At 51.0% G+C, this 141,450-nt stretch overlaps 2 protein-coding genes across 3 annotated transcripts; both read right to left on the reverse strand.

Annotated features, from left to right (window-relative positions):
• Nucleotides 1-2,889: 2,889 nt before the first annotated feature.
• WDFY1 (WD repeat and FYVE domain containing 1) lies at nucleotides 2,890-31,386 on the reverse strand. The gene is made up of 12 exons (XM_064152794.1): nucleotides 31,127-31,386; nucleotides 23,292-23,359; nucleotides 22,603-22,676; nucleotides 20,691-20,745; nucleotides 19,198-19,348; nucleotides 17,493-17,605; nucleotides 13,751-13,877; nucleotides 11,988-12,093; nucleotides 9,400-9,501; nucleotides 8,573-8,703; nucleotides 7,494-7,602; nucleotides 2,890-5,671 (listed from the first exon to the last, which is right to left on the reverse strand). Exons 1-12 carry the CDS (start codon nucleotides 31,261-31,263, stop codon nucleotides 5,612-5,614), a joined length of 1,233 nt encoding a protein of 410 aa, XP_064008864.1. The 5' UTR covers nucleotides 31,264-31,386; the 3' UTR covers nucleotides 2,890-5,611.
• A 23,579-nt stretch (nucleotides 31,387-54,965) lies between these two features.
• Nucleotides 54,966-94,830, reverse strand: SERPINE2 (serpin family E member 2). 2 transcript variants are annotated; one of them, XM_064152791.1, is made up of 9 exons: nucleotides 94,748-94,830; nucleotides 72,296-72,570; nucleotides 69,736-69,963; nucleotides 66,058-66,255; nucleotides 60,240-60,438; nucleotides 60,021-60,121; nucleotides 58,199-58,285; nucleotides 57,585-57,668; nucleotides 54,966-55,665 (listed from the first exon to the last, which is right to left on the reverse strand). In XM_064152791.1, exons 2-9 carry the CDS (start codon nucleotides 72,549-72,551, stop codon nucleotides 55,628-55,630), a joined length of 1,191 nt encoding a protein of 396 aa, XP_064008861.1. In that variant the 5' UTR covers nucleotides 72,552-72,570; nucleotides 94,748-94,830; the 3' UTR covers nucleotides 54,966-55,627. The 2 variants fall into 2 exon arrangements, with proteins under 2 accessions (XP_064008861.1, XP_064008862.1); XM_064152792.1 differs by lacking the exon at nucleotides 94,748-94,830 and adding an exon at nucleotides 76,281-76,386.
• Nucleotides 94,831-141,450: the final 46,620 nt, after the last annotated feature.

Here is a 141,450-nt window from a genome sequence, read left to right on the forward strand (position 1 = left end):
CAAAGTCCTGCTGCAGAGCCCTTCTGCCCTCCAACCCAGCCACATCTGCCCCCAGCTTGGTGTCATCTGCACACTTGCTGATGACTGACTCCATGCCCTCATCCAGATCATCTATGAAGATGTTAAAGAGGATGGGGCCCAGCACTGATCCCTGAGGGACACCACTAGTGACAGCTGCCAGCTGGATGTGGCACCATTCACCACCACTCTCACACCCTATAAGATGACCACGGCAGTGATGTAAAGAGGTGTTCCCCACTAGAGATTAGCAGCAGCTTCAGGCTTCTGGTGTTTGTTAAAGCAGAAAACAAAGGATTTTGCCTTGAGAAAGGTGAGAAATTTAAGCTGATAGAACAGTTCAGTCTGGAAATGACTGAGTCCAACCATTATCTAACGTTCCCAAGTCTGGCGTTAAACCATGTCCCTCAGTAACACACCTGTGCACCTTTCAAACACCTCCAAGCATGGCAATTCAACCACCTCCCTGGGGAGCCTATTCCACTGTCCCAGAACTCTTTCAGAGGAGAAAGTGCTCCTAATGCCCAGCATAAAATTGCCCTAGCATGACTTGAAGCCATTTCCTGTTGTTACTAGGGAGAAGAGACCAATGCTCACTTTGATCCAACCTCCTCACTATATTTAGTGAGGTGGTCTCCCCTGAGCCTTTTCTCCAGGTTAAACAGCCCCAGTTCCTTTGGCTGCTCCTGTTTTCCAGGCCCTTCACCAGCTTTGTTGCCCTTCTTTGGATCTGCTCTGTCATCTCAATGTCCTTCTTGCAGTGAGGGGTGCTCAAGGTGTGGCTGCAGCAGTGCTGAGTACAGGGGGACATATGTTGTTAAAATCCTTAAAGCTACAGTATTCCATACCAGACAGGCTAAGAGGGATGTGGAGATGCTGGAGTGTGTCCAGAGCAGGGCCAGGAGGATGCTTAGAGGCTGCAGCAGCTCTGCTGTGAGCACAGACTGAAAGAGTTGGGGCTGTGCAGGCTGGAGCAGAGGAGGCTCCCAGGGGACCTTCTTGTGGCCTTCCAGCATCTGAAGGGGGCTACAAAAAGCCAAAAACGGGACTTTTGAGGCTCTCAGGGAGTAACAGGACTGGGGGGGAATGGAGCAAAGCTGGAGGTGGGGAGAGTCAGGCTGGAGGTGAGGAGGAAGTTGTTGAGCATGAGAGTGGTGAGAGGCTGGAATCAGGGAGGTGGTTGAGGCCCCATGGCTGGAGGTGTTTCAGGCCAGGCTGGCTGAGGCTGTGGGCAGCCTGCTCTAGGGTAGTGTGTCCCTGGGCATGGCAGAGGGATTGGAACTGGCTGCTCCTTGTAGTCCCTTCCAACTCTGATTCTGTTATTCCACTCAGCCACACTTCAGGGCTAGGAACAGCTTGTAAACCCCTTTCCAATTCCTTCTGTTGCTCCCGAAAACCCTAAGAGCAGGAGTGAGCTATACCATGTTACAGGCCAGCGTTTAGACACTGGAGGCGTTACAAAGGCAGCCAGGGTGGTATTTGGGTTGGTGAAGGCTGTGATTCTGAGGGACAAGGATGCCTCCCAGCTTGTCTGCTGATAGCTTCTCACAGAGAACGGATTAGGACAAGTGTAAGCACCTCCTGAGGCTGCAGGTTGTCTGCTCTGTATATATCACATTGTAGACTGTGCTCATCTCACCCAGCATGAATCAGTTTTCCTCTAGTACCTCAGGCAGGCCCAAAAGATTTCACAGTAGGGATCAATCCTGTGATAGAGGTTCCAAGAACCTTTGCAAACCTCAGATAAACCAGAGAAGTGACCTCATTGCTGTATACAGCTACCTGAAGAGAGGCTGTAGCCAGGTGGGGTTGGGCTCTACTGCCAGGCAAGCAGCAAGAGAAGCTGTGCCAGGACAGGTTCTGGCTGGATTGTTAGGAGGAAGTTGTTGGCAGAGAGAGTGATTGGCATTGGAATGGGCTGCCCAGGGAGGTGGTGGAGTCGCTGTCCCTGGAGGTGCTCAGCAAAGCCTGGATGAGGCCCTTAGTGCCATGGTCTGGTTGACTGGCTAGGGCTGGGTGCGAGGTTGGACTGGCTGAGCTTGGAGGTCTCTTCCAACCTGGTTGATTCTATGATCCAGCTCCAACACCCCTGCCATGGGCAGAGACACTTCCTATTAGGCCAGGTAGCTCAAGGAAGAGGTCTATACAAGCAGGATACAGGACAGTTTTATACCTCCTAAGCTGGGACCACACAGGGGTTTGCCTTTCAGACTACTAGTTCAGCACAGGCATTTAACCTCACTGCTGCAGCTCATTCAGTTCTAACACGACAAATCTAAGCTCTCCATCCAGCCTAGAGTTTAGGCCCAGGTCACAAAGAAGAATCCAGAGCATACAGTGGGGGTTGTGTTTAGAAGGGACATTGAGATGCTTGAGCGTGTCCAGAGAAGGGCGACGAGGCTGGGGAGAGGCCTTGAGCACAGCCCTACGAGGAGAGGCTGAGGGAGCTGGGATTGGTTAGCCTGGAGAAGAGGAGGCTCAGGGGAGACCTTATTGCTGTCTACAACTACCTGAGGGGAGGCTGTGGCCAGGAGGAGGTTGCTCTCTTCTCTCAGGTGGCCAGCACCAGAACAAGAGGACACAGCCTCAGGCTGCGCCAGGGGAAATTTAGGCTGGAGGTGAGGAGAAAGTTCTTCCCTGAGAGAGTCATTGGACACTGGAATGGGCTGCCCGGGGAGGTGGTGGAGTCGCCGTCCCTGGAGCTGTTCAAGGCAGGACTGGACGTGGCACTTGGTGCCATGGTCTGGCCTTGAGCTCTGTGGTAAAGGGTTGGACTTAATGATCTGTGAGGTCTCTTCCAACCCTGATGATACTGTGATACTGTAACAGAATGGGGGGAGGGGCACAGATGGCTCACCCAAACAGACCAAGTGAATATCAAGAAATATTTTATTGTCCATGTAATCAAAGTTTAAAAAACAGACAAGAAGGAACGAGGGACAGCTTTATATAGCATCTCTTCACTACACAGGGTACAGAAATACAACTAGTAAAGAATGAGCACAGATTAGTACCCTCTGCTCCCCTTCCTTGCCCCAGTGAAAGAGGTTCTACAGGCAAGATCAGTAATGCTTCAAATCAAGCTGTCTCAGTAACTGCACGTGTGAGCTGAACTAGTTGTGTTTGGTTTCATGAAGGAGAGTGTGCCTTGAAAAGAGTTGCTTGTTAACAAAACCACCATCCCATAGTGGTCTGTAAGCATCACTCAGTCAATATTCAGACTACACTTAGATGATTAATGATTTAGCAGCCATAATTGTTCTGTTATAGCTCAAGTGGCACTATCTTTAAGTATATCAGTTATAGAAAATAGATTCCTTAGGCTTAACAATATGGAGTAGAGAATATATAATCTAGTTGCAAAACTAAAGAAGCCGAGGAAGTATTCACAGGGATGGGAGGAGCTGTATGCTGAGCAGGGCCATGTTGACTAGTCAAAACTAAGAGCTGGAGCTGAGGAGTGTGAGTGGCAAAGGAGTTACACCTTAGTATCACTGGTGTAAACTTCAGAACATCTGATGTGAAAGATACACTACTCATCCCAAACCTGCATCCATCTCCAGATTTAACTCCTCGCTCCAGATCCTCCTTACCTACCACAGCAAGATCTGAAGCACTTCTAGCAAGGTAACTCGCTTGTTGCCTTAGACACTGCACAGCAGAAGGCCTCTGTTCTCATCCTGAGCCAGACAGGAAGAAGTCTGAAAGTGAATGACAACTTTATTCTCCCCTTTAATCAGATTCCCTCCTAACTCACCAGGGTGAAGGCCTTCAGAGCAGAAAGCTGCAACTTTTTTCCAGTACCAGCTGATTTTCTCTCCAGTAGCTTAGAAATAAGCCTGGACAAAAAAGGTAGCGAGGAATGAATCGAATCAGCGCGATGAGTGCTAAATGCTCAACTGAAGGCAAGAACACAAGAGGACTTTCCTTATTCTTCAGCAAACTGAAAGCCTCCTGACAAAACTTCCAGAGAAGGTCCATGGAAAGGCAGGCAAAACCAGATCCAACCCAAGAGTAACTAACCTAGCCTGGATCCTAATGCCCTTTGGAGACTATTAGCTTTTTGGCTTAAAATACAAGTGAGTCGTTACCGCCTTCATCTTTTTCAGCTCACAGCATGCTCCAACAGTGATTATTAGTGTTAAGTTACACGCCTTGGCCTTGAGTTCACCAACACCCACAGCACCACTTGATTGCTCCTGTAAATAAAGTCAGTCTAACCCTTAAGTCCTCTGCCAGAAAGAAGCCTTCTACCTTTGATAGTTGTGCAACACCACCTATTCTGGGCCAGCCAACCTGCCCACGTTTTTTGTCCTCACAGATACGCAGCTGGTTTCAGAACTAACCAGCTCCACGCTCTAAATTCCTGGCTTTCAGAACTTCATTCTCCTCACAGTCTACAAATGTAGGAGATTTACACAACCAGCAGCCAATTTATCAACTGCCCCACTAGGTATTTCCTGCTATGTGCCAACTGCAAAGTAATGAAAACCTCCTAGGTCTTCTTCATACTTCTCAGCTTCGAAACAGGGAAGGATTTGATGTTGATACCTCAGCATTAAAAGACCTAGGAGTAGGGAAAACTGCAGATCTTTTGTATCTGGGTAGTTATTGCTCAGCATTTATCTGTTTTAAGCAAGACCAAGGCAGTATTTGATTTTATGCTGCATTTTGGCAGAGGCAGGCTCCTTACCAGTAAAGTATCAGCCTTTCCACAGGAAAAGTCTCTAAGGTTGAGCTGGCCTTTTTCAGTTAGCCATTTAACATGGCAGAGTTGTGCCTAGCTTCCCATTCTAACAGCCACACAGACTTGCCAAAGCATATGGCTCATGCCTAGGACCTGTCTTTAGAGTAGAGTAGCTGGGCTGCATGTTCTCCTAAGATCCAGAGTTTATTAGCTACGCTAAAACAAGAGCTAAAGCGCCTGGAGTTGTTCAGAGACACACCAGCTACCCAGGCAGAACAGCTGTCCCACAACACAGACTGCACTAACTCAACCTGAAGACACACACTACATGAATGCCAGCAAAGAAAATCTGTGATTAAAGGTTCTCTGCCTCATCAAAAAGAAGCTCCCTGCCACTCTGAAGTTCCTCCTCCTTGCACAAGAACAACAAGCATACCTTTTGGAGGCAGTTCAGCCAGGGGCTGCTCAGAACTGTTTCTACAGAACCCTTTTTGTTTTTTGGAAGTTATTCTACTAGTTGCACAAACTGGATTTACTACACTCATTTTACTCTGATAACATGTAGGCTACGAGGTGTCTGTACAGGATATATCAGCAGAGACAGCACATTGTTAACGCTACGTATGTAAACTGAGATACACCAGGTCCTTCCATCAAGGCGTCATGGAGCAGGTCAGCCACCTGACATTAGTCCAAGAGGCTGCAAACCCACACTTCTGCACCAAAGGGGTGCTTGGGGAGCCCAGCAGAAAAGCTGTGCTCTGCAGAGGTGACCGTGTGTCCTGGAGGAGCAGCAGCAGCAGGGAAGAATCAAGCGCCCAGTGTTTGCAGTCATGCCAGGAGGAGGACTCCCGGCAGCCGGTGCCTATTGCTGTACAGAAGGTGCTCAGCCCTGCCCGCCGGAGGTCAGCGTGAGGAGAAGCCGGTCGCCAGGCTGCAGCCAACCACTGGAGTCATGTCCCAGATCTGGGTGAGAGTAGTGGGGGGAAAAATAAATGAAAGTCAGGCAGCTTTACTGGAAGAGCTAAGGAGTGCTTCGGAAAGAAGCAGAGAAGGGAACACAGACCTCCCTCCACACACAGAATCATAGAATCAGCAGATTGGAAGAGATCTCCAAGATCATCCAGCCCAACCTAGCACCCAGCCCTACACAATCAACCAGACCATGGCACTAAGTGCCTCATCCAGGCTTTGCTTCAACACCTCCAGGAACAGTGCCTCCACCACCTCCCTGGGCAGCCCATTCCAATGCCAATCACTCTCTCTGACAACAACTTCCTCCTAACATCCAGCCTAGACCTCCCCTGACACAACTTCAGACTGTGTCCCCTTCTTCTCTTGCTGCTTGCCTGGCAGAACAGACCAACCCCACCTGCCTACAGCCTCCTTTCAGGTAGTTGTAGACAGCAATGAGGTCACCCCTGAGCCTCCTCTTCTGCAGGCTAAACAACTCCAGCTCCCTCAGCCACACACAGTAGCACATTCTGTTTAAATTATACTTAAGGGAAATGGCATAGAGTGTGATAGTTGGGGAGTTACCCACTCCCCACACTCAAAACTGTAATTCCCCAGCCTAGACTCAGCCAGCTGGAAGTGAAGGAATGAAGCTTTATATTCACAGCTTAGCACAAGATACAAGCAGATGGTTACAATATTTACAGCTATAGACAGAAATAGACAAGTTAAAGGTAATACAGAAACACAGCAGCCCTCCCAGAAACCTGAGTCCCCAGGAGGGGCTCCCAACCACCCTTACATCTCCTTTCTCCACTCTTCTACCTTATCCCAGAGTATGCCTTATGTTCAAGGTGAGTTTGGAGGATTGGCATGGGGGGTTAGAAAGCAGAAGGATTAGTCACACAGAAGCAGCCCAGGGAGAAAACACAGGCTCTGACAGAAACACACACTCTCTCTCTCTTTCTTATCTATGTTTGTGCTCTTGGTTTTATACATCTCAGTGAGCCTATCAGTGCAGCAGACATCACCACTGCTGCCTTTTCACAGCCTGTCATCTCATTTTTCTCACTAAAATATTCCAGTTAGCCTCAGAGAAGCACAGAGAGTTATACCAGACTGACAAACCAAAAGCCACATCTATTGGCATTGTAATGGGGTGCCCAGAAAGGTGGTGGAGTCCTGGAGGTGTTTAAGAGGAGGCTGGATGAGGCACTTAGTGCCTCAAGTTAGTTAATTAGAAGGGTTAGGTGCAAGGTTGGACTCGATGATCCTGGAGGTCTCTTCCAACCTGGTTGATTCTGTGAGAGGACTCAACAGTCTTCTAGCAGCTCTCTGTAGGTCTCTTTTAAACAGTTTGTTATCAACGTGCAGGGACAGACTGGAACAGTCCTCTCAGTCCTGTCATGCATAGTAAAGATATAGCTTAAGCACAGTGAGATGCTGCATCAGTCTGTGTTCTGTATCACTGTCCTGTAACTGGGGCTTTTATAGAGGCAGTGCTCCAAGAAGCCAGAGAGCTCAGAGCAAAGGAAGCCTGCACATTGCTTTCATCACGTCTGTGTCTTTAAGGCTGCTGGCAGACTCTCCCACTGGTTTGTTTGTCCTGAAGACACCATCAGTAACCATTTGGGACAGCTAGCACCCACCCATTCAGTGCAGTTACGGGTCACTTCCTCACTCAGCTGCAGGAAGAGCAGTCTCCAACAAACGCAACTCTTGCTGCCCACAACAGTTAGCTTTGCAGCAACAGTTATCAGAAACCAACGCATGCAGCAATATTAGTTCTGTATTAAATATCTCTAATAAATGCAGGAAAGCAAGCCAGGAATACCTTCACGATCCGATCACTCCCACAGGTCACCATCAGCCCTCTGGAGATATCCATGGACATGTGTGAGATGTTGTGTTTTCCTTCATGAAAGGTTGCCAAGGAAGTACGGCTGCAGGAGAACAATCCAAACAAGAGGCAGCCATCAGCAGAAGCTTGAGGGCATCCTTACAGAGTACCAGATCAAATGACATGAAACTCGAGCTGCTCAAGTACTTCTAAATCAGTCCTGAGAACTGCAGCGCCACCTCAAAGGGGACAGAGTTCAACCAGCAAGTAATGGTAAGGTACTGCTTGTGTTGTTATATACAGGTGTGGCATTTCCTGGCCTTCTACAGCCTGACTCTTAGTAGTACTAGAGCAGGAGTGGAACACTGCACTGGGAAATGACACTGTTCTCTAATTCAAGTCCAGCTACACTTTTTCCTGCTGGCTATACCAAATCAACGAGGGCACAGCACCTCCTTTCCATAAAAAAACCTCAAGTATGCAAACAAACAATTCCAACCACCGGAAAAAACAACCCAAACAGCAAAACAAAACACTCCCAGATGCCTCCAAAATTTGCCTCTGATTACTTTGGCACTAAAGTACACCGAGGAGGTGACAAGACAAGAAAGTGCTACTCATATCACAGTAAAAAGAGGGTTTCTTGACTGCCAGGGAGAGTTTATCAAGATAACAAATGGTGTTTAACTCAATTTGTTTGTAGAGGGAAAATAATGCCAGGCTGTGAAGAACATTCCTGTAGAAGCAGCTGTCAGCAATTGTGCAGCACACAGGCATCCCTGCAGCTGTGCTGTATTGCTGGGCACCTGTTTCACTACTTAAAATGTGATCAGTAGACTTTACCTACACAGAAAGCTTGAGACAAAGACATTTAAATTCTAGATATGAGCTCAGGGTATGGAAAAAATGAAGCTGATCCAAATCAGTTTGCAGAGCCTGTTGAGGTATCTCTGCTATTGCAGTGCTGTGAGTGCCCAGGAGTCAGCTTGCCATGTTTGCATGGATGTGGAGCAAGCCCAAGTGTTTCTGCAACTCAGCAGGATTACTTGAACTTATTACTCCTTAATACTCACTCTTCATCCTTGATGGACTCAAAGCAGGAATCACAGACACGGACTTGGAACTCAAATCCCATGATGGGGTAACTTGACCGTTTTGTACTGCACTTGCCACACACTGCTTGCCCACATTTCCTGCAGTGATGCTTCATGTAAGGAAGAAACCAAAAGAAACAACTCACTATATTGTGCCAGTCGACCACCTTACCAAGTGTTCACACAGCTTCTGCTGTGCTACCTGTAATGAAGCAATCCACTAGGGAGCAACCCGTTACTTCAACCAAAGACCAAGGGGCATCCAAGGTCTTCTTGACTACTAACAGGTGTACCACCATATTCTCCCTGTCCATCCTCTTCTCCATTTGCAAGCTTCTCACAGCAGCAAGGAAAAAAGAAGGCTGAAGAAGCAACCAAGGAAGTCAGAAACAAATGCCTTGGTGCTGGGTCTAGTCCCTTCAAACGGAAAACTCCCTGGACAGCTTTCACGTTCCAGCCCAGTGAAAGCAAGGCCATCACCGCTTCACTATCCTGCAACGTTAGGCTGCAATTTGCTCCATTATGGGGCATTGTGTGCCACTTCACGTAACACTGGGGGCGTCCACAGCTCCAGTGCAAGGAAATACTTGGAGAAATCCAACAGAGCACTCCCAGCACAGCCTGTTCTGCCCCATGATCGATACAACACTTCCCACAGAACAGGAAAATTCCTTAGCACATATTAGGAGCTGTGACCTCTCAGTAAACCCTCACTTCAAAGCAGCAAAATACCACCAGTTTAAAAGAGCTAACAGCTTTAGTAGCTTTCTGTTTGCATAGCAAAGCACTCAAAGCAGCAATCTCACCTGTCTCAGCCCTAAAGTCTTTGTGTCCCACATTTGCTTTATGTTCCAGAAGAAAGGTTGTTCACACTTCTGACAGGAATCACTTTCAAGCCATTGAGGAGCCTACAAAAGAGCAAGAGATGCAAGCAGTTGTTTTTTCCTCCTACAACAGCAAAAGAAGTTGGTTTTAAGAAGAACCCAGAGTAATGTTTGTCTTGGAAAGATGCCCGGTCTCAGTTCTGAACATCATAACAATAGATTGCCTGAGGAATAGTGCATAGAATTTTAGTACAGAAAAAACCAAACTCAAAACTAAAGTTATTTGTTACCTACACACCTCCAGTACTTTCTAAGCCTGCAGCAGTTATGCTATGTCACAGCCTTAATTAAAAAAAAAACTAATTAAAACATCTAAGTTATTAAACTTGCTGTGGGCAGTCAGAGCCTGCTGCTCTGGTTGCCTAGATGCATTTTAAGAGATACTGTAAAATTGTGGAAGCTAAGAGAGGGACTCCAGCAGTAATTTCTGGACTTAAAATCTTTGCTATGAATGCAGTTTGAATAATCAAGAACTCATCTGCGTTCTCCACCCTCCCCACATCTTCATTAAGCACCTCTTCTCCCACTCACGTATTTTTCCCCACCATAAATGACACTAAGTCAAACGAAAATGAGAGCTTTTGCTCATTTCAGAGTGTCACAGTATCATCAAGGTTGGAAGAGACCTCACAGATCATCAAGTCCAACCCTTTACCACAGAGCTCAAGGCCAGACCATGGCACCAAGTGCCACGTCCAATCCTGCCTTGAACAGCTCCAGGGACGGCGACTCCACCACCTCCCCGGGCAGCCCATTCCAGTGTCCAATGACTCTCTCAGGGAAGAACTTTCTCCTCACCTCCAGCCTAAATCTCCCCTGGCACAGCCTGAGGCTGTGTCCTCTTGTTCTGGTGCTGGCCACCTGAGAGAAGAGAGCAACCTCCTCCTGGCCACAACCTCCCCTCAGGTAGTTGTAGACAGCAATGAGGTCTCCCCTGAGCCTCCTCTTCTCCAGGCTAACCAATCCCAGCTCCCTCAGCCTCTCCTCGTAGGGCTGTGTTCAAGGCCTCTCCCCAGCCTCGTTGCCCTTCTCTGGACACGCTCAAGCATCTCAATGTCCCTCCTAAACTGGGGGGCCCAGAACTGAACACAGTACTCAAGGTGTGGTCTAAGCAGTGCAGAGTACAGGGGCAGAATGACCTCCCTGCTCCTGCTGGCCACACCATTCCTGATGCAGGCCAGGATGCCACTGGCTCTCTTGGCCACCTGGGCACACTGCTGGCTCATGTTCAGGCAGGTATCAATCAGCACCCCCAGATCCAGGTTGGAAGAGAGCTCCAAGCTCAGCCAGTCCAACCTAGCACCCAGCCCTAGACAAGCAACCAGACCATGGCACTAAGTGCCTCAGCCAGGCTTGGCTTCAACACCTCCAGGCACAGCGACTCCACCACCTCCCTGGGCAGCCCATTCCAATGCCAATCACTCTCTCTGCCAACAACTTTCTCCTAACATCCAGCCTAGACCTCCCCTGACACAACTTGAGACTCTGTCCCCTTCTTCTCTTGCTGCTTGCCTGGCAGAAGAGACCAACCCCACCTGGCTACAGCCTCCCTTCAGGTAGTTGCAGACAGCAATGAGCTCTGCCCTGAGCCTCCTCTTCTGCAGGCTGCACACCCCCAGCTCCCTCAGCCTCTCCTCACAGGGCTCTGCTCCAGGCTCTTCCCCAGCCTTGCTGCCCTTCCCTGGACACCTTCCAGTACCTCAACATCTCTCTTGAATTGAGGAGCCCAGAGCTGGACACAGTACTCAAGGTGTGACCTGAGCAGTGCTGAGTCCAGGGGCAGAAGAATCTCCCTTGTCCTGCTGGCCACACTGCTCCTGAGCCAGGCCAGAAGATCCCTTAATTACTGTGTGCAGATCCAGAATTAAAACAGCCACATCTTCTTCTCCCCAAATATATTGTAAGTCAAGTCCTTGCAGCTACAACGTTTCATATATCACAGAGACAGGTGAAGAGAGAACACACTGAAAATGTCAGGAGCATCCCATACAGCATTCAGTGTGTTTAGGAAGACACCTCAAGACAGGTCAGGAAACAGGTTTCGACTGTAACATCTGTATTTAAGGAAAAGCAACAGGGCAAGGAATGCTGAGCCTTAAATACTGCCATATGGGGGCAATTACACTACAGTCACAGAAAGGAGTTTCAACTCAATATAGTACCAGTGTATGCATTTTCATCTCCTCTAATGGATCTGAGGCAATGCAGAAAGATCGTGCGAGGCAGCCTCAGCTGCTGTGTACTGAATCTCTCCATCTCAAAACAGCATCTCACTTTACCTGTCTTGACATGTATTGCAACACAGCCCACTGGTTTCTTCTCCACAAAGGTTAGCCTGTCTCAGTGTTCCAGTAGCAACGGGCTGTAGCCATTCCACTGAACACGTTGTCTCATTGAGATAAGATTCTATGCAGTCCCATGCGCATCATGAACTTCTGTCCTGGGAACCCCTCTACTAGAATGCAGCATGAATAACCACTGTCAACCTCTGCCCTAGGACATGGTCTTACCTCTTCTCTGCTGATATCCATGTTCCAAACTGCAATTCCCCCATCAGCTGAACAAGATACGAGCTGCCGTGTCAGCTGGATGTAACAGATAGCCTGCACCTTGTCGCTGCAAACAAAGCAGGCAGCTATTTAAACACAGCTTCACTTCCCAGCAAACCCCCCTTTACCTTTGCAAAGCTGCCTAGGAAGGCAGAACTCATTTCCAAACACTTTACTAAGTAGAGCTAAGTAGCAGTGAGCAGATGTTGTCACCTAAGCACTGCCCTAGCATTGGGATGTGGCTGAGAACAGTGTTTGTGCAGGCTTGGCCAAGATACTAGAGGTAGTTCCATGATACTAGTGTGGATCCATGGTCACTGGAACTGATGGAGAGCTGAGTGTCAGCTGGCACAGAGTGTGTGAGCAGAGACTCTTGTGCTGGCGAGGAGAGCCAGTTATCAAAGCAGAGACAACTGGAGAAACAAAGGGGAATTTGTCTTAGAATACAGCTAGGAAGCAGGAGGAGCTTTCACTTCTGCTAACCAAGTTGCAGTAAGTCAATTTGCAGCTGCAAAGCAAAGCATGCATTCACCAAAACAGTTTAACCCTCACTAGAGTCAGGACAAAAATAAAAGGCTACCCTCAGAAAGCAAGCAAAGGCTCTCAACAATAGTAGACTGCTTTGTAACATCTAGGGTGAATGAAACAAAAACCATTCTACTTTTCAGGAGAGGTTACTTTCCTTCTCAGAAGGAAGTTTGATGCTAAGTGGAGTTATTTGAACTGTATTCTAAGTCTTCATCAGGGCACATGATGCAGCAGTAACAGCAGCAGAAAGTCCTCCACTCCAGATTTGAGTTACTTTTTGGTAACCAGTACTCTATGATTAGTTCTTTAGGCAAAGAACTAAATCCTTAGAATTTACCAAGAGTTCTACAGCTAAAATTATCAGTCTTGCCCTTAGATAGTCAAACATGGATGGAGGCATCTATAGATTTAGACAAGATGAGAACGCACTACACAAAGTGACCTTTAAGCATACACAGGATCTCTATTACCTCTGTGTTGCAAAGCAGAGTATTTGTTAAGGTGAACTGCCTGTTGGATTGCATTAAGGCCCTGGATTTAAAGATGGCAGCTAGTGTTGTGGCTCTGTAAAAATAAAGAGCTGCTTAAATACAGACAACTAAGTACCAAACCCACAGAGCAAAGATCTGATGTGCTCTATGGAGATGAGAAACCACACCTGTAAGTTAGCTCACCGATAGAGGCAAGAGAAGAGGGACACATCAAAGCTTATTCTACAAAGGTACAGAGTCATAGAATGGTTTAGGTTGGGAAGGACCTTAAAGATCATCAAGTTCCAAATCTGCTGCCATAAGCAGGGATACTTCCTAAAAGACCAGCTTGCTCAAGGCCACATGCAACCTGCTGATATATTTCTAGCCCTATCCTCATAGGCAACAATACAGGAGCATGCAACTTTTACATCAAGTCCAAGCAAGATGACTTAGGACTGTTACCTACCTCCTTCTACAACCTGCTTATGTTCTCATTACACATAGAATAAATCACAGAATCGTCATGGTTTAGAAATATCAAACATGAGCAAAAAAATGTATCAGTAAAGCTTTCCTAGTGCTGATTCTTCCCCCTCAAAGTCCTGGCAAAAGTTCTTTTCTCCCATTACTCAAAGATTAAAATATCCTCCTGTGATATTTAGTCTTCTTAGGACTTTGTGTTCGTCACAGAATGTGCAGGAGAAGTGAGACACTGTTACATACTGATGTCCTTGGAGCAGCAGTGTTCGCCCCTTCCTTCCACCAATGTCCCACATGATAATGCTGTGGTCAGAGGCACCTGAGAAGAGCAGGCGTTGGACAGGATCCCACCACAGAGAAGTAATACTTCCTAGGAAAGAACACAGAATCACAGAATCAACCAGGTTTGAAGGGACCTCCAAGCTCAGCGAGTCTAACTTACCACCCAGCCCTATCCAATCAACTAGACCATAGCACTAAATGCCTCATCATGCTGCAGTTAGGTCCAAGGGAGCCATTCCCCAACATAATTATCACAGTATCATCAGGGTTGGAAGAGACCTCACAGATCATCAAGTCCAACCCTTTCCCACAGAGCTCAAGGCCAGACCATGGCACCAAGTGCCACGTCCAGTCCTGCCTTGAACAGCTCCAGGGACGGCGACTCCACCACCTCCCCGGGCAGCCCATTCCAGTGTCCAATGACTCTCTCAGGGAAGAACTTTCTCCTCACCTCCAGCCTAAATCTCCCCTGGCACAGCCTGAGGCTGTGTCCTCTTGTTCTGGTGCTGGCCACCTGAGAGAAGAGAGCAACCTCCTCCTGGCCACAACCACCCCTCAGGTAGTTGTAGACAGCAATGAGGTCTGCCCTGAGCCTCCTCTTCTCCAGGCTAACCAATCCCAGCTCCCTCAGCCTCTCCTCGTAGGGCTGTGCTCAAGGCCTCTCCCCAGCCTCGTCGCCCTACTCTGGACACGCTCAAGCATCTCAATGTCCCTCCTAAACTGGGGGGCCCAGAACTGAACACAGCACTCAAGGTGTGGTCTAAGCAGTGCAGAGTACAGGGGCAGAATGACCTCCCTGCTCCTGCTGGCCACACCATTCCTGATGCAGGCCAGGATGCCACTGTCTCTCTTGGCCACCTGGGCACACTGCTGGCTCATGTTCAGGCGGGTATCAATCAGCACCCCCAGATCCCTCTCTGTCTGGCTGCTCTCCAGCCACTCTGACCCCAGCCTGTATCTCTGCATGGGGTTGTTGTGGCCAAAGTGCAGCACCCTGCACTTGGGGCTATTGAACTCCATCCCATTGGACTCTGCCCATCTGTCCAGGCGGTCAAGGTCCCGCTGCAGAGCCCTTCTGCCCTCCAACTCAGCCACATCTGCCCCCAGCTTGGTGTCACCTGCACACTTGCTGATGACTGACTCCATGCCCTCATCCAGATCATCTATGAAGATGTTAAAGAGGATGGGGCCCAGCACTGATCCCTGAGGGACACCACTAGTGACAGCTGCCAGCTGGATGTGGCACCATTCACCACCACTCTCTGTGTCCGGCCCTCTAGCCAGTTCCTAACCCAGCACAGAGTGTTGCCATCCAAGCCGCGGGCTGACAGCTTAGCCAGCAGTTTGCTGTGGGGGAGAGTGTCAAAGGCCTTTCTGAAGTCCAGATAGACCACATCCACAGGCCTCCCCACATCTGCTCTTCTAGGTCATTAAAGTGAAACCTGAGGTACTCTCTTGCTGCAGAAACAGATACTGAAAGCTGTAAAGCAAAGGACAACACGGAACAGCAAGATAAAGTCCTGATAGAGGGACAAGGAGCACCTGACAACAGAACAAAGCATCCCCTAGGAAGAAAGTTAGATGGAAGGCATAAGTCAGAATGTTGGAGTTAACAGCTTTCTGCCCCTTTATTTAGGTATTTGGTTTGAGGGGTCAGCAAGCCTTAGAGGACAGAAAGTATCAAAACTCGCCAAGTTACAGCACAGCAAGGTGCTAGGTCAGTGGCCACAGGACATCATGTTCACAGATAAAACCGCTCCCTTATGTAACCATTTACAACCTTAAAATAGTCAGAATAAGAAACAGAGTGACAATTTCACTGCTGTTACCAAATCTACATAGTAAATCACACAACCAGATTTCAGAAGGCTCAGCCTGGCTGTTCACCTCATTAGTCAGACACAGAAGGAATCCATGTGCACTGTAATGAAGACAGGAGACTACAGAAGTAACTTTGTCACTCATGCCTTCTGCAGTTTTGAAGTTGCAGGAACATACTTCCCTTTAAAGTATCCTTCCACCGCTCAGCTGTCACCCGAAGCCTCGCTAGTCTAAAAAGCAAGGCGAGTGGTAACTGCAGCCCAGACCAAACCTTTCCAGCTCTCTGGAACAGGAGTTTTTCTTTCCTCCTTGAGGCTACACTGTTTTCAGGTTGACATTTGGGAATAGAGGTCTTAGAGAACACTGAGCACCTGCCCCAAAAAAGGCAGTCTGAGTATTCTTCTCAGCATCACATGGAGTACACTGCTAAACACGGAAAATTCTGGAAGCTGAGCACTGAAGGACAAGCTCTAAAACCAGGTAAAGGGCAAAGCACGCACTGCTTGAAGTCAGAGTAAGGCAAGAACTAGAAAGGAAACAAGATGAAGGCAGGTTTCAAAGTCTGGCAAAGATAGTTGCACTCAGAGTACTGAAGGCTGTTTTAAGTTCAGAGTTACCAGTTTCTCCCAATAGCCAATCTAAATCTCCTGTGGTGCCACATGAGGCCACTTCCTTGTGTCCTCACTTGTTACAGTGATGTCAGCTTGCACTCCACATTCAAGCCCTGCTTTATCATTTTATGGCCATCTCTAAAGGAAGAGTCTACCCAGCTTTAACAAAGTCTATTTTGTACTTACAGCTACTAAACAAGGCAGCCTTTTCCAGTGGGTCAGAGGCTCATGACCCAATAACTCACCCCTCAAAACACAAACTAGTCAGCTGATTTGAAAGCTGCCAGTACCCATGGGGAGAGGCATTAAGTCTTGTGGGTTTCTCTGAGTATGTTATTGAATTACACATTCTTTTGTGACTGCCATCCTTGCCTTACTCATGACAGCAGACAGTGTCTCTACATCATGTTACAGAATATTTAAAATCACAGAACCATAGAATTTTACCTTCTTTGGCTCTGACTCAGCACCTCGAACTGAACTGACCCAAAACTGAACTTGGCATTTGAGATGCTGCCCCACCAGTACCAAGTAGAGTGGGGCAATTGCCTGCTGACCACACTATTGCTGGTAGAAGCTAGGATGAAGTTGGGCTTCTTGGCACACCCTGGCTTGTCTTCAGTCAGCTGCTGACCAGCACTCCTCAGGTTTTTTTCTAGTGAACAGCCTTCCAGTCACTCTTTCTCAAGACTGAAGGACTGCCTGGGGCTGTCGTGACCCAAGTGCAGGACTTGATAAAAGGACTTCAGCTGTACTACAGAGGATGAGATAGATGTCTTTGATGGGACAATTCTGATCTTAAAAGGCTTTCTAAATTTCCTGTGCATATTTTTGTTTCCTATGTAGAGTGATTAGAGCACCAGAGATGAATTGGGCAGAATTAAGTGGCTTTTAGAATCTAGATTGGAAGTCGTAAAGCTGCTTTAGGCATTATTATAGTACTACAAGGCCTCTACTGCAAAAAAAATGACACATTCCGCTCCTTCTCCACGTTAAAGAGACTCAAGTTTTAAAAGGTGGCCATCTAGTGGATAATTTGTGTTTAACTGAACACACAAGTTTACCTTTCTTTTTCAGCCACAATAAAAATACCTGCCAATATTTAAAGGGTAAGAAGGTGCCTGTTAAGAGTTTTGAACAGCCCTGCACTAGCTGTTTATCCCAGCCCAGCCAACTGAACATCTCAGTATCACACACAGTATCATCATCCCAAGTCACAAAGATTTGCTCTAACCTGGGCCAAGTGGAATTAAGAGGAAGAGTTAGTGTACCTTCATGCCCTTTGAGTGTGGTGATAACTGAGCACGTGTTCTGCTCAAGCTTCAGGAGAGTGATCTGTCCAGAATAGTCACCAACAAAGGCGTGCCGAGTCTCGTGATCGTATCTGAGCTGCAGTCAAGGAGATGCCTCATTTGCTCTGGAGAGGACTTCACGGTACTGAAACAGCACAGCTGGCAGCCACAGAGTCTAACAAACTGGAAATGAGTATTTTAATACTCCAGATAAAGTCTTACATAACCATTTCTACAACAGTTAAGTCATTTCCATTCCTCTCTTCTCCTCACACCTCCCTATATATGCATGTGAGACAGTACTGGATAAGCAAGAGAAGCTTCAGAACGCCACTGGAGACACAGTGTGATAATTAAACTTATGGCAAACCAAGTAGAGTGAGACTCTATCCAGCAGACATGTACAAATACACACTCATGATCTTCCATAAGAGATGTCAGAACTCCTCAAGCTACCTGCTGAACTGCAGAGCTACTGCTAGAAGCACCTCATTGAACGCTGGGCGACATTCAGTCTTACCAGGTTATCTGTTCCTATACATTCTTACTCTTCTAGCGTGTTGATGTCTCCATGTGCTAGTTTGAGCCTAGCTGGAATAATTTAGTGAGAAGAATTAGATGACAGGCTGTGAAAAGGCAACAGTGCTGATGTCTGCTGCACTCCTAGGCTTGCTGAGATGGATAAAACCAAGAACACAAACGTAGATAACAGAGTTGCTCTCTGGCTGCATGCACTCTTCTCCCTAACCTGCTGTCTGTGTGACTAATCCTTCTGCTTTCTAACCCCCCATGCCAATTCTCCAAAGAAGGCAAACTCTGGGATAGGATAGAGGGGTGGAAAGGAGGTGCAAGTGTGGTTGGGAGCCCCTCCTGGGGACTCATGTTTCTGGGAGGGCTGCTGTGCTTCTGTATTACTTTTAACTTGTCCATTTCTGTCTATAGCTGTAAATATTGTTGAGGTCTTCAAGAAAAGACTGGATGAGGCACTCTGTGCCATGGTCTAGTTGAATGGATAGGTCTGGGTGCTAGGTTGGACTGGATTATCTTGGAGGTCTCTTCCAACCTGGTTGATTCTATGATTCCATCTGCTTATATCTTGTGTATCTGTGAATATAAACTTGGCACTTGGTGCCATGGTCTAGTTGACTGGATAGGGCTGGGGGATAGGTTGGACTGGATGATCTTGGAGGTCTCTTCCAATCTGGATGATGATATGATTGGCTGTATTTAAAAGCAATTTCCAGGACAGTAAACTGCACAGAGACCAATTACTACTGGCAATAAAGTGTCAGTGTACTTCGTAGCTTAAAGATAGAAGAGATTAACAGGATGAAAGACAGAAAAAATACAGCAGTCCAAGTGGTGTTTTCTGCTCTGGAAAGACTCAAATGCACAGTGGCATCTGTTGGACAAAGTGACTTGCCTAGAATACAGGTCAGGCAGTAGTCACTCCACAAGGTGCTACAGATGGACATCTCAGCATTAGGAACTGGTACACACTGACTCGAGGTCATCGACTCAATATCACCTTCTATTATCTTACAACAGCTAACAGAAATAAAAGTATTTAATATCTCACCAGAATTAGAGGTTGCAGACCTGCAAGAGATTTCTCTTATACATAAAAAGGAGGGAACAAAGTACTCTTCCACTTTCAGGACAGCAGTCATAGTTCAAAGGATACTGTAGACACGAAGCCCAAGAGGTGAAGTAATGTCTCCCAAGCATACTCCCACTCCTGGTGCACATCCAGCTGATACACTTGTCATGACCAGTGCTGATAACCCACTCTGATGCCAGACAGAAAGTAATAGCAGACACTCGGTTCTGATGAGCTGTGGGAACAAAACCATTCTGGTTAGCTTCTGAAAAAGACCCAAATAAAAATCCAAGTGTTGGTTCTCATGCCCCAGCTGAGAGAGAAAGGGTGAAGATGACATTTAAGCAACGTCCCAGGGAGACATTTTAACCATCACAGTATACTTGCCTCTAGGCACTGTTCTGTTTGTTATTTGCCCTCTGAGTAGCTTAAGTGAACCAAACATGTCAGTCAGCTAATTTAAGCTTTTCTCCCACAGGGAGAGAAGTTGAGTTCAGCCCAGATGACTCTGGTTAAGGAGCAGGCAAGTTCTCAGCTTCTTCTAGTCAGACCAGGACTTCTAGAGAGTAATGTGACACATCTGAAAGCCTTACTTGCTTTTTTACCCCAGCCCAGGGGAGCTATGCTCAGATTCATGCTTTTAAGCACCTGGAAGTGTCTCTAGTCTGACTGCTACCTGTGTCAGCAACCAAATCCCACCCAACTTTGTTTAGTATGCTACCACCAAGCAAGAAGTTACACAAACATTAGAATGAAGCTCCCCTGCCCCCTAAGATGAAAGCACTTTCCCTGATCAAGTTGTCAAGTCATCTTCCTGAGGATAAAAAAGGAGGGTTGCTGCTTTAAGAACAAGATCTTTCTCTCCTAAGCAAGAACATTGCTTCTATCAGTGCCAGGGAGTCAGAAGACAAACTGTGCTTTGTTTCACTACATAATCTGCAGTCTTTAAAAGTCTCCTTTCACATTGATATTTTAACCAGCAATTGAGTTTTGCAGACAAATGCTGAAATGAGTATCTCCAAATGTATCAGTGCAATCCTTATTCCCCATATCCTGCAAAAATAAGATCTTTTCCATCCCTATTGCTCTCTAAGGTGACAGAGAAGTCAAGAACTCTCCAGGTAGAAGTAATCAAGCTCAGTGATTACAAAAAGTAAGGACAGAAATGGTAAATATCAAAATTCACCTTTAGAAAGCTCTTAGCCTAACACATGCAGTACAGCAGCTCCACTTGAAAAGCAAAATCTGAACTCACTAGTTCTGGCTCATTACACTTGGAGGCTGATAATGAAAAGTTAGATAATGGTTGGACTCAATCTTAAAGGTCTTTTCCAACAACAACAATTCTGCAATTTCATGCACTGACCTTCATGACAAAGGCTGCAACTCAGACCCAGGATTGCTCAGTAACAGGACATTTACCTTAGGGCAGATATCCTTAACTGACAACTAGATTGCCAGCCAGACTTAAAGCATATTAGCGTGTGATTAAGCTGTGGCAGTTTCCAGCTTCCCAAGCATTTTAGAGGCCTCCCCTTCAGACAGGTGTTGGTGTTAGACACTGGGTAAGAGTTTACCTGGATAGGTTTTCACAAAGTTCATCTTATTAAAGTCCTCTGAAATATGAAACTCCTGAAAACAAAGAGGAATTGTTAGATAAGCTAGAGCAGTGACAGAAGCATTACTGATACCCAAAAGAGAGCAGTAGCCTCCCAGGCCAAAATTTGCTTATCAGCAATAAACCTCACTATAATCTGGAAGTTTCTCAGACCAAAGCACAGCATTCTGAGACACCAACTGTAAATTGCAGTCACTGGTGAACTATATTGTCAACAGGAGTACCTTTTTAGAACAGAACAGAGTTGGCTGAAGGGAGATTATAGGAAGATCAATCTCAGCTGTCCCCATCAGGAACAAACACTACCGTATCTGATAGTATTTAGGATTTAGTACATCAGACTTCATAATGGACAGATTTAAGTGGCTGTATTCTCTACTGGATCCATAGGGACAGTGGTTTGCTTGGACCAGATGATCCCCAAGATCCTTTCCAACCTGGTATTCTGTGATTCTACGACCAGGCTTCTTACTGATCCTTTACAAGTCTCAATGTACAGTTTCAAGTAGCGACCACGAGGATCACTGCTCTCTGTACTCACACTTAATTATCAGTGGCATCACTATTTATGACACTGATGCAGTACCCTGGCTCCTTACAAGCTAGTTATCATTTTGACCTTGTTTTCATAGAGAAAGGAAACCACTAAAGCATCTGAGAGTCACAAGATCCCCCTCCTCTGACAAGAAGAAAGGAATAAAGACCCACTTTCCGTTCTGCCTCTCCAGGAAAGGGAGAGCAATTATAGCAAGATTACAGACAGAAGGACTACTTGCCAGAAAGAAATCAACTCTGCCTCTTGCCACTTCAGAGCTAGTGCTGCAATTTCCACATCTGACAAAGCCTGCAGCTAGGCAATGTAGAGGGATACACATGGTGATCCATGCTTCCAGCCAGATGCAAGTTAGTTGCAGCTCACTACTCCTGTTAGCACATCCCCAGGTAACCCTGTCCATCTTAACATACTCCTCAAAATAATTCCTTGATAAAACACAGTTCTTTGGGTCCATGGCTACACCAATGGCTCAAGGACTTCCTGAGGCTAGCTGGCTCACTTCTAGACAGAAGAACCCTTCTTTAGTTGCAGGTCTCCCATACAGGTCTGTGCAGAACTGCTAAGAAGTTTAGTCATTTAGCAGTAGCAGCATTCAAAAAGAAGGGAAAACACATAAATTATCAGCTGCCAGCAACAATGGTGCTCATGGGCAAGCTGAACAATTCCAATGCACCAGCAGTGTGCTCCTGTGGCCAAGAAAGCCAGCAGGCTCCTGGGGTGTATTAAGAAGAGGTTAAGGAAGATTCTCCGACCTCTCTACTCTGCATAAGTGAAGCCACATCTGGCTACTGTGTCAAGTTCTGGGATTCCCAGCTCAAGGAAGACAAGGAATTAATGAATAGACTCCAAGGGAGGCTGAAAGGATGCTGAGGGCACTAGAGCATCTCTTACAAGGAAAAGCTGGGAGACCTGGGGCTGTTCAGCCTGGGAAGACTGAGAGGTGACCTTCTCAATGCTTCTCAGTATCTAAAGGGCAGGGATCAAGAGGACAGGGCCAGGTATTTTTCAGTGACGCCTAGTGGCATGAAAAGGGACAACAGGCACAAACCGGAACCCGGGAGGGTTCATCAGAACAGGAGGAAAAAACTTTCCTGTGAGGGCAACAGAGTACTGGACCAGGGCACCTAGAGAGTTTGTGGAGTCTCCTCTGGAGCGAATCCAAACCTACCTGGACACTGTGACTGTGGGCAACCTGCTCTCTGTGACTTGGCTTTAGCAGGGCCATTGCATTAGATGTCTCCAGAGATCACTTCCAACCCCCCAGCACTCTGTAATTCTGTAATCAGTGTTAGGAAGAGAAGCCAGAGCAGCTTACCATGATAGCTCCATTATCCTGGCCTACAAATATCCGTCTGCTGTCGTGATGATATGCCATGGCTGAACACGGCGCTGCCGAAAAAGCAAGCACATTGCAGTTACTGACACAGAGGGATTAGAATATATATGTCTTACTAAAACCAAGACAGAAGCTGTTTGAGATTAAGTAGCTTGACTGAAATCAGTCTGCACAGATCAATGTCCCTTGGTAAGACAGTTAAATTCCCATGTGTGAAGCCGAGGAGAGGTCTGCTGCTGCAGTAACACAGACTGCTGGGAACTGTGTGCAAATGGGATTGCCTGCCCCAAAGTGCAGTTTGGAAGAGTGGTACACATGTTAAAACTCTAGCTATGCAGCTGGTTACACTTAAAAATTTCACCTCACCAGATTTAGCTCAGAACAAGTCCCAAGTCGTAGACAAGATCAGTATCTTGTTCTTTACATCTGTATCAGCTAAAGTGTTAGAAAGTGATATGCAATTTCACAGCAACTTCATATTTAAAAAGGTCTTAACATCTGCAACTTCAAGAGCCTCTTGTCACTGACATTACCTAAAACTTCCCTGAGAAGAAAACCTTAAAAGAACTCCTTCCCTTTTGAAACAAAGAGCTAAGGAAGATGTGAAAAGAAATGACAACAAAATTACTCCAATGGCAATCACTTACCACCACCAGCACTGCACTTACATGACATGGTGTGATAGATGCTGGGCCAGTACTGTCCACTGTCTCTCTTCAGCCATACTCGTATTGTTCTGTGTGGAGCAAAGAATGGGAGAAGGCAGTTTTAAGTGCATCACCCTTTGCTTCTGAATCAGTTTATTGCTGATGTATCAGCTACAGTCCTCTTAGCTGTTGTGCTCCTCAAACATAACAGAAGAACAGTACTACAGAAATAATAGTACTTCAACAGTGCTTGAATGTAACAATAACAGTGCTAAGAACTGCCACCTTTGGATATTCAGGAGTTGTTGTTAGAACTACTTATACACTGAGTTTCAGCAACTACTAAATGGAAATACTATCTAAGCTCACCTCCCAGATTGCTACGTGTCACAGAATCCCAGCATGATAGGTGCTGGAAGTGACCTCCCTCTACAGGTCGAGTCCAAACTCCACGCTAAAGCAGTCTCCCACAGCAGGCTGCTCAGGAACACAATGTCCAGTCACTTCATACAACTGGCTTTAGTCTGTAACCTTCCAGAATCAGGCCTTGGAAGGAAAGGGAAAGGACTTTTTAGGACATTTCACAGTATTCCACTCTCTCGACTGTCAAATCCTGGGAGGAGGGATATCAAAGAAATCAGCAAGGAAGTGGAAACTTGCTGTCAGATAAAAGCATTCCTACAACAGGTACCCTGGAAGGGAAATCTACAGCAAGTAGTTAAGTGCACATGTATGGACAGTGCTAAGGTTATTTTAAGTCTACTTGAAATTTCCTCTCCAAACCATTGTTTGCCTTCTTGCTTCTGTTTAAATCCAATTTCCTCATTCCTGAGCTGAAACCTAAAAGTAAATATGACTACATGGAAATGCTGTCGAGAAGTTTCATTGAGATGAGTTGTTCTATTCACCTCTAGCTAAACAAGGCCTGATACTTAGATTTTGTAAGAAGAAACACCTAGAAGATGGATTTGGTAAACACCACAGAGAACTGCCAGCCAGGACTGCCACCACACAGAACTGCCAGCAAGGACTGCCATGGGACTGTCAAAAAGAGCACAGGAGGGGACTGGTATCTTCTGTCAGCACAAGGACTTTCCAAGGTGAAGTTATAAAGGCAGTGCTGTAGTCCTGTATTCCATTTATGGGCTTTTCTTGATAGGATCACTCAAAAACAGAGTGAACAGCAGCCAGGTTAGTGACTCACTGGGGTCACCACAACCCCCTCAAATGCTACAGGTTTGGAAGCTGTCAGGTGGAAAAAGACCTGGGGGTGTTGGTCAATAGCTGGCTGAAAATAAGCCAGCATGTGCCCAGGTAGTCAAGATGGCAGACAACATCCAGGCCTGTATCAGGAATAGTGTGGCCAGCAGGACTAGAGAGAAGATCACTTCTGTTTATTCACCACTGGTAAAGTCACATCTTGAATACAGTGTTCAGTTTTGAGCCCTTCACTACACTGAGGTGCTGCAGGGGGTCCAGAAGAGGGCAACAGAGACATTGAAGGGCCTACTGCACAAGTCTTATGAGGAGTGGCTGAGATAACTGGGGTTGTTCAGCCTAGAGGAAAGCAGGGTGAGATGAGACCACCTCACTGAACAACTCCCAGAAAGGAGGTTATAGTGGGGTGGGGGTTGGTCTCATCTTCCTAGTAAGGAGTGATAGGATAAGGAGATGTTTGGACTGGATTTTAGGAACAATTTCTTCCCTGAAAGGGTTCTCAAGGCCTGGCACAGGCAGCCCAGGGAAGTGGTGGAATCATCATCCCTGGAGGGATGTGGAGATGTGCTGAAGGATATGGATTTAGCAGCAGAATTGGCAAGTGCCAGGTTAATGGTTGGACTCCACCTGAAAGGTCTCTCCCAGTCTAGATGATACATTCTGATCCTATATTCCATCTGTAAAGCTTGAAATCAATACAGCTGAGGACACACTGCCTTGGAACAATGTTTGTGAGCCATCATTTTCCCATCAGGTCAGTGACAAAGATGCATTACTCCAACTCATTAAATATTTTGCATTGAGATTCTCTCAAAAGCTTTCACTTTCTCTTCACACAAATTGACATCCTGTCTCGTGGTCAGGAAGCTAACACCTCAGAGCAGCAGCTGCTGTTTCTTGGTAACATGAAAAAAACCCAACAAAAAACCCAAGTAATTTTTATCATGATGATGCCAGTGGTACCATGGAGCACCTCGATGATTGTAAGGCATTTTTAATCTGCATTTTAAAGCAGCTCCATAACACTCAAACCATTCTGAACACCTCAGATGGTAGCTTGCCACCCTTCCTTACTCAATTCTTTCACTCCTAGACAAAGTAATGTAATTGTATAATCATAGAATGGTCTAGCTTGGAAGGGATCTCAAGGATCAGCCACTTCCAACCCCCTGCTATAGGCAGGGACACCTCCCACTAGAACAGGTTGTGCAAGGTCTCCTCCAACCTGGCCTTCAACACCTCCAGGGAGGTTGTGGAGCACAGAAGCACCCAATGTGATCAAAGATCACATTGGGTGCTTCTGTGCTCCACAACCTCCCTGGGCAACCTGTGCCAGTGTCTTACCACCCTCATTGCAAACAACCCTTTCCTAACATCCAGTTTCAATCTCCCCTCTGCCACTTTAAACCCATTCCCCCTCATCCTGTCATAACAAGACCTTGCCATTAGTCCCCCCCAGCCTTCCTGTAGGTCCCACTTCAGATCCTGGAAGGCCACTATAATGTCTCCTTGAATCCTTCTCTTCTCCAGGCTGCAGAGCCCCAGCTGTCCTCATAGCAGAGCTGCTGCAGCCCTCTGAGCATCTTTGTGGCCCTCCTCTGGACTGGCTCCAACACTTCCATGTCCCTCTTGTGTTGGGGGCTCCAGAACTGTACACAGTACTCCAGGTGGGGTCTGATGAGAGGGGAAGAATCCCCTCCCTTGCCCTGCTGGCCACACTTCTTTTGATGCAGCCCAGGACACAGCTGGCTGTTTGGGCTACACGTGCACATTGTTGGCTCATGTTGAGCTTTTCATCAACCCAGACTCCATAGATCTAAGTTTTGAGCCCCTTGCTACACTGAGGTGCTGGAAGGGGTCCAGAGGAGGGCAACAGAGGCAGTGAAGGGCCTGTGATCTAAGAAGGCTATTGAGTTATCAGAATGACTGAGACCATGCATTGCTGATTTTCCCAAGTTTCCTCCAGTGTTCTGGTCAACTAAACTAGAAATTAACATAAAGGATGCCACAATTTGCTTTCTCTGAGCAAATCATTTGCTGAAGTATAACTTGTGCACTGCTCATCAACAGAGGGAGCCTAAATAAACAGCTGGCACAGTTAGCAAATTTAACTTCTCAAAGCTTATTTTGGTTTCAGTGAGATTTAGACTTCAACTGCCTCATGTCTGCAAAGATAAGCTGTCCAAAAGCTTTATATCTAATTACACAGAGCTCTGACCCAGCAAAACTTGAAGAGATTGTTTCACAGTTGTCAGCAAATAACTTGAGCCAAAATCCTGCTTCTTCTGGATTCTCTCTCCTACAGACCTCCTGTGGTGCCACTGCCTTTTGTTAGGCCAAATAACTTGTGAAATGCTGAGTTTAGCTTAAAGGACTAGAGAAGTCCCCCTGCTGCTTTGGTTGCCGAGAATCTAATCCCAGAAATGTTCAAGGCCAGGTTGGATGGGGCTTTGAAAAGCCTGGTCTAGTAGGAGATGTCCCTGCCTATGGCATGCGAGTTGGAACTGAATGATCTTTAAGCTCCCTTTCAACCCAAACTATTCCATGTCTCTATGATTCCAGAGGTGCTTGTGCTGATGCCACATCAGCTGCCCCCTAAAAGCCAGATGCAAATACGTCATGAAATGGTGAAAAATTAGCAAGCAAATCCAAACTTGCTGTGATACAAACACTGCTTCAAGAACTACACAGTCACCCTAGCTCTGCTCATATCTCCCCAACACCTTCAAACCACCAAGAGCTTGAGTGCAGATGGGAAAGCCGTGAGAACTGCCTTCCTATGAAAAAGAGTAGGTTATATTCTTCTGGTAGTCAGCATAAAGTTGTAAGTATTTAGACTGCTATTGAGCATGTTCCCAAAGCAGCAGCAGAAATGTAGTTGAATCACAGCCTAATAGGAGCTCAAGGACACGATTTGTAGTTGATGCTTTCAGTTGACTTTCTGCTCACTAAAACATTTGTTTAGACCAATATATAAGTTCCATAACCTCCCCAAACCCTAATACTGGAACTGAAGCAACAAGAGAAGCAGCTGCTGGGCACAGAACACCAGCATTCAGAAGTGCTATGACTCCAAAGATAAGCCTGTGGTAAATATAATACCTTTGATCTTGCATTTAGAGTCTTGCACAATAGCTTATCATCCCTCAGTACCTCCATCTGCTGCTGGGAAACACTCATCTTGCCTTAGTTATTTGAAGACAAGGATAATAAGGCTAAGTTCAAGGATTTGCCCCTATCACAGATCTCTGCAGCCCACACCATTGTATCTCAGATGGGAGAAAACAGAAGCCAGCCTGGAACAGACAGATCTAACCCACAGCTGACATCTGCACTGCCTGCAGAGGCTGAGGGACACGCTACAGCCATTCCAAACGTTGTCCTGGAGCCAAGGCCAGGAAGATGCCCGCAGGGACAGAGAGTTAATCACCCTTCCTAGGTACGTTCTGAGAAAGCTTCACAGCTGGCAAGTACCCTGCCAACGAATTAGTTCAATTCTGCAAGTATTCATGCTTCCTCTTTTTGGCTTCAAAACTTGAAAGGGCAGCTGGAGCTAGATTTTGATTAGCGTTCATGGATCTGCTGTGGAATCTTTTGTACTCTCATTAAAAAACAGAACCACCACTTCTCACCGTAGCATTCAAAAAAGAACTACAGCTCCTCTAACGAGAAGATAAACCACAGCTTTCCCAGCAAACGCTTGTGCACCAACGTTTACATCACCCTTAATTGGTAAACACGTTCCTCTAATGGGTTATTATGAAATATCTGACAGCCTTACCTGCATTAAGATGCAATGGAAAATATTCTGGCCCTCCTCTTCTGGTGTTTACAGGTCTTTCATGTCTGAACTCTGCTTGTTGTTAGCAGCAGAAGCAGGTATGAGTTATTAACACCTACACCTTAGCGAGCCAACACCAGCACAGTAGGTTTGATAACATTAAACTGTAGATGAAGGATATATGAGGGAGTAGGCCCAAATGTACTGTAGGAGGTACCCCAGATTAGAGGGAATACAGTGTATGAATTAAGCCTCGAGACCAAAGCTTCTCTTAGAGGTTTACACACCACAAAAATGGGCTACAGCCTTTGGTCTCCTTGCACAGGTGTCTAAACAGCATCAAAACCTGACTGGATAAAGATGCAGCCGGGTCCTCAGTGCTTATCAATACAGTCCAAACATGCAGACTGCCAACCTGCATAGAATCAAAGAACTGCTTGGGTTGGAAGGGGCCTCAGAGATTATCTAGTACCAACCTCTCTGCCGTGGGCAGAGACACCTCCTACTGGCCCAAGTTCCTCGAGGCCCCATCCAGCCTGGCTTTGAACACTTCCAGAGTTGGAGCCTTCACAACTTCTTGGAACAGGTTACCCAAGGGAAGTTGTGGAGGCTTGTACCCTTCACCACACCTTTGAGTTCACAGGCTGTTACTGTCTCCTCTGCAAACCTGCACCATCATATCCTGCTGAAGGCACAAACTCTTAAAAGCTGATGTTTCCTCTTCTCCTCCTCAGGAAGTGCATCAAACAAGCTGAAAGCAGACTCGGTGCCATGGTCTAGTTGACTGGATAGGGCTGGGTGCTAGGTTGGACTGGATGATCTTGGAGGTCTCTTCCAACCTGGTTGATTCTATGATTCTGTGTTGAGATTCAGCCCACACCAGCACCCAAAAAGCCAACTTCATCCTGCACGGTACCATTACACCAGAAGAACTACCCCAAATACAGCATTTGTGCTTCAGGCTTGTATAATTCAGTGATGAGTTTTTACTCCAGTCCTCATAATTGCTAACTCACCTAAGAATTAAATTTGCTGATCTTCAGGGGGAGCCAAAAAAGCCCAGGTGTATGGGGAGGTGGAATCTAATTAGCCACTTTAAAGAACTACTTCTGAAATCTTCCTCTTCTAAAGTCAACAACTTCTGCTCCTTGCATTCTAGAGTTCACCTGGCACTTGTAAACAATCCTTAGCATACCAATGAAAAACACCTTCTCACCACCTCTCCACAGAAAGCAAAGACAGACAAGCACCATGAGAGGTCCTACACTAACTTAGTTGCTTTAATGGCAGCAGAGGAGAAACTAACAACGTCTGGTAAACTTAAACCAGGATGAGTTTACGTCTTCTGCACTTGATCTGTTCCCCTCCCTGTCAGATCCTGAACGCCTTGGCTCACAGGGAGCACATAACAGTAGCGGGTGCTGCTGCTAGCTCGTTTGTTTGCCTCTTTTTAACATAAGCACCAGAAAAAAAACAGCTAAACAGTTCAGGTAACATCATACCTCTGCTGATTCTCAGCACTTGTACCCTCACAGTCTAATGGAAAGAGAATTCATGCAAAAACTGATGCAAATTCAGGCTTAAAAGTAAAATTCTCTCTCCACCAAGATACATCCCAAAGAAAGCACTTTCCGACGTGGTCCATTCAACCGCTGCTGCCGTTTCTAGGCAGGAGCTCCTCAAACACATCTCTCAAGGGTCCGCACATTTACAAGTCACTTTACACAGGGCAGGGAGGAAATTCCAGTTCCCATCACGGCACTGCAGACGCCTTGCCTCTCTCCTAGCCAACAACCCTCTGTGCTCCTTCTTTTCTCATTTCAATGCTTATTTCTTCTGAACAACTGCTTAAAGACATTACCGACTTTGTGGCAGATGTTTCCCACGCTGCGCAAGCCAAGGATGAGGACTAGACTCAGAAACCATTTCCCCTTCCAGACAGAAACCATTGTCCTCAGCAGCTCACTGCCACCTCTCCCCTCAATCTGCCAACTCACTCCTTGATCCGTCTCACCCAGAAGGAAACAGGTGTGAGATACCCAAACATCAGACCGGCCTTGCTTTCACTTGGAGCAGCTCAGGGAGAAGACAGAAGAAACAATAATGCACCACGGAGTGAATCAGCCAGCAGAGCTGAAGGCGAAGGAAAACACGTCCCCTGTATTTTCGGTTCTGCTCACATACAGCTCCCACCCTTTTACACACAAATGAGCTCTACTTTTCCATCTGCTTCGCAGGGGCATGAAGTAGATGAGCTTTTTCCTATGAGAAGAGGAACGCAATCGGTGAATGATACTTTGCTCCTTCTAACTGTAACTTCGGCTGCTGGCTTATGGCTGCAGGCAATGCGTCAGGGCCGCCTGCCCCTCGGCAAAGTTTGGGCCGAAGGCATCATTTCCCCCTCGTCCCGGCGCCACGCTCCCCGGCTCGGCCCTTTCCCGCCTTCCGCTGGTCCCCGGTCCCAGTGAGCCGGGATCGAGGGGTTCAGCCCCGGCCCTACATAAAGGAAAAAGGGGATGGGCCCAGGCTCTTAGTCCAGCTCCACACGGAGCAGAGACCGCAGAAAAGAGGGGCAGCTCCGGAGCCTCTGGGCTAGGAAGGGCTCAGGCCCGGCCCAGCGAGGAGCGGATGACGCCGAGAGAGGGGAGCGGAAACGGCGGCTCCGGGACTGGGGGGGCTCAGACCCAGCCCCGCACGGGGCAGAGACCGCCGACAGGAGACAGCAGCCTGCATCCGACCCACCACCGAGAGGCTGCCCCGCCACGGCCCGCCCTGCCCAGCCCGTCACCGAGCAGGCCCTGACGGGCCTCACCGGTCCTTGAGGCGCCTGAACGGGCTGGACCACGGCCCCGCTTACCTGTCCTCACTGGCCGTAATAACTCCATCCTCCTTGGGGATGAGGAGCGCGGCGCTGACCACATCCTGGTGCCCCTCGACCTTGCTGAGGAGGACGGGCCGGCTGCTCTGCGGCCGCGAGTGGATCTCGGCTGCCATGTTGCCGCGGCACCGGCCCGGCGCCCATCCGCTGGCGGTGCGGGGGTAGCCCGGCGGCCGCCGCCGTAAGGCTGCGTGTAGCGGCGCCGCCCGTCGGGCCGAGGTGCTCCGTGTAGCGCCGCAGCCCCGCTGCGCTGGCGTCACGGCCGGGGCGGGGCGGGGCGGGCGGCGGCCGTGCTCGGTGGGAGAGAGGAGCGGCGGCGCCGTGGTGCGGGGAGGGGCGGGCTGCCTGCCCGCGGCTGCTGCGGGGCGGCTCCGCTGGGGCGCCTCCAGAAGGGCTCTGCCTTCCCGAGGAGCAGAACTAAAGAGTCATAGAAGGGTTGGACTTGGAAGGAATCGCTAAAGACCATCTTTAGAGGCCATCTAGCCAGCCCCTGTGCCATCGGCAGGCTTTAGAGGCCATCTAGCCAGTCCCTGTGCCACCGGCGGGCTTTAGTGGCCATCTAGCCAGTCCCTGTGCCATCGGTGGGCTTTAGTGGCCATCTAGCCAGTCCCTGTGCCATCGGCAGGCTTTAGTGGCCATCTAGCCAGTCCCTGTGCCATCAGCAGGCTTTAGTGGCCATCTAGCCAGTCCCTGTGCCATCCGCGGGCTTTAGAGGCCATCTAGCCAGTCCCTGTGCCATCGGCAGGCTTTAGAGGCCATCTAGCCAGTCCCTGTGCCATCAGTGGGCTTTAGTGGCCATCTAGCCAGTCCCTGTGCCATCGGCGGGCTTTAGTGGCCATCTAGCCAGTCCCTGTGCCGTCAGTGGGCTTTAGAGGCCATCTAGCCAGTCCCTGTGCCATCAGCAGGAACATCTTCAACTACAGCAGTCTGCACAGCAAACACCCTGATCTGGGATGCTTTCAGCGCCAGGGCATCTACCACACCTTTGAGCAACCCAGGACAGTGTCTTACCACCCTCAGTGCAGAAGAGGTGTTCCTCGTGTTTAACCTAGATTGCCCCTTTGTTAGTTTGAATACACAACCTTTTGTAGTGCCTTTAAATTCTGAAAAGCCACAGTAAGGTCTCCCTGAAGTTTTCTCATCTCCAGACTGAAAAACCCAAACACTCTCAGCCTGTCCTCACAGCAGAGGTATTTTAGTCTTTAATCACCTCTGTGGCCTCCTCTCAACCTGCTCCAACATGTCCATGTTTCTCCCATGCTGAGGACTCCAGAGCTGGACACATCACTGCAGGTAGGGTCTCACTGGAGCACAGCAGAGGAGCAGAATCCCTTCCCACCAACCTGCTGTCCACACTGCTTTTGATGCCATCCAGAGCATGGTTTGATTCCAGGCTGTGGGCACACACTGACAGACCACATGCAGCTTTTCATCCACCAGTAGCCCCAAGTCCTCTGCAGGGCTCTCAATCCTCCATCCCTCACTTTGGACTGATACTGGGGGTCACCCTTACACAGTGTTGTGGTAGGCCTGAATAGGCCAAAAATGGGCTTATCCATGTTCTGGCTTGCCCAGGCATGATCTTCTGCTCTCTCCCCTGCTTCTGCTGTGGGGAGAAGAAACTGTGGGAAAGAGGGAAAATACCCTGACTTCACCTGATATGGTCAAGCTTGGCAAAGTGCCATTCTGATTGGCTAATCTGTGTCCAAAGGCCCATTAGTCTTGGGCTGTATTGATGAAAAGGGATGAGCAGGTAGCACAGTGTGCTGCTGCTGCTGCTGCTGCCTCATTGCATCCTGCACTGCCTGGGAACTCCACTGCCTCGAGTTCACCAGGAACAGGCTCTAAATGCCTGCAGGCAATCAGCCTGCACAGCCAGCCTGACACTGTGCCCAGACTGCACATGGCACTGCAGCCTGCCTGCCCCTCTGCAAGGCTTCTGCTGAATGGGGAATCAAGAGGAGCCAGGTCAGAGACTGTGCCATAGACTCCCAGCTTCTGAGAAAAGAGCCTGGGAAACTCCAAAGCCTCTAACAGCTCTGAGACCACTGACAGCAACTCCTGCACCTGCTTTGGGTACTGTCTGATACTATTTTGTGAGTAAATGCTTAAAGCCTCTTGTAATGCACTGATTGCCTTCTGCCATAAGCAGAAAGCAGCTTCCTGTGTCCTCTAGTGGGTAAGCAGTGCAATTAACCACAAGCAGTGTATTGACTGCAAGAATCTTCTCTTCCAGTATACTGTTTGTGTTTACCACTTCAAGGAATAAGTGCTCCAGTTTTGCCTGTTCCCTATGTGTATAAAATTCCAAACAGTGTCTTTTGAACCTGGTGAATAAGTTTTCTGGCGAGATTTAATGTTAAAAAATGTTTTTCATAGTTATTAACAATCTTCGGGGGCCAGAGTGGCTGAGAGCAACCAGGAAGAGAGGGAGCTGGGGGTGCTGGGAAAGAGGAGCTGAAGATGAGGCAGCAATGCCCAGGTGGGCAGCAGAGCCAATGGCATCCTGGGCTGGCTCAGGAGCAGTGTGGGCAGCAGGACAAGGGAGGTTCTTCTGCCCCTTTGCTCAGCACTGCTCAGGCCACCCCTTGAGTGCTGTGTCCAATTCTGGGCTCCTCAATTCAAGAAAGATACTGAGGTGCTGGAAGGTGTCCAGAGAAGGGCAATGAAGGTAGTGAGGGGCCTGGAGCAGAGCCCTGTGAGGAGAGGCTGAGGGAGCTGGGGGTGTGCAGCCTGCAGAAGAGGACGCTTAGGGCAGAGCTCATTGTTGTCTACAACTACCTGAAGGGAGGCTGTAGCCAGGTGGGGTTGGTCTCTTCTGCCAGGCAAGCAGCACCAGAAGAAGGGGACAGAGTCTGAAGTTGTGTCAGGGCAGGTCTAGGCTGGATGTTAGGAGGAAGTGATTGGCATTGGAATGGGCTGCCCAGGGAGGTGGTGGAGTTGCTGTCCCTGGAGGTGTTCAAGAGGAGACTGGCTGAGGCACTTAGTGCCATGGTCTGGTTGACTGGATAGGGCTGGGTGCTAAGTTGGGCTGGATGATCTTGGAGGTCTCTTCCAACCTGCTTGATTCTATTATTCATCTGGATATCAAAATGAATACAAATGATTAATTGTGCACTATTGGTAACACACAGGTGTAACATGGCCTTGTTCTACCTCGTGACGTCCACACCAGCCCACCTCACAAACCTGCCCAGATCTCTCTGGAGGACTCCTGTCCCTCAGGCACATTGACAACACTACCTGGCTTGGTGTAATATGGAAACTTGCTGAGGATGCCTCAATTCCACTATCTGTGTTGACAGCAAAGATACTAAACAGCCCTAGCCCCAGTGCTGACCCTTAAGGAACACCACTTGTCTGTTCTCCACTCAGGTATTGAGCCACTAACCACAGATTTTTGAGTGTGACCACCCAGCCACTTCCTTAGCCACTTGGTGGATAAGCTCTCTGCCCATGCCTGACTGGCCTGGGGCCACCATAGGGGAGCAAAAGGAAGGGTATTTATAGAATCACAGAATCAGTCAGGGTTGGAAAGGACCACAAGGAGCAGCCAGTTCCAAGCCTCTTGTCATAGACAGGGACACCCTACCCTAGATCAGGCTGCACACAGCCTCAGCCAGCCTAGCCTTAAGCACCTCCAGCCATGGGGCCTCAACCACCTCCCTGGACAACCCATTCCAGGCTCTCACCATTCTCAGGCTCAACAACTTCCTCCTCACATCCAGTCTGAACTCACCCTCTCCAGCTTTGCTCCATTCCCCCCAGTCCTGTCACTCCCTGACAGCCTCGAAAGTCCCTCCCCAGCTTTTTTGTAGCCCCCTTCAGATCCTGGAAGGTCACAAGAATGTCACCTGGGAGCCTCCTTTTCTCCAGCCTGCACAGCCCCAACTCTTTCAGTCTGGAAGTTGTTGGCAGAGAGAGTGATTGGTATTGGAATGGGCTGCCCAGGGAGGTGGTGGAGTCACCATCCCTGGAGGTGTTGAAGCAAAGCCTGGATGAGGCACTTAGTGTCATGGTCTGGTTGACTGGCTAGGGCTGGGTGCTAGGTTGGACTGGATGATCTTGGAGGTCTCTTCCAACCTGCTTGATTCTATGAATCTATGATTCTGTCCTCACAGCAGAGCTGCTGCAGCCCTCTGAGCATCCTCCTTTCTCTTCTCTGGACACACTCCAGCACCTCCATATCCCTCTTGTAATGGAGGCTCCAGAACTGGATGGGAAATAGAATCAACCAGGGCCTCAACCACCTCCCTGGGCAACCCATTCCAGCCTCTCACCACTCTCATGCTCAACAACTTCCTCCTCACATCCAGGCTGAATCTGTCCAGCCCCAGCTTTGCTCCGTTCCCTATGGAGTCAGCTGGTGGGGGGAAGGGGGAATGTGGGCTGAGGAAGGCTACGTAGTCACAGGAAATCTATTAGCTGGTTTCTTTATGGGTTTTAAACCAGAAGCAGCTGTAAGCCTTTATTCTTTAAGTTCTCAAGCAGCTGGATTGTGCTGATTACTGTGTTCATGTCCAGTGCATGTGAATTTTGTCCATGTAGCTGGTTAATCAACAGCAGAATTCCTCCCTTTGGTGCTGGTTTTTGTTTGGCAGTTGCTGTGAGCATGGCACTAGTGGTGCTCACACTTTTGAGTTCAGTCTTGAACCCGAGTGTCTTTCTGTCAGGATGAGCCAGGGACTGAGAGAGAGGTTACAGGAGCTGGTCAGGACTCTCCTCAGTCAGCAGATGTGCAGATTTTAATCCCAGGTCTAGCAAATAAGTAAATATTTGAATAACATGTCTGGAAATACACTGATTTTACACAAACATCTTAGCAGGGAGCTGGGTGAAGCTCTTTGTGCTCAGGATGACCCAGACACAACTTTGCCAAGGTGAGGTAAGGACAAACTTCCTGGAGCACAGTGATGGGAACTGATAAAGCCGAACAGAGCAGGTCACACACTTGCTGCCGGGAAGGCTGAATGGGGCTTCCCCAAGCTCCTGGAGCAGGGCAACAGATAGTGACTGTCTGTCCTCTGAGCTGTCCCAAGAGAGGACTTTTATCTACCTTGCTGCATTTCCCAGCTGTTTGCCAAAGGAAAGCAGACACAGGAAGAATGGGCACCGCTTGAAGTTCAGAAAATACCTGTAGTTAAATGCACTCTGCTTTGCCTTTAGCTTTCCCATGCTCTCTAATCTTTCCTCTGTATTTCCAGAATCCACTTTTCCATCACCCTTCCTACCTCCTGAACCCTGCCCAGTCACCATTCATTATGACCCTGTGTCATAATGCTTTTCTTTCTCTGGTTTTCCTCCAGTCCCAAACTCAGAACCTACTTTTTCTCTCCATTTCTTATCCTTCCTCAACCTATTTTCCCCCAGTCACCCTGCACATGTTACCACCACAGCCAAACCAAGTAGTGAGTCAAGCCAGCCTTGCACTACCTCACATCTCCTATGGTTCTGAAGAGACACAGGAATATAGAATTGACCAGGTTGGAAGAGACCTCCAAGCTCAGCCAGTCCAACCTAACACCCAGCCCTAGCCAAGCAACCAGACCATGGCACTAAGTGCCTCATCCAGGCCCCTCTTGAACATGTCCAGGGACAATGACTCCACCACCTCCCTGGGCAGCCCATTCCAATGCCAATCACTCTCTCTGCCAACAACTTCCTCCTAACATCCAGCCTAGACCTGATCTGGCGCAGCTTGAGACTGTGTCCCCTTGTTCTGTTGCTGCTTGCCTGCCAGAAGAGCCCAACCCCACCTGGCTACAGCCTCCCTTCAGGGAGTTGTAGACAGCAATGAGCTCTGCCCTGAGCCTCCTCTTCTGCAGGCTGCACACCCTCAGCTCCCTCAGCCTCTCCTCACAGGGCTCTGATCCAGGCCCCTCCCCAGCCTTGCTGCCCTTCTCTGCACACCTTCCAGCACCTCAACATCTCTCTTGAATTGAGGGGCCCAGAACTGGACACAGCACTCAAGGTGTGGCCTGAGCAGTGCTGAGCACAGGGGCAGAAGAACTTCCCTTGTCCTGCTGGCCACACTGCTCCTGAGCCAGCCCAGGATGCCATTGGCTCTCTTGGTTACCTGGGCACAGCTCTAAGAGGTACAGCTATAAGACGAAGTGTGCAAGGTAACAGTGCCTCTAACAAGGGACTGACTACCTTCACTTCTTGCAAGGTTGTGTAAGCCTTCAGCCAGGTCATAGAATCATATCATAGAATCAACCAGGTTGGAAGAGACCTCCAAGCTCATCCAGTCCAACCTAGCACCCAGCCTATCCAGTCAACTAGACCATGGCACTGAGTGCCTCATCCAGTCTCACAGGGAGAGGCGATGTGAGGACCTGGGGCTGTTTAGCCAGGAGAAAAGCAGGCTCAGGGGAGACCACCTTGCAACTCCCTGAAAGCAGGTTGGAGAGAGGTGGGGGCTGGTCTTTTCTCAAAGTAACAAGCTATAAGATAAGAGGAAATGACTTCAAGATGTGCCAGGGGAAGTTTCAGTTGGACATGAGGAAAAATGTCTTCCTTGCAAGGCTTCTCAAGGCCTGGAACAGGCTACCCAGGGAAGCAGCAAGGTCCCCATCCCCGTTTAGAAGCTGTGTAGATGCGATGGGGAAGGACACGGTTTAGTGCTGGGTTAAGGGCTGGACTCTATGATCTCTAAGGTCTCTGCTAGCCAAAAGAATTCTGTCAACAAGTTGGGAAGAGCACCGGGAGGTGCTGCTCAGCCGAAGGCAGCTCCTTTTCTGCAGCGCTGGCTCTGTGAGCAAGGTGAGGTGTGAGTGTCTGTTCCAGCGTTGGCCACCAGGGGGCAGTGCAGCGCTGCTGTGCTCGTTGCGGGCAGCCAAGCGCCCTGCGGCAGGCAACCGAGCGCCCAGCTGAGGGCAGCCAAGCGCCCCACGGCAGGCAGCGAAGCGCCCCACGGCAGGCAGCGAAGCACCCCGTGGCAGGCAGCCAAGCGCCCCGCTGAGGGCAGCCAAGCGCCCCACGGCAGGCAGCCAAGCGCCCCACGGCAGGCAGCGAAGCGCCCCACGGCAGGCAGCGAAGCACCCCGTGGCAGGCAGCCAAGCGCCCCGCTGAGGGCAGCCAAGTGCCCCACGGCAGGCAGCCAAGCGCCCCGCTGAGGGCAGCCAAGCGCCCCGCAGCAGGCAGCGAAGCGCCCCGCAGCAGGCAGCCAAGCGCCCCACTGAGGGCAGCCAAGCGCCCCACAGCAGGCAGCCAAGCGCCCCGCTGAGGGCAGCCAAGCGCCCCGCTGAGGGCAGCCAAGCGCCCCACAGCAGGCAGCCAAGCGCCCCGCTGAGGGCAGCCAAGCGCCCCGCTGAGGGCAGCCAAGCGCCCCCCGGCAGGCAGCCAAGCGCCCCGCTGAGGGCAGCCAAGCGCCCCGCTGAGGGCAGCCAAGCGCCCCACAGCAGGCAGCCAAGCACCACGCTGAGGGCAGCCAAGCACCCCGCTGAGGGCAGCCAAGCGCCCCCCGGCCGGCAGCCAAGCGCCCCGCTGAGGGCAGCCAAGCGCCCCGCTGAGGGCAGCCAAGCACCCCGCTGAGGGCAGCCAAGCGCCCCCCGGCAGGCAGCCAGGCGCCCCGCTGAGGGCAGCCAAGCGCCCCACAGCAGGCAGCCAAGCGCCCCACTGAGGGCAGCCAAGCGCCCCCCGGAAGGCAGCCAAGTGCCCCGCTGAGGGCAGCCAAGCACCCCGCTGAGGGCAGCCAAGCACCCCCCGGCAGGCAGCCAAGCGCCCCACTGAGGGCAGCCAAGCGCCCCCCGGCAGGCAGCCAAGTGCCCCGCTGAGGGCAGCCAAGCACCCCGCTGAGGTCAGCCAAGCGCCCCCCGGCAGGCAGCCAAGCGCCCCGCTGAGGGCAGCCAAGCGCCCCACAGCAGGCAGCCAAGCACCCCGCTGAGGGCAGCCAAGCGCCCCGCTGAGGGCAGCCAAGCGCCCCACAGCAGGCAGCCAAGCACCCCGCTGAGGGCAGCCAAGCACCCCGCTGAGGGCAGCCAAGCGCCCCCGGCCGGCAGCCAAGCGCCCCGCTGAGGGCAGCCAAGCGCCCCGCTGAGGGCAGCCAAGCACCCCGCTGAGGGCAGCCAAGCGCCCCCCGGCAGGCAGCCAAGCGCCCCGCTGAGGGCAGCCAAGTGCCCCACAGGAGGCAGCCAAGCGCCCCGCTGAGGGCAGCCAAGCGCCCCGCTGAGGGCAGCCAAGCGCCCCACAGCAGGCAGCCAAGCACCCCGCTGAGGGCAGCCAAGCGCCCCGCTGAGGGCAGCCAAGCGCCCCACAGCAGGCAGCCAAGCACCCCGCTGAGGGCAGCCAAGCGCCCCGCTGAGGGCAGCCAAGCGCCCCCCGGCAGGCAGCCAAGCGCCCCGCTGAGGGCAGCCAAGCGCCCCACAGCAGGCAGCCAAGCACCCCGCTGAGGGCAGCCAAGCACCCCGCTGAGGGCAGCCAAGCGCCCCCCGGCCGGCAGCCAAGCGCCCCGCTGAGGGCAGCCAAGCACCCCGCTGAGGGCAGCCAAGCGCCCCCCGGCAGGCAGCCAAGCGCCCCACTGAGGGCAGCCAAGCGCCCCACAGGAGGCAGCCAAGCGCCCCGCTGAGGGCAGCCAAGCGCCCCACAGCAGGCAGCCAAGCGCCCCACTGAGGGCAGCCAAGCGCCCCCCGGCAGGCAGCCAAGTGCCCCGCTGAGGGCAGCCAAGCGCCCCCCGGCAGGCAGCCAAGCGCCCCACTGAGGGCAACCAAGCGCCCCCCGGCAGGCAGCCAAGTGCCCCGCTGAGGGCAGCCAAGCACCCCGCTGAGGGCAGCCAAGCGCCCCGCTGAGGGCAGCCAAGCGCCCCCCGGCAGGCAGCCAAGCGCCCCCCGGCAGGCAGCCAAGCGCCCCGCAGCAGGCAGCCAAGCGCCCCGCTGAGGGCAGCCAAGTGCCCCGCTGAGGGCAGCCAAGCGCCCCCCGGCAGGCAGCCAAGCGCCCCGCTGAGGGCAGCCAAGCGCCCCCCGGCAGGCAGCCAAGCGCCCCACTGAGGGCAGCCAAGCGCCCCACAGCAGGCAGCCAAGCGCCCCGCTGAGGGCAGCCAAGCACCCCGCTGAGGGCAGCCAAGCGCCCCCCGGCAGGCAGCCAAGCGCCCCACTGAGGGCAGCCAAGCGCCCCCCGGCAGGCAGCCAAGTGCCCCGCTGAGGGCAGCCAAGTACCCCGCTGAGGGCAGCCAAGCGCCCCCCGGCAGGCAGCCAAGCGCCCCCCGGCAGGCAGCCAAGCGCCCCGCAGCAGGCAGCCAAGCGCCCCGCTGAGGGCAGCCAAGTGCCCCGCTGAGGGCAGCCAAGCACCCCGCAGCAGGCAGCCAAGCGCCCCACTGAGGGCAGCCAAGCACCCCACAGCAGGCAGCCAAGCACCCCGCTGAGGGCAGCCAAGCGCCCCACGGCAGGCAGCGAAGCGCCCCCCGGCAGGCAGCCAAGCGCCCCGCTGAGGGCAGCCAAGTGCCCCGCTGAGGGCAGCCAAGCGCCCCACAGCAGGCAGCCAAGCGCCCCGCTGAGGGCAGCCAAGCGCCCCACAGGAGGCAGCCAAGCGCCCCGCTGAGGGCAGCCAAGCGCCCCACAGCAGGCAGCCAAGCGCCCCGCTGAGGACAGCCAAGCGCCCCACAGCAGGCAGCCAAGTGCCCCGCTGAGGGCAGCCAAGCACCCCGCTGAGGGCAGCCAAGCGCCCCCCGGCAGGCAGCCAAGCGCCCCACTGAGGGCAGCCAAGCGCCCCACAGCAGGCAGCCAAGTGCCCCGCTGAGGGCAGCCAAGCACCCCGCTGAGGGCAGCCAAGTGCCCCGCTGAGGGCAGCCAAGCGCCCCCCGGCAGGCAGCCAAGCGCCCCCCGGCAGGCAGCCAAGCGCCCCGCAGCAGGCAACCAAGCGCCCCGCTGAGGGCAGCCAAGTGCCCCGCTGAGGGCAGCCAAGCACCCCGCAGCAGGCAGCCAAGCGCCCCACTGAGGGCAGCCAAGCGCCCCACAGCAGGCAGCCAAGCGCCCCGCTGAGGGCAGCCAAGCGCCCCGCGGCAGGCAGCGAAGCGCCCCCCGGCAGGCAGCCAAGCGCCCTGCTGAGGGCAGCCAAGCACCCCGCGGCATGCAGCAAAGCGCCCCCCGGCAGGCAGCCAAGCGCCCCACTGAGGGCAGCCAAGCGCCCCACAGCAGGCAGCCAAGTGCCCCGCTGAGGGCAGCCAAGCACCCCGCTGAGGGCAGCCAAGTGCCCCGCTGAGGGCAGCCAAGCGCCCCCCGGCAGGCAGCCAAGCGCCCCCCGGCAGGCAGCCAAGCGCCCCGCAGCAGGCAACCAAGCGCCCCGCTGAGGGCAGCCAAGTGCCCCGCTGAGGGCAGCCAAGCACCCCGCAGCAGGCAGCCAAGCGCCCCACTGAGGGCAGCCAAGCACCCCACAGCAGGCAGCCAAGCACCCCGCTGAGGGCAGCCAAGCGCCCCGCGGCAGGCAGCGAAGCGCCCCCCGGCAGGCAGCCAAGCGCCCTGCTGAGGGCAGCCAAGCACCCCGCAGCAGGCAGCCAAGCGCCCCACTGAGGGCAGCCAAGCACCCCACAGCAGGCAGCCAAGCACCCCGCTGAGGGCAGCCAAGCGCCCCACGGCAGGCAGCGAAGCGCCCCCCGGCAGGCAGCCAAGCGCCCCGCTGAGGGCAGCCAAGCGCCCCACAGCAGGCAGCCAAGCACCCCGCTGAGGGCAGCCAAGCGCCCCCCGGCCGGCAGCCAAGCGCCCCGCTGAGGGCAGCCAAGCGCCCCGCTGAGGGCAGCCAAGCGCCCCCCGGCAGGCAGCCAAGCGCCCCGCTGAGGGCAGCCAAGCGCCCCACAGGAGGCAGCCAAGCGCCCCGCTGAGGGCAGCCAAGCACCCCGCTGAGGGCAGCCAAGCGCCCCCCGGCAGGCAGCCAAGCGCCCCACTGAGGGCAGCCAAGCGCCCCACAGCAGGCAGCCAAGTGCCCCGCTGAGGGCAGCCAAGCACCCCGCTGAGGGCAGCCAAGTGCCCCGCTGAGGGCAGCCAAGCGCCCCCCGGCAGGCAGCCAAGCACCCCCCGGCAGGCAGCCAAGCGCCCCGCAGCAGGCAACCAAGCGCCCCGCTGAGGGCAGCCAAGTGCCCCGCTGAGGGCAGCCAAGCACCCCGCAGCAGGCAGCCAAGCGCCCCACTGAGGGCAGCCAAGCACCCCACAGCAGGCAGCCAAGCACCCCGCTGAGGGCAGCCAAGCGCCCCGCGGCAGGCAGCGAAGCGCCCCCCGGCAGGCAGCCAAGCGCCCTGCTGAGGGCAGCCAAGCACCCCGCGGCATGCAGCAAAGCGCCCCCCGGCAGGCAGCCAAGTGCCCCGCTGAGGGCAGCCGAGCGCCCCGTGGTGGGGCCAGCCGTCGAGTCAGCCCCGGGAGCGGGACACGATACCTGGAACCTCCTGCTGAAACACCACCACCTGGAGGTGGCAAAAGGGCAGCAAAATCCCCATTCAGTCCTTCTACCTGACCCTGGCTCTGGGAGGACATCCTAAAGAGCTCCAAGGAGAAGAAATGGTCAATTCCATCACTTCCCCTTAGAGTGGTGCTTGGGTTTTGGGTGGGTTTTGACATTCTAAATAGTACAAAGAGCAGCAGTGAGGGTGGCATCACTTCTCAAAGAGACATATGCTGCCCCAGGCCCACCAGAAACCCCATGATGCCCACTGAATCATAGAGTCATATAATAGAATCATCCAGGTTGGAAGAGACCTCCAAGCTCAGCCAGCCCAACCTAGCACCCAGCCCTGGCCAATCAACCAGACCATGGCACTAAGTGCCTCAGCCAGACTCCTCTTGAACACCTCCAGGGATGGTGACTCCACCACCTCCCTGGGCAGCCCATTCCAATGCCAATCACTCTCTCTGACAACAACTTCCTAACAACATCCAGCCTAGACCTCCCCTGCCACAACTTGAAACTCTGTCCCCTTGTTCTATTGCTGCTTGCCTGGCAGCAGAGCCCAACCCCACCTGGCTACAGCCTCCCTTCAGGTAGTTGCAGACAGCAATGAGGTCTGCCCTGAGCCTCCTCTGCTGAAGGCTGCACACCCCCAGCTCCCTCAGCCTCCCCTCACAGGGCTGTGCTCCAGGCCCCTCCCCAGCTTTGTCAGTGGGAAGGGACAGAGGTGACACAGGTCTGTGCTTCCCCCAGACACACACCTACCAGCAAAGCTGTGAGCAGGTCCGTAGCAGCATAATCTTCACATCAAGTATCTGCGGACCGTGGAAGAGCCCAGGCTGGGCAGACAGAGCAGAAGTTACATCATTGTCTTCCTCACTGTCCATCTGAAGTTCCTAAACCAGCCAGTGCAAGTTAGCCTGAAAGTGAAGCAGATGGTGCCCGTGAAGCCACAGGATGTACCCAGGACTGGGAGAGGGAAGGTAATTCTTGACTTAGGGCAAAATGTGTATATTTGAGTTATGATGGAAGTATGCAAGAGTGTGTCCAGCAGCTCATGAGAGGTTCTCCTCCCTCTCTGTGTGCAGTTCTGGAGCCCCCAACACAAGCACAACATGGAACTGCTGGAGCCAGTCCAGAGGAAGACCAGAAAGATGCTCAGAGGGCTGCAGCAGCTCTGCTATGAGGACAGGCTACAAGAGCTGGGGCTCTGCAGCCTGGAGAAGAGAAGGCTTTGAGGAGACCTTATAGAGGCCTTGCAGTATCTGAAGGGGGCTACAGGAAGGCTGGGGAGGGACTATTGACAAGGTCTTGCAATGACAGGACAAGGGGGAATGGGTTTGAACTGGCAGAGGGGAGACTGAAAGTAGATGTTAGGAAAGGGTTCTTTGCAGTGAGGGTGGTGAGACACTGGCACAGGTTGCCCAGGGAGGCTGTGGAGCACAGAAGCACCCAATGTGATCTTTGATCACATTGGGTGCTTCTGTGCTCCACAACCTCCCTGGAGGTGTTGAAGGCCAGGTTGGAGGAGACCTTGCTTGACCTGTTCTAGTGGGAGGTGTCCCTGCCTATGGCAGGGGGTTGGAACTGGCTGAGCTTTGAGCTCCCTTCCAACCTAAACCATTCTGTGATTCTACTCAGCCCTGGTCAGACCATATCTGGAATCATCAGTTCAAGAGGGACAGGGAAGTACTGGAAAGAGTTCAATGGAGAGCTACAAGGTTGAGTAAGAGACTGCAGCATCTCTCCAGATGGGTACCTGGGGCTGTTTAGTCTGGAGAAGAGAAGGCTGAGAGAGGACCTCATCAGTCTCTAGAAATGCCTGAAGGATAGCTGTGAGGAGGATGAAGCCAGTCTCTTTTAAGTGGTACTCAGTGATAGGACAAGGAGCAACAGATGTAAACTCAGTCACAGGAAATTCCATCTCAACATGAGAAAAAAGTTTTTCATGATGAGGATGACAGAGCACTGAAACAGGCTGCCAAATTTCCTCTAGAGATCTTCAAAACCTGCCTGGACACATTCCTCTGTGACCTGGCTTAAGTGGTCCTGCTTTGCAGGGGGGTTGGACTTGATGATCTCTGGAGGTCTGCTCCAACCCCTAGCATTCTGTGACTCTATCACATGTTACACACATCCCAGACACGGTCCAATTGTGCTGGTTTGGGTGTTCACACACACACACACTTTGGAAATCACCCAGCCTAGACTCAGCAGCTCTGGAAATTGAATGAAGCTTATATTTACAGCTGGCACAATAGACAAGCAGATAGTTACAGTATAGACAGTTATAGACAGAAATAGACAAGGGAAAAGGTAATACAGAAACACAGCAGCCCTCCCAGAAACCTGAGTCCCCAGGAGGAGCTCTCAACCACCTTTCCACCTTCTCCCTACCCCTCTCAACCTTACCCCAGTGCCAAGGAAGAATGGAGGTTTGGCCAGGGGGTTAGGAAGCAAAGTAGATTAATCAGAGAAATGGAGGGTGAGGTTAGAGAGAGAGATGCAGCTCAGAGCTCCTTAGCAGGAGAAGTTGTGCCTTATCTATGATTTGATTCTTCTTCTTGTATCTCTCAGCAAGCCTAGGAGTGCAGTAGCCATCACCATTGCTTCCCTCTCAGAGCCTGTAATCTAGTTCTTCTCACCAAAACATTCTAGCTAGCTTCAAACTAGCACACCAGTCTTCTAGACTGTAAGCTATCCCTAGGGTGTCCTTGAAAGCAAAAAAAGGCATCCCTGAGAAGTTCAGCATGATCTGAAGGACAAAGAGGGTTGAAGATGAGGCAGCAGTGTGCCCAGGTGGGCATCAGAGCCAATGGCATCCTGGGCTGGCTCAGCAGCAGTGTGGGCAGCAGGACAAGGGAGGTTCTTCTGCCCCTGTGCTCAGCACTGCTCAGGCCACACCTTGAGTGCTGTGTCCAGATCTGGGCCCCTCAATTCAAGAGAGATGTTGAGGTGCTGGAAGGTGTCCAGAGAAGGGCAACAAAGCTGGTGAGGGGCCTGGAGCAGAGCCCTGTGAGGAGAGGCTGAGGGAGCTGGGGGTGTGCAGCCTGCAGAAGAGGAAGCTCAGGGCAGAGCTCATTGCTGTCTTCAGCTACCTGAAGGGAGGCTGTAGCCAGGTGGGTGTTGGCCTCTTCTGGCAGGCAAGCAGCAATAGAACAAGGGGACAGAGTCTGAAGTAGTGCCAGGGGAGGTCTAGGCTGGATGTGAGGAGGAAGTTGTTGTCAGAGAGAGTGATTGGCATTGGAATGGGCTGTCCAGGGAGGTGGTGGAGTCGATGTCCCTTGAGGTCATCAAGCAAAGCCTGGCTGAGGCACTTAGTGCCATGGTCTGGTTGACTGGATAGGGCTGAGTGCTAGGTTGGGCTGGATGATCTTGGAGGTCTCTTCCAACCTGATTGATTCTATGATTCTAAGGCAGCTCAGCCCTGAGGCGGCTGTCCCTGTCAGCTAGCAGCATCCAGCCTGCATGTCTCCACATCCCTGCAGCACAGAAAAAGCTCCACTAGTGCAGAGCTCTCAGAAAGCTACCACAGAATTCCTTTTGTTGGCAAGGATCTTTGTGGTGGTTATCTGGTGAGCAAAAGCTGCCCACTGGTCACAGCAAACTGAGAGCAAGACCATGTGCAGTCTGCCATCACCAGCAGCCTAGGGAGGGCTTCTTTACCCTCTGTGGCTTCTACCTTCAGCTTCCTGCCTCTGGCTGCAATGTTTTGGTAACAGAACTAGAGCTCTGGGAAGAAGAAGTAAACATTCTCCATTTTGTCTCTCACTCTTGCTTTGGCCTTAGACCTGGTCACATCTCATTAACCCTGCTCCTACTAACCTTGCTCCCTAACCTCTTGGCTGCACCTCTCTTCTTCCTGAGAACTGGGGTAAGGTTGAGAGGGCCGGGGGGGAAGGTGTTGGGGTGGTTTGAGAGCCCCTCCTGGGGACTCAGGTTTCTGGGAGGGGAGTTGTGCTTTTGTATTGTTTATCCTTTGTATATTTCTGTATATAATTGTATATAACTGTATATATTGTAAATAGCTGCTTGTAAATTCTGCTAGCTGTAAATAAATTGCTTCATCTATATTCCCAGGGGCCGTCTGAGTTAGCTGGGGCAAATACAAAGTGTGGGAGGGGCGGGGTAACCCCCAAACCATCACAGACTGCCACAGCCTCCTGGCACCACGGTAATCATTGGAAATGTTAGTGTTAGACAGGTTTCAACTACAAGTTGTAGCAGCATTACTAATAAATACACAGAGTTAAAGTGGGTGGGGTGAAGCCAAAGGGCTTTCTCCTCCTTTGAAGCACGGGGGAGGCTTTTAGACTGTTGCTTACAAGTGGTATTTGAGTTGTTTGGGTTTTTTTTTTCATCTTTATTAAGCCAATCCACTGCTGGAAGGCAGTGCAGCCATGTTTTAAAGAAGAGGTTGCTGGTGGGAGAGGGAATTGACAACCCTCTGCATGGATTCAGGATCTGGCCTCTCTCTGCCCTCCCTATACCCTACCCAGCAAATGAGAGCTGAAAACTCAAGTGGGAATGAAGTGTGGAAGCTGTAGAAGAGAAGCAGCCTTTTTTGAGCTCTCTGAAGTTAGGAACACGAAGCCAAAGTGCAGCTGACCAGATTAATATCCTCCTGGCTCTCCTGTTGATTGGGTTGTGAGTAACCACTTGTGTGATGAGCTTCACCAAACTCTTCCTCCCTACGCAGTCTCTAGGCTAAAGCAACTATAACCACAAGCATTTCCCACAACCACTCCCTGCCAAAGGCTTCAGCCTCGTTATTGAAGAACTAAACAGTCTCTGGGAGCTTTCCACATCAGAGGAGTTTACAAAGGATGTGCTACCTCCTCCTTTAAAGGTGGAGAAACTGAGGCTGATTTAGGGAAAGCATACAGGAGCAGCAGGCAGAGTACCACAGAATGGTTTAGGTTGGAAAGGACCTCAAGCATCATTCAGTTCCAACCCCCTGCCATAGGTCAGGGACACCTCCCACTAGAACAGGTTGGTCAAAGCCTCATCCAACTTGGCCTTCAACACCTCCAGGGAGGTTGTGGAGCACAGAAGCACAGAATGTGATCAAAGATCACATTGGGTGCTTCTGTGCTCCACAACCTCCCTGGACAACCTGTGCCAGTGTCTCACCACCCTCACTGCAAAGAGCCCTTTCCTAACATCTACTTTCAATCTCCCCTCTGCCAGTTTAAACCCATTCCTCCTTAGTCCTGTCATTACAAGGCCATGTCAATAGTCCCTCCCCAGTCTTCCTGTAGCCCCCTTCAGATACTGGAAGGCCTCTATAAGGTCTCCTTGAAGCCTTCTCTTTTCCATGCTGCACAGCCCCAACTCTTGTAGCCTGTCCTCACAGCAAAGCTGTTGCAGCCCTCTGAGCATCTTGGTGGCCTCCTCTGGACTGGCTCCAGCAGTTCCATATCCTTGTGTTGGGGGCTCCAGAACTGCACACAAGACTCCAGGATGAGATCTGAGCTGCAAATTTGAATAGAGTTACAATCCTGCTTCAAATTCCTGATCCATCATTAAGTTATAAGCTTCACAAGCACTGTCTGCTCCTCCTCAAGGACTCTTCCTCCCCAAACCTCCTCCTGCCCTCAATCAGAGACCCAAGACCACCTTGGCTTTTCCATAAAGAAAGTTCAATTGTGAAGCAGCTGGGAGTAAAGGAGGAGTAGGTTGAAGCAGAGCCTGGCAACATGGGCATTCACCCTGAGCTTCATATTCCTGGAGACAAAGATTAGAAACACTTAACTGGCAGGCTGTGCAGATGGCAGGCAGATCCCCCCCAAGCCTTCCAGGAGCAGCTAGCACCCTGCTGAGGCAAGGGTTAATAAGGCTACAGCCAGCACAGGGCACTGAACACTAAAACATCACAGCTGAACTCCAGTTACTGTGTGGAGCTAGAAATGTGATAGGAATTGACTCCAGGGACTGAAAAGCACAGACAGTGTTTGTAGAGCATTGCTGAAAAGGAACTTTGCAGCAACTAATCTAACCCTCTCCTTCCCAGGCTCTTATTTCACTTCCCTTCATCTTGAGCTCGTTTACCCAGTTTCTAGGCAAATACCATCAGCATCTTAGGTCAAAGCAGCTTTTGTTCAACTTTTCTTTCCTAGGACTTAAAAACCAACCCACAAACAAGAACACCTGTTCAGGAGTGTCAGAGCTGAAACCCCCTTCTCTGAGCAGTGATGTATTTCGCCCAGGCACTGCAGCACTCTGAAGCTTCCAAGTAGCTGCCACATGTGACATTCCCCACCAGCCTGCTCAGATGTAGTCTCAGCTCCATCAGGCTGAATAAGCCTGTTCTCAGCTGCCAAGCCACGCTCTTCCTTGTCAAGCTGTGGTTTGTCTGGGTGGGGGGAAAAATACCCACAGATACTCTCTGTTGAGTGCTCTTAGCAATCATCTCCTTTGGAAAATGATCTCAGGGCTAACAGGAGCGACCAAGAGTTGTTTACAGACTAACAGTGCTAGGGCAAACCTGAAAACTCAGCCCACTGCATTTTTTTCTTGCCCAAATTGATGCAAAGCTCAACAGGAGCCTGCAGTGTGCACATGCAGCCCAGGCAGCCAACCCTGTGCTGGGCTGCAGCAAGAGCAGTGTGGCCAGCAGGGCAAGGGAGGGGATTCTGCCCCTTGGCTCTGCTCTCCTCACACCCCACCTGGAGTCCTGTGTGCAGTTCTGGAGCTGTTATCCTGGGAGGCTAAAACATGTCCTGGTTTGCCCTACCCTTCTGCCCATGGGGGAAGCAAGGGCAGGAGCAAAACAAAGGCTTGGGCCATTGTGTCCCCTCCCAGAGTGATAAACAGGGACCCACAGGGGCTTGGGTACTTGTTGGTGTCTTGCCCAAATAAGGGTGAGCAAGCCCTGGGCTCACCTAACATGGTCAGTTTGGCAACTGCCATTGTGATTGGTGAATCTCTGTGGCCAAAGAGCCTTTGCCCTCGGGCAGGGGAGAGGAATGGAGCTGAGTTACAAACAGTTGTGCTGCTTCTGCCTCACTGCTCCTGGCCAATGTGTTCTGCTCTGCCTCGTGCTTCAGGCCAGCTTAGCCCTGATGTTTTGGGCTAGCACTACCTGGAAACTGAATTGCCTCAAGTTTCCCAGGAGAAGGCATTTCAGTGCCTCAGGCCATGGCAAGCAGTGCCACTGCCATGGTGCTCTCTGCACAGCTGCAAGAGATGCTGCCTCCAAAGCTCTGTGCCAAGAGGAACCAGGATCAGGTCAGAGATCCTCTGCCTCTTTCCCAGCACCCTGGGAAGATCTGGAAGCCTCTCAACGACTGAGCAGCTCCAACACTGCCACAAAGGAGCCAGGGACTAGCTTGAAATTGCTCCTGCCCTGCAGTGAGCAGCACAGCCTTGCCCTGGGGCTCCAGGCTGCCTCTTTGTGAGTGAGGCAAAGACATCTTGTGGCTAAACTTTTCCAATGTTCTGATTCTCCTAAAGGAATGAAGTGCCCAGAAGCAGCCTTGGGAAGGTTTTCCCCACTGAATTAGAACCCAAATGTAACTCATTTGTATAGAGTTGTGTGCAGGGCTTGCCAGAAATAAAGTTGACTACAGAGTTTATACTTCCTGCCTCATTAATTGCCACAACTAAATCAGCCCCCAACACAAGAAGGAGATGGAACTGTTGGAGCAAGTCCAGAGGAGGGTCAGAAAGATGCTCAGAGGGCTGCAGCTATGAGGACAAGCTACAAGAGTTTGGGCTCTGCAGCCTGGAGAAAAGAAGGCTTTGAGGAGACCTTAGAGTAGCCTTCCAGGATCTGAAGTGGGCTACAGGAAGGCTGGGGAGGGACTATTGACAAGGTCTTGCAATGACAGGGCAAGGGGGAATGGGTTTGAACTGGCAGAGGAGAGATTGAAAGTAGCTGTTAGGAAAGGGTTCTTTGCAGTGAGGGTGGTGAGACACTGGCAGAAGTTGAGGGTGGTGAGACACTGGCACAGGTTGCCCAGGGAGGTTGTGGAGCACAGAAGCACCCAATGTGATCAAAGATCACATTGGGTGCTTCTGTGCTCCACAACCTCCCTGGAGGTGTTGATGAGACCTTGCATGACCTGTTCTAGTGGGAGGTGTCTCTGCCTATGGCAGGGGGTTGAAACTGGATGATCCTTGAGGTCCCTTCCCACCTAAACCATTCTGTGAACCCTAGTCCCAGGCTTGCTTGCTGCTCTGTCCCAGCCCCTGCAAGAGTTCAGTTTGAGCACCACATAGGAGCAACAGGAAAATTCTCATCTGACTTTAGTTTGCTATCAAAATAGCAACACACTTACTCTGCAATACCACCTCAGCTTGCTCCAGAGCCCTCAGAAGACACCCTGAGCCTTACCCCATTCCTCCTGAAGTCTTCCTCAGGTCATAGCTACGTAGTTTGAGGCAATTTGTCTGAGTTTGCTGGAGAAACCACAGCCAAGCTGGATGCAAGACAAACCTCTGCAAGTGTTGCTCTAATTGTACAAACCTCAGTAACAGTTGTGTTATTACTTCTGCTTCTTACCTCCATGAGATGCTAACAGTTGAATGCAGGCCTGGCTTGGCCAGCCAGGAGAGCAATCCTGCTCAGCAACAGCATCTTTAATCTACCATGAGTTACATACTAAAAGGCTTTTAGTCATTGAGCCTTTTTCTTTCCTGCCTGCATGGTTCACATTCTACCCAGTGAGACAGGAGGAGAATTAGATCCTGATGGTGCCTCCACTCACCTTTGGAGCACAGCAGACCTAGTCCTCAGCATGCAGCACCACAGGAGAGCACACAGCAGCTCTTCTTTCCTAGTTTGAGGATTTGGTGGTAGGCAGCTAATAGAATCAGCCAGGTTGGAAGAGAGCTCCAAGCTCAGCCAGCCCAACCTAGCACCCAGCCCTATCCAGTCGACCAGACCATGGCACTAAGTGCCCCATCCAGGCTTGGCTTCAACACCTCCAGGCACGGCAACTCCACCACCTCCCTGGGCAGCCCATTCCAATGCCAATCCCTCTACATCCTGTCAAAGGCATCTAAGCAGATCTATGAGTCCTGATATTTGCAGTAATGACTCAAGCTGGCAGAGACCAGCAGTTAGAGCCAGACATTGGTCCTGCAGTGCTGGTTTGTTACTCCTCATTGCTAAGTTAGTAGCTGTGCATTACCTGTGGCAGTGTATTGTGATATCTCCTCCCAGGCTTTGTACAGGGCTAGAAGGGACCCACCCATGACAGTTGGGTATTCTCTGCTGGAAGCACTTTCCCTTCTTCTCAGGTTCCACCTCAAGGTGAGGAGACACTTTGTTATGGTGAGGGAACACAGGACCAGGCTGCCCAGAGAGGTGGAGTCTCCTCCTCTAGAGGCTTTCCAAATCCCACCTCGGTGCATTGCCATCCAGCCTGCACTAAGTGACCCTGCCTTGGCAGCAGGCTGGGGCTCCACCTCTGGAGGTCCCTTCCAACCCCTCACAATCAGCTGTTCTGTGATCCTGTATTCTGACCTAACAAAGAGCCTCAATGCTGCTTCACCCTCCAGCTTGTGGACGCACACAACATGCATCTACTTAGAGCACTGCTGAGCTGTCAAACACATGAGAACCTTCTCCCTGCAGACCAGCACCAGCCAGGCTGCTCTCACCACAAGAATGCCTGTAAGAGAAGCAGCAGCTATCAAAGTCTCACCTTTGCTGGACAAATCCCTCAGCTGCCACAGGAGTAGCACAACATGCTTAAAGAAAGAAGCAGCTGTGACAAGCCAGCAGAATTTACTGCTTGCCTTTTGAATAGTTGGGCTCTCAGGAGAATCCTGTGAGGGGCTGGCAAGATGTGACTGTGTTTGGAACACACAGCACAGCAAACTGGAAGGCTCCACTGAGATGTCCTCACGTGGCAGTAGCTGAAGAGTTTGTTCTTCAGATACTGAAGCTATGCATAGAGTTACAGAATTGTTTTGGTTGGAGAAGCTCTTCAAGATCAAGTCCAACAATTACCTAACTGCAACTCCAAGCACAAATGCAGGCTGGGCAGTGAGTGGCTGGAGAGCAGCCCTGAGGAGAGGGACTTGGGAGTGCTGCTGGAGGAGAAGCTCAACAGGAGCCAGCAGTGTGCACTTGCAGCCCAGAAAGCCAAGCAGAGCCTGGGCTGCAGCAGCAGAAGTGTGGCCAGCAGGGCCAGGGAGGGGATTCTCCCCCTCTGCTGTGCTCTGCTGAGACCCCACCTGGAGTACTGCATCCAGTTCTGGAGCCCCTGAGACAAGAGGGATGTGGAGATGCTGGAGTGTGTCCAGAGCAGGGCCAGGAGGATGCTGAGAGGGCTGCAGCAGCTCTGCTGTGAGCACAGACTGAAAGAGCTGGGGCTGTGCAGGCTGGAGCAGAGGAGGCTCCCAGGTGACCTTCTTGTGGCCTTCCAGCATCTGAAGTGGGCTACAAAAAAGCTGGGGAGAGACTTTTTAGGCTACCAGGTACTGACAGGACTGGGGGGAATGGAGCAAAGCTGGAGGTGAGGAGAGTCAGCCTGGATGTGAGGAAGTTGTTGAGCATGAGAGTGGTGAGAGGCTGGACTGGGTTGCCCAGGGAGGTGGTTGAGGCCCCATGGCTGGAGGTGTTTGAGGCCAGGCTGGCTGAGGCTGTGTGCAGCCTGCTCTAGGGTAGGGTGTCCCTGGGCATGGCAGGGGGGTTGGAACTGGCTGCTCCTTGTGCTCCCTTCCAACCCTGACTGATTCTATGATTCTAACTCCATCAAAGTCTGGTACCAAAGAATCAGAATGGATTGAGTTAGAAGGGACCCACCGAGGTCAACTTGTCCACCTGTCTGCAGTGAGCTGGCACATAGAATCAGAATCAGTCAGGGTTGGAAGAGACCACAAGGATCATTTAGTTCCAGCCCTCCTGCCATAGGCAGGGACACCCTACCCTAGAGCAGGCTGCACACAGCCTCAGCCAGCCTGACCTTTAATTAGTCTGAGTTGCTCAGGACCCCTTCAAGGTGGACCTGGAATGTCTCCAGAGATGGGGCCTCATGCAAAGAGACCATCCCTCGGCACCGTATCTATGTGCCTTTTAAACACCAACCACCAGCACCTCCCTGGTGAGCTCCTTCCAGTGTTTGATAACCCTTAAGATTTTTTCTTTTAATATCCACTGTCAGCCTCCCCCGTCCAAATTAAGGCCACAGGATGAGAACATCCTATCACTTGTAACTAGGGAGGAGACGGATGGATCTCCACCTCACTACAACCTCCTTTCAGGTATCTGTAGAGAGCGAAGTCTCCCCTCGGACTCCTTTTCTCCAGACTAAATCCCAGTCACCTCAGCCACTCTATAAGGTCTCTTCTCCAGACCCTTCACCAGCTTTGCTGCCCTTTGCTGCATCTGCTGCACCACCTCACTATCCCCTCCTTGTAGTGAGACACCCAAAACTGAATCCAGGCTGGATGGGTGGGCAGAGGCCAATGGGATGAGACTGAAGAAGGCCAAGTGCAGGCTTCTACACTTTGGCCACAACAGCCCCAAGCAACACTACAGGCTGGGGACTGAGTGGCTGAGAGCAGCCAGGCAGAGAGGGAGCTGGGGGTGCTGGGAGAGAGGAGCTGAAGATGAGGCAGCAGTGCCCAGGTGGGCAGCAGAGCCAATAGCATCCTGGGCTGGCTCAGGAGCAGTGTGGGCAGCAGGACAAGGGAGGTTCTTCTGCCCCTGTGCTCAGCACTGCTCAGGCCACACCTTGAGTGCTGTGTCCAGTTCTGGGCTCCTCAATTCAAGAGAGATGTTGAGGTGCTGGAAGGTGTCCAGAGAAGGGCAGCAAGGCTGGGGAGGGGCCTGGAGCAGATCCCTGTGAGGAGAGGCTGAGGGAGCTGGGGGTGTGCAGCCTGCAGCAGAGGAGGCTCAGGGCAGACGTTATTGCTCTCTACAACTCCCTGAAGGGAGGCTGTAGCCAGGTGGGGTTGGGCTCTTCTGCCAGGCACCCAGCAGCAGAAGAAGGGGACACAGTCTCAAGTTGTGGCAGGGCAGGTCTAGGCTGGATGTGAGGAGGAAGCTGTTGTCAGAGAGAGTGATTGGCATTGGAATGGGCTGCCCAGGGAGGTGGTGGAGTTGCTGTGCCTGGAGGTGTTCAAGAAACACCTGGCTGAGGCACTTAGTGCCATGGTCTGGTTGATTGTCTAGGGCTGGGTGCTAGGTTGGGCTGGCTGAGCTTAGAGGTCTCTGCCAACCTGGTGGATTCTATGTGGCCTCACCAGTGCTGAGCACAGGGGGACAATCACTCCTCTGGTGCTGCTGTTGGAAATTCATCCAGTGTCAAACCTGTGGATAGTTCATCCACAGCAGAATGACTTCAGCAGGAAGTCAGCAGTAAAACTACCCCCACACAAACTCCTCTCCACCCTTTTCCTTCATCTTGTGTAGAAAGAAGTTCCAACCAAGTACTTCCCCAAGGCTCCGGACCCAACAATCCACCAGCACAAAGAGGGTCCACAGCAGTGACTGTTCTGTTCATAATGCAGTTTTATTTCTTCCTTTGTACAAAACAAACCAAACCAACCAATATAAAACTTCAACCCAACAGAAAGTGTAGCCTGGCAAGGGCACGTTTACATCACACACAGACAGGACCAGGCCATGTGTACCTAACACCGCATCGGATTCCAAACTCAGTGATACATGCACTAAATAAAAATGGCAAGAACCCTTCCATCTATTTCTACCAAGACTACTCAGGGATCAAGATACTCAAGAACCAAACCCAAAGCTCAATAGGTGGCATCTACACGATTAGACCTTTCCCAGGCACAAGAAGAAAAACCAACATTTAACAGCAAAGTTTTACCGCTCCTTGTTAAAAGTCCTCTCACAAAAGCCAAAGTTCTTAGTAGATGCAGAGAAAGCTCAGGAGTTTGTTAGCACAGGCAACCAGTCAGTAGTTTAGAGAACCTTTTAGACATTTTGAAGAGACACTGCAGGTTTCAATCTGCATTTCCACCCACCCCCTTCCCAACCGAGCCAGAAATACTTCGACTCCTGTTTCAGAACCCAGCCGGTGGTTACGACCAGCCCGAGGGAAGCCAGAGAGCAGTGTACAAAATATTGAACAGGACAGGGCTGTGCCACATGAGTCTGTTTGCTCCTTGCAGAAAAAGTCTTTTCCACATTCAAGGTTTGTTTATTTGTCCCATAAACAAGATTGTACCTGGAGGATGAAGTGAGAGCAGGTCTGTAAATTAACTTTTCCATGCAAGCGTGAAGTCCTCAGAGCACAGCACAGCCACCTCAGCCCATTCCTGTCCAGCCTCCCAGCCCAGCCCCCTCAGCCCATCCCTGTCCAGCCTCCCAGCACAGCCACCTCAGCCCACCCCTGTCCAGCCTCCCAGCACAGCCACCTCAGCCCACCCCTGTCCAGCCTCCCAGCACAGCCACCTCAGCCCACTCCTGTCCAGCCTCCCAGCACACTCCTGCCCAGCTCCCAGCCACCTCAGCCCACTCCTGTCCAGCCACCTCAGCCCACCCCTGTCCAGCCTCCTCAGCCCACCCCTGTCCAGCCTCCTCAGCCCACCCCTGTCCAGCCTCCTCAGCCCACCCCTGTCCAGCCTCCTCAGCCCACCCCTGTCCAGCCTCCTCAGCCCACCCCTGTCCAGCCTCCTCAGCCCACTCCTGCCCAGCCTCCCAGCACAGCCACCTCAGCCCACTCCTGCCCAGCCTCCCAGCACGGCCACCTCAGCCCACTCCTGCCCAGCCTCCCAGCACAGCCACCTCAGCCCACTCCTGCCCAGCCTCCCAGCACAGCCACCTCAGCCCACTCCTGCCCAGCCTGCTTCTAGTCTGATCCCAGGGAAGTAATGTTTGGATAGGTGAGCAGCTCCTACTTCTAGGCACACACAGTTCTCTGATGTTTTATGGAATGGGGACTGAAGCCTACTCTCCTCCCAGTGCTGGCAGCTGGCACCTTGCTCCCTGCTCATGAGTGTATCTATCATCCCCACATCACTGCAAGAAGTAGATGAGTTGTTCAGGTATGTGGGGCAGCTCTGCCCTGGGAGAGTCAACCCATACTGCACAGAAACCACCATCACTATGTCTGGGGGTCCTGGTGGCTAACAAGTTAGCCATGGCACAGCAATGTGCCCCTGTGGCCAAGAAGGCCAATGAGATCCTGGGCTGTACTAGGAAGAGTGTCCAGCAGATCAAGGGAGGTTCTCCTTCCCTCTACTCTGCCCTGGTGAGACCTCATCTTGAATACTGTGCTCAGTTTTGGGCTCCCCAGTTGAAGAGGGACAGGGATCTGCTGGAGAGGGTGCAGTGGAGGACTATGAGGATGATGAGGGGACTGGAGGGCATGGCTGATGAGGAGAGGCTGAGGGACCTGGGGCTGCTTAGTCTGGAGAAGAGAAGACTGAGGGGGGATTTGGTGAATGTTTATAAATATCTGAGGGATGGCCAGGAGCAGGGGACAGGCTCTGCTCACTACTCCCTGGGATAGGACAAGGAGCAATGGGTGTAAGCTGCAGCACAGGAGGTTCTGCCTCAACACAAGGGGGAACTTCTTTACTGTAAGGGTCACAGAGCACTGGCACAGGCTCCCCAGAGAGGTTGTGGAGTCTCCTTCTCTGGAGCCTTTCAAGGCCTGTCTGGATGTGTTTCTTTGTTAGATAGTATTGCCCTGCTCCAGCAAGAGGGTTGGACTTGATGATCTCCTTGGGTCCCTTCTAACCCCTAACATCCTGTGATCCTATGAATGCTCACTTCTGTTCCCAGCAGGCTGGGGCACCACCTCACATCCCCACAACCCCCATTCCAGCCTCTGCCCTAGCACTATTTTCCTGTCCATTAGAAGGGCTAGGTCCTGGTCACTAAGTCACCATCAGTTACTTCATCTCCACTCACAAAACTATGAGGAGTAAAGCCTGTTATCTGTACCCACGAAGGTGTCACGCTTGGTGCTGTTAACTTGGCAGCTGATACTTGCCTCTTTCCCTGTTCTGAGCTATAGACAGAAATACACACTTGCAGGGCCTGTTTTAAAGCAAGAATGAAGTACTTCCAAGCTTCTTTTGAGTATCAGCTATGCATTAGGCAACTTCTAAGACAAAGCCCCCCCCAAATGGTGCTTACCTGTAGGATTGTGCCGGATGAAAAACACAAAGGGCCTGTCTACAATGAACCAGGGAGGGGATGACCTGGCTATCAAAATTGCAGCTTGCAAGAGAGAGAAAGGATGAAGTTAGACAATTCAAGGTACCTGAGATCTACTTAAAGCCAAACAGATCATGTGCTGTTCTTCTAGGAACCATATTAAAAGCACACAAAAGCCCCAGAAAGATGGAAAGAAGTCTTTGGTTGTCCCTCAAAGGATGTAGCAGCTTAATCCTCTTGGCTGTCTGGATAGCCAGGAACATTAACTTGGTGGCCAAAGGGTTAGCTATTGGAAAACACTGCTCTAGAAGAAAGTCTTTTTATCCTTCTTAGGAGTATACTAATGGACTGATCAGCATTGGCGAGTTCCTGAGAAGCTACATCAAACACATCAACTGATCCACATCACAGACAAGAAGTATAGTTTTGGTTGGGAAAGACCTTTTAGATAGGCTCCAACCATTATGCAACTCCACCAAGTCTGGTGCTAAACTGTGTACCCTCAGTACCAACCCTGGTCTCAGCATGGGCTATCTGTGCTCAGCAGCCTTCTATAATACAGCTCTTTGAGCCTTACAGTTACCAGCACTTACTTGTTGCTGCAGAAGCTTTGGTTCCATCTTCACTAACTTCAATTTTGGTCTTTTGCAGAACATGAGATACATGAAGACTTTCTGTTCCTGAAAAACCAAAGGAGAGCAGCACTTATAACTGTGGAATGGGCTGCCCAGGGAGGTGCTGGAGTCACCATCCCTGGAGGTGTTGAAGCCAAGCCTGGATGATGCACTTAGTGCCATGGTCTGGTTGACTGTGTAGGGCTGGGTGCTAGGTTGGACTGGATGAGCGATCCTATGATAACTGCATGAGTCCTGAAGAGCCTTGTGACTAACAGCTGTGCTAGCATGGCTAAGAATAAAGCTGAAGTTTACAGCTGCAATCCTCACAGTGCAGTGAAGAACACCACCAGCAGTATCTCTCAACATAATCACTACCTTAGTAATTAAAAAACCACATAGAGGAGGGACAAGTAAGATAAGAAAAGCTAGTAAACAGGGAACAACCTGTTGGGTGATTCAAGTTGAAGTGTTCACTTGCATTTTTAAGTGGCTGATAAAATAATGCTATCTGATTTTAAGTTACCCTCCCATTTATTTCAGTGTGTGTGTGTGGGGGGGGGGGGGGGGAAGGTACTTGGCAAGGCACCTTGCTTTCAACACAGCAGGGGTTCGTTTTCAGGTGAAGTCAGCACAAAGCAGGCTTTTTGTTAGCTATCTTTGCAGAAGCTCATCAGGAGTTTAATGGAAGCAGAGAGCAGAAGGTGAGAGATGAGAACCACGAGTTCAAAAATGTCTACGCTCCATTTTCAGACACTAACATTGATAGACAGGACAAAGGGTGATGGTTTTAAACCAAAAGAAGAGAGATTTGGAACAGACAGAAGGAAGAAGGGTTTTTTTATTAACAGTGAGGGTGGCAAGACACTAGCCCAGGTTGCCCAGAGACATAGTAGGTGCTCCATCCCAGGAAACATTCCAGGTCAGGTTGGAGAGGGCTTTGAATAACCCACTCTAGTTGCAGATGACCCTGCTGACTGCTGCAGGGTTGGACTAGCTGACCTTTACAGATCCTTTCCCACCCAAACCACTCCATAATACTGTTCCATTTACAGCTCTGGTTTATTATTTATTATTTACAGCTCTCTCCAGGCCCTTAAATGGGGAATTTGATCCTTGAGCTTTCCTAAGTTCAAGAAAGAGTCGTTAAGCACAAAACTCAGGGAACAGTTAAATGCTACACTTTCAGTATTTGCAACAGTCTAAGGCAAGGTGGTGACCTGCCATGACTTTAAAGAGTGCTTGAGAGTCTCAGGTGGTAACATCACATCTTAAGAATCTGACCCACATGAGGTACTGCAACACAAGAGAAGGATAAAAGTGTTCAACAAAAGCCAGCAGCCATGCTTGGCTGGCTACAAACCAGCTCCCATGTCATGGTAACACAGCAGAATCACAGAATCAACCAGGTTGGAAGAGACCTCCAAGATCATCCACCCCAAGCTAGCACCCAGCCCTAGACAATCAACCAGACCATGGCACTAAGTGCCCCAGCCAGGCTTTGCTTCAACACCTCCAGGGACAGTGACTCCACTACCTCCCTGGGCAGCCCATTCCAATGCCAATCACTCTCTCTGCCAAAAACTTCCTCCTAACATCCAACCTAAACCTCCCCTGGCACAACTTGAGACTGTGTCCCCTTCTGTTGCTGCTTGCCTGGCAGAAGAGACCACCCCCACCTTGCTACTCCTCCAAGAGACAGACAGCTGCATTAGTAAGACAATGCTTTATTCAAGTAGCCTATGAAGGGCCAGCGTGGATCAAAAAACCACCCCCCCCAAACCCAAAGAAACCAACTTACTTGTTATCTTTGCAAAGTTTGCTTTTGACTGGTCAAACATGTCTGTAATGCCAAGTGCTTTCAGAGGATCCTTTAAGTCTGTTTCTGCCACTGCTGTAAATCTAGTTGGAACAAACACAGCAGGGGTCAGTATCAGGCAGGAAAGCTACCCAAGTCGCTCAGATCCACATGGCCACCAGAAGGTTCCCTGGAGGACCAAAGGCTGATGTCAGTGCTTACTTTGGTAAAATGACCTGCACTCTCTTTGCTACCATGGTGCTCATCCAGCTTCCTATTGTTTTCGTGCTGATGTGGGGGATGATGGCCGAGAGGGGCGTGGTGCTGTCGGTGGGCAGCGCGATCAGCATGCTTATCATCTCGCCGTGGTAGGGCAGCTCGATGATGTTGTACCACAGCTCGTTTGGAGTACTCGTTGTGCCTAAAAAGAGATAAGCAGCCATGATTCTTACAGCCTTAAATCTCTAACTCACACGCAGACACCTACTGAAGTGGAGAAGGATCTGGGAGTGATGGTGGGCAAGCTGCCCATGAGGCAGCAATGTGCTCTTTGGCCAAGATGGTCAATGATCTCAGAGGTCAGTGGGATGAGACTGAATCATAGAGTCAACCAGGTTGGAAGGGACCTCCAAGATCATCCAGTCCAACCTAGCACCCAGCCCTATCCAATCAACCAGACCATGGCACTAAGTGCCTCATTCAGTCTTCTCTTGAACACCCCCAGGGACAGTGACTCCACCACTTCCCTGGGCAGCCCATTCCAAGAACAAGGCCAAGTGCAGGCTTCTGCACTGTGGCCACAACAACCTCAAGCAGCACTGCAGGCTGGGGACAGAGTGGCTGAGAGCAGCCAGGCAGAGAGGGAGCTGGGGGTGCTGGTAAAGAGTAGCTGAAGACAAGCCAGCAGTGTGCCCAGGTGGGCAACAGAGCCAATGGCACCCTGGGCTGGCTCAGCAGCAGTGTGGGCAGCAGGACAAGGGAGGTTCTTGTGCCCCTGTGCTCAGCACTGCTCAGGCCACCCCTTGAGTGCTGTGTCCAGTTCTAGGCTCCTCAGTTCAAGAGAGATGTTGAGGTGCTGGAAGGTGTCCAGCGAAGGGCAGCAATGCTGGGAAGGGTCCTGGAGCACAGCCCTGTGAGGAGAGGCTGAGGGAGCTGGGGGTGTGCAGCCTGCAGAAGAGGAGGCTCAGGGTAGACCTCATTGCTGTCTGCAGCTGCCTGAAGGGAGGCTGTAGCCAGGTGGGGTTGGGCTCTTCTGCCAGGCAACCAGCAACAGAACAAGGGGACACAGTCTCAAGTTGTGCCAGAGGAGGTCTAGGCTGGATGTTAGGAAGAAGTTCTTCACAGAGAGAGTGATTGGCATTGGAATGGGCTGCCCAGGGAGGTGGATTCGCTGTCCCTGGAGGCGTTCAAGAAGAGACTGGAGGAGGCACTTGGTGCCATAGCCTAGTTGGTCTGATAGGGCTGGGTGCTAGGTTGAACTGGATGAGCTTGGAGGTAACTTCCAACATGGTTGATTCTATGATCCTCGTGAGATGCATTGAGACGACCATGGCCAGCAGGTTGAAGATTCTCTGCCCCAAACTCTACACTGATGAGGCCACATCTGGAGATCTGTGTCTAGTTATGGTCTGCCCAGAGCAAGAGAGAAAGGGAACCCCTGGAGAGAGCCTAGCAGAGGCGAGAAAAGGGACGAGGGAATTGGAGCACCTCTGACAGGAAAAGGCTGACAGGCCTGGGAGCCAATCTATGGGAGATAAGCCCAGAGACTTTCCAGTGGTTCCCACTTGCAGGACAAAGGGCAACAGGCACAAACAGGACCCAAGGAGGTGCCATCTGAACATAAGGAAAATAATTCTTTGTGAGGGTGCTGCAGCCCCAGCCCAAGCTGGCCAGAGAGGTTGTGGAGTCTCCTCTGGACAACAACATACATTGTCATGCTGGGCAACCTGCTCCGTGTGATCCTGCTTCAGCAGAGTGTTGCACAGGATGATCTTCAGAGATCCCTTCCAACCCCTACCACTCTGCAATTCTGATCTCAGAGTCTGTTAGAAAAGCTTTGCCAACATCTGAACACTGACTCTAGGAAGTGCCAGGCTGCCTTCCTGCTGGGCAGCCCTTCAGAAATGGCTCAGGCTTAGTGAAAGTGCTAGTGCAGGATGACACCATGACTGCAGCAGGACCTTGACCGCCTGGACAGAGTCCAAGGGGATGGTGTTCAATAGCTCCAAGTGCAGGGTGCTGCACTTTGGCCACAGCAACCCCATGCAGAGATACAGGCTGGGGTCGGAGTGGCTGAGAGCAGCCAGACAGAGAGGGATCTGGGGGTGCTGATTGATACCCACCTGAACATGAGCCAGCAGTGTGCCCAGGTGGCCAAGAGAGCCAGTGGCATCCTGGCCTGCATCAGGAATGGTGTGGTCAGCAGGAGCAGGGAGGTCATTCTGCCCCTGTACTCTGCACTGCTTAGACCACACCTTGAGTGCTGTGTTCAGTTCTGGGCCCCCCAGTTTAGGAGGGACATTGAGATGCTTGAGCGTGTCCAGAGAAGGGCAACGAGGCTGGGGAGAGGCCTTGAGCACAGCCCTACGAGGAGAGGCTGAGGGAGCTGGGATTGGTTAGCCTGGAGAAGAGGAGGCTCAGGGGAGACCTCAGGGAGACCTGAGGGGAGGTTGTGGCCAGGGGGAGGTTGCTCTCTTCTCTCAAGTGGCCAGCACCAGAACAAGAGGACACAGCCTCAGGCTGCGCCAGGGGAGATTTAGGCTGGAGGTGAGGAGAAAGTTCTTCCCTGAGAGAGTCATTGGACACTGGAATGGGCTGCCCGGGGAGGTGGTGGAGTCGCCGTCCCTGGAGCTGTTCAAGGCAGGACTGGATGTGGCACTTGGTGCCATGGTCTGGCCTTGAGCTCTGTGGTAAAGGGTTGGACTGGATGATCTATGAGGTCTCTTCCAACCTTGGTGATAGTGTGTGACTGTGATACAAATACTCATTTGAGTTTGCTATGCATAGTTTCCCAGACACACCTCATCAGCCCAGAGCAGCAAGCCAGCTATGGCAAGAGTCACCATGGCTGGATATGGACAGATATTGGATGTACCAGCACCAACTGAGCACTGAGAAACAAAGGGCAGAAGCAAGAGAGTATCTTTCCCAGCTGAAGAGATCTTGTAGACAGCTTTTTATTTGTCCTCATACAGTTACTTGAAGAGCTCCTGTTTGAAGTGCCTGCTGCATTTACTTCACCTTCTTACTTAAGAGTCTCAAGTAGAAAGCAGTCCTAGGTCCTTCAAAGCAGTGGAGAAGAGCCACAGTGAGGCAGTGCAGGAGGCCAGACAGATGAGGAGTGAGATAAGGATAGCTCCGTGAGCTACAGAAGTGCTGTGAAGACTGGGCTTGAGCAACCCTCTCCTCCTCCAAATCCCCTCTGGTTGCTGTGGGATTCCTGGCATGTGACTGGGATGCAAATGCTTTTTATAGGAGCTTCAAGAGAAAACTTGTCAGTTTAACTATAGACAGGGTTCCTGGGAAAGGTTTTGGATGGCAGCATGATCTTAATATCTTTCACTTTCTTCAAGTCAGCCTGCATTTGTCAGCCCAAGCAGAAAATCCATGTCATCTTCTTGCTGCCAGGACCATGCAGCCTGCCTTGACTGAGCTCCTGCTGCTAGGAAACTGGCAGCAGTGCACTGAGTCTGCAGGAACTGTGTCAAGCTCAGCAGCTTGATGGTTTCCATTCTCTATGACACTGGTTCTCAAACCAGGGGCTGCAGAAGCCAGCTACAGGGCGGTCACAAAAGAGAGAGCATCCAAGAGCTAAATACCACTTTTCTGAGCTCCTATATGCTACTAAACTTATGACTGAGGCATATCAAAACACATGGGGGACTCACCTTCACAGCCAACTGATGCAATTTAACCTGCTTAAGACATTTATTAGAAGAGCCTTTTTCAAGCTTAAGTAAGATAGAAGCCCTGTGTTAGGATATCTGGAGGTAAACAACCTAAACCAGCTCTCCTAGCTTAAACACAGGCCAACATAATGTAACTTTCAATGAGAATCAGAAGTCAAAAGCCTTGCTGAAGCCTGGCTTCAGTGATGAGCTCCTTTCAGACTTCACAGATAAGGACTATACACTGCAGGAGGCCTCCTCACCTGCCCTAGTCGCTCTTTCAAGCAGTTCTCAAAGCATTACACCACATCCTGCTCTAATACCTGGGTTTAAGTCAGAAAATATACTTCAACACAGAGCTAATGTTGGTTGAGCACTGCTGACAGTCAGAGGTATTTAAGAGCACAGTGGGTCTGAGATTTGGGGTTTGTAGCAAGCTGTAGTCTCAGGTTGTATTTAGCATGCAAGGAAATGAGTTCCAGGCAACACTTCTTTTCTTGGAAGGCTGCAACAGAAGGTGTTTTTAATCAAAGCTTCAATCTTTGACCAATGAAGTCCCCACAGGGCTGCAAAGCTGAAGCTTTGAAAGGTATTATCAGAGCATTGCACTGAGCTGCCCCTGTCAGCTCTGAGTGTCCCTGATGGAAGCCTGGCTGAACCTGCTGAACTTCTTTTCCCTTGTGACTCAATCTGAATGTGAAGAGCAAGTTGACACCTTAAGAGATAGAGCCAGCATAGTGACACCTAGCTCCTCTGGCTCCCACTCTACAAGTCCCACTTCTTTATTCTACAGTAAAGTAAGGATTGATTCTACTCCAAACTTTCCTTCATGCACAGCTCAAAGAAATCTCGAGGCTCTCTTTCTGTTGGCTGCTTTTTGCTCCTTAAAAAACAACCAAACAAAAATTCTTACTGCAAAGCTTAAGTGACAAAGTGACAAGGGCAGACCAGTGGCAAGAGGAGTCCCTCAGGGATCAGTCCTGGCACCAGTCTTGTTCAATATCTTTGTGGGTGCCATGGACAGAGGCAATGAGTGTAGCCTCAGCAAGTTTGCTGCCCACACCAAGCTGTGTGGTGCAGCAGACAGGCTGGAGATCAGGGATCCATCCAGAGGGAGCTGGACAGGCTGCAGAGGTGGGCACAAGCAAACCTCAGGAAGTTCAACAAGACCAAGGTCCAGCATCTAGGTCAAGGCAATGCCAAGCACAATCCAGGCTGGGCAGTGAGAGCAGCCCTGAGGAAAGGGACTTGGGGGTGCTGCTGTAGAAGCTCAACATGAGCCAGCAGTGTGCACTTGCAGCCCAGAAAGCCAAGCAGAGCCTGGGCTGCAGCAGCAGAAGTGTGGCCAGCAGGGCCAAGGAGGTGATTCTCCCCCTCTGCTGAGACCCCACCTGGAGTACTGCATCCAGCTCTGGAGCCTCTGGGACAAGAGGGATGCAGAGATGCTGGAGTGTGTCCAGAGCAGGGCCAGGAGGATGCTCAGAGGCTGCAGCAGCTCTGCTGTGAGCACAGACTGAAAGAGTTGGGGCTGTTCAGACCTTCTTGTGGTCCCTTCCAGTATCTGAAGGGGTCCTACAAAAAAGCTGGGGAGGAACTTTTGAGGCTGTCAGGGAGTGACAGGACTCGGGGGAATGGAGCAAAGCTGGAGAGGGTGAGTTCAGGCTGGATGTGAGGAGGAAGTTGTTGAGCAGGAGAGTGGTGAGAGGCTGGAATGGGTTGCCCAGAGAGGTGGTTGAGGCCCCATGGCTGGAGGTGTTTGAGGCCAGGCTGGCTGAGGCTGTGTGCAGCCTGCTTTAGGGTAGGGTGTCCCTGGGCATAGCAGTGGGGTTGGAACTGGCTGATCCTTGTGGTCCCTTCCAGCCCTAATTCTATGATTCTAATAAAGTTGTCAGTTTGGGTACTTCAGGACTTCCCTTTTTGAAAGGCAAAGGATAAGGCAAGCACTTGGACAGAGTTCCCAGCCTTAAGCAGCCTATTCAGCTCCTTACACAGCAAGCTCGTCCCTAGCGCAGCAGCCTGAGATACTTCACCACAAAGCCTCCTGCATCAGCTAGCAAAAGCAACACCTTTAAACAGCACACATAAAGCATAACCCCGTTTGAGGTGGAATGGAAAGAAGCTATTTTAGAGTCATTGCTGGTGACTGAGCTTACCACAGCGGAAGATGGACAGCTGGGACAGCATAGGGACTTGGTAGGTCTTCCCATCAGCTGCGTGAAACTGACGCTTCTTTGTGTTCTCAGGTCGAAACCTTGACTTCCACAAGCCTTTGAAGTACACAGCATTTACCAGAACCAGTCTGGTCAAGCTGCCATCGATATCCTCTGGAGCTAGAACCTGATCAATCATACCTAGAAGAAACAGAGAAGTCTTAGTATTTGCTGTCATAACTGTGGGCTCGCAAGTGATCAACAGAGAGAGTGATTGGCATTGGAATGGGCTGCCCAGGGAGGTGGTGGAGTCACCGTGCCTGGAGGTGTTCAGGAGAAGCCTGGCTGAGGCACTTAGTGCCATGGTCTGGTTGCTTGGCTAGGGCTGGGTGCTAGGTTGGACTGGCTGATCTTGGAGGTCTCTTCCAACCTGGTTGATTCCATGGTCTGTAGACACCCTGTTTCAGTGCCTCACCACCTTCATGGGAAAGGATTTCCTCTTAATGTCTAATGTAAATACTGACAGTTCTGTCTGAAGCCACTAGCCCTTGTCCCATCACTACAGGTCATAGGGCAACATATTTGAGGTTCACAAACTGGTCCAGCTGCAGACTGTGCAGCCATCCAGAAAGACCTGGGCAGACAGAGCTGAGCAGAGGAACAGCATAAGGTTCAACAAAAACAAGTGCAGAGTCCTGCACCTGGAAGGAACAATAAACCACCAGTGCAGGCTGGGAGGTGACTGCTGGAGAGCAGCCCTGAGGAGAGGCACCTGGGAGTGCTGGTGGAGAACATCCATGGCACAGCAATGTGCTTTTGTGGCTAAGGTCAGTAGGATCCTGGGGTGTATTAAGAAGAGTGTGTCCAGCAGATCAAGGGAGGTTTTCCTCCTCTACTCTGCTGAGACCTCATCTTGAATACTGTGCTCAGTTTTGGGCTCCCCAGTTGAAGAGGGACAGGGATCTGCTGGAGAGGGTCCAGCAGAGTGCTACAATGATGATGAGAGGACAGGAGGGCATGGCTGATGAGGAGAGGCTGAGGGACCTGGGGCTGCTTAGTCTGGAGAAGAGAAGACAGAGGAGATTTAATTCATGCTTATAAACATCTGAAGGCTGAGAGTCAGGAGTGGGGGACAGGCTCTGCTCACTGCTCCCTGGGATAGGACAAGGAGCAATGGATGCAAGCTGCAGCACAGGAGGTTCTGCTTCAACACAAGGGGGAACTTCTTTACTGTAAGGGTCCCAGAGCCCTGGCACAGGCTCCCCAGAGAGGTTGTAGAGTCTCTTTCTCTGGAGCCTTTCAAGGCCTGTCTGGATGTGTTTCTTTGTTAGATAGTATTGCCCTGCTCCAGCAAGAGGGTTGGACTTGATGATCTCCTTGGGTCCCTTCTAACCCCTAACATCCTGTGATCCTATGAATGCTCACTTCTGTTCCCAGCAGGCTGGGGCACCACCTCACATCCCCAAAATGTTTATAAGTATCTGAGGGCTGCCCAGGAGTGGGGAACAGGCTCTGCTCACTGCTCCCTGGGATAGGACAAGGAGCAATGGGAGTAAGTTGCAGCACAGGAGGTTCAAGCTCAACACAAGGGGGAACTTCTTTACTGTAAGGGTCCCAGAGCACTGGCACAGGCTGCCCAGAGAGGTTGTGGAGTCTCCTTCTCTGGAGCCTTTTGAAGCCTGTCTGGATGTGTTCCTGTGTGACCTGAGCTAGAGTGCATGGCCCTGCTCTGACAGGAGGGTTGGACTCAGTGACCTCTTTGGGTCCCTTCCAGCCCCTGACATCCTGTGAGCCTGTGAACTCAGCAGTACTCTGTAGGAAAGTAATCCTCTGGGATAATTAGAAACAAACTCTTGCTAACCAAGAGACAGATGTTAGAGCCAAGAGAGCTCTACCCTTCCAGCATGAGAGCAGATCTGAGCCATGTTGCAGTGCCAGTGGTTTCAGCTGGAGCACCTCCCCATTTGCACACTGCTGGCAGCATTGCTATGCAAAACTGGCGAGGCAGCAGAGAAAGAATTTGACAGCCTCGTTTCACAGATAGCACACCCAAGTCTGCTAATGCTCTCCTCTCACCCAGGAGGCAAAGGTTTTAACTCCAAGGGATGCCAACTGCGTAGCTCACATAAGCTCAGTATGTTGTGAAGTATTCCCCCTGCCTTTATCATAGATTATAGAATCAGTCAGGGTTGGAAAGGAGCACAAGGAGCAGCCAGTTCCAACCCCCCTGCCATGCTCAGGGACACCCTACCCTAGAGCAGGCTGCACACAGCCTCAGCCAGCCTGGCCTCAAACACCTCCAGCCATGGGGCCTCAACCACCTCCCTGGGCAACCCATTCCAGCCTCTCACCACTCTCATGCTCAACAACTTCCTCCTCACCTCCACTCTGACTCTCCCCACCTCCAGCTTTGCTCCATTCCCCCGAGTCCTGTCACTCCCTGACAGCCTCAGAAGTCCCTCCCCAGCTTTTCTGTAGGCCCCCTTCAGATCCTGGAAGGCCACAACAAGGTTGAGGTGTATTAGCTCGAGATGTAGACTCCAAGAGGCTTGAACCAGGAGAGGTTCTGTCAAGACAGGGTCAATTAGAAGTGCTCTTCTGCACATGACTCCTGTGAGCACAGCCATAGCTTGCAAGAGTTATAGGCAGTAAGGGCAAAAGCTGAACCATGCTACAGTTTCCCACAAGACTGATTTGCTGACTGAAAACATTTGAGTTGCTTGAATGCAGGTTTTGTGTTTGAAAAAGGAGAACTGCAACTGAATCCTGCATCTTCTATGAAGATACACAGTAGAAGCTCCCCCAGTCCCAAGGACAGATGAACACACACATACTTTATGCATTCCTCAAGGCCACCAAACAGGCACATCTGCTGGGTCATTAAGACCACAGATACCTGGCCCACCAGCTCCAAAACATCACACTAACACCAGCTGAAAGGAAGCTTTCAGCTGCAAGACAGAACTTTTTCTACCTTCTCATCTTTCCATCTGACACTGAGGCAGCAGTGTGCCCAGGTGGGCAGCAGAGCCAATGGCATCCTGGGCTGGCTCAGGAGCAGTGTGGGCAGGAGCACAAGGGAGGTTCTTCTGCCCCTGTGCTCAGCACTGCTCAGGCCACACCTGGAGTGCTGTGTCCAGTTCTGGGCTCCTCCATTCAAGAGAGCTGTTGAGGTGCTGGAACATGTCCAGAGAAGGGCAGCAAGGCTGGGGAGGGGCCTGGAGCAGAGCCCTGTGAGGAGAGGCTGAGGGAGCTGGGGGTGTGCAGCCTGCAGCAGAGGAGGCTCAGGGCAGAGCTCATTGCTGCCTACAACTCCCTGAAGGGAGGCTGTAGCCAGGTGGGGTTGGGCTCTTCTGCCAGGCAAGCAGCAACAGAAGAAGGGGACAGAGTCTGAAGTTGTGCCAGGGGAGGTCTAGGCTGGGTGTTAGGAGGAAGTTGTTGGCAGAGAGAGTGATTGGCATTGGAATGGGCTGCCCAGGGAGGTGGTGGAGTTGCTGTGCCTGGAGGTGTTGAAGCCAAGCCTGGCTGGGGCACTTAGTGCCATGGTCTGGTTGACTGGATAGGCCTGGGTGCTAGGTTGGGCTGGCTGAGCTTGGAGGTCTCTTCCAGCCTGGCTGATTCTATGAGAGGTCTCGGACACCACCACCCTCAGCCACACAAGAAGCACTTCCCAATACTCACCCCTTGTTTCGTTTTTCACCCACTGGTTGATGGAATCACAGGCTCCATTTGGGTCCTCAAAGTCCACGCTCTTGACGCTGCACTGAAACACCTCTTTGTTCCTTGTAACAAAAGGCACTTCCATTTTAAAGCCACTCTTTGCAAACACTGCATTAGCAATTGTAACAATGTCTTTATTCTTTTTTGAGACTATGAGCCTGTTTATCTTCTTTAAGGCTTTACCAACTCCTAGTTGAAAAGAACAGCAAGTTTGATTTAGAATAAGATGATGAACAAACATTGACTTTATATGCAATTATTCATGACATGAAAGGTCAGACATTAAGTGCTGGACTAGGAGACCAAAGCAGGAATTCTGAGAGGCCTTCCAAACCCCCAATTTCTGATCTCTCATCTGAAGAACACTCCTCTTTCCCTGCAAAAACATGGTCTGTGGTGGCTGCTGCCCTTCTCATGTGGCTGCTCAAAATGCTACAAGGTACTTGGGTCCTGGAATGGGACCACCAACCACCCTCTTCCACAGGGCAAACTGTTCCAAGGTATTTCCTGTCATACAAGCTCAGGTCACCTGTCAGCTCTGTGACAGTGGCACAAAAAGGCAGAGGACTCAGTCTGCTCAGCTCGGGGTTATGCAGGTGGTTTTGCATCTCAGAGCACAAAGCAGAAGTTGTTCTCTCTCCATCCTTCCTTCCCATTTACTGGAGGATAATGGAAGCTGTCAAGATTTCTGCGGTAAGCTTCAAGCCTTAAAGACTAGGTGCTGGCATACATCAGGCACCAGCAGGAGTCAGCCCCTTAACAAGCAGACCTGCCTTCAGAAAAGAAGGGAAAGCAGCAGGTTCCAGTGCCTACAGTCCTGAGGACCTGGAAGCAGCTTGTACCAAGTGCTTGCTAGCGACTTCACTATGTGAGGGAAGGCATATGGCAGCACAGAAGAACTGCTATGTTCACCATACCCAGCTCTCCTCATTACAGCTTATGAACGAGGGCTTGTCTACACAAGGAAGCTCTTGCCAGGCAAGCAGCCTCATGCTCAACCCTGACATCGAGCAGGGTCCTTGGCTGGCTGTTTTTACAGCAGTTATTAATGGGCTCCCTCTGTTTCCCAACAATTTAGGCAGCAACACTTCCAGACTGCTTCCTTATGCAGACAAACTAGAGATAGGAGATACGAAGGGAGTAAATTAGCGCAGAGTTATGTTCCCAGCTGCAAACGAAAAGCCTCAGATGGCTTTGCTGTTTCATGTGTCACAACTGCTTCAGCAGCACTGTTTTTGTATGGGTTGCTACATGTTCACTCTCCAACACCAAGGCAAACTCTTCTGGAGAACATACCATAACAGAGGTTCTCAAACTGTATTCTGTGGACCACCGGTGGGCCACGGAGCACTTGATGGTGATGCGAGGAGAGCTGGCTGGTCTCATGATGCTGGCTCTCCTCTTTGCTTCCAGCTGCTAAATTGCATTAAAAGACAGCTAAAGAATAAATTAAATACTTTCCAACTGTTACCTTTCCAGAGTGGTTGCTGTGATGGCCAAACGACTGTAAGGCCATCACGAACAAGAGCAGAGGAGATCCATGTGACGAGACAGGTAGCATTCCATAACGAGTCTCTGTAAGGTACTGGCTACCTTCTTTAGAAGTTTGAGAACCTCTGTGCCTCAGTATTGCAAAGCCTGCAGGCCAATGTTTTGCAAGTACTTGTATTTTGAGCATCCAAATGATGCTCAAGTTAGTAATCCCATGAAGAGATTTCAGTCTAGAACATTCAGACTTTAAGCCGATAAATTGGTTTGCTGTACTTGAAACCCAGCACCAAAACAGCAAAGCAAGTGAAGACAGGACAACACAGCTCAAGATTTAAAGGTGCACTTATCTCATGGAGGGTGCCCTATACCCAGAAGGCAGGATGCTGGCACTAAGGTGTTAAATCTTGCAGGCAAACACTCACATGGATACTCAGCAGGCAAAGTAAAGCAGCAAGAACCTTCAGCCTACACCCCCCTTCAGAGGCAGGCATTGGCAGAGGAACACAAACACAGATGCATGCAGTGTCAGGCAGAAAGGGCTGTTTTGAGAAGAGGGCACTACGAGACTCAGGCATCTTGACAGCAGAAACACAAACAAAGCTGAAGAGCATCCAAGCGACGCTGTCAGTGTGTGGTTAGTCTGCGGTGCTTTGATTGTGGTGACAAGAAGTATTCTCTTGCTCTGTTATTCAAGGAGTGGCACATTAAGGACTCTTTAGTACTGCCTAGAACAGGGCACTTGCAGCCTTCCTGCACTGTGCTAGCACCAGACCACCAACTAACACTGCTCTGGAGAATCCGGTTTGCAAGGCTGAAGGTAGCTCCAGCCAGAGCCCTGAAGTCATTAACAAAGCTGCTTGCACCTAAAATGTCCAGAGACAAATTGCCAATTAACTTCAAGTCTGTCCCTTTTGTGCTTTGGAAAACAGAGTTAATTGGTGTGTGATGCAACCTGCCACACTTTGAAAGCCACCTCAGAACAGCAAGATCCCCGACAAAACACACCCCAAACTGCCTTGGAATCACTGACCATTGACGCTGTATCTCATCATAGTTGTCAGCTGCTTCTTTGTCTTGCCGTCGGCCCCCAGCTGCAACACCCCCAGGACAGATGCAATCCCATGAGGAGACACAACGACGTTGTCCTGAGGCTTAGTTTTCACTATCTGATTGAAGACCTGGATACCAACATCAGAGCTAAGTTCCTCCAAAGGGTAAAAACTGAACTGGGAACATACAGATGATAAAGTCCCAAGGACAAAGAGGAGTGGGAAGTGCCAGTTCATGGTCTCTGGTTGAAGATACCTGCAGAAGGACAAGAAGGGGCATTCAGTAACTCCAAGTGCCAGGTGCTGCACTTTGGACACAACAAACCCATGCAGAGATACAGGCTAGGGTCGGAGTGGCTGGAGAGCAGCCAGACAGAGAGGGATCTGGGGGTGCTGATTGATACCCTCCTGAACATGAGCCAGCAGTGTGCCCAGGTGGCCAAGAGAGCCAGTGGCATCCTGGCCTGCATCAGGAATGGTGTGGCCAGCAGGAGCAGGGAGGTCATTCTGCCCCTGGACTCTGCACTGGTTAGACCACACCTTGAGTGCTGTGTTCAGTTCTGGGCCCCCCAGTTTAGGAGGGACATTGAGATGCTTGAGCGTGTCTAGAGAAGGGCAATGAGGCTGGGGAGAGGCCTTGAGCACAGCCCTACGAGGAGAGGCTGAGGGAGCTGGGATTGGTTAGCCTGGAGAAGAGGAGGCTCAGGGGCGACCTTATTGCTGTCTACAACTACCTGAGGGGAGGTTGTGGCCAGGAGGAGGTTGCTCTCTTCTCTCAGGTGGCCAGCACCAGAACAAGAGGACACAGCCCCAGGCTGCGCCAGGGGAGATTTAGGCTGGAGGTGAGGAGAAAGTTCTTCCCTGAGAGAGTCATTGGACACTGGAATGGGCTGCCCGGGGAGGTGGTGGAGTCGCCGTCCCTGGAGCTGCTCAAGGCAGGACTGGACGTGGCACTTGGTGCCATGGTCTGGCCTTGAGCTCTGTGCTAAAGGGTTGGACTTGATGATCTGTGAGGTCTCTTCCAACCTTGGTGATACTATGAAAATCAAGTCAGCTTTCACAAGGAGAACACTTTTCAATCTTCAATTTAAATTCTTATTTGCCTGAAGGGTGGCAAGTCTTGCACATGCTCCATGTGCCAGTCAGAGCTCCAGGCACTGGACTCACACTTTACAGCTGTATTCTGGGTCTAGGGGTTTCCAGAAACAGGGATAACTATAGGTAGAGATCAGTGACTGTAACAAGACAGAAGCCACAAAATTGGAGACTGCCTCAAACCACACAAAAGTTCAGCTGGTTTAGTGTTTCACTTAAACACAGTCTTGGCAATTCAAACTTCAGGTAGTTGTACACAGGGGTGACCTCATTGCTGTCTACAATTGCCTGAAGGGAGGCTGTAGCCAGGTGGGGTTGGGCTCTTCTGCCAGCCAAACAGCACCAGAAGAAGGGGACACAGTCCCAGGCTGTGTCAGGGGAGGTCTAGGCTGGATGTGAGGAGGAAGTTGCTGGCAGAGAGAGTGATTGACATTGGAATGGGCTGCCCAGGGAGGTGGTGGAACCACCATCCCAGGAGGTGTTGAAGCCAAGCCTGGCTGGGGCACTTAGTGCCATGGTCTGGTTGATTGTCTAGGGCTGGGTGCTAGGTTGTCCTGGCTGAGCTTGGAGCTCTCTTCCAACCTGCTTGATTCAATGATTCTATGAACTGCCCATTAGGATCAATTAATGCTAAGAATCCTTGTGGTGTGTGCTCTTCAGCCACCAAGAGGTGATGCACACAGTACATTTTGTAGATCACTGTCTGCAGTGAACAGAAGCATGGATACATACACAAACAGACCTTCTCTAGTGGGGCTTTACAGCTGCCTAGAATAATGAGTTAGCTGCATAACTGATGTTTTCAGGGCTGGGGACAGAGAGGAAGATGTTCAAATTTTAAAACAAAAGGTGAAGTTTGGATTTCAGCCTGTACTTTTCCACTGGATAAAATACCACAGCTAATGAGCATGCAAGGAAGTTCATTCAGCAGGTCTAAGTTCACCTGCAGGTCTAAGACATACCACAACTCAGTACTGGTAGAGCCATGGCCTCTTAGAAGTGAGGCACAAATGGCAGCAAGTTCATAGAATCAACCAGGTTGGAAGAGACCTCCAAGCTCAGCCAGCCCAACCTAGCACCCAGCCCTAGACAAGCAACCAGACCATGGCACTAAGTGCCCCAGCCAGGCTTGGCTTCAACACCTCCAGGGACAACGACTCCACCACCTCCCTGGGCAGCCCATTCCAATGCCAATCACTCTCTCTGACAACAACTTCCTCCTAACATCCAGCCTAGACCTCCCCTGGCACAACTTGAGACTGTGTCCCCTTCTCTTGCTGGTTGCCTGGAAAAAGAGCTTGTACAGGCTCTCCCATCAACTGATTAGAGAACCAAGCCCAAGTACCTTAAACACTGGGTGCTGTAACTCTGAGGCTGTATTTCCTCCTCCATCCCGTTTTTGTTTCAGCAAACAGGTACTTTGATGAGCAGTCACAACAGAATCACAGCATTGTGAGGGTTGGAAGAGACCTCTAGCCTTGAGAATTGTGGTAAAGGGTTGGACTTGATGATCTGTGAGGTCTTTTCCAACCTTGTTGATACTGTGAAACACTCCTGCTAAAGCAGGGTCACCCAGGTACACAGTGTCCAGGTGGGTGACTCAATTCCAGTTTAGATTTCCCAGAGACTCCAATATAGTTAATAAAACCAACAACAATTTATAGGATGCCTTTCCCTCTTGCCCCTTCTTTCAGAGAAATGGAATTAGAGAGGAAAAGGTAAAACACACCCAAACAGTCTCACTTTGATTTGGAAGTTAGAAGAGAAAACCTTAACAGCAATTGAAAGGCATTTGAGGTAGGGGAGCTACAAGGGGGTGTAGGGAAGGGGAAACAAGATGCACAGTGCATATGCACAACCAGACCGATGGCAGTGGGTCTGTGCACCTTGTGGACTGATGGCCACGTGGCAAAGCAAAGCGCAGCAGGGACAGGAGGGTGATGCTGGCAGGCAGGGAGGCAGGGCAAGGGAGCACAAAGCAAGAAGTTCCTCTGGTTTTATAGGGGGCTGGACTGGCAGTGGGAGAGGGCTAAGCACTACACCTGGAGTAAGGCTTGGACCCACCCCCAGGGAAGAGTCAGCAGGACCTGGGGTCAGGGTCAAGACTGGTCCTCCAGGAGGGTTAACCCTCTACAGTGGGTTTGGCAGCCTCTTGCAGAGCTCCAGCATCCTCACAGGAAAAGTTTTCCCTTATGTTCAGATGGAACCTCCTGGGTTCCAGTTTATACCTACTGGTCCTTAGAATCATAGAATCAAGCAGGCTGGCAGAGACCTGCAAGCTCATCCAGTCCAACCTAGCACCCAGCCCTAGCCAGCCAACTAGACCATGGCACTAATTGCCCCAGCCAGTCCTTGTCCTGTTGCTGGGCACCACTGAAATGAGTCTGCCCCCAGCCTCTTCCCCCTACTCCCCCTTTCAAATATTAAAACCCATTGAGAAGATTCCCTTTCCACCTTCTCTAGGCTGAACAGCCCCAAGTCACTCAGCTTTTCCTTGTGAGAGATACACTCCAGTCTCCTCCTCTGCATAGCCTGCAGTGGACTCTTCAGCAGCTCCTCTTGTCCAGTGGCCTGCAGAGCCCATTGCTGGACACAGTGCTCCAGATGTGTCCTCAGTAGGGCAGAGCAGATGGGGAGAAGAACCTCCCTTGACCTGCCAGCCCCACTCTTCTTAATGCACCCCAGGAGACCACTGGCTTTCTTAGCTACAAGGCCACATTGGTGGCTCATGGTCAGCTCACTCACCAGCACTCCCAGGTCCTTCTCCACACAGCTGCTTTCCAACCCACAACCTGCACTTGTGCAGTCATGCAACTGCTGCAGTGGGCATGCAATAGTCTCCTACTCCATGAAGTTAGATTCCTCGCTCACCTGGGAGAACTTCAGTCACAACACTTTCAGTTCACAAGCAGCTCATGAGCCCAGAGTTCCAGTTCCAGCCTGACAAGCCAGTTTGCTGCCCCACTGAGCTCGCTTTGGTGCTCCAAGCTCACACTTTGGTGTTTGCCTTTCAAACACACCAAGCCATCAACTGGCTCCCCAAAGGCTAATCAGGCTGCAGGAAGTATACAACTGATTAAAGAGTCATTTGCATACCACATTCAAAACCCCAAAATAGGCCTCTCCTCCCCCTGAGCCCTCTGCTCAGCGCTGCACACACTTGGTCCTGCTGCTCCAGCAGCCCCAGAGCTGGAGGCCAGCAGAGTGGGGCAGCACAGAGAGCGCTTTTGCCGGCGATACTCCCAGCTGCCTCCCACGCACTGTGCCCAGGGCTCTGCCATCACCCAGCCTACCTACGCTGCCAGCTCAAACCACGCTGGAGCACTTGAGCACCAGAAAACCAGCTGGTGTTTGCACAGATTCCTTTAATCATCTTTTAATAGCATGTACTTTTAACTGTGCTAAAACACTTGAAAGCAACAAACTCAGCATTTCCTTTCTCCTGCACCATTGCAGGGGATGGAGTTGGCAGTGTCAACATTTGCCACTGCAGTATGGAATAAACCAAGTGCTCGACACGAGGTGAGGGCAGGAATCGAGACAGCTTTCTCCCCTCAACCCAGCTGTGGCCAGAGGAAGCAGACTGATTTCAGCTGTGCAAGAACAAGTGAAAATGCTGTTCTACCAAGTAGGTTAACAGCCTGCCTGCTAATTAAGCCTTTCCCAACCACCTCCTAATCATAGAATCAGCCAGGTTGGAAGAGACCTCCAAGATCATCCAGCCCAGCCTAGCACCCAGCCCTAGCCAGTCAACCAGACCATGGCACTAAGTGCCTCAGCCAGGCTTTTCTTGAAGACCTCCAGGGATGATGCCTCCACCACCTCCCTGGGCAGCCCATTCCAATGCCAATCACTCTCTCTGACAACAACTTCCTCCTCACATCCAGCCTATACCTACCCTGGCACAACTTGAGACTGTGTCCCCTTGTTCTATTGCTGGTTGCCTGGGAGAAGAGCCCAACCCCACCTGGCTACAATGTCCCTTCAGGGAGTTGCAGACAGCAATGAGCTCTGCCCTGAGCCTCCTCTTCTCCAGGCTAAACCGTGCAAGTTACTGAAGAGCCATTCCTTCCGGAGCAGCTCCACACCAGCCACCAGCTGGCACTACTTAACCTTTGTCTGAAAAGCAGTCTGCAGCTGGCCAGCTGCACCAAGACCTGCAGGAGGACCACCAGAACATCTGGCTGCCCTGAAGCAGGTTAGGAGTCACGTCCTGGCTTTGTCCTGCATCCCACACTGCTGGCTACAGTTGACAGCCATGGGAAGAGTCAGCACCTGTCTGAGAAAGTGAACTTGGACTTTCTTAGTAATCCACCCAAAACCTCTAGTTTTGTTCCTGGGACAAGGCTTCTCACTTCCCTTTCTCCCAGGCAACAGCTCTACCCTAAAGGCAGTGCTGCCTTGTAAGAGGCACTAGCTCCAAGAGAAGTTGAGCTTGAGGTTTGAAGGTATTCCATGTAGATGTGCTTACAAGCAAGCAGTCAGTGTTGGATCAATACAGCCTGCCCCACGTAGTGCTGGAGACCAGGGAGAGAGATAGAGACAATCACAAAGCACACCACTGGAGCTGAAATTTGAAAAGCCAGCTTTTGACTGAGGTAGCTCCACCTGATCCAGCAAACAAGGAGATGCTGGGCTGCTTTGAGCACATCTACACTTGACATGGTGCCAGAAGTTTATTATGAGGACAAAGACAGGAGTGACACTTCTGTGGAAGCAAATAACACAATGCTTCATTGTCACTTACGTGCTGCATCCACACAAGCCCAGCTCAAGTCAAGCATTCCTTTCTTCTCTGCCTTCACCACAACACACTGCACATTCCAAGTTTTCTCCTTCACTAGTGACAGACCCTGCCAGACTCAGCTGCATTTCTCCCCCTGACATGTGCAAAGCCTTGTCAAAACAACCTGACTCTGTTCCCAAGGCCACTGCTGCAGGCTTTTAAGGTTTGGGTTTTTGTCCCCTAGCTTATTTCAGGGAAAAACTATCACCTCTGGGACCTGACTTGCCCAGAGATCTCCAGGCTTGCCTAACCTCTCCCTCTTGCAAAGCCTTTAAGGCAGGCAGGTCTCCATTATGGACCACAATCTTTGGCAGATACCTACTCAGTAAACAAAACTAAGCTGTGCACTGCTGAGCATAAAGAGTGAAACTGCTTCTCAGCATTAGCTAGAGCAGTCACTTCTTGACCCTGCCATGCCCATCACGTAGCTTCACCAGCTAAATTCATCTTTGAGCAGAAGTAGCAGTCATGCTGCTAATGCTTCTGGCATGGGTTTCAGCATACTCAACTTCTGTGCAGCTCAGGAACAAGAAGTGCATTTGCATATCCTGAAAGAGCAAGCTTAAGTGCAGAGCAAGGAGGGAAAAAAATAGACCCTACAGGATGTAGGATGTGTAGGATGGGAAAAAGTTGACCTGCTTCACAGAATATCAGCAAGCTTTCAACAAGTTTTCATAATGCTGGAGCCAAAAACTTCACAATAGTTAAATCTGAATCTAATGCTTCAAACAAAAATACAAGCTAGGCTTTTCTTTGCCTCTGACCTCTGCATTTTTACAAAGTTAACTGAGAAGGAGGAATCATAGAATCAAGCAAGCTCAGCCAGCCCAACCTAGCACCCAGCCCTAGCCAATCAACCAGACCACGGCACTAAGTGCCTCATCCAGTCTCCTCTTGAACTCCTCCAGAGACAGCAACTCCACTACCTCCCTGGGCAGCCCATTCCAATGCCAATCACTCTCTCTGCCAACAACTTAGAATCATAGAATCAGTCAGGGTTGGAAGGGACCACAAGGACCAGCCAGTTGCAACCCCCCTGCCATGCCCAGGGACACCCTACCCTAGAGTAGGCTGCACACAGCCTCAGCCAGCCTGGCCTCAAACACCTCCAGCCATGGGGCCTCAGCCCCCTCCCTGGGCAACCCATTCCAGCCTCTCTCCACTCTTAGGCTCAACAACTTCCTCCTCACCTCCAGCCTGAACCTACCCATCTCCAGTTTTACTCCATTCCCCCTAGCCCTGTATCTGCCTTATAGCCTAAAAAGTCCCTCCCCAGCTTCTTTGTAGGCTCCCTTCAGATGCTGGAAGGCCACAAGAAGGTCACCTGGGAGCCTCCTCTGCTCCAGCCTGCACAGCCCCAACTCTTTCAGTCTGTGCTCATGGGAGAGGTGGTCCAGGCCTCTGAGCATCTTTGTGGCCCCCTAACATCCAGCCTAGACCTCCCCTGCCACAACTTGAGACTGTGTCCCCTTGTTCTGTTGCTGCTTGACTGGCAGAAGAGCCCAACCCCACCTGGCTACAGCCTCCCTTCAGGTAGCTGCAGACAGCAATGACCTCTGCCCTGAGCCTTCTGCTGCAGGGGACAGAGTCTGAAGCTGTGTCAGGGGAGGTCTGGGCTGGATGTGAGGAGGAAGTTGTTGGCAGAGAGAGTGATTGGCATTGGAATGGGCTGCCCAGGGAGGTGGTGGAGTCACCGTCCCTGGAGGTGTTGAAGCCAAGCCTGGCTGGGGCAGTTAGTGCCATGGTCTGGTTGATTGGCCATGGCTGGGTGCTAGGTGGGACTGGATGAGCTTGGAGGTCTCTTCCAACCTGCCTGATTCTATGCTTCTACATTTGGGAACAGAACAGACACCAGCGCTTTGCATTCAGCTGAGCACTTCCTGACAGGCAGCTCAGTCAGGCAGAGGGCTCTGGGGAGGGCAGGGGAGGAACACCACAGTGTGCCCTAGCTGCACTGGTAGCTTTCTGTTGTTTCATGACAGATGATGAAATGTCTTCAGGCTACCAATCTCCGAATGACCTCAGCCTGCAGCTGATGTTGCAAGCGCTAGCCCTGGTGCATACTAGGCAGTGTACTCAGCTCACCAGGCTCCATCCATCACCCACAGAATGCAGAGCTTTAAGTTTCTGGCTGAAGTTATTATGGAAGTATTTATGGCAGGGAAGAGGAAACAATGCTTTTGGCCTGCATTTACAAGATGCCTGCTAAAACAGCAAAGTTATATTAACACAGACTGTCTGATCTAGGTCTAGCAAGGCATTTGGTGGAGCAGGGAGAAGTTATCACTTCAGCCCCAGGCACATAAAGCTGCTGAGCATGGAGATCTCCCTACAGGAGAAAACTAGCTTAGGAAAGGCTTTCATGGAGCCAGGCAAAGCTGCTGCACTCTTCCAGAGAGTAAGAGAAGTTAGTTTTGTTCAAGATCAGAGGCAAAAAAGTGAGTTGAAAAAAACACCCAGACTTAAATTAGAAGTTGGAGAAAAGACCTGTCCCAGAGAGCCTGAAAGATTGAGGAAGAAACAGTGAACTGTACATACATTTCTCAGTGCCTGTACTGATGTACTGCTCATATTAGTATCCCATGAGACAGACACCTCCAAGAGTTTATTTGGAAGCTGACTTGAACACCTCCATGAAGGGGGGATATTGCTGTTCAAGGCCAGGCTGGATGAGGCCTTCAGCAACCTGGTTTAGCAGAAGGTGCCCTGCCCATGGCACTGGGGCTGGATTCAGATGATCTTTAAAAGGTCCTTTCCAACCTAAACCACTCTATGAACCTATGGTCTAACCCAAAAGGCTCACTGCTGCAGCTGCGAGATGGATCCTGCAGCATCCTAAGGCATAAAGATGCTCACTTCTGTGAATAGCTGTAACCAAACCAGCAGCAAGCACAGCTCAACTGAGCAGAACTGAAAAGCAGAGTCTTGCAGCACTGCTGGTTTCATTGTACTGAACCCAAAAACCTGAGAGCCCCCAAGACCACACGGCAGGCACTGGGTAGCCTGTGTGCCCAGAGACACTCATCTGGGACCAGCATTCAGAGACCACTCCAGGTTGGAGATGTTGATGTTTCCTTGTCACTACCATCTGTGCCACTAATTTAAAAGTCTTATTTCATCTGACATGTGAGCTCAAAGCAAGCAGTTTCACTTCAGGCAGTTAACTAACTCTCTCCAGAGCTGAATAAATACTCAAAGTTGCTAATAGTCATTTCAGGAGCTGGCTGACTACACAGCGATTGTTTCTCTGAAGCAGTGAGACCACTCTGGTTGCAATGGGAGGGTCACATGCTGGGTCCTGTTTTATCGAGGATGCACACTTGGCAACATATTAAAACACTCAAGCCTGTTGATAGGCTTCTTCTCTCCCCCTCACATGTGTCTGCAACCCCCCTTTCTGCCCAAGCCTCTTGTATCCCAAAGCCTCCCAGCTTCAGAATCCTCTTCACCATGCTGCTACACCTAAGCAGAGCTTTTGGTTCAGAGCAGCAGGTAAGTTCCACACGCAGAACTACGAAACAGTTCATCTTCCTTCACGTTTCTGGTGCATCCTGAACATTTGACTCTTCCCTTTCATCTAAGATCTCTTTCTGCTTTAAAGCAGGGAGGAAAAGCCCCACAGACATCTCCATAGATACAAAAACTAAAAGCCACATGACATCAACAGGTCAGGTCACACAAAAAGCATCTACCAGAACACAACAGACTCCTGTGACTCGATACCTGGCAGGCTTAGTACTCGCAGAGCCTTACCAAGAAAGAATGGCTGGTAGCTTCTAAGCAACCCAGTGCTTAGATGGATCTGAAAAGGAATTACTGTCAACAGGAGATAAATAGAATTTGTACACAGAGATAAGCTGGAAGGTCCTTTTAAAGTGTTTCTCACATTAAGATATCAGTCTGACTCCAAGCACCACAGCCAATGTTCCACGCAGCCACGCAAAGCACGGGACTGGCTCTGAGGCTCTCCTCTCTCAACCTGGCTCCTTTCTCTGCTATTTCTAATTCTCTGCTTTTGTTAGCACGTTTCTGTTTGTTTCGAGATGGACCATCTCCATCTGCAACACCTCCTCTTCCTTCCTGTCCATGCAGCCTCCCCTGCCAAGGGGGAATTTCCCAGGGGAGTTGTAAAACTATCTGGCCCTAGGTTGGACTTGATGATCTGTGAGGTCTCTTCCAACCCTGATGATACTGTGATACTGTGATCTCTTTGCCCAAGCACAGCTCCCATGCAAGCATAAAGTCAGTTTAGAATAGAATCAAGCAGGTTGGAGGACACCTCCAAGCTCAGCCAGCTCAACCTAGCACCCAGCCCTAGCCAGTCAACCAGACCATGGCACTAAGTGCCTCATCCAATCTTTTCCTGAACACCTCCAGGGACAGAGACTCCACCACCTCCCTGGGCAGCCCATTCCAATGCCAATCACTCTCTCTGACAACAACTTCCTCCTCACATCCAGCCTAGACCTCCCCTGCCACAACTTGAGTGCTGGTCACTATTCCTTGTGTCCATTTAGCATACAGGACAGAGACCAGCTCCACTGAAAACTCTCTGTGGCCTTGTGATTAGCATCTCCAGTTCACAGGCCACACCAATCTCCTCACCTGCATGTGTCTTCTACAACTTCTGGCTTGTGGTGCTTCTAAAATTGGTCTTTAAAGTTGGCCACAGTCAATTTCAGATGTTACCACTCCGTTGTCACCATGCTACAACTACACAAGTACTACCCAGAGTTTCAAGAACACAGACAGGTGCTTTACTTAGAAACAGTCAGGGTTGGAAGGGACCACAAGGAGCAGCCAGTTCCAACCCCCCTGCCATGCCCAGGGACACCCTACCCTAGAGCAGGCTGCACACAGCCTCAGCCAGCCTGGCCTTAAACACCTCCAGCCATGGGGCCTCAACCACCTCCCTGGGCAACCCATTCCAGCCTCTCACCACTCTCATGCTCAACAACTTCCTCCTCACCTCCACTCTGACTCTCCCCACCTGCAGCTTTGCTCCATCCCCAACAGTCCTGTATCTAGTTTATAGCTTAAAAAGTCCCTCCCCAGCTTTTTTGTAGCCTCCTTCAGATGCTGGCAGGCCACAAGGTCACCTGGGAGCCTCCTCTGCTCCAGCCTGCACAGCCCCAACTCTTTCAGTCTGTGCTCACAGCAGAGCTGCTGCAGCCCTCTCAGCATCCTCCTGGCCCTTCTCTGGACATGCTCCAACATCTCCACATCCCTCTTGTCCCAGGGGCTCCAGAGCTGGATGCAGTACTCCAGGTGGGGTCTCAGCAGAGCACAGCAGAGGGGGAGAATCACCTCCCTGGCCCTGCTGGCCACACTTCTGCTGCTGCAGCCCAGGCTCTGCTTGGCTTTCTGGGCTGCAAGTGCACACTGCTGACTCATGTTGAGCTTCTGATCCACCACCAGCACCCCCAAGTCCCTCTCCTCAGGGCTGCTCTGCAGCCACTCCCTGCCCAGCCTGCATTTGTGCTTGGCATTGCCTCGACCCAGCTGTAGGACCTTGCACTTGGTCTTGTTGAACCTCCTGATGTTGGCTAGTGCCCACCTCTGCAGCCTATCCAGGTCCCTCTGGCTGGATCCCTGCCCTCCAGCCTGGCTGCTGCACCACACAGCTTGGTGTGGGCAGCAAACTTGCTGAGGCTGCACTCAGTGCCTCTGTCCATGGCACCCCCAAAGATGTTGAACAAGACTTCCATCTCTCATTCACACATAATTCCAAAGAGCCAACTCCAGCTCTGCTTTATGAAGCAAATACACTATTTACTGGTACAACAGGGCCAGGGGCTTGTGCAGACAGTTCTGGGCCTCCACATTTGAAAAAGATGATAGAACTAGAGCCTGATGTTCTCTCATCATCTGATCTGCTCTAGGGTAGGGTGGCCCTGCCCATGGCAGGGAGCTTGGAACTAGATGATCCTTGTGGTCCCTTCCAACCCTGACTGACTCTATGATTATAGTAGGTTCAACAGCTACTGTTAAGTTCCTAGGGGTTGTTTAGTCCTGGATTTAAAGGTTGGAATTAGATGAACCCTCACTGGTTTGATAACTATGGTAGGTTCAACAACTACTGTTAAGTTCCTAGGGGTTGTTTACTCCTGGATTTAAAGGTTGGAATTAGATGACCCCTCACTGGTTTGATAACTATGGTAGGTTCAACAACTACTGTTAAGTTCCTAGGGGTTGTTTACTCCTGGATTTAAAGGTTGGAATTAGATGACCCCTCACTGGTTTGATAACTATGGTAGGTTCAACAACTACTGTTAAGTTCCTAGGGGTTGTTTACTCCTGGATTTAAAGGTTGGAATTAGATGACCCCTCACTGGTTTGATAACTATGGTAGGTTCAACAACTACTGTTAAGTTCCTAGGGGTTGTTTAGTCCTGGATTTAAAGCAGGGTTTCTAAAGCCTTCTCCCAGATCTATTATCAAGTCTTGCAGTATCAGGAAGATTAGAGAATTCAGTATTTAATTTACTGGTGTCCCTTTATTAAAGAAGTGGTTATGTTGATCTGAATTCTTCATGCAAAGTCATTATTTCAACTCAATGAAGAAAGAGCATGGGACAGTCAGCTCATCATGACTAATGCTGCAGAACCAGTTTCCCCAAAGTCATGTTTCACAACATGGCAGTGAGTCTCTATTCTCTTGCTCTGAATTAATCACAGTAGAGGAAGCAGTGGCTCAAGGATGAAACCATTTGCCTAAAATGCAACAGCAGATCCATAACTCAGGCTCCCATGTTAAGTTTGCAGAAAAGAAAGTTACCTGGAAGCACAGTTCCCACATTTGCTGTGCATTAACAATGCTCACTATGCAAGTACAGGCTCATTAAGAGCCAAAGGCAGGATTGCAAACTCCCATTAATGAGGTTCAGGGTATTAACTCTTGGGTTGCAAGTACAGATTATTGAAGCAGCTCCACCAGCTGCTGTACCAACAATGGCTGATGTTTTATCAGGTTCTTCACCACCACCTGTACCTTAACTTCCTCTTCTGCTGTAGTATTTGACCTTCTTCCTTGAGGGTTCTGGGTTGCCCTTCACTGCTCTTTATTTCTACTTGAAGGACCCATCTGATACCAGATCTCTTGCACCTCTACACTCCTGCAGAGCAAGCAAACTTGAGCCTTCTATCCCCAAGTAAATTTTATGCTGCTGGCCAGCAACATGTCCCATCTCCTGCACATACCAGGCTGAGAAACAGCCTCATGGAGATGGCTCCATGGCTGCTCAGAGACTGTCTTGGGAGCTGTCTGGAGCATACTGAACATCAAAAACTTTGCAGCACAGAGCAGCTAGGAAGAAAGGAATCTGGGGGTACTGGTAGAGAGTAGCTGAAGAAGAGGCAGTGTGCCCAGGCGGGCAGCAGAGCCAATGGCATCCTGGGCTGGCTCAGGAGCAGTGTGGGCAGCAGCACAAGGGAGGTTCCTCTGCTCCTGTACTCAGCACAGCTCAGGCCACACCTTGAGTACTGTCTCCAGTTCGGGGCTCCTCAATTCAAGAGAGATGTTGAGGTGCTGGAAGGTGTCCAGAGAAGGGCAATGAAGCTGGGGAGGGGCCTGGAGCACAGCCCTGTGAGGAGAGGCTGAGGGAGCTGGGGGTGTGCAGCCTGCAGCAGAGGAGGCTCAGGGCAGAGCTCATTGCTGTCTACAACTGCCTGAAGGGAGGCTGTAGCCAGGTGGGGTTGGGCTCTTCTGCGAGGCAACCAGCACCAGAACAAGGGGACACAGTCTCAAGTTGTGCTGGAGGAGGTCTAGGCTGGATGTGAGGAGGAAGTTGTTGGCAGAGAGAGTGATTGGCATTGGAATGGGCTGCCCAGGTAGGTGGTGGACTCACTGTCCCAGGAGGTGTTGAAGCCAAGCCTGGCTGAGGCACTTAGTGCCATGGTCTGGTTGACTGACTAGTTCTGAGTGCTAGCTTGGGCTGGATAATCTTGGAGGTCTCTTCCAACCTGGTCGATTCAATGACTCTTTGGAAGGGTTGTGTAACACTTAGATGCAGACAGCTGTCAAGCAAAAAACCCCCACAAACCTAAACCTGCATAGAAAAATATTACAGACAGAATGGAGTTTTAAAATCAAGAGTAAAGACTACAGCAAAGCTTTGACAAAGCAGGGAGCTGCTACAGAACAGAAGACAGCTAACTGCTTGCCTCCAGATTCTACACCTTCTATGTTTAGTTTACCCTGCAAAAGGAGTCCTTGTCCTTCCTCGGTTCCCATCATTCCACAGCCTGTGGCTCAGTCTGGGTTCACAACACAACTAGAAACTGGGGGTTCTATGTGGCAATAGTAGTTTTACACTCCTGGGAAACAAGAAGAGATGACAGGACGTTGAGATGCTTGAGCGTGTCCAGAGAAGGGCAACGAGGCTGGGGAGAGGCCTTGAGCACAGCCCTAGGAGGAGAGGCTGAGGGAGCTGGGATTGGTTAGCCTGGAGAAGAGGAGGCTCAGGGGAGACCTCATTGCTGTCTGCAACTACCTGAGGGGTGGTTGTGGCCAGGAGGAGGTTGCTCTCTTCTCTCAGGTGGCCAGCACCAGAACAAGAGGACACAGCCTCAAGCTACACCAGGGGAGCTTTAGGCTTGAGGTGAGGAGAAAGTTCTTCCCTGAGAGAGTCATTGGACACTGGAATGGGCTGCCCGGGGAGGTGGTGGAGTCGCCGTCCCTGGAGCTGTTCAAGGCAGGACTGGACGTGGCACTTGGTGCCATGGTCTGGCCTTGAGCTCTGTGCTAAAGGGTTGGACTTGATGATCTGTGAGGTCTCTTCCAACCCTGATGATACTGTGAGACTGTGTAACTAACCCAAATCTCAGCAAGCTTTGATAAGGGATGCCCAACTGGTAACACTAATGAGACAGGTTCTAAGTGGCCTTTAAGAAACCTCACCGACATTGCTGCAAGTGATTTGGTATTAAGAAGTTGTTACTTATTCTTCTTCCTACCAGAGGTAAGACTATGGCATTAACAGATCTGGTAGCTCTGTGGAGTTACCTGATTGCATTTAATACACTTGTTTAACCCTAAAAATAAACTGGAAGCACTCCTGTGTTCATACTAAGAGCTTTCATAAGCATTTGTACTTAGAATCATAGAATCAACCAAGTTGGAAGATATCTCCAAGCTCAGCCAGGCCAACCTAGCACCCAGCCCTATCCAGTCAACCAGACCATGGCACTAAGTGTCTCAGCCAGGCTTGGCTTCAGCACCTCCAGGGACAGCCACTCCACCACCTCCCTGGGCAGCCCATTCCAATGCCAATCACTCTCTCTGCCAGCAACCTCCTCCTAACATCCAGCCTAGACCTCCCCTGCCACAACTTGAGACTGTGTCCCATTCTTCTGTTGCTGGTTGCCTGGCAGCAGAGCCCAACCCCACCTGGCTACAGCCTCCCCTCAGGCAGCTGCAGACAGCAATGAGCTCTGCCCTGAGCCTCCTCTTCTGCAGGCTGCACACCCCCAGCTCCCTCAGCCTCTCCTCACAGGGCTCTGCTCCAGGCCCCTCACCAGCTTCGTTGCCTTTCTCTGGACACCTTCCAGCACCTCAACTCATTGGTATCTGAGACCTGGAACTTAAAAGCATGATTATCTGAGGAATGCCAGCATCTGACAAAATACTTAGAGAGCTCAGGAGCCACTTGCATCACTTGTGGTTGGCTATCTGAGGCATGATAAAACACCAGCCTTCTATTTATCTATTCATCATACCATACAACATTAATAATCAACCACTTCCTCTTCAAAAGATAATGCAAAAACCCTGTCCTCATCTGAAATATTAGATACATTAACTAACTTCAAGGTAGTGATATGAAGTAACTTTAAGTGAGTGATATTAAAGACTTGAAAATCAAATCATATCACTTTCTGTCTCTAGGACACTGAAACAAACTTAAGCTCACAGCAACATCAGCCATGAGTTTCCTCGTGGCCTTTTCTCAACCATTTCAGTGGCTTTTTCTCAACCATTTCAGAGCTAGCTTAAAGGTTACCCCAGAAGGATAGGGATCTTTACAACACAGACAGAACCAGGCAGTCACACATGCACCAGAAGTCATAGATGCTGTAAGGATGAAGGAACTGCACCCAGGGAGGATGCAAAATGAAGCACTGAGCTGGGTACCCTAAATATTCAAACACCTCCTCAGTCATCTTTAAAAGTTACATTAAGGACCCAAGAAAAAGAACAGCTATTTAGAAACTTTGACTTGAGAAAACCAACTCCTTCCATTAATCAGACCTCACCTCCAGTCAATCCCACTGCCTTTACTACAGGTTTCTGGAAAGGCAAGCTCTAAATTTCCACAGGAAAAGAGAAAAAGATAAGTGACTGAGCTGTGCACAATCATCTTGCCAGAGCAGGTCATGACCTAGCACATCAGACCATCTGATTCAGTTCAGACTGAAAGTTTGTAGGCTGAGCTGCGAGCTGCGTTGGCTGAGAAGCCTCCGCGCAGTCCGTGGCTATTTCTGTAGTGCAGATGACAAACCTCAGCAGAGGAAGTAAGCAATTAGCTGGGAAAGGAGCCTTTTAAGATGACTTGCCAGAGCAGCTGGAGGCCTCAAGCTTGCTTCAGCGCTGGAAAAGGAAGGTATAGAGCAAGATAGGGACGTAGAGCTAACAGAAATCCACCAACTTCTAGACAGGATATCCTGGATTGCTCAAGGATGTCCAAGAAGGTGGGAACAGAAGGGAAAAGGACAAGTTAGAGAGATGCTCTCTTCCCTTTCTTTTCTACTTGTAATCTGCCACAGCCCATGACAGAGGCTGCCTCTCTCCTAAAGCCAAACAAGAAACCTCAAAACCCATGCACAAACTTTGGTCAACAGAAACTTGCACTGCAGACCAGATGACACAGCTGCCTCACTAGCAGTGGGGACCACTGCTAAACGTCACAACCTGCCCTCCTGCAGGGGCAATGCTTTAAATTCAAGTTGTTAAGTGCTTGTCAAATGATTGAAGAAGAAAAAGCTCAAAGCTACATAGCTAATGAAGATGAATTCCTATCATAGAATCAAGCAGGTTGGAAGATATCTCCAAGCTCAGCCAGGCCAACCTAGCACCCAGCCCTACACAATCACCCATGGCACTAAGTGCCCCAGCCAGGCTTGGCTTCAACACCTCCAGGCACAGTGACTCCACCACCTCCCTGGACAGCCCATTCCAATGCCAATCACTCTCTCTGCCAGGAACTTCCTCCTCACATCCAGCCTAGACCTCCCCTGACACAACTTCAGACTCTGTCCCCTTCTTCTGTTGCTGCTTGCCTGGCAGAAGAGACCAACCCCACCTGGCTACAGCCTCCCTTCAGGTAGCTGTAGACAGCAATGAGGGCTGCCCTGAGCCTCCTCTGCTGCAGGCTGCACACCCCCAGCTCCCTCAGCCTCTCCTCACAGGGCTCTGCTCCAGGCCCCTCACTAACTTTGTTGCCCTTCTCTGGACACCTTCCAGCACCTCAACATCTCTCTTGACTTGAGGGGCCCAGAACTGGACACAGCACTCAAGGTGTGGCCCGATCAGTGCTGAGTACAGGGTTAAAATAACCTCCCTTGTCCTGCTGCCCACTTCAGCTGAAGTAGGAGAGCTAAGAATCACCAAAGTCTCTCAACACTGCTGCTGCAGCCTGCAGTGTGATGTGAACTATGCCTTGCAGCTTGTTGACAAATGCTTCTCACAGTTTTTGCCTGTGTGTTCAGGGCACTACATGTAGACAGCCATGAACAGCGGTCTTGAGTTCAGGACTTGCTGGTAATCAGTCTTGCTGCCTTCTGTAACTGCTCTCATAGTCCCAGGACACTAAAAAAAAAAAAATCAACCCCCTGTTTCTAAAGCCCAGGAAGAGAACAAGAGGCTGCCTAAAGCACATGGTTTCTATCACGTTGCTGAGTATGGTCAGCAAGAGCAGGATTTCCACCACGGGGAGGTGAATCCACAAGATTAATGTGCTTTCATAGTTGGACTGCTTTGTGGTGCATCTATCAGAGCCCAGCATGAGTCACATGCTGATTTCAGCCTGGTAACGTTAAGAAAAAGCTATTAAAGGTGACCACCAAACCACAGACAAGATACAGTAGCTGCCAAAGCCATGTGTTTCCACAGACACCACTCAAGAAGAGGTGCTAAGGGATAAATAAAGCATTTCAGTTGGCACCTAGAGGTATTTCAAGGCCAGGACAAATCCTGAGAAACCATGGCTCATACTACTAGCATTGCCACTAAAATTGCCTTGTCCTCTTCCTGCCCATGATCACTGCCTCCAATTTAAGCAGTAACCTCCTCTGTGCTTGCAGAAGTTGCTAGACTAATACTGAAGAGGAGACAGGGGGAAAGCAGAATGCAGGACAGCTTTTTTCCCCGTAACACACCAGCCTAAGCATTTGTGTAGCTGCAACTGGAGGACCAGCAGCAGCACAAGGGGACACAGTCTCAAGTTGTGCCAGGGGAGGTCTAGGCTGGATGTGAGGAGGAAGTTGTTGGCAGAGAGAGTGATTGGCATTGGAATGGGCTGCCCAGGGAGGTGGTGGAATCTCTGTCCCTGGAGGTGTTGAAGCCAAGCCTGGCTGGGGCACTTAGTGCCATGGTCTGGTTGACTGGATAGGGCTGGGTGCTAGGGTTGGACTGGATGAGCTTGGAGGTCCCTTCCAACCTGGCTGACTCTATGATTCCGCCGTTTATTTTCATCCTTTTCTGGTGTCACCCCACCCCAGGATTAAGTGTTGCCAAAGAGAGATACCTTAACACAGATACCTTAAATGTGCACAGCTGCACGTTTGCCTTTCTCATTTTTGCACGAAAATGTATTTACTTCAGTTAAAAAAAACAACCCAAACCACCTTTGTTATATTTTCACAGCTGTGATTTACACCACTGCTCTTTAAACCCGCAGGTAGATGACTGGCTGCTCCACACTGCCTGCTCTCCAAAGCCAAGAGGCAGCTCTTTACAGCACTCTGCTCGTTCAGAAGTTGTTTATGGTTAGCAGAGTGGCACTGAATTACACCGTGCTCACAGGGCAGTACTTGGCTGTACGACAGGATTTTTAAGTGATGTCATAGGCGACTGGGAGGATGCCCTGAGGCACACAAAGGTGACCGCACCCAGCAACACTTCACAGATTAGTGATGATTAATCCCTCTTTCCCTATCTTCCCAGGTATAAAACCTTTGACCCCGAAGAATAGTAGAATCCAGTTAACAGACCAACTAACTGGAAGCATTTTGATGATTAGGCTGGATTTTCCCCTAATTAATATTACAAAAGCATGCTCTTTCATGCATGCTTGTGATGAAGCAATCCAAGCAATCTAGACAACCCTCACTCCAGCTTCCAAGAAAATGCTGCCACTGAGCCTCAGCTTTTTCAAGCATGAGCACTGCAGCTGCTGGGTGAGAATCAAAAGCCACAATTTATTGCATGAGCCAGGTAGATACTGAGCCACCACAGCAACACAGAGCTCCAGCCAGAGCTCCCCCTGACCATCGCAGCAACACAGAGCTCCAGCCAGAGCTCCCCCTGACCATCGCAGCAACACAGAGCTCCAGCCAGAGCTCCCCCTGACCATCGCAGCAACACAGAGCTCCAGCCAGAGCTCCCCCTGACCATCGCAGCAACACAGAGCTCCAGCCAGAGCTCCCCCTGACCATCGCAGCAACACAGAGCTCCAGCCAGAGCTCCCCCTGACCATCGCAGCAACACAGAGCTCCAGCCAGAGCTCCCCCTGACCATCGCAGCAACACAGAGCTCCAGCCAGAGCTCCCCCTGACCATCGCAGCAACACAGAGCTCCAGCCAGAGCTCCCCCTGACCATCGCAGCAACACAGAGCTCCAGCCAGAGCTCCCCCTGACCATCGCAGCAACACAGAGCTCCAGCCAGAGCTCCCCCTGACCATCGCAGCAACACAGAGCTCCAGCCAGAGCTCCCCCTGACCATCGCAGCAACACAGAGCTCCAGCCAGAGCTCCCCCTGACCATCGCAGCAACACAGAGCTCCAGCCAGAGCTCCCCCTGACCATCGCAGCAACACAGAGCTCCAGCCAGAGCTCCCCCTGACCATCGCAGCAACACAGAGCTCCAGCCAGAGCTCCCCCTGACCATCGCAGCAACACAGAGCTCCAGCCAGAGCTCCCCCTGACCATCGCAGCAACACAGAGCTCCAGCCAGAGCTCCCCCTGACCATCGCAGCAACACAGAGCTCCAGCCAGAGCTCCCCCTGACCATCGCAGCAACACAGAGCTCCAGCCAGAGCTCCCCCTGACCATCGCAGCAACACAGAGCTCCAGCCAGAGCTCCCCCTGAACTGCTCCTTTGCTGTAGATGAACACAACTTATCCACATCTCCCTTTTAATTCCTAGCAATAAGGTGAGGTGGTTATTTTTATAGATTCACATACACATGCTTCAATCCAGTCTAAAAATGTCTAGTGCACCTTCCTGGGCTCACTGCTTGACATTTTTCTGCCTAACGGCATGCTGCTAAGAAGCTTTAGGACTGGAACACGTTTCTGGCTGTGCAATTAAGAGACTCACACTGAAAGTCTCTGTGTGCCACCAAGACACACTATTCTCCTGGTTGTCAATGACAACACCAAACAGAAGCTTCTGTACACACCTTGAGACTGAATCCATTGTAGACTGCTGTGGTTTTCCTTTTTGCACTGACCTGAGTTTCTGTCACCTCTCACATGATGTACACCGAGCTCCACACAGGCAGCTGCATGGCCATCTCACCAAAGAGAGGTTTGTGTGGCACTGATCCCTAGATAGCAGGCACAAGAGTAATGTCCCTATTAGCAGCTTTTCAGCTTTTTAAGACCACTGACAAAACTTCCTGACAGAGTGACACAACTTGTAGTGACTGTAAAGAAGCTGTGGACCAGCATCTCTTACTCAAAGTTTACTCTTGTGCAAGACAGCTGCTCTTCACAGGATGTTAGGGCTTGGAAGGGACCCAAGGAGATTGAGTCCAACTCCCCTGCCGGAGCAGGACATCTAACAGATGTCCCACGAACTGGACCCCAGAAAATGGTGGCATTCCAAGCTAGCACCTCCTGCATGGATTTGACTCGATCTCCTTAACCATCCTGCCTTTTTACTGGCAGTGGCCTCCAGCTCACACGCTTTGCAGACCCATCTGATCACTCTGCAGGCGTGCAGCTGCTTTTCACTTTGCTCCCGGTCTTCTGCTTCTCCCCTTTCTGAGGCTGCTCAGCAGCACAGACGTTCACACCTACATCCGTTGTGCCAACAGCCCTCACAAAACCAGGTTTCTAATGAATCCCTGCGGAGAGCAGGGGGCAAGACGTTACTGAGTGTATCAAGTATGCGAGCAAATGAAGGCAGAAAGCATTTTTCAGTGCAGTAAGGAAAAACAAATCATCAGCCGCCCAGGTTTCCCTTTCAGGAAGTCGCCCAAGAATGCAATTAAACCCACAAAACCCAAACCACGTTTCGGAATCACAAGCAGGCATGAGAAAGGGGGAGAGAAAGAAGTCTCACCGAGGCCTCTAATCCGTACTCAGCTACTGCAGTGTGTTAAAGGAAATCTGATGTTTTCACGCCTAATTGTTAGCACAACCCCCAAAGGTCTCAGCAGTGAAGATCTCCCTGCCCTGCACAACCCCCTTTGAGGCAGGAGACTTTTAAAAGACTCTCTCCCGAGGTGTACTTTGCGTTCTCAGATCCTCCCCAGAACTCAGTACGTGAAGCTTGCTCCCAACGTTACTCAGGAGGCAGCCAAGGTAAGAGTTTCAGCTCACCAGTTGTGTGCTCAACACACGACTGGATGCCACCAGCACTATCCAAATCCCGTTTCAGTAACAGAACATACACACTCTTTCGTCCTCGAACTGCAACAGCTAGAAATACCTCCCTGCCACTCCATGTGCAGAGGCAATCTCAGTTGTTCACTGAGTTAGGGTTTCGTTTCGTTTTTCAGTACAAGAACAGCACGCTGTCTCTCACAGGGGTCACTGATGAAGTGAGCAACTTCCAGTTTCCAGGCTCTAACGATGAGGCCGATGCTCGGCAAGCGCCGCCTCTCCCTCGCCCGAAGGAGCGGAGCGGGCTCGGCGCTGGCTGCGCTCCTGCGGCTTCCCACGGCGCCAGGGGCACACAGAGATGGAGTCGAGGGCAGCAGGCTCTCCCCACCCGAGCAGAGCGCAGGGCTCACGGACGGGAAAGCCGCTGGAAAAAAAAACCCTCGCGTCCAAAACCAACGAGGAGAAGAAACTCCCCACACCAGCAGCACCCACTCGCTCCAGCGCGCCCACGCTCCCGGCGCTGGGAAACTTGTGGGAGACGGCAACAGGCAAAGCACAGGCAGAGAGCGCCCAGCACACCGCGCCCGGAGTGAGCATTTGCCGCCGGCCGCCTGCAGGCTGTCAACAGGGAAACTTTGGCTTCCCTTCTCCCGCCCGCCTCGGCTCCGGAGACCACACGCCACGCCGCCGCCCCCCCATCCCCTTCCTCCTCCGAGCTGCCCCAGGCCCTCTGCCCACCCGATGCCGCCACCGTCCTCCAGCAGCCGGGACCAGCCCTCGCTCACCTCCAGCTGCCGGCGGCTCCCAGCCTCCGCGCCACTCGACCGGCGCACGGCGGCGCCCTGCCGGTGTTTATAGCTCCGGCGCCCGCCCCGGCCCGCCCCTCGGCCCAGCCCCCGCCTCGGGGCAGAGCTGCCCGCGGCGCTGCCGAGCCGCCCGCGGCGAGGGAGGGGCGAGCGCGGCCCGGGGACGCCCGCGGGGGCGAAGCCGGGGCTGGGTGCCCGGTGCCGAAGCGCAGCCGTACCCTGTGGCACTGCTGGGCACGGGCGGCCGCGTCTCTTGCCCCGTGACCCTGCCCCTGCCGCCCGGGGTCCCTGCCGACCTTTACCGGGTGCTCGCACTTCTCTCCGGAGCGCGGGGAGAGCGAAGCGCCGGCAGCAGCTGCAGTACTCAGCGGGCAGGACTACTGACCCAACAGAAGGTAGGGGAGGGATGGAAACCGCCGAGGCCGAAGGCTGCGATGTACCCCAACACCGTGAGGTCGCTTCCTGGTAGTGGAGTTAAGGAGGTTTGAGGATTAAAGACACGAATGGGTCTGTTGGAGTGGGTTCGGACGAAGCCATAACACGGTTGAAGGGCTGGAACCCCTTTGCTGTGAGGACAGGCTGAGAGCTGGGGTTGTAAGAAGGGCTCCAGGGAGACCTTTCTGCAGCCTTTCAGTGCTGAAAGAGGCCTGTAAGAAAGCTGGGGATAGGCGTTTTAGTGGGGCCTTTTGTTACAGCACAAAGGGTGATGGGTTTGAGATTCAGACTAGATAGAGGGAAGAATCTTTTTGGTTGAAACCGTCTCCCAGGCTGCCCAGAGAGGTGGCAGATGTCCCATCCCTGAAACCATTCCAGGTCAGGCTGTCTGGGGCTCTGAGCAACCTGCCCTAGTTGAGGATGCCCCTGCCGACTGCATGGGGCTTGGTCCTCTTAACCATCCTTGCTGTCTACAACTACCTGAGGGGAGGCTGTGGCCAGGAGGAGGTTGCTCTCTTCTCTCAGGTGGCCAGCACCAGAACAAGAGGACACAGCCTCAAGCTGTGCCAGGGGAGATTTAGGCTGGAGGTGAGGAGAAAGTTCTTCACTGAGAGAGTCATTGGACACTGGAATGGGCTGCCCGGGGAGGTGGTGGAGTCGCCGTCCCTGGAGCTGTTCAAGGCAGGATTGGACGTGGCACTTGGTGCCATGGTCTGGCCTTGAGCTCTGTGGTAAAGAGTTGGACTTGATGATCTGTGAGGTCTCTTCTCTCAGGGTGAGAGAGATCATCACCCTGATGATACTGTGATACTGTGATAGCTTCCCAGGTGCCTTCAGCCCAAACCATGCTATGATTGCAGCCAGATGGGCACCTCCTCTCCCCAGCCCAGCCTAACTGCATGCTCCCCTCAGCTGGAACTACTGTCCTCTAGCAACAGGAACAAGGAGAGGTGCCAGTGGCCTAGGACCTCCATATCTTCTGTGGCGTCCCAAGCCACGTAAGGGAGTGCCTGAGGGAAGCAAGCTGCCACAGCAGCGTCACAGCGCGGGCACAGCAGCGTGGCAGGGCAGAAGGGCAATGCTGGCAGAAAGCACCTACATCCTAACGCTGACTGACGGCCCCAGACTCCTCAGCCGGCAAAGCACGAGAGGGAGTTTCCACTGCTTGTACCCAAAGGGTACTGCAGACAGCCCCGGAGAGGCAGGTGGAGTGTTGGTCCTGCAGAGCACAGCACTGCCTCCTTGAGTCATCTGTCCTGTGCCTGTCTGCCAGAAAATGGCATGCATGTGGCACTGGCCAGGTTTGAAAGAAGAAAGGCAAGTATGCCACAAATCATAGGGACACAGGATGTTAGGGGTTGGAAGGGACCCTAAGAGCTCATCGAGTCCAACCCCTCTGCTGGAGCAGGACAATCCTATCTAACACAGGTCACAGAGGAACACATCCAGACAGGCCTTGAAAGGCTCCAGAGAAGGAGCCTCCACGACCTCCCTGGGCAGCCTGTGCCAGTGCTCTGAAAAATCACTTTTCTTCTCTCAGGAATTTGGACTCTTCAGATAAAAACCAACCAAACACCCCCAAACAAACAAAAACCTAACAAAACAAAACAACTCCCCCCCCCCAACAAAGGCCCAAACCCAAACCACCAACCCATCTCCTGGCATAAGGGAGGGCAGAAGGGCTCTGCAGCGGGATCTTGACCATCTGGACAGATGGGCAGAGTCCAAGGGGATGGTGTTCAATAGCTCCAAGTGCAGGGTGCTGCACTTTGGCCACAACAACCCCATGCAGAGATACAGGCTGGGGTCGGAGTGGCTGGAGAGCAGCCAGACAGAGAGGGATCTGGGGGTGCTGATTGATACCTGCCTGAACATGAGCCAGCAGTGTGCCCAGGTGGCCAAGAGAGCCAGTGGCATCCTGGCCTGCATCAGGAGTGGTGTGGTCAGCAGGAGCAGGGAGGTCATTCTGCCCCTGGACTCTGCACTGCTTAGACTACACCTTGAGTGCTGTGTTCAGTTCTGGGCCCCCCAGTTTAGGAGGGACATTGAGATGCTTGAGCGTGTCCAGAGAAGGGCAACGAGGCTGGGGAGAGGCCTTGAGCACAGCCCTACGAGGAGAGGCTGAGGGAGCTGGGATTGGTTAGCCTGGAGAAGAGGAGGCTCAGGGCAGACCTCATTGCTGTCTACAACTACCTGAGGGGAGGTTGTGGCCAGGAGGAGGTTGCTCTCTTCTCTCAGGTGGCCAGCACCAGAACAAGAGGACACAGCCTCAGGCTGCACCAGGGGAGATTTAGGCTGGAGGTGAGGAGAAAGTTCTTCCCTGAGAGAGTCATTGGACACTGGAATGGGCTGCCCAGGGAGGTGGTGGAGTCGCCGTCCCTGGAGCTGTTCAAGGCAGGACTGGACGTGGCACTTGGTGCCATGGTCTGGCCTTGAGCTCTGTGGTAAAGGGTTGGACTTGATGATCTGTGAGGTCTCTTCCAACCTTGGTGATACTGTGTGACTGTGAGACTGTGATAAGCCAAAGCAGCACTGGTGGTAACCAGTGTCGATCTTTAAGGTGGGACAGTCTCGTGTCTTTAGGATGGGACAGTCTCGTGTCTATCATGATGGGCTCTCTGGAGAGCCTCTGTGCCTGGGTGAAACCAAAATGCTGTCAGGTGGGATGATGGATGTGTCACATCATGGAGGCAAGGATCTCAGCCTCAGCCTGGGCAAGGAGAATTTGGCTGGGACAAGGTGCTGGCACCAGCAGGCTGAGCTGTCAAAGGATGCTTTTCTTCATGGGCCATGGTAGCTGAGCTGGGCAGTTTCGTGGGCTATGTACTAACTAGATCAGTTGTGCTGTTTTAATTAACAATAGTTGTCTTTTCTTCTTACCAAAGTGCTTCATACCATTATTTCTACAATGACAGGCCCATTTCTGGGTGGAGAATAGAGATTAATTAAAAACAATAAAAGGATCCCACCACCTTTTTATGTTATCAGGATATATATTTCATATATATGTATATATATATATATGAAATGTGTATCAGGAGCAGTGTAGCCAGTAGGACAAGGGAGGTTCTTCTGCCCCTGTGCTCAGCACTGCTCAGGCCACCCCTTGAGTGCTGTGTCCAGTTCTGGGCTCCTCAGTTCAAGAGAGATGTTGAGGTGCTGGAAGGTGTCCAGAGAAGGGCAATGAAACTAGTGAGGGGCCTGGAGCAGAGCCCTGTGAGGAGAGGCTGAGGGAGCTGGGGGTGTGCAGCCTGCAGCAGAGGAGGCTCAGGGCAGAGCTCATTGCTGTCTACAGCTCCCTGAAGGGAGGCTGTAGCCAGGTGGGGTTGGGCTCTTCTGCCAGGCAAGCAGCACCAGAACAAGGGGACACAGTCTCAGGTTGTTCTGGGGGAGGTCTAGGCTGGATGTTAGGAGGAAGTTGTTGTCAGAGAGAGTGATTGGCATTGGAATGGGCTGCCCAGGGAGGTGGTGGAGTCTCCGTCCCTGGAGGTGTTGAAGCCAAGCCTGGCTGGGGCACTTAGTGCCATGGTCTGGTTGCTTGTCTAGGGCTGGGTGCTAGGTTGGACTGGCTGAGCTTGGAGGTCTCTTCTAACCTGCTTGATTCTATGATTAGGAGGGACAACATTTGAGCATCCATTTTCTCTCATGGATGAAAGCTATGCAGACTGTGTCAGATCTCCCTCTCAGCTGCTTAACACCATGAAAAAACACGCAGGGAAATGTTATTAAGTGGTTTTAGGAGCCTTTTGGTACAGTCTGGCTTTTGGAAAACAGGCAGAAGGTCCAGATTGTGACAAGGCAGCTGCACTCAGATTTTGGGGCACGAATCCTGCCTGTAGTCCAAAAGGCTGAAGACCTCAATCAACAGCCAAACCCTTGAATGCCCCCAGGTTGGTTCCAAACCCATAGTCTCATTTTCAGTGGAAACAGGGCAGGAGTAAAGGATGTTGTTTTCCAAACAAATTTCTGTGAAATACACTTAGTTTTAATAAGGCCAAGTTTGGACTGCACAGTTCCAGCCCACTGAAACTGAACCTAAGGAGTTATAGCCAGAAGGCAACGTTGTTCCTCCTCTTTCTCATTACCACGAGCCCCCAGCTAGAAACTGAAGTAGTTATGAGCAACCATCTCTTGCCCAGGCAAGAAATGGTTGTTTCTCCTCATTAGCAGTTGTCTTAAGTGATCAAATTTGTGCCTGTTAAACAGTTAACTAGTCAGGCTGTTTGGAAAGAGTTAGGCAACACACCTAGGAAGCAAAGGGCTCAGTAAAAGGAAGTAAAGGAAGCAGCAGCAAAGAGCTGGGTTGTGGAAATACAAGCACCAGGAAAAAGCAAGTTGAATTCAGGAGTCCTTCTAGGACTGGTCCACTCAGCTTAAGAGCTGCCAAACACTGTCCCCTCTTTTTAATTCTACCCCTCTGAGGGCTCTGTGAAGGAGCCTTTTGAGAGGGTTGATGAATGCTGGAGCCACTGGCACAACAAAGCAGCCTGGTCCGTGGCGGCCAGGAGCAAGATTGGCTTAAACAACTACCTGAGGGGTGGTTGTGGCCAGGAGGAGGTTGCTCTCTTCTCTCAGGTGGCCAGCACCAGAACAAGAGGACACAGCCTCAGGCTGTGCCAGGGGAGATTTAGGCTGGAGGTGAGGAGAAAGTTCTTCCCTGAGAGAGTCATTGGACACTGGAATGGGCTGCCCGGGGAGGTGGTGGAGTCGCCGTCCCTGGAGCTGTTCAAGGCAGGATTGGACGTGGCACTTGGTGCCATGGTCTGGCCTTGAGCTCTGTGGTAAAGGGTTGGACTAGATGATCTATGAGGTCTCTTCCAACCTTGGTGATACTGTGATACTGTGATACTGTAAACTCAGGCACAGGAAGCACTGCAGGGTCTGATGGAGAGTCTTTTGTGGGGCTGCATGTGGGTACACACGGTTGCTGGTGGGGTTAATTTCCTAGAGAAGCAGCTATGCAGAGAGATTAAAGATGGGCACACAAAAGCAAAATTGGCTGAGAAGTCAGCTGTGAGGCTGTGCTTGAAAACCCAGAGGGTCTTCAGGTGGTATCTCACCTGAGAAAGGGCAGATTTCAAACCCTACACCAAGTCATTAATGAGGTTACAGGAGGACAGGCTGAAAAAGTTGGGGCTGTGCAGGCTGGAGCAGAGGAGGCTCCCAGGTGACCTTCTTGTGGCCTTCCAGCATCTGAAGGGGGCTACAAAAAAGCTGGGGAGGGACTTTTTAGGCTATAAGGCAGATACAGGGCTAGGGGGAATGGAGTAAAACTGGAGATGGGTAGGTTCAGGCTGGAGGTGAGGAGGAAGTTGTTGAGCAGGAGAGTGGTGAGAGGCTGGAATGGGTTGCCCAGGGAGGTGGTTGAGGCCCCATGGCTGGAGGTGTTTGAGGCCAGGCTGGCTGAGGCTGTGGGCAGCCTGCTCTAGGGTAGGGTGTCCCTGCCCATGGCAGGGGGGCTGGAACTGGCTGCTCCTTGTGGTCCCTTCTAACCCTGACTGATTCTATGACTTCTTTTCCACTTGAAGCTAAATATCTCTCTTCCCACAGTGGGTAACGTTGATGTTTCCCTGTAAGATTCAGGCTGCAAGAGGAAGCTGACAGGCAGAAAGTTGTGATGGAACAGAGAAATGGGCTCCAACACAAACAAGCCTAAGCTTGACAAAATAGGCTGTAGTTTTAACAAGCAGCTTAAGAGAAGGCCAAGGCAGAAGCCCTCATGAAAATGACCAGATTTAGGGCCCCAAAAATCTTAGAGTACCATTTCTCAAGCAGCTCAGGTTGGAAATGCTGTAGGAAAGTGAAGGAAACTTCACTGTTCCCATGGATGTGTTACAAAGCCAGTGTGAAAAACCAAGGTGAAAGCACTAAGCCCATAGAATTCATTGCTTCATGCATGGCTTTGACAGGTTGCCAAGAGCGTGGTGCTGCACTGTGGAGAGTGGAAGAAATGACATTTTCTTTGCTTGAGCTTGTTATAAAATTTGCAGTGCTTTACAAGCCCCCAGATGGTTTTTATAACCCCCTTTAGGGGTTGCAACATATTGACTGAGGAATATTGATTTATATAGCAGACCCCACGCTCTTCTCCTTGCTGGCAGAAGTGACTGCTTTGTATTTGTGTATACACACAGTGACTGCATATAAATAAAAGCCCAACAAATAATGAGAGCTGAGGCAAAATCCCCCACTCAGCAGTACATTAACTTGGGTGAAATTACCCTAAATTTACACTGCTGTAAATAAGAGGAATATTTGACACTAAATCTTTGAGGTGAGGTTTGCTTTGGGGTTTTAAAGTGCTTGTTCTGTGTTTCACCCTGCAAGCACATTGGATTGCTAGTTGCTTTTGTTGGTGGCAGAGCTAGGGGAACATTTCCAATTGACAGGTCTCTTGTTTATTTAGGCTTATGAGGTTGATGAGGGACTGGGAGCATCTCTCTGTGTTCAGCCTGGGGAAGGCTGAGAGGGCATCTCCTCAATGCCTATCGCTATCTAAAGGGTGGGAGTCATGAGGACAGAGTGGTGCCCAGTGACAGGACAATGCATAACAGGTATAAATTTTAACCCAGGAGGGTCTGTCTGAAGATGAGGAGAAACTTCTTTCCTGAGAGAGTGCTGAAGCCCTAACCAGAGAGGTTGTGGAGTCTTCATCTCTGGAGAGACTCCAAACTTGCCTGGGTGCTGTGGCGCTGCGCAATTTGCTGTGGGCGACACTGCTTTAGCAGGGAGGTTTGGACTAGATGATCCTCAGAGATCCCTTCTGTACCCCATCATGCTTGTGTTCTGTGATTTATTAATAGGCTGCTGCTGTGTTCATCTGTCTAAGGTTTAATTTTAGAGCAGACAGGAAGTTGTTTTACCCCTCCCCACAGGAGGGAAATAAAACCACTCCTCAGAGAACTGGAAATTTAAGAGGAAATACTACTTACAAATATTGACACTATTTACACAAATGCAAACCACTCAAATCCTTATTTCAGCTTACAACGACCTCATTAAGCCAAAAACTTTACAACAAACCAGGCTTCAATGCCCACCCAGGCCTCCCACCATTTCTCACTACCCCCACAAGCTAAGCTGAAAGGCGCAGCTACAAAACTAGCTTTGCCAAAGCCAAGCCAAGGCACATAGCTCCCCCACCACCACAAGAGATAAGAGATCCACGCTGAGAAGGGAGAGAGGGACAGAGAGAAAAGGGGAAAAAGGGCTGAATTGACTCTGCAGCCCATTCATATAGCAGATGCAGGGCTTGTGGGATCAAAATAACAAAAAGATTACAATTTCCTGCACCTATCTAGCCCCTTGGAGGAGTTCTCAACACTCTGATTAATCTTAAACCATCAACAGCATCTGAGTGTTTTAACTAGAAGGTGTCTGTGACTTGGCTCCTAGCAATCCTGTAACAGAGACACCACAGCAGGTGTACTTCAGCACCTCAGCAACTCCTAAAAGCTCTGTGGCTACAACATGCCACAGTGATGAAGCACACAGGAAGGGCACAACACTTTGTTCATCTCATACCTCAAGAGTTCAGTGGCCACTCACAACATGGGGAGTACAATTTTACACCCATGAAAGGTACGAGAGCTGCTCTCTTTCTCAGGAGGCCAATGGGATGAGATTGAACAAGGCCAAGTGCAGGGTTCTACACTTTGGCCACAACAACCCCAAGCAGCACTACAGGCTGGGGACAGAGTGGCTGAGAGCAGCCAGGCAGAGAGGAAGCTGGGGGTGCTGGCAGAGAGGAGCTGAAGATGAGGCAGCAGTGTGCCCAGGTGGGCAGCAGAGCCAATGGCATCCTGGGCTGGCTCAGGAGCAGTGTGGGCAGCAGGACAAGGGAGGTTCTTGTGCCCCTGTGCTCAGCACTGCTCAGGCCACACCTTGAGTGCTGTGTCCAGTTCTGGGCTCCTCAATTCAAGAGAGATTGAGGTGCTGGGAGGTGTTGAGAGAAGGGCATCAAGGCTGGTGAGGGGCCTGGAGCAGAGCCCTGTGAGGAGAGGCTGAGGGAGCTGGGGGTGTGCAGCCTGCAGCAGAGGAGGCTCAGGGCAGAGCTCATTGCTGTCTGCAACTACCTGAAGGGAGGCTGTAGCCAGGTGTGGTTGGTCTCTTCTTCCAGGCAAGCAGCACCAGAAGAAGGGGACAGAGTCTGAAGTTGTGGCAGGAGAGGTCTATGCTGGATGTGAGGAGGAAGTTGTTGTCAGAGAGAGTGATTGGCATTGGAATGGGCTGCCCAGGGAGGTGGTGGAGTCTCCGTGCCTGGAGGTGTTGAAACCAAGCCTGGCTGAGGCACTTAGTGCCATGGTCTGGTTGATTGGCCAGGGCTGGGTGCTAGGTTGGGCTGGCTGAGCTTGGAGGTCTCTTCCAACCTGTTTGATTCTATGATTCTTTAGCCTTCCTGTCCTGCGCTTTGCTGGAACAAGGGAGAACTATTCAGCTCTTGAGTTGTTGCCTTCCTGCTTTGCATTGAAGAATTAAAATTGCATTTGATCAGGCAGGAGGAAGGAAAGATCACAGCACCATAGCTTCATGTTTAAAACATCCCCTGGGTGGGTGGAGGCTGCAGTTCCACTCCCTGCTTGCAAGGTGGAAGGAATGCTTTTGTATTTTGCTTTAATCAACCAGTGGATAAAATACATGAGCGGCCCTTAGGCTGGGCAGAAGGTTCAACTGACATCCTTGTCCTCTGCATCTCCTCTCCTCCGTTGCCTGGTGGAAACTTGGTTGCTTCTTGGAGCTGGCCCTTAGCCTGTGCCCTGTAGCTTTGCACAGGGAAAAGCACTGCACTGATGATTTTCAGTATGCAGATAATAAACCCTTTGGTCACAAACTTTCTCTGAAACACAGCTCCCAGCTCCTTCAGCCCCCATCTCACCTGAAACTATCTGTCAGTGTGGCAATAAGCTGCTTCCAGATTACCTTGAGTCACCCAAGTGAATGTGAGGGTAAACCACATCAGCAAAGCTGCTTCTTAAGCTTTGATATGCTGTGTTTAAGTTGTAGCACTCAAGTGACCAGAGCTGGTGAAGTTTATTGTTGGCTCAAGTCTTTCTGCTCACTTGGACAGCTGTAAAAAAAGAGCAGGCAGCAGAACAGCTCCAGAACTGAAAGAAGGCAGCAAACCAGACTTGGCAGAGGGAGAAAAGCACAGGCAGCTCAGCTGGCTCTGGGGAAGCAAGTCAGAGGAATGAGCCTGAAGCACAAACAAAGCAAATGGCAGCCCTGAGGCTGGCCAAGGCATGGCCTGGTTCCCAGCACTGAGAGAGGCGTGTGTCAGCAAGGGGTCAGAGGAGGGGAGAGGGGAGCAGATGAATGGGTGCCACCTTTTTTTCTTTCTTCTGAGATCTGCCTGCTCTTCCAGCCTGGGAGTGCTACCTTTTGCTAGTGTCGATACCCTGTTCTGAACCATGGGCTATTGACAGTCAGCTGAAGGCTAAAAGCTCTGTCTGTGACTCCTCAGTGCTAGGAGAAGCCAGTGCTGCCCTGTCAAGCCTAAATTACCTTCCCTTGGTGTGGACAGGATGCATGCTGGAACTCTTTTGACTCTGAGAGATGAGTGGCAATTCCCTCTGTGGCTCATCATTCACTATCTGCAGAAAAACAGGAGGAGATAATTAGAGCAGGGAACTGCCCTGCTCTTGCTATTTATAGTGCCCTGTCTGCTCAGCCTGTAGCATTTTGCTGTTCAGCTCTAAATAATACTCTAAGGATGATAGCAATTGGCCTGCCTGAAAGCAGCTCTGTGAAGAAGGACCTGAGAGTGTTGGTGGATAAGTTCACCACGAGCCAGCAATGTGTTCTGCTGGCCAAGAAGGACAAGGGTCTTCTGGAGTGCCTTAGGATGCACACTAGGAAGCACATTAGGAAGCACTAGGAAACACATTAGGAAGCAGGGAGAAGCAGGTTCTCCTCCCTCTCTATTCTGCCCTAGTGAGGCCACAGCTGGACTGTTGTGTCCAATTATGGGCTTCCCTGGTCAAGAGCAACAGGAAACTACTGGAAGGAGTCCAGAGAAGGCTACAAAAGTACTGTGGGGACCAGAGCATGTCTGATGAGGAGAAACTGAAAGACCTGAGGCTGTTTATCCTGGAGAAAACTGAGAGGGGAATCTTCTCAATGCTTATCAGTCTCTAAAGGGTGGAAAGCAAGAAGATGGGGCCAAACTCTTTTCAGTCATGCTCAGCAACAGGACAAGGTGCAATAGGCATAAACTGGAACCATAGAGGTTCCATCTGAGCATCAGAAGAAACTTTTTTCCTGTGAAGGTGACGGAGCCCTGGAGCAGGCTGCCCAGAGAGGTTGTGGAGTCTGTGCTGGTTTGGGTGTTCCCCACCCCCAACACTTTGGAAATCACCCAGACTAGACTCAGCCAGCTCTGGAAATTGAATGAAGCTTATATTTACAGCTGGCACAATAGACAAGCAGAGATTTACAGTATAGACAGTTATAGACAGGAATAGACAAGGTAAAGGCAGTACAGAAACACAGCAGCCCTCCCAGAAACCTGAGTCCCAGGAGGGGCTCCCAATCACCCTTCCACCTTCTCCTACCCTTCTCAACCTTACCCCAGCCACAAGGAAGAATGGAGGTTCGGCAAAGTGGATTAATCAGAGAGATGGCAAAGAGGCTAGAGAGAGAAATGCAGCCCAGAACTCTCAAGCAAAAGAAGTGCCTTAGCTATGTTTGGATTCTTGTTCTTATAACTATCAGCAAGCCTATGAGTACAGAAGACATCATTCTGTTTCCCTGTCACAGCCTGTGATCTAGTTCTTCTCACCAGAACATTCTAGCTAGCTTCAAACTAGCACAGTCACCTTCTCTGAGGAGATTCCAAACCTACCTGGATGTGACCCTGGGCAACTTGCTGTGTATGACCCTTCTTTAAGAGAGAAGTTGGACTACAGGATCCCCAGAGCTCCCTTCCAACGCTGGGATTCTGTGACAGGAGTGAAATGACAATGGAATTCTGAAAAGCTGGTCGAGAGCACCCAAGATTAAACCTTCTACTTATCATAGATAGAATCAAGCAGGTTGGAAGAGACCTCCAAGCTCAGCCAGTCCAACCTAGCACCCAGCCCTATCCAAGCAACCAGACCATGGCACTAAGTGCCCCAGCCAGGCTTTACTTCAACACCTCCAGGGACAGCAACTCCACCACCTCCCTGGGCAGCCCATTCCAATGCCAATCACTCTCTCTGACAACAACTTCCTCCTCACATCCAGCCTAGACCTCCCGCGCCACAACTTGAGACTGTGTCCCCTTGTTCTGTTGCTGCTTGCCTGCCAGAAGAGCCCAACCCCACCTGGCTGCAGCCTCCCTTTAGGTCACTGCAGACAGCAATGAGCTCTGCCCTGAGCCTCCTCTTCTGCAGGCTGCACACCCCCAGCTCCCTCAGCCTCTCCTCACAGGGCTCTGCTCCAGGCCCCTCCCCAGCCTTGCTGCCCTTCTCTGGACACCTTCCAGCACCTCAACATCTCTCTTGAATTGAGGAGCCCAGAACTGGACACAGCACTCAAGCTGTGGCCTGAGCAGTGCTGAGCACAGTGGCAGAAGAACCTCCCTTGTCCTGCTGCCCACACTGCTCCTGAGCCAGCCCAGGATGCCATTGGCTCTGCTGCCCACCTGGGCACTGCTGCCTCATCTTCAGCTACTCTCTCCCAGCACCCTGAGCTCCCTCTCTGCCTGGCTGCTCTCAGCCACTCTGTCCCCAGCCTGTAGTGCTGCTTGGGGTTGTTGTGGCCAAAGTGCAGAACCCTGCACTTGGCCTTGTTCAATCTCATCCCATTGGCCTCTGCCCACCCATCCAGCCTGGCCAGGTCCCTCTGCAGGGCTCTGCTACCTTCCAACAGCTCCACAGCTGCTCCTAGCTTGGTGTCATCTGCAAACTTACTGGTGCTGGACTCAATCCCCTGCTCCAGATCATCAATAAAGATGTTGAACAGGACTGTGCCCAGCACTGATCCCTGGGGCACACCAGTAGTGCCAGCTGTCAACTGGATGTGGCACCATTCACCACCACTCTCTGGGCTCTGCCTTCCAGCCAGTTCTTGACCCATATCAGAGTGAATCTGTCCAAGCCAGGAGCTGCCAGCTGTGCCAGGAGCTTGTTGTGGCAGACAGTGTTAAAGGCTTTGCTGCAGTCCAGGCAGACTCCATCCACAGCCTGCCCCACTTTCACCAGGCAGATAACCTGATCATAAAAGGAGATCAGGTTGGTGAGACAGGACCTGCCCTTCCTAAACCCCTGCTGGCTGGGCCTGATCCCTTGGCCATCCTGTAGGTGCTGTGTGATGGCACTCAATGTGACCTGTTCCATCACCTTGCCTGGCACTGAGGTCAGGCTCACAGGGCTGTAGTTTTCTGGCTCCTCCTTACGACCCTTCTTATGGATGGGATCACATTGGCAGCTTCCAGTCTTTGAGGACCTCTGCAGTGAGCCAGTACTGTTGGTAAATGATGGAGAGTACTTGTGTGTAAAAGCAGGAGATGGCATTCGTGGAACTCATCCACCTCTTGTTCCAGGGTTTGGAGTCATGTAGGGCAGCAGCCTTAGGGGTCTGGTAGCAGAAAGCTGAATAAATCAGTCCTGGCTTGCTCGTTCTGCCTGCCACCTGCCAATACAGTCTGACATGAAGGCTTCCAGTGCTATACCTAAAGGAATTCTCACATTTCTATTTCCAAGAGAGCTGGGAGGTTGTACTTACTTCTTTAACATGTATGTATTTAAATCTATTCAAATTTGTTCCTCTGATGAATCATCCTATCATCAGGAATCATCCTTGGGGCTTATTAGCTTAAACTCCACACAGTGCAGACTTATGAGGAAAAATACAAATGATATACATCTTGAATATTCCTGTGCTGTTTGGGTGTCTGGCAGCATGGAATAGATTTTCTAGCAATGGCCTAAGTGGAATTATTTCCATTTTACAGAGTAGAAGTAAAAATAAAGTGGTCAGTTGATGGATATTCAGGAAGTCTGTGGAAACAACCCCAGAACTGGGTACTGGGGGTACTCGTAGAGAGGAGCTGAAGATGAGCAAGCAGTGTGCCCAGGTGGGCAGCAGAGCCAATGGCATCCTGGGCTGGCTCAGGAGCAGTGTGGGCAGCAGGACAAGGGAGGTTCTTGTGCCCCTGTGCTCAACTCTGTTCAGGTCACCCCTTGAGTGCTGCATCCAGTTCTGGGCCCCTCAATTCAAGAGAGATGTTGAGGTGCTGGAAGGTGTCCAGAGAAGGGCATCAAGGCTGGGGAGGGGCCTGGAGCAGAGCCCTGTGAGGAGAGGCTGAGGGAGCTGGGGGTGTGCAGCCTGCAGAAGAGGAGGCTCAGGGCAGAGCTCATTGCTGTCTGCAGCTACGGGAAGGGAGGCTGTAGCCAGGTGGGGTTGGGCTCTTCTGCCAGGCAAGCAGCAACAGAAGAAGGGGACAGAGTCTGAAGTTGTGGCAGGGGAGGTCTAGGCTGGATGTTGTTAGGAAGTTGTTGTCAGAGAGAGTGATTGGCATTGGAATGGGCTGCCCAGGGAGGTGGTGGAGTCACTGTGCCTGGAGGTGTTGAAGCCAAGCCTGGCTGGGGCACTCTAGTGCCATGTTCTGGTTGATTGTCTAGGGCTGGGTGCTAGGTTGGCCTGGCTGAGCTTGGAGGTCTCTTTTAACCTGCTTGATTCTATGATTCTATCAAATGAAAAATGTGTTTTTACTTTTCTCTGTTGGTTTTTTTTGGGGGGAGGAGGGGTTGTTCTTTTGGGAGGGTTTGTTTGTTTGTTTTGTATTGGGTTTTTTCCCCCATGAGTAAGGCATGGGTGAAAGCAAGCAAGCAAATCCCTTTGGATGTGAACCAAAAAAGAGGCATAAGATGTTGGCTGGGCTTTTTGCCATAACTCACTGGGAGATTGTGGTCTGAGGGAGGTTTTCGTCACGCTCTTCAGGAACTACACAATACATCATTTACTCAAGATAACATAGTGGTCAGTTTGGTTCTTACTGACACATTCTTCTGGAAACCTTGACTCAGCATTCTGGCCAAGACAAGTTTTCTAAGATTTAAGTTCTTGTGTGGGCAGCAGGGCAAGGGAGGGGATTCTGCCCCTTTGCTTTGCTCTCCTCAGACCCCACCTGGAGTCCTGTGTGCAGTTCTGGAGCCTCCAACACAAGAAGGACATGGAACTGTTGGAGGCAGTCTAGAGGAGGCCACCAAGATGTTCAGAGGGCTGCAGCAGCTCTGCTATGAGGACAGGCTACAAGAGTTGGGGCTCTGCAGCCTGGAGAAAAGAAGGCTTCGAGGAGACCTTGGAATGGCCTTCCAGTATCTGAAGTGGGGCTGCAGGAAGGCTGGGGAGGGACTAATGACAAGGTCTTGTAATGACAGGACAAGGGGGAATGGGTTTGAACTGGCAGAGGGGAGACTTAAAGTAGATGTTAGGAAAGGGCTCCTTGCAGTGAGGGTGGTGAGACACTGGCACAGGTTGAGAGTGGTGAGACACTGGCACAGGTTGAGAGTGGTGAGACACTGGCACAGGTTGCCAGCACACTGCTGCCTCATCTTCAGCCTACTGTCTATCAGTGCTCCCAGGTCCCTTTCCTCCTGGCTGCTCTCCAGCCACTCAGTCCCCAGCCTGTAGTGCTGCTTGGGGTTATTGTGGCCAAAGTGCAGAACCCTGCACTTGGCCTTGTTCAGTCTCATCCCATTGGCCTCAGTCTCATCCAGCCTGGCCAGGTCCCTCTACAGGGCTCTCCTACCTTCCAACAGCTCCACAGCTGCTCCTAGCTTGGTGTCAAGGCACCTTACACAGAGCTCTGCACAGAGGTTTGGTCTGTTCTGTCCCATGCAGTGAACTCTGGGCTGTGTTTGCATCATCTATTTGCAGAAGTGAAAAAGCCTAGAAGGGACATTTCATGTGATAAATAAAGGGAAGTTGTAGAGGAAGGGCCATTAGGACTACTTCCTGCATTTTATGTGCAGGGAAACAATAAAAAGCTCATACTCTCCCCAGAGATCCACAGATTAGGGCTTCAGATTGTTGTTTTGGTTGGCTTGCTGTGTTTGGTTGGTTGGTTTAGTTTGTTGCTGGTTTTGTTGTTGTTCTTCTTTCCACCCACTTAAGTGACTTTTGGGGGCTATTGAGTACTTAGTGTCCTCTGGGGATGAGGTCTAAGACAAAGTCTGCATTCAGCCCAAGACTCAGTTTAGATCAGTGGGGGAGAGGGAAACCCCTTTTTACAGAGCCCAACTTTGTCAGGGTTGGGTGATAGGCTCAGGGGTGACCTCATTGCTGTCTCTAACTACCTGAAGGGAGGCTGTAGCCAGGTGGGATTGGGCTCTTCTGCCAGGCAAGCAGCAACAGAGCAGGGGACAGAGTCTGAAGTTGTGTCAGGGGAGGTCTAGGCTGGATGTGAGGAGGAAGTTGTTGTCAGAGTGATTGGCATTGGAATGGGCTGCCCAGGGAGGTGGGGGAGTCACCATCCCTGGAGGTGTTGAAGCCAAGCCTGGCTGGGGCACTTAGTGCCATGGTCTGGTTGCTTGGCTAGGGCTGGGTGCTAGTTTGGGCTGGATGAGCTTGGAGCTCTCTTCCAACCTGCTTGATGCTATGATTACTGTTCTCTTTCAGAGGCTTACAGAGATGAACAAGATCGGGGTTTTGATTTCAACTTTCTTGGGTGAAACCACCTAGGTCTGTCCAAAGGAGCATGTTCATCCAGGTGTAAATATCTAAAGAACAGAGTCTAGGAAAAAAGTGTAATGGCTTTGATTCCCTAAAGGTTCAAACCACTGTCTGAAATAATTAGCAGCTCCAGCCTGTAATCAGTTGTCATTCAAGCAGGAAGGAAACCAGCGGCAGACAGCCAAGGCAAATGTACCTCACTCCTGTTTGCCTGAGCTAACCTGGCTTCTCCTTGGTGCATCAGGGCAAGCACAACACCCAGACCCAAAATGAGCTTGCCAGCTTCCTACTGAGATGGTAATTGCCTCATTACAGGTCAGTAAAACCTGACATAATAGCTACATCTCAGCATCAGGTGAGGGTTGGGCTCTCTGCCAGGCAAGAAGCACCAGAAGAAGGGGACACAGTCTGAAGTTGTGCCAGGGGAGGTCTAGGCTGGATGTGAGTAGGAAGTTGTTGTCAGAGAGAGTGATTGGCATTGGAATGGGCTGCCCAGGGAGGTGGTGGAGTGGCTGTGCCTGGAGGTGTTGAAGCCAAGCCTGGCTGAGGCACTTAGCGCCATGGTCTGGTTGATTGGCCAGGGCTGGGTGCTAGGTTGGGCTGGCTGAGCTTGGAAGTCTCTTCCAACCTGGGTGATTCTATTCTATCTCCAGTCAGCTTGCCCAAAATAAGGACTATCTTCTGAGTTGGCAAGCCAGAGTAATGCTTACAGGAGATCTTTCCTTGCTCAGTTTGCCAGAAGGGTGTGGAAGATGGCAGATCAGGGAGTCTGTGGCTAAGAGTAAAGGTTTCCTGCCTTTCAACTAATAAATGTACTTTGAAAACCCTCTTATATCTTAGCAAGATATTTCACACTTTCCTTTTGGTCTCTTTGTTTTCCTTCCAACCCTTTAATACTGCCATGCTTTTCATGGCCTCTCTAGGGCTTAGCACTTTAACACTCAGCTCTGGTTAAGGCCAAGTTTCGTGTGGGTATTATATATATATATATATATATATATCTAAACCTAGACAGTGCCTATCACTATGTCAATAAAGATTCTTTTTCTGTTTTCCCAGTTTATTTTTCCACTCACTCCCTTTGTTTGGTGTGGTTAATACCTCAGTGTCTTGGGTTTCACAGGCTCACAGGATGTTAGGGGTTGGAGGTGACCCAAGGAGATCATCGAGTCCAGCTCCCCTGCCAGAGCAGGACAATGCTATCTAGCACAGATCACAGAGCAACACATCCTTGAAAGGCTCCAGAGAAGGAGACTCCACAACCTCTCTGGGCAGCCTGTGCCAGTGCTCTGGGACCCTTACAGGAAAGAAGTTCCCCCTTGTGTTGAGGCAGAACCTCCTGTGCTGCAACTTACACCCATTGCTCCTTGTCCTATCCCAGGCAGCAGTGAGCAGAGCCTGTCCCCTGCTCCTGGCAGCCCTCAGATGTTTATAAACATTCACCAAATCCCCCCTCAGTCTTCTCTTCTCCAGACTAAACAGCCTCAGGTCCCTTAGCCTCTCCTCATCAGCCATGCCCTCCTGTCCCCTCATCATCCTCATAGTCCTCCACTGGACCCTCTCCAGCAGATCCCTGTCCCTCTTCAACTGGGGAGCCCGTAACTAAACACCTGAGGTTTGCACACCTGCTTCTCCCAAGTATCAGCTTCTCCCAAGACCAGTGCTCTCTCTTCCTGGCAGGAGAGAACTTGCCTCTAGTTTAGTCCCGACATCTCCCTGAGCCAGCCTGTGCTGCAATGCCAATAAATACTGGATTAGTTGGTTGAAAGCTTTAAGCATTAAGGGATATCATGATAATTTGAGAGATGAAGGGAAAGGTCCTTTCCTCTCTTCTTCTCACAACTAGGTAGACTTTTGGGCAGAAACAGGAGGCAGACAGGATGCCAAACTGCATCCCAGGCATCAGCAAGGCCAGCCACGTGGTATATGGGCATTCTGGACAGCAGCAACCATGCTCTTGCCCTGTGGTTTGCTTCCACCACAGCTTCAAGCCAGCTTCATTTATTTCTGACCCTTTGGTGGCAGTTCCAGATCAAGCCCTGCTCAGATGGCTGAGGCCAGACCCTGCCCACTTTGGTGCTTCACCAGAACAAGCTCTGTCTTTTTCTGAGGCTTCAGCAGATGGATCCATCCATGGATCCTATAACCACTAGGAAAACCAAGGAAGATGTTCGGACTGTCTGTGGCCAGGAGCTGTTCTCTGTGCCAGGAGCTGGGAGGCTAGACAGTTACACCAGCCAATGGCTCCTTCTAGAAGCAATTAGGCCCTCTCATGTCATCCTCTTGGCCTGAACAGGGCTGGTGGAGCACATTTCCCACCCACACCTGGACTTCTTGCTGGTGCCCAAGCACCAGGAGTGCCCTTTCCTAAACCGAGGATGTTGCTCCAGCAATCTGCCTTGCTATGTCCCTGCAGAGAGTGATGTCATTTCCACAGTTATCATAACAGTAGGACTCTATCTCCAAGCTGTGTCCACTGTCTGCATGTTGAAACCACATATAAGCTGATGGACTCATAGGCTAGCCTAAGCAAACCTCAGCTCTACACCAAAGTCTGTCTCTCAGGGTCTTTCCTGGGTCAGCACCTTTTCACCTCAAATACACATGGCCCAGAAGACCAGAGATCAGAGCTACTCCTTAACCAAGACAGGACACAGTGAACCTGAGGCTGTCTCACATCACCTCCTTCTAAAGGGAAAACAAACATCACTTTTGGTTTTTTGTGCTGTCCAGACAGTTCTGTTTTCCCCACCATATTTCAGTGTCAGAAGAGGGGACACAAACCAATGTCCAGACCAGCTCTGTGCCTATAGACTTCCCCTGGTCAGACAAGAGTCCTTTTTTCTTTTAACTGGGCTGAAATAATCCACATTTCATCTGCAGCTTTTGCTTTGTTGCAGACCTGGCTTGCCTCCATCCCCTTTTGTCAGCTAAGGGTTTGCTGCTTTGTTTTCCAGCTGCACCATTTGGGCCCAGCGGATAAGCTTTTAAGTCAGGAAGCTCTCAGGCTGGCAGCAGCATCCCCAGCTCAGGCTTGCTCTGCCTCACCAGGCTTGACAACGCTTCAGAAATGATTGATGCTGCAGACCCAGTGCCTTCCCATGAGATGACAGCGCTGAGGAAAGCTGTCAGTGCTTGAGGAGGAAGGATCACTGCAGAAGTGCTGCCTTCTTTCAGCCTCTCTCCAAAGTTAGTTACCCAAAGAACAGAAATACTTGGAGTTGAGTTTCTAACTTCATGAGTTCCTGGACAGTCAACACCAGTAGCTGTATTGTTCTTGGAGATCTCTTCCAACCTGGTTGATTCTATGATTCTATGTTGATTGGACAGGGCTGGGTGCTAGGTTGGACTAGATGATCTTGGAAGTCTCTTCCAACCTGGTTGATTCTATGATTCTATATTGATTGGACAGGGCTGGGTGCTAGGTTGGACTGGATGATCTTGGAGGTCTTTTCCAACCTGGTTGATTCTATGTTTCTATGTTGATTGGACAGAGCTGGGTGATAGATTGGCCTGGATGATCTTGGAGGTCTCTTCCAACCTGGTTGATTCTATGATTCTGTGATTCTATTTCTGCAGTAAAACAGATGTACCTCCCCCTCTAGCCACACTGTCTTGGAGTAGCCAGTATCTATAATTCATTCAGTGTGCACTGTGGTTCAGAAGTCCTGAAAGACCACCTTGAACATCCACTGAGGTTCAAATGACTGCAGTTAAGTCCTCTTGTAGAGTATCCTTCTGCTCATGCCCTGGCAGGGAAGGGGCAAAGGGCATGTGAAGCCACAGGAGGTATAACGTTAGCACTGGTGTTATGCTAGCTGATGCCCTGTGGTTTCAGAGGAAGTTGTTTTCAGCAGTTCCTCTGTAATCAAGCAGATTCAGGAAGGTACATCCAGATGGCAGTGAGCTGCATAAAGCAACTTCAGCTTTCCTTAGGAACTTCTTTCTTGGTTCATATACTAGTCTAAATATAGCAGTCCCACCAGTGCTGTTATGTCTGCCCCCATGCCTGCCATTTGTTCAGGATAAACAATCCTTGGTGTTGACTAGATGGTGTAGATCAAACCATTGCTTTTAGTGACTTCATAGAATCACAGAATCAACCAGGTTGGAAGAGACCTCCAAGCTCAGCCAGTCCAACCTAGCATCGAGCCCTAGCCAATCAATCAGACCATGGCACTAAGTGCAGCACCCAGCCCTAGCCAATCAACCAGACCATGGCACTAAGTGCAGCACCCATCCCTATCCAGTCAACTAGACCATGGCACTAAGTGCCCCATCCAGTCTTTTCTTGACTACCTGTCAAGGTCCTTCTGCAGCGCTCTCCTACCTTCCAACAGCTCCACAACTGCTCCTAGCTTGGTGTCATCTGCAAACTTGCTGATGCTGGACTCAATCCCCTGCTTCAGACCATCAATAAAGATATTGAACAGGACTGTGCCCAGCACTGATCTCTGGGGCACACCACTAGTGACAGCTGCCCACTGGATGTGGCACCATTCACCACCACTCTCTGGGCCTGGCCCTCCAGCCAGTTCTTCCCCCATTTCAGAGTGACTTGTAAGAGAAGAGCCAAGATTTAGGACTGCAGTAGCTCAGTGCCCCTAGCTTCTCATATCCATCTCTTTCTTCTCAGGGCACTTTGAATTCCCTTTGCTTCCACAGAAATAATTTCTCACTGTCACTTCTGGCCAGCCCAGGACTCAGAGATGATCTGGGCTCTGCTTTCTCAAGGTGGTTATTTCTCTCATGGGAGAGTTTCTGGTAGCCTGCCACAGTTTATCTCAATAAATCTTCACATACTTGATTTTTTATAAGCTTTTTTTTCCATGTCAGGTGTCAAGCAGTCTAATGTTACATCATTTGCACTGAGTGTTCACTGTCACCAAGAGCAGAGAATGTGATCTAATTTCCTTTCAGAGGTGGAATGAAGACTTTCTCACTAAGTTTGAGCACGTCAAAGAGGGTGAATCTGACCCCAGCCTTTCACACACATGCAGAACCAGTGCCAGGCACCCCAGAGCTCCTTCACCTTTTGGAAGTGGTTGTTTACACTAGCAGGGCAACACAGGATGACCAAATTCAGTAGCATCTAGAGTCCAGTTAGTGTAGGAATAAGTAGTTCCCAGCACTCCAAAGGCTTGCCTGAGAGAAGAGACCAACCCCACCTGGCTACAGCCTCCCTTCAGGTAGTTGTAGACAGCAATGAGCTCTGCCCTGAGCCTCCTCTTCTGCAGGCTGCACACCCCCAGCTCCCTCAGCCTCTCCTCACAGGGCTCTGCTCCAGGCCCCTCCCCAGCCTTGCTGCCCTTCTCTACACACTTTCCAGCACCTCAACATCTCTCTTGAATTGAGGAGCCCAGAACTGGACACAGCACTCAAGGTGTGGCCTGAGCAGTGTTGAGTACAGGGGCAGAAGAACCTCCCTTGTCCTGCTGCCCACACTGCTCCTGAGCCAGCCCAGGATGCCATTGGCTCTGCTGCCCACCTGGGCACTGCTGCCTCAGCTTCAGCCTACTATCTATCAGTACCCCCAGCTCCCTCTCTGCCTGGCTGCTCTCAGGCACTCTGTCCCCAGCCTGTAGTGCTGCTTGGGGTTGTTGTGGCCAAAGTGCAGAACCCTGCACTTGGCCTTGTTGAAGCTCATCCCATTGGCCTCTGCCCACCCATCATTTCTATTAGATGCAGAAACCCAGCCAGCCAACAGCCCTGTTCTGACACAAGCTTCCACATGGGTCAGCCCATGTGCAGCAAGGCAGCTTTTGCTGCCCCACTTGAAGCCTGCAGGGCAGGGGAGAGGGGAAGCACTTTTTGTGCCTTCTTCTCCCATTCAGACCCACAGAGTGGGAGGGAGAAGAAAGGAATTTGGGGTACCCCTGGACAGGGCTTTGACTGAACACCCAGGTGGGACACACAGATCCCTCAGAGCAGTTGGCTCTGTCAAAACAGTGCAGATAATAGGAGCAGCAAGAGCTGGAAGCCAGTTCCAAGCAACACAGACAAAATGGAGCTCACACAGCACTCAGGCAGTGCCAGCATCGTCCATCTTCCCCAAACACAGAACCACAGAATTCCTTAGATTGAAAAACACCTTCAAGATCATCAACACACCTCAGATGTGATCAGACTACAGGTTAACACAATTCTTTTGTAGAACCCACTTGGCCTCCTTTTCTACTTTGTTACCAATGACCATTATGTGGATTAAGTTGCCTTTTTGTATGACTGGCTACCTCCCAGCTGCCTCTGAAACCAGTAGCGATGAAGTGGGGGAAACAAAAGCAGCAGATGCTCTTCCCACAGTCCCCACCACCCACTCTGCCATGCAGAACTGAATGCTCTGTCCCCAGGCCCCTGTCCTCTCTCTCTCTCTTGATTTTTGTAGCTAGGGAGGGGAAGAGCTTCCACTGACAGCAAGTAGGATGGTGATAAAATGCCATTCTCCTTTTACCTCTTTATAATAATCTCTGTGAGAATGCTTAAAAACCCCAAAGCAACCAAAAAAAAAAACACCCAGCCCAACCACCCAAGTTCCATTGTCCTTGATAAATCCCCTTGTCCTCAGGCTCTCTGCATGGTGCTATTTGGTACCCATCTAACACAGATTCCCTCAACACTGCTAATTATCATCAGTTTTTCTGTGTCTAACTGGAAATCTCCAAGCAGCCATTGCAATATCAGGCCCTGTGACATGATCTATCATGACATCTCTATTCACACTTCTTCAATATGTCCTTGATAAATCATCTACTGTATTTTCAGCTCCTTTTCTGGATTGGCATTCAGAGCTTCACTTGGTATTTCTGGAGTGTTAACAGCTGTCTCCCTATTCCTGGTGAATACTTACTGAGGGTTCTTGAGAATAATTTCCAACACCTAGTGATCTATTCCTAGGGCTGCTCAGGTTTTCCACAGATGCACTGGTGGAGCTCTATTGTTGGAGTCACCCCTTGTGACATTAGTATCTCAGTTTGCTGAATGCTGCTTGAGATTAGAGATACACTTATAAAGGACAATGCAGAGGTGGGATTGAGATAAGTTGCAGCTTAAAATGAACAGATAAAGAATTGAGGCACACTTGGCTTTCAACCAAATATGCAGTGCTTGGTCTGTATGGACACACAAGAGGAGAAGGAGGTGGTACATGAAAGCCCTTACATCTGTCAAAGGAGAAAAGAACAGTTTGGGGTTGTTAACAATGACCCATTTCACAGTTCCCAGAAAAAGCAACCCCAGTGGCTAAAGATTTAGCCACTTCTTTGGGAACTTGGGTTCAGTTCTTGACCTGCCAACCAAGTCTCAGTGCAACCTTTAGAATCATAGAATCAACCAGGTTGGAAGAGACCTCCAAGCTCATCCAGTCCAACCTAACACCCAGCCCTGGCCAGTCAACCAGACCATGGCACTAAGTGCCTCATCCAGTCTCTTCTTCAACACCTCCAGGCACAGTGACTCCACCATCTCCCTGGGCAGCCCATTCCAATGCCAATCACTCTCTCTGACAACAACTTCCTCCTAACATCCAGCCTAGACCTCCCCTGCCACAACTTGAGACTGTGTCCCCTTCTTCTGTTGCTGCTTGCCTGGCAGAAGAGCCCAACCCCACCTGGCTACAACCTCCCTTCAAGGAGTTGTAGACAGCAATGAGCTCTGCCCTGAGCCTCCTCTTCTGCAGGCTGCACACCCCCAGCTCCCTCAGCCTCTCCTCACAGGGCTCTGCTCCAGGCCCCTCCCCAGCCTTGCTGCCCTTCTCTGGACACCTTCCAGCACCTCAACATCTCTCTTGAATTGAGGAGCCCAGAACTGGACACAGCACTTAAGCTGTGGCCTGAGCAGTGTTGAGCACAGGGGTAGAAGAAGCTCCCTTGTCCTGCTGGCCACACTGCTCCTGAGCCAGCCCAGGATGCCATTGGCTCTGCTGCCCACCTGGGCACACTGCTTGCTTATGTTCATCTCCTCTCTACCAGCACCCTGAGCTCCCTCTCTGCCTGGCTGCTCTCAGCCACTCTGACCCCAGCCTGTAGTGCTGCTTGGGGTTGTTGTGGCCAAAGTGTAGAACCCTGCACTTGGCCTTGTTCAATCTCATCCCATTGGCCTCTGCCCACCCATCCAGCCTGTTCAGGTCCCTCTGCAGGGCTCTCCTACCTTCCAGGAGATCAACACCAGCTCTTAACTTTGATTTGATCTGCCTCCTTGTCTGCAGAATGGGGGTAGTGGCATTTCTCTAGTGCAGTGCCAGACAGCAGAAGTTTGGAGCATGGAGGTGCTCAAATGCCACCGAGTCTACCACTGCTCCTCAGGAGCTGACTATTCCCCATCTTCTGGAGCGGGCTGTGATGTGCCTGGAGCAGAAGGTAGCTATCCAAATGCAGCAATTAGATCTGTGACATTTTCAGCTGCCTGACGAGTGCCTCTCCTGCTTGTCACACAAGTGTTTCAGAGCTGGAGCTTGTGTTCCCTGCTCTCAGTATTTTACACTTTCCCAGGCTGCCATTCAACAGCTGTCTCAATATTGCAGTTGGAGCCAGCATACTCCATGGAGATTGTCCTCAGTATGGTGCCATTTTTTTAGAGCCTTTGCCATGCCCCTCTGCTGTTTGTGGCTCCACTGTGGCTGCCTTGTCGTTAGAAGTCTGGTGTTTGAGTTTTGCCTCCTGAGGCTGGTCTCCAGTCAGTGAGGTTCATTTCTCCCCTGTTCCTGCCCCAGTGCTCCCCCCTCGCTCTCCCAAGCTGCACATTATGTGCTCATTAGGCAGTTTGCCACAGAAATAGCATATACCTCATGCTGAGTACTGCTCTTTCCATCTTCCCTGGTTTGCTTTCTAGGCTCCAGAAGGTATTATATTTATCACCCATATTAGTGCAGGGCTCTTCTTGTCCAGACCTTAGAGTTGGACCCCACTTAGAGGAGGGACCAAGCCTTTGTTAGAGCTGGGCCAGTCTCAAGTTGTGCCTGGGGAAGTATAGGCTGGATGTTAGGAGGAAGTTCTTCACAGAGAGAGTGATTGGCATTGGAATGGGCTGCCCAGGGAGGTGGTGGAGTCACCATCCCTGGAGGTGTTGAAGCCAAGCCTGGCTGGGGCACTTAGTGCCATGGTCTGGTTGACTGGCTAGGGCTGGGTGCTAGGTTGGACTGGCTGAGCTTGGTGGTCTCTTCCAACCTGGTTGATTCTATGATTCTATGATTGCAAACCTTCCTCTCATTTTAAGTCCCATTAGAGAAGGTTTCAAGCCTTATTTAGAATTGCTCTGCAACAATTTATTCTTGTGACATCACTATACATTATCATAGTCAGTATCATTCTTCCCAAGCTGCTGTCCTGTATTAAGGATAAACCTCCCTTTTATCCCTCCTGCCCCAACAGAAGTCCTTCTGATGGAGAACCACACCATGAGACTGGCTTTTCTCTCCTCCTTGGCATGGTTAGAGCTGTACTCACTGCTGAAGTTTTCCAGCCTGATGACACCGACTCTAATGCCAAAGGATGTGAGAGTCTTGCTTCATGCAATTAGGAACCCTTACATGTGCCTGTATTGATTAAACTGACACCATCTTTGCCACCCATAGATAGATCAATACCCTTTGAAGCCTGTGTGTTATCTCTGAGCAGCTTTCAGTCACATGCTCTAGAGCACTTAAGCCACAACTGTCTTAGTGTTTGATGCAATGTTAAAGTCCTGTTATAGTGTTGTGTATAATAGTGCTGCCAGCTGAGGATCAGCCAGTGGCCAACAGCATTCAGATCTGTATGAGCAGTAGTGTGGCCAACAGGGCTAGAGAAATGATTGTTCCCCTGAACTCAACACTGATGAGGCCACACCTTGAATACTGGGTTCAGTTTGTGGCCCCTTACTACAACAAGGGCATTGAGTTGCTGGAGCATGTCCAAGAAAGAGCAGTGAATCTGGTAAAGGACCTAGAGAACAAATCCTGTGAGGAGCAGCTGAGAGAAATGGGGTTCTTCAGCCTGGAGAAAAGGAGGCTCAGGGGAGACCTTCTTGCTCTCTACAACTACCTGAAAGGAGGTTGTATTGAGGTAAGTGTTGGACTCTTCTCTCAAGTAGCAAAGACAGGGAGAGAAGAAACATTCTCAAGTTGCACCAGAGGATGTTAAGGTTGGACATGAGCAACAATTTCTTCCCCAAAAGGGTTGTCAAGGCCTGGATCAGGCTGCCCTGGAGAGTGACTGAGCCGGCATCCTGAAGAGATTTAAAAGACCTATATATGTGGTCTTAAGTGTCATGGTTTAGTGGTGGACTTGGTAGTGTTAGGGTAATGATTTGGCTCAGTGATCTTAGAATCATGGAATCAGCCAGGTTGGAAGAGACCTCCAAGCTCATCCAGTCCAGCCTAGCACCCAGCCCTAGACAATCAACCAGACCATGGCACTAAGTGCCTCAGCCAGGCTTTGCTTGAACACTTCCAGAGACAGCGACTCCACCACCTCCCTGGGCAGCCCATTCCAATGCCACTCTCCCTGACAACTTCCTCCTAACATCCAGCCTAGACCTCTCCCTGCCACAACTTGAGACTGTGTCCTCTTGTTCTGTTGCTGCTTGCCTGGCAGAAGAGCCCAACCCCACCTGGCTACAGCCTCCCTTCAGGGAGTTGTAGACAGCAATGAGCTCTGCCCTGAGCCTCCTCTTCTGCAGGCTGCACACCCCCAGCTCCCTCAGCCTCTCCTCACAGGGCTCTGTTCCAGGCCCCTCACCAGCTTCATCACCCTTCTCTGGACATGTTCCAGTATCTCAACACCCCTCAAATCAAGAGAGATGTTGAGATACTGAAACGTGTCCAGTCCAAGTTCTTGTTCAGCCTTAACAATTCCACGATTCTACATTTCTGGAATTAGACTTTAAACATGCCCAAAAGTTTATTTGGTTTATTACTGGGACAAGAGATATATTCTCCTTTCATCCACTATGCTCTTCATGCAATCTGCAGGTACACAGAGAACATTCCAGAATACCTTGGGACACCAATATTCTTCCATTTTAGCTGTAACATTATATTCCTTTGCCTTCTGAGAACAACTTGTCAGAATCTGCAAGTCCAGAGATGTTTCTCAACTAAAGAACTATTTTTAGATCAATCATAGAATCATAGAATCATAGAATCAACCAGGTTGGAAGAGGCCTCCAAGCTCAGCCAGTCCAACCTAGCACCCAGCCCTATCCAGTCAACCAGACCATGGCACCAAGTGCCTCATCCAGTCTTTTCTTGAAGACCCCCAGGGACGGTGCCTCCACTACCTCCCTGGGCAATCATGTAGAGCTCACAGAAAACAGTCTTTGGTTTTGCAGTTTAGACCAACTGTTATGAAGGGTGTGCTAGTTTGCAGCAGGCTAGAGTGTTTTGGTGAGAAGAACTAGATTGCAGGCTGTGAAAGGAAACAATGGTGATGGCTACTGCACTCATAGGCTTGCTGAGATGGATAAGGAACAAGAAATAAAAACATTAGATAACCTCTCTCACTGGGGCTGCTGGCTGAGCTGCATCTCTCTAACCTCACCCTTCAATTTGGACTAATCCACTTTGCTTCCTAACCCCCTGGCTAAACCTCCATTCTTCCTTGGGACTGGGGTAAGGTTGAGAGGGGTGGGAGAAGGTGAAGGGGTGGTTGGGAGCCCCTCCTGGGGACTTAGGTTTCTGGGAGGGGAGTTGTATTTCTTTTATCTAAATGTCTGTACTGTAACTATCTGCTTGTCTATTGTGCCAGCTGTAAATATAAGCTTCATTCAATTTCCAGAGCTGGCTGAGTCTAGTCTGGGTGATTTCCAAAGTGTGGCGGGGCAGGGAACACCCAAACCAGCACAGAAGGGGAAATTCATTAATGTGAGATGGTATTTTTTCCCAAATTAATATTGTTTATTAATGTTGATATTCAGAACTCTGCCACCCCTGATCACTGATTTTAATAATAATAATAATAATAATAATAATAATAATAATAATAATCAGTTGTCTTGAGTCTAATTTAAATTTCCCAGAGACTCAAATACAGTTGATAGAACCAATGACAATTTATAGGATGCCCTTCCCTCCTCCCCCTTCTTTCCCAAAGAAAATGAATTAGATGGAGAGAGAGGAAAGGTAAAGCAGACTCAAATAAATAATCTCACTGCAATTTGGAAGTTGAAAGAAGAAAAGTTTATCAATAAATACAAGGTCTGTGAGGTAGGGAAGTTACAAAGGTGTAGGGAAGGGAGAACAAGATACAAAACATGTAAATATACAACTGGATTTGATGGCAAAGGGTTTTGTCTGCCTCATGGTGATGATAACAACGTGGTATCACAGTATCACAGTCTCACAGTATCATCAGGGTTGGAAGAGACCTCAGAGATCATCAAGTCCAACCCTTTACCACAGAGCTCAAGGCCAGACCATGGCACCAAGTGCCACGTCCAGTCCTGCCTTGAACAGCTCCAGGGACGGCGACTCCACCACCTCCCCGGGCAGCCCATTCCAGTGTCCAATGACTCTCTCAGGGAAGAACTTTCTCCTCACCTCCAGCCTAAATTTCCCCTGGCACAGCCTGAGGCTGTGTCCTCTTGTTCTGGTGCTGGCCACCTGAGAGAAGAGAGCAACCTCCTCCTGGCCACAACCACCCCTCAGGTAGCTGTAGACAGCAATGAGGTCTGCCCTGAGCCTCCTCTTCTCCAGGCTAACCAATCCCAGCTCCCTCAGCCTCTCCTCGTAGGGCTGTGCTCAAGGCCTCTCCCCAGCCTCGTTGCCCTTCTCTGGACACGCTCAAGCATCTCAATGTCCCTCCTAAACTGGGGGGTCCAGAACTGAACACAGCACTCAAGGTGTGGTCTAACCAGTGCAGAGTCCAGGGGCAGAATGACCTCCCTGCTCCTGCTGGCCACACCATTCCTGATGCAGGCCAGGATGCCACTGGCTCTCTTGGCCACCTGGGCACACTGCTGGCTCATGTTCAGGCAGGTATCAATCAGCACCCCCAGATCCCTCTCTGTCTGGCTGCTCTCCAGCCACTCCGACCCCAGCCTGTATCTCTGCATGGGGTTGTTGTGGCCAAAGTGCAGCACCCTGCACTTGGAGCTATTGCACACCATCCCCTTGGACTCTGCCCATCTGTGCAGGTGGTCAAGGTCCTGCTGCAGAGCCCTTCTGCCCTCCAACCCAGCCACATCTGCCCCCAGCTTGGTGTCATCTGCAAACTTGCTGATGACTGACTCGACACGTCTCAAAATTCTTTGTCCTGTTAGGAGTCATCTCATCAGGCTCTCCTTTGAGTATTTTCCTAGTTTCCAGTGCCACTCAGCTAAAAATCTTTGCTTCCATTCCTCAACCTCTTTCAGGCTCAGTTTGCCTCATGGTGCTTTTGAGTAAGCCTTCCTCAGGCCATGCCTAAGGCATGACTCCAGCATGGTGAAACCACAGAAGTGACCTTTAAAGACCAAGTCCAACCCCACTGCAGTCAGCAGGGACACCTTCGACTAAATCAGGTTGCTCAGAGCCCCAAACAATCTGACTTGGAATGGTTCCAGGGACAGGGCATCCACCACCTCTCTGGGGAACCTGGGACAGTGTTGTCTCACCATTCTCAGTGTAAAACATTTATTCCTTTCATCTAGTCTGAATCTCCCCTATAATCAGAGAATCAAGCAGGTTGGAAGAGACCTCCAAGCTCAGCCAGGCCAACCTAGCACCCAGCCCTAGACAATCAACCAGACCATGGCACTAAGTGCCTCATCCAGGCTTTGCTTCAACACCTCCAGGCACAGTGACTCCACCACCTCCCTGGGCAGCCCATTCCAATGCCAATCACTCTCTCTGACAACAACTTCCTAACAACATCCAGCCTAGACCTCGCTCGGCACCATCACCACTTGTTCTGTCACAGCAGGCCCAAAAGTCTGCCCCCACCTCTCTGATAGGCTCCCCTGCAAGGCCACAAGTAGGTTTCCCTGAAGTGTTCTCTTCTCCAGGCTGAACAACCCCAATCCTCTCAGCCTGTCCTCACAGCAGAGGGATTCCAGCCCTTGGATCTTTTGTGTTGCCTCCTTTGTAGCTGCTCTAACAGGTACATGCTCCTGTGCTGAGGGCTCCAGAGCTGGGCACAGCACTGCAGCTATGGTCTCACCAGGGCAGAGCCAAGCAGAGCAGAGGGGCAGTATCCTCCCCCTTTCCTTTGGCATGGAATGACTCTCTGTTGCTCCAGCTCGACGTTCCCTGGAGGCAGGATCCCTGGGTACTCACTCTGCTTCAGTGCCAGCTTAAGGAAACAGTTTGGGAGAACTTGAGCAGTGATGATGGTGCTGCCAGGAGACCTGTGTGAGGTGGAAGAGAAAGTCAGGGCCATGTCTCCCATATGTCACCATCTTCTTTCCCTTCCTGCCTCTTATAAACTGCCAAGTTAAAGGTTTGCTTCAGCTAGCTGCTTTCCATTTCTCCTCTTGTGAGGAAAATGGAAATGAGTGCCTCTTGCTTGAGCCAGCAATGCAGATCACCACATTCCCCATACCCATCGGAAGGGAAGCATTGGTTAGGGAGGTCAGAGGGAGCAGTTCTGGAAGGATAAAATGTCTCCTGGCATGTTAGATGAGTCATGAATCTCCCAAATGGCCCAAATCTATGCAATACCTCTAAATGTCTGAGCTTGGTGATCTCTTCCCAGCCCACCCTGGAACATTTCTTGGTGATGGCACTGGCCATCCCTGGCAAAACAATGTCCTGGCTGAAGTTGTTGGACTCATAACTGCACACAGCTTAAGCTGCCTTGGGAAGTGTCACCACTCTTCACCAGCCAGATTTTAAATCAGATGCCATTTGGCAAGAGAAATCTCATCTGATCCCAACTGGCCCTAGGCAAGCATACACAAGAGACTTGTGGCCATGCCAGGAGCCAGCCAGAAGCCACAAGCCTGTGTGGTCGCCACCACAAGCACTCACAGGGCTTGTTAGCTCAGGCTGTGGAGCTAGGACAGCACAAGCACTGTCAATCTGTTGGAGGGTAGGAGAGCCCTGCAGAGGGACCTGGCCAGGCTGGATGGGTGGGCAGAGGCCAATGGGATGAGATTGAACAAGGCCAAGTGCAGGGTTCTGCTCTTTGGCCACAACAACCCCAAGCAGCACTACAGGCTGGGGACAGAGTGCCTGAGAGCAGCCAGGCAGAGAGGGAGCTGGGGGTGCTGGGAGAGAGGAGCTGAAGCTGAGGCAGCAGTGCCCAGGTGGGCAGCAGAGCCAATGGCATCCTGGGCTGGCTCAGGAGCAGTGTGGGCAGCAGGACAAGGGAGGTTCTTCTGCCCCTGTGCTCAGCACTGCTCAGGCCACACCTTGAGTGCTGTGTCCAGTTCTGGGCTCCTCAGTTCAAGAGAGATGTTGAGGTGCTGGAAGGTGTCCAGAGAAGGGCAGCAAGGCTGGTGAGGGGCCTGGAGCAGAGCCCTGTGAGGAGAGGCTGAGGGAGCTGGGGGTGTGCAGCCTGCAGAAGAGGAGGCTCAGGGCAGAGCTCATTGCTGTCTACAACTCCCTGCAGGGAGGCTGTAGCCAGGTGGGGTTGGTCTCTTCTGCCAGACAAGCAGCAACAGAAGAAGGGGACAGAGTCTCAAGTCTAGGCTGGATGTTGTTAGGAAGTTGTTGTCAGAGAGAGTGATTGGCATTGGAATGGGCTGCCCAGGGAGGTGGTGGAGTCTGTGTGGCTGGAGGTGTTGAAGGCAAGCCTGGCTGGGGCACTTAGTGCCATGGTCTGGTTGCTTGTCTAGGGCTGGGTGCTAGGTTGGACTGGCTGAGCTTGGAGGTCTCTTCCAACCTGGTTGATTCTATGATCTGGGGCCATGGCCTGTGATGCAGTTTCCTACAGAGGACTGTGGAGCACTGTCCTAGAATTCCAAGCACTGAAACCAAAGGCTGCCAAGAGCCTTGCAATACACAAACCAAGAAGTCTGCCTGCTTGCAGACATCAGACCTGGACACTGAGAGGTCTGCCACCTCTGCTGCTATACAGAGATAGCACTGCTTATTCTTAGTCAACAGGATATGCTCTCACATCACTGTTCTTTCTGTGTCCTGCCACTGCAAGAAAATGCTGTCTTCCAGTACAAGCTCCATCCTTTTAGCACTCCACTTCATCTGGTTTTGTTCCAGTACTGTCCATTGTCCTTCTCATGCATGCTGTAATAACAACAACAATAAATAACAATAACAATAATGGTGTCACCTCCCATACCCTCTTCTTACAGAAGTCACTCTATGAATTTAACCAAGGCTCAGCACCTTTCTGTCTCATAATAGCTAAACTGAGGCATGGGGAGGTCAAGTGAATTGCTGGAGGCCAACAAGTCCCTTGCCATCTGTGGGACAAGAAGCCAGATGCAGTGAGACCTTGATCATTGCCCCATCCACTTCAAAACTGTTCTTCCTTCCCAAATCCCCTTCAATGAACCTATTGTGGGAAAAGGAAATTAAGCCTCTTGTTTGAGGATGAAAAAACTTAGCAGAGCTGTTGCCAAACCCTCACAATTCTATGGCCACCACCATGCTTGGGCTGGAGCCAATGGCAAACCCAAAAGCCTGCTCACTTAGTGTCACACACAGAGCCAGGGACTCTCCACTCCAGCTTTCATCAGATTTGGGCAGATCACAGATGGGGCCTGCAAGCTGCACATGGACTGACAGAGACCACCACACTTCCCTCCTAGCCACAGACTGAATCCCCTGGACCTTCATGTTCCTCATTGAAAGATACTTGCTTCACCTGCTGGATGCCTTCTTTCCCCTTTGGTTTCCTCCTTGGCCCCATCAGGAGAGCAGACCCTTCAGTGTGCTACAGTGGTACTGAGGTGACTGGAACACTTCTTGGACAAGGAAACCCTGAGAGACCTGAAGTTGTTTATCCTGGAGAAGAGGAGACTGAGAGGGGATCTCCCCCATATAAAGGGCAGGGGGCAAGAGCAGTGGTGCTCAGCAATGAGGCAAGGAGCAACAGGCACAAACTGGAACCCAGGAGGTTCCATCTGAACTTGAGGAAAAGCTTCTTTCCTGTGAGGGTGTTGGAATCCTGGAGCAGGCTGCCTGGAAAAGTTGTGGAGTCTCCTTCTCTCGAGAGATTCCAGACCTGCCTGGACATTGTGATCTGAGGTAACTTGCTCTTGGTGACCTTGCCTTATCAGGGAGGTTGGACTAGATGATCTCTTCCAGCTCCCACGACACTGTGACCCACCTCTCCCACAAGCTCTGCCTGGCCAGCCTTCTCCAGCCCTCTGGTACTCTGTGGGGCTGCAGGCTCAGTCCAGCAGTGAGATGCTGCCACTGAAGAAAGCTCACAGTGACCCATGCAGCCCTACCACTTTCCAGGGCTCAGGCAGGCAGACCAAAGGGTTAAAAAATAGTGAGGGATTTCTCTTCAAGCCAGAAACCAGCCTGAATTTAAAGTGAAGGAGCCCATTCTTCTGCCAAGCCACTCAGTTCCTTAATCAACTGGGGCCTTGTTTTGCAGTCAGTCATGGGAGGCTTTAGAAAGTGGCTCAGACGAATGTGCAAGGGGAGAGCCACAAAGGATGCCTTTGCTGTGGTGCTCTCTACCTCCAGCGTGCAATGCTTGGGGATGGAGCTGCTCTCAGTGCTGCTTCTGTACCCGCAGAGCACAATGCACAGTGCTGCTATAGGATACTTGTGCTGCTGAGCTGCTGATTTAAATATGCATTTAATTAGGGCAAGTCCTGTAGGGAATTGAGCAGTGAGCTGTCCCAGTGATACTTCTCCTTCTCCTCCTCCTCCCCAAAAGCAATCTTTTGTGGAGGTTGGGAATGGGTTTTGGAAGCGCTGCAGTCTGCTCTGAGGCAGACTAAGCTCTCTCCCTTTAGCCCTGTAGTCATGGAATCATGGAGTAGTTTAGGTAGGAAGAGACCTCAAGGATCATCCAGTTCCATCCCCCTGCTATAGGTCAGGGACACCTCCCACTAGAACAGGTTGCTCAAGGCCTCATCCAACCTGGCCTTGAACACCTCCAGGGAGGGAGCAGCCACAACCTCCCTGGGCAACCTGTGCCAGTGTCTCACCACCCTCACTGCAAACAACTTCTTCCTAATTCCCAGTTTAAATCTCCCCTCTGCCAGTTTAAACCCATTCCCCCTTGTCCTGTCATTACCAGACCTTGTCAATAGTCCCTCCCCAGCCTTCCTGTAGCCCCCTTCAGATACTGGAAGGCCACTCCAAGGTCTCCTCAAAGCCTTCTCTTCTGCATGCTGCAGAGCCTGAGCTCTTGTATCCTGTCCTCATAGCAGAGCTGCTGCAGCCCTCTGAGCATCTTTGTGGCCTCCTCTGGACTGGCTCCAACACTTCCATGTCCTGCTTGTGCTGGGGGCTCCAGAACTGCACCCAGGACTGCAGGTGGGGTGTGAGGAGAGCAGAGCCAAGGGGCAGAATCCCCTCCCTTGCCCTGTGCCCACACTGCTCTTGCTGCAGCCCAGCACAGGGTTGTGTCTGGGCTGCACTCACACTGCAGGTTCCTGTTGAGCTTTTCATCAGCGCAGACCCCCTCTGTATTGACTCCAACAATTCCATGTCCTTCTTCTGCTGGGGGCTCTTGCTTGCTGGATTTCAAGCTTCAGAGTTATCCCTTAATTCTCTTTTTTGTTTTTCAGTCCAGTCTAGTAATGCTTTCAATGATTCCTGCTAACTACACTTGCATTGCTCCTTATTATACAGTCAGGAGCAAGAAATAAAAAACTCACCCCACATAATAGCAGAGACCTGATTATTCTGGGCAACTTTGAAGTTCCCTTTTTCAGTGGTGCTCTTTGATGTTCCTCTTAAATAAATAATGATTTCTACGTTGAAGTTAATCTTACAGAGCCAAATACACCATTAGCCTCGGCATGAAAAATACCTGTTTCATTGTTAGCCACCACAAACAGCAGCTTGAAGCTGTGCTTTCCAAGTGCTTGAAGCTGACCTGGGCAGACACAGAGCAAGGTAGTTTTCACAGTATCACAGTCTCACAGTATCATCAGGGTTGGGAGAAACCTCACAGATCATCAAGTCCAACCCTTTACCACAGAGCTCAAGGCCAGACCATGGCACCAAGTGCCACGTCCAGTCCTGCCTTGAACAGCTCCAGGGACGGCGACTCCACCACCTCCCCGGGCAGCCCATTCCAGTGTCCAATGACTCTCTCAGGGAAGAACTTTCTCCTCACCTCCAGCCTAAATTTCCCCTGGCACAGCCTGAGGCTGTGTCCTCTTGTTCTGGTGCTGGCCACCTGAGAGAAGAGAGCAACCTCCTCCTGGCCACAACCTCCCCTCAGGTAGTTGCAGACAGCAATGAGGTCTCCCCTGAGCCTCCTCTTCTCCAGGCTAACCAATCCCAGCTCCCTCAGCCTCTCCTCGTAGGGCTGTGCTCAAGGCCTCTCCCCAGCCTCGTTGCCCTTCTCTGGACACACTCAAGCATCTCAATGTCCCTCCTAAACTGGGGGGCCCAGAACTGAACACAGCACTCAAGGTGTGGTCTAAGCAGTGCAGAGTACAGGGGCAGAATGACCTCCCTGCTCCTGCTGGCCACACCATTCCTGATGCAGGCCAGGATGCCACTGGCTCTCTTGGCCACCTGGGCACACTGCTGGCTCATGTTCAGGTGGGTATCAATCAGCACCCCCAGATCCCTCTCTGTCTGGCTGCTCTCAGCCACTCTGACCCCAGCCTGTATCTCTGCATGGGGTTGTTGTGGCCAAAGTGCAGCACCCTGCACTTGGAGCTATTGAACCCCATCCCCTTGGACTCTGCCCATCTGTCCAGGTGGTCAAGGTCCTGCTGCATGTTTTGTCACATGAACTGCTTGTGAAAGAGGAACCAGCACTGCAGAGAGGGAAGAGATGAAGGAGGGCAGAACAAACCAGAAAAGACACACAGGCAGAAAGGAACTAGCTCTAAAGACAGAAACACATCAGCTTAGAAACAGAATATGAGCCTTTTGATAAGCTTTTTCAATCCCAGCCTCAGGCACTTGGGATGACAGTGGGAAATAGGATGACATTTCTGTGCTGAATTAAAACTAGTAATAAATAGAGATCAGGATTTGCTGTAAAAGGAGCTCCTGAAGGCCTTCAGCAATGGGACGTGCAGTATGTTGCTGTGTAAAGCAGGCCACCAAAATTTGTTCCTGTTTACTTGATACAGTACTGGCCTTGATTGTTGAGTTTGCAGAATCCACAGTCCAGAACTGCTTGGTGTTGGTGCAGCCCTCTTTTATGTCTGCCTATGCCTGCTTGCTCCCCTTAATGACCCTCTACGAGGCTGGAAATAGCCTCCTGTGCAGCCTCAGGATGGAGCTGTGCCACTGCAGGCAGGGCCAGAGGCACAGACAGGCTGCCTGGGCTGCACATCCCTGAGCTATGACAGAGAAGCTCACTAGAGCCTTCACCATCCAGTTGTCACCCACAGCATCCTGGCATGGGGAAGCTGTGCTTGTGCCAAATGGAAGCCTTGCAAATCCCATGTGTGTGTTGGTTTGGGTGCCTGTTGCTGAGCTGGTAGGCATGACACTTCTTCTGGAAGCTCCCGGTCCACCTGCCCAGCATCTCCAAAGCCTCTGCTTTATCTGTAGCCCTGCAGAGAAGGGTTTCTCCACACCAGCACCACTACCTCCTAACCAGTCAGGGCAGCCTAGAGCACTACCTGCTGTGAAAGATCCTTTCATTGCTCCTTCCCTGAACTCAAGGATGCTGTAGAAAAGGGAAGATTTAGGCTTAGGGGTCCAAGTGACAGTGCAGCAGCTGTACCTGCTGTTGGTCATATTATCACAGTCTCACAGTATCACCAAGGTTGGAAGAGACCTCAGAGATCATCAAGTCCAACCCTTTATCACAGAGCTCAAGGCCAGACCATGGCACCAAGTGCCACGTCCAGACCTGCCTTGAACAGCTCCAGGGACGGCGACTCCACCACCTCCCCAGGCAGCCCATTCCAGTGTCCAATGACTCTCTCAGGGAAGAACTTTCTCCTCACCTCCAGCCTAAATCTCCTCTGGCACAGCTTGAGGCTGTGTCCTCTTGTTCTGGTGCTGGCCACCTGAGAGAAGAGAGCAACCTCCTCCTGGCCACAACCACCCCTCAGGTAGTTGTAGACAGCAATGAGGTCTCCCCTGAGCCTCCTCTTCTCCAGGCTAACCAATCCCAGCTCCCTCAGCCTCTCCTCGTAGGGCTGTGCTCAAGGCCTCTCCCCAGCCTCGTTGCCCTTCTCTGGACACGCTCAAGCATCTCAATGTCCCTCCTAAACTGGGGGGCCCAGAACTGAACACAGCACTCAAGGTGTGGTCTAAGCAGTGCAGAGTCCAGGGGCAGAATGACCTCCCTGCTCCTGCTGGCCACACCATTCCTGATGCAGGCCAGCATGCCACTGGCTCTCTTCAAAGCAGTTTGGAAGGGCTAAAGAGCATAAATAGCCTAACCACTGATTGATGGAAATGGATTTTCTCAGCTGGGCACCCACCCAGGCAAAGGCTTTACTGATGCTTGTCAGAAAGCACCCTCAGCCCTCAGCAGCAGCTACTCTGAGCTGCACAAGCAGGAGGATGTGTGCAATTCACACCAGTACTGCAGGCAAGAATGTGGAGCAGCCACACACCAATAGCAAGCACAAAGAGAACAGAAGGAGCAGGACAGAAGCTTTTTTCCTGCCTTTATCCCCACTTTCATGTGCTGATTTTTTTTCCTTGATGTTGCATTACAGATAAACCCTTGAAGTCTTCCCACATGTTCTTCACACTCCAGGAATGGTATCTCTTTCATTTCAATCCTTGTCTCCCACTTCCAGCTGCCAACTGCACCCCCCAAATCTCCCTGAGCAACTCTCACAGTCCTACAACACCTTTTGTTAGCACTCTGCAACAGCAAAACATCTGCTACATCTGGCAAGACTGGAAGAAGTCATCATAGAACAGAATAGAACTGAATCACTGAATTTCATGGCTTGGAAGAGAACTTTAAGGTCATCAAGTCCAACTGTTAACCCAGCACTGCCAAACATCATAAGCTTCTCAATGCAGAGGTCCAGCCTCCTGCTCAGGAGACAAGTCCCCATGCAACAGATGCCTGGAAGCTGGGATTTTACCCCAGAAGGTCACTGCTTTTCCACTTGTTTTCTGAAACAAACAACTGTATGCAGAAACTGGAGGTGATAGTCCTGCAGAGTGCTGAAGTAGAATAGAATCATAGAACCAACCAGGTTGGAAGAGACCTCCAACCCCAGCCACTCCAACCTAGCACCCAGCCCTGGCCAATCAACCAGACCATGGCACTAAGTGCCTCATCCAGGCTTTGCTTGAACACCTCCAGGGATTATGACTCCACCACCTCCCTGGGCAGCCCATTCCAATGCCAATCACTCTCTCTGACAACAACTTCCTCCTCACATCCAGCCTAGACCTCCCCTGACACAACCTGAGACTATGTCCCCTTGTTCTGTTGCTGCTTGCCTGGCAGAAGAGACCAACCCCACCTGGCTACAGCCTCCCTTCAGGTAGTTGCAGACAGCAATGAGCTCTGCCCTGAGCCTCCTCTGCTGCAGGCTGCACACCCCCAGCTCCCTCAGCCTCTCCTCACAGGGCTCTGCTCCAGGCCCCTCACCAGCTTCATTGTCCTTCTCTGGACACCTTCCAGCACCTCAACATCTCTCTTGAATTGAGGAGCCCAGAACTGGACAAAGTACTCAAGGTGTGGCCTGAGCAGTGCTGAGTACAGGGGCAGAAGAACCTTCCTTCTGGGATGGGAAAGTCAAAGCAATGACAGGGTGGTTATATTGGATGCCAGTGGAGGGGGAGAAGGATGCTGTGGTTGTGGCCCCTTGCAGCACTGTGCCAGTGCTGGGCAATCACCAGGTCAATTCAAACCCTGCTACACCCCTGCCCTGAAACAGAAACAAACAGGAGCAAAGTGACTGTGGGAGAGCTGCAACCAGTGCTAAATTGGATGATAGAGTGGGCATCCAGAAACCAGAGTGGATGGGAGAGTGGTCATCTAGAAACCAGAGCTGCTCCCTGGCATCCAGCAAGGCCTATCAAACCACTTTTGACTGGCAACCAAGTGATGGTTTCAGAATAAAAAGGCTCCTCCATCTGCAGTCTGGCTCACCAGTACTTAGTGCAGGGCTCCAGGTTGTGTGTGGTTCCTGCATGAGGTAGCTAAAAGCATTTCCAGTGGTTTGCTGGTGTTTAGTCTCCTGAGCTGCTGCAACCAATGCAGCCCCAGGCATTATGCAAATTGGTTTCCCTGTAGTCCCCTTGACTCAATTTGGTCTCACTGATGGCAACCAAACAGGGCAGTATTTGTCTGTCCTACCACATGAGGCCTCCTAGATTGTCATATGCATACTTATGGCCTGACACAAACCAAACCTCCAACAGCCAGAACATCAGCTGCTTTGTACTGGATGAGCAGCACAATCCCAGTCAGCTTATGGCTTCGGGATACCTGGAGGCATGTCATGGGGGGCCTGTTGTTCTGAAAAGAGGCTTATTTACGCCTATACGTGCCTGGACATGATTTTCTGCCAGGACCCCTGGTTGCAAACAAGTTGTGTAAGCTGCACACACCCAGCTCGTGTCTCCCTGGGGTGATCCCCATATTTGGGATAGTCCAAGCAAGAGCCTTCTGCCTATTAAGGTAAGGTTTGGCTTACTGCCAACCTGATTGGTCACTCTAGTGGCCAAAGAGGCCATTAATCTTGGCCCACACTCAATCAAGAGGGGTGCACAGGTAAACAACATGCTCAGCCCTTTCTGACTCACCCGCATGGCACAGACCCTGCACAGCTCAGACACAGCTCTAACTCTATCCTGAAGTGCTCAGCCACTCATACTCACACGCTCGGATGCCATCGCATAGCTCCGATGCTCTGAGGCTCAGACCTCATGCTTTGATTCAATTGCAGCTCACCTTAGATGCAGAGCTCCTTTAAGCCTGCACACTGATATAAAAGGAGCCTATCGCCTCCTAAGCCAGCTGTGCACATCTGCAAGCTGTATTGCTATCAGGACCTGATCCTGCTTTACCTACAGAGCTCAGTCTCCCAGCAGCCCAGCACACTTCGCATGCTCGCCGCTTATCATTGCCTGGTAAAAGCCACTGCCACTGAGATAACCAGGATGCAGACTTTGGATTGTCTGCTAGCACACACACACACACAGCCTGCTACCTGTGTGAAGGAACTGTGCCACAGACTGCACGGACATTCTCCTGCTCCTGTAATCCTGCCACCTAATATCCCTGGACACAGCATCCAGACAAAGGCAGCAGCATCAAAGGCAGAGATCATCCCTTGCCAGGAGAACAAAGGTTAGTGTCTTGGGTTCTAACACAAGTTCCCAGAGACTCTAATAAATTTGATAGACCCAATAACAATTTATAGAGTGCCCTCTCCTCTTCCCCCTCCTTTCCCAAAGATAAGGATTAGATATAGGGAGAGAGAGAGATAAGCACACCCCAATAAATCAATCTCACTCGATTTGGAAGTTAAAAGGAAAAGTTTAACGATAACTTAGAAAGGTATTGGAGGTAGGGGAGTTTACAAAGGATAGGGAAGGGAAAACAGCAAAATACAAAAGGTATAAATACAACCCGAGTGATGTGATGGTGTCTCTGCCTCGTGGCTGCCACATGAAGCCCCTCTCCTTTTATAGGACAGGAAGTGGGGGGAGTGGGCTAACCATCACCTGGAGTGTGACCCACCCCTGGGGAGCCAAGACCCCTAGGGTCAGGTTCAGGGTTACTCCCCCTGGAGTGTTAACCCTATACACCGTGAAACCTTCTCAGGTGGTGTGCCCCGATTTGACCTGGACTAGCAGCTCCACCTGAAATCAACCACATGGATTTCACTAGATATATACTTTGGTATTAAGACTTCCAGCTAGTTAGTGTTTGAACTCTCTTGATTCAGGTTGCTAAAAGAATTACAGTAACCTTACCAGCGGCAGTTTATGCTGCCAGACTCTGTAATCAGAAACACTTCTGAAACCTTCACCAAGTTGCTTCATTTGGTTGTATATAGACTTTCTGCAAAACAGCCACACCAACCACATCATGGAACTTGTGTGGGTTACTTGTATAGATGTTTGGGGGAAAGTTCTCTTTGTACATATATTAATAAATTATTCAATAATCACAGAATCAAGCAGGTTGGAAGAGACCCCTAAGATCATCCAGGCCAACCTAGCACCCAGCCCTATCCAGTCAACCAGACCATGGCACTAAGTGCCCCAGCCAGGCTTGGCTTCAACACCTCCAGGTATGGCAACTCCACCACCTCCCTGGGCAGCCCATTCCAATGCCAATCACTCTCTCTGACAACAACTTCCTCCTCACATCCAGCCTTGACCTCCCCTGACACAACTTGAGGCTGTGTCCCCTTGTTCTGTTGCTGCTTGCCTGGCAGCAGAGCCCAACCCCACCTGGCTACAGCCTCCCTTCAGGCAGTTGTAGACAGCAATGAGGTCTGCCCTGAGCCTCCTCTTCTGCAGGCTGCACACCCCCAACTCCCTCAGCCTTTCCTCACAGGGCTCTGCTCCAGGCCCCTCCCCAGCCTTGATGCCCTTCTCTGGACACCTTCCAGCACCTCAACATCTCTCTTGAATTGAGGAGCCCAGAACTGGACACAGCACTCAAGGAGTGGCCTGAGCAGTGCTGAGCACAGGGGCAGAAGAAGCTCCCTTGTCCTGCTGCCCACACTGCTCCTGAGCCAGCCCAGGATGCCATTGGCTCTGCTGCCCACCTGGGCACTGCTGCCTCATCTTCAGCTACTCTCTCCCAGCACCCCCAACTCCCTCTCTGTCTGGCTGCTCTCAGCCACTCTGTCCCCAGCCTGTAGTGCTGCTTGGGGTTGTTGTGGCCAAAGTGCAGAACCCTGCACTTGGCCTTGTTCAATCTCATCCCCTTGGCCTCTGCCCACCCATCCAGCCTGGCCAGGTCTCTCTGCAGGACTCTCCTACCTTCCAACAGCTCCACAGCTGTTCCTAGCCTGATGTCATCTGCAAACTTACTGATGCTGGACTCAATCCCCTTGTCCAGATCATCAATAAAGATATTGAACTGGACTGTGCCCAGCACTGATCCCTGGGGCACACCAGTGGTGACAGCTGCCCACTGGATGTGGCACCATTCACCACCACTCTCTGAGCTCTGCCATCCAGCCAGTTCTTGGCCCAGCACAGAGTGAATCTGTCCAAGCCATGAGCTGCCAGCTGTGCCAGGAGCTTGTTGTGGCAGACAGTGTCAAAGGCTTTGCTGCAGTCCAGGCCTGCCCCACATGCACCAGGGAGGAACCTGATCATAAAAGGAGATCAGGTTGGTGAGACAGGACCTGCCCTTCCTAAACCCCTGCTGGCTGGGTCTGATCCCTTGGCCATCCTGTAGGTGCTGTGTGATGGCACTCAATGTGACCTGTTCCATCACCTTGCCTGGCACTGAGGTCAGGCTCACAGGGCTGTAGTTTTCTGGCTCCTCCTTACGACCCTTCTTGTGGATAGGATCACATTGGCAGCTTCCAGTCTTCGGGGACCTCTCCAGTGAGCCAGGACTGTTGGTAAATGATGGAGAGTGGCTTGGCCAGCTCAGCTGCCAGCTCTCTCAGCACCCGTGGATGGATCCCATCCAGATAACCTTTACATCAGCCTCACTGCATTTCACCCCAAACCCAGATTCAGATCTAATCCCCTCCTTAACATTCCCTGAAGTCAAGGATGCTGTAGAAAAGGGAAGCCTTAGGCTTAGGGGTCCAAGTGACAGCGCAGCAGCTGTGCTTGGCCATGGGGAGGAGTAACCAGACTTGATGACACAGTGCTGCTGCCCATTGGCCACCCAGCAATGCAGGTTCAAACAAATATGTTGAGCATGTCACGAGCTAACTGTGATTAAATCCTAGGCAGCACAAACATAGCCCAGGCAGGTGAATCAATGGAGAACAAAAGTTACCTCAAGTCCCTGTGGTTTCACAGAATAGAATCACAGAACATATTAGGTTATAGAGGATCTTTAAAGGTCAACCCCGGTGCAGTGAGCAAGCACATCTTCAACTAAAGTACCCCCAAACACCCTGACCTGGAATATTTCTAGGGATGGGGCATCTACCTCTCTGGGAATCCTGAGAGAGTGTCTCTCCACTCTCAGTCTATAAACTTCTTCCTTCTATCTCATTTAAATTGCCTCTCATTCAGTTTCAAATCAGCCCTGATCAAAATGATGTCTCCATCTTTCTGGTGGAGTACTGAAAATACTCCATGGAATCCCCTGAAAGGCCACATTAAGGTCTGCCCCGGAGCCTTCTCCTCTCCATGCTGTGCAAACCCAACTCTTTCAGCCTGTCCCCACAGTAAGTCCGTGCCCTTCTTGTACTGAGAACTCCAGAGCTGGAGGCAGTACTGCAGGTCTCAGCAGAGCAGAGTGGCAGAATCTCCTTCTTTGACCTGCTGTCCACACTTATGGGGATGCAGCCCAGGCTTGCCAAACTGCACTTGGTTCCTTAGCCTCAACTGAGCTCAGATACAGCATCAGTTCCTCATACATGAGGCTTTAAAACTCCCTGAAACCAACACCGTGGGGACAGCAGCTCCTGCTGCCTAAGAGGATGAGCTCATCCTCTTAAGGACTAGGAAAAGAGATTGACAACTTTCAGCTTTCACCTTTTCTAAACTTGTGCTTCTCCAGGGAGAGTGTTGGCCCCTTTGATAGCTGTTATCTCCTGTAGAATCACACACTGAAAGCATTTTCAGGACCTCTTTGGAAGTAGCCATGGACCAGATAATGGTTCCCAGCCCAAACTCAGCTAACTGGTTTATGCTGCTCCTTTACCTCTTTGACATGGCCATTGCACAGGACACAGCACCATCATCTGATGATACTGTGATACTTTGATACTGTGATCTCAGATCAGTGAAACTTGTGAGCACACCTGTAGCTTTACCCAGCTGAAGTCCCATCAGTGGTTAAGTGACCCTAAAGCCAGTGTTACTCTGTCCCTCTCCTTTCCCTGCACTGGCTGCAGGTTCCCATCTCTCTTCCTTGCATCGATGGTGCCATTTCTAGAATAGAATGACAGAATCAGTCAGGGTTGGAAGGGACCACAAGGAGCAGCCAGTTCCAACCCCCCTGCATGCCCAGGGACACCCTACCCTAGAGCAGGCTGCACACAGCCTCAGCCAGCCTGGCCTCAAACACCTCCAGCCATGGGGCCTCAACCACCTCCCTGAGCAACCCATTCCAGCCTCTCACCACTCTCATGCCCAACAACTTCCTCCTCATCCCCAGGCTGACTCTCCCCACCTCCAGCTTTGCTCCATTCCCCCCACTCCTGTCACTCCCTCACAGCCTCAAAAGTCCCTCCACAGTTTTTGGTAGGCCCCTTCAGATGCTGGAAGGCCACAAGAAGGTCCCCTCAGAGCCTTCACCTTTATCTGAGAGCTGGAGCTGAGTGAAGCTTCAGATTCCAATCTGGCAGAAAACAAACTCCACAAGAAAAAGGAGTATTTTCTGGTAGTTTAACCTACTATAAACCCACACACATAGGGCCATAACTTACCTAAACCACCTGTAGGACAGCTTGAAAAGGTATCTTACTGTATTTAGGCTCCTCTTCCATTTATCTGCTTGATGTCAGATGCATTTCAGAACCAGAGACAATTAAATCTGGGTAGAAGATGAGGAAGTAAAGACCTTGTAGAATCATGGAATCATTTTGGTTGGAGAAGACCTTGAAGATCATCAAGTCCAACCATTACCAGGATGGTGGTGGAGGCACCGTCCCTGGAGGTGTTGAAGCCAAGCCTGGCTGGGGCACTTAGTGCCATGGTCTGGTTGACTGGCTAGGGCTGGGTGCTAGGCTGGACTGGATGAGCTTGGAGCTCTCTTCCAACTTGCTTGATTCTATGATTCTATGATTATTTAACTACCAAGTCCAGTGTTAAACCATGTCCCTCAGCACCACATTTCTGCATCTTTTAAACACCTTCAGGAGTGGTGATTCAAGCACCTCCCTGGGGAACCCATTCCAATGTTTGAGAGCCCTTTCAGCGAGGAAATTTGTTCTGAGACCCAATCTAAACCTCCTCAGCTTCAGCTGAGGCCATTTGCTTTTGTCCTATCATTTGTTCCTAGGGACAAATTTGTTCCTAGGAGCCTCCCACCTGGCTCCAGCCTCCTCTTAAGGAGTTGTAGAGAGTGAGAGGGTCTCCCCTCACCCTTCTTTTCTCTAGGCTAAACAACTTCAGCTGCTCCTTATAAGACTTGTTCTCAAGACCCTTCACCAGCTTCATTGCCCTTCTCTGGACACACTCCAGCATCTCAATGTCCTTCTTGTAGTGAGAGCCCCAAAACTGAGGGAAAAAACAAGCCCAAACAAGCAACAACAACCCCCCCAAAATACCTCAAAACAAACACACATAGAATCCTAGACTCACTCAGGGTTGGAAGGGACCACAAGGATCATCTAGTTCCAACTCTCCTGCCATGGCCAGGGACGCCCTACCCTAGAGCAGGCTGCACACAGCCTCAGCCTGCCTGGCCTCAAACACCTCCCTGGGCAACCCAGTCCAGCCTCTCACCACTCTCACTCTGAAGAAACTTCTCCTCATACCCAGTCTGACTTTCCCCACCTCCAGCTCTGCTCCATTCCCCCCAGTCCTGGCACTCCCTCACAGCCTCAAAAGTCCCTCCCCAGCTTTTTTGTAGCCCCCTTCAGATGCTGGAAGGCCACAAGAAGGTCACCTGGGAGCCTCCTCTGCTCCAGCCTGCACAGCCCCAACTCTTTCAGTCTGTGCTCACAGCAGAGCTGCTGCAGCCTCTGAGCATCCTCCTGGCCCTTCTCTGGACACACTCCAGCATCTTCACATCCCTCTTGTCCCAGGGCCTCCAGAGTTGGATGCAGGACTCCAGATGGAGTCTCAGCAGAGCAGAGCAGAGGGGGAGAATCCCCTCCCTGGCCCTGCTGGCCACACTTCTGCTGCTGCAGCCCAGGCTCTGCTTGGCTTTCTGGGCTGCAAGTGCACACTGCTGGCTCCTGTTGAGCTTCTCCTCCAGCAGCACTCCCAAGTCCCTCTCCTCAGGGCTGCTCTCACTGCCCAGCCTGGACTGTGCTTGGCATTGCCTTGACCTAGATGCAGGACCTTGCACTTGGTCTTGTTGAACCTCCTGAGGTTGACTTGTGCCCACCTCTGCAGCCTGTCCAGCTCCCTCTGGATGGATCCCTGCCCTCCAGCCTGGCTGCTGCACCACACAGCTTGGTGTGGGCAGCAAACTTGCTGAGGCTGCACTCAGTGCCTCTGTCCATGGCAGAATGGACATTTCTCTTTCAAGGGATTTCCAGAACACCAAAAGCCTACAAGATTGAGTTTAAAAGGAGAAGAAAAAAAAAGAAGAAGAAAAGATTGAAATAAAAAACTTCACTAATGCCTCCTAGTCTCTTCCTGGCTTCCAATAAACACATTACCAAATTACACTGTATATTTCACCAGGCCAAGTTATCTGTGTGTCTATTAGAGGCACAGCAGGAAGAAGAACAACAAAAATATGAACCTCCTTCATATAACCAAGCAGAGTTATAAAGTACCCAATTGAATCAAGCACATCTGACACGAACAAGTGGTG

Source organism: Pogoniulus pusillus, chromosome 13, assembly GCF_015220805.1.
Source record: "Pogoniulus pusillus isolate bPogPus1 chromosome 13, bPogPus1.pri, whole genome shotgun sequence".
Classification (NCBI taxonomy): Eukaryota; Metazoa; Chordata; class Aves; order Piciformes; family Lybiidae; genus Pogoniulus; species Pogoniulus pusillus.

What these genes read in the sequence shown, in the direction of transcription:
- SERPINE2 (XM_064152791.1), bottom strand. Translation starts at nt 72,551, where the DNA reads ATGAACTGGCACTTCCCACTCCTCTTTGTCCTTGGGACTTTATCATCT. An exon ending in GATGAGATACAGCGTCAATG is followed by an intron (nt 69,964 to 72,295) that starts GTCAGTGATTCC and finishes CTTTTCAACTAG; the next exon opens with GAGTTGGTAAAGCCTTAAAG. An exon ending in GGTGAAAAACGAAACAAGGG is followed by an intron (nt 66,256 to 69,735) that starts GTGAGTATTGGG and finishes TGTTTCTTCTAG; the next exon opens with GTATGATTGATCAGGTTCTA.
- WDFY1 (XM_064152794.1), bottom strand. Translation starts at nt 31,263, where the DNA reads ATGGCAGCCGAGATCCACTCGCGGCCGCAGAGCAGCCGGCCCGTCCTC. An exon ending in CACACTCAAAGGGCATGAAG is followed by an intron (nt 13,878 to 17,492) that starts GTACACTAACTC and finishes GTTCTTTCCTAG; the next exon opens with GAAGTATTACTTCTCTGTGG. An exon ending in AGACTTTAGGGCTGAGACAG is followed by an intron (nt 8,704 to 9,399) that starts GTGAGATTGCTG and finishes CCTTACATGAAG; the next exon opens with CATCACTGCAGGAAATGTGG.